The sequence below is a fragment of the Streptopelia decaocto genome, assembly GCF_964273445.1.
Source record: "Streptopelia decaocto genome assembly, chromosome: 2".
NCBI classification, from domain to species: domain Eukaryota; kingdom Metazoa; phylum Chordata; class Aves; order Columbiformes; family Columbidae; genus Streptopelia; species Streptopelia decaocto.
Window position 1 is genome coordinate 95,726,569 of NC_138655.1, and position 144,179 is coordinate 95,870,747.

Below are 144,179 nucleotides of genomic sequence, written 5' to 3' on the forward strand. Positions count from 1 at the left end.
GGCTGCGGATGCCGGAGAAGCGTAGGGCGGCGGGCGCGGTGCTGCCAGCGGAAGAAAACGGCGGTTGGAGTGGGAGTCGGGGCTGAAGAGCGGAGGTCTCCTTAGCCCTGTAAAATGTCGGTGTCACAGGCGGCCCCCGAAAGAACACGAACCCAGTTCCCCTGCCTAGATTGTTGCCTGACAGAATTTAAGACGTAATCCGCAAACCAAAGAGGAGGCCTGACTGGACATCAACGTGCATTCAGCAGGAGTCAGGAGCGCTCAGAAAATATGTCGGGGAAGAAAGTAGCCCGAACTAGCCAGTGACCGGCTCAAAGCCACATTGTACTGACTAGCTTTTTGGCTGGTGTGAGTAGCTGTACGTAAGCAGATCTTACTTTGGGAGGGACCAGGTAAAGGGGTAAGAAGAGAGAGGAAATGAGAGAAATGTCACACTGACGTGAACTGTTAATCTTGGGCAGGTGTAAAGCATAGTAATGTAGAACTGGTAATGAAACTAGGAAGTGTAATACAAATATTATAAAATAATAGAATCTGGAATAGGAAAATACTTGGGAAATACTACAATTCATGTATAGTGTACAAAAGGAAGGTCCAGGCAATATAGATTAATCACCCCCCCAATTTAGGCAACAGAGATGCAAATTCATATCTTTAAAACCTTTAAAGCTAATGCAGTCACAGATGGTGGTGGTCTTAAAAGGGGAAATGTAAATTATTTACCAACAAGCTTGAAGTTAACTCACAAAAAGGAGAAAAAAATATCATTAAGCCATGGGCTACACAAATGGCACCAAACAGATGTTTGAAGACAACAGACTACTTCGTATAAGATAAGTAGGTTTGGATTAGTTCAGAATCATGACAAGACATCCAAAAGCTGTGCTTCGGGTTGTGATGATAAAGTAGACAGTCATTTTCTAAAAAGGGACATGTTTACCCAACAGAGATGACTTACCTAATTACCTATGTTAAAGTCCTACAGATATCACATTAGAACTGCATCTTAAGGAGAAATAGAAGATAATGGCTTCATTGATCCTTTTAGTGAACATTTGTCACTTTAGTAGCAGGCAGACTCTTATAGAGTGAAACCACTGTTTCAGGAACTGATGTACTCAGTGCAGGTAAATTGCATTTTGTCACAGGTTTCTTCTGGCAGAACTTTGACAGCTATGAAAACTAACTTTTCTTGATTCATTTTTTTCGAAACCACCTCTGTTTTTCATAGTATCCTCTTGATTTATAAATTGATGGAGTAGTTTCAGTATGCTGCCAACATTTTAACAATTGGTTGTTGCACCTCCAGGACAAGACCAAGACAATGTGGATTAAAAAGACTTTTAGATAAAATCTGCAAAGCTAGAATTTGGGCGAAGAAGGGGGCAAATTCTGAAGAAGAAAATTTCACATATGAACTAAAGGGAAATTGTTGAATTCAGGAAGAGAGACCGAAACTGGTTTATCTTCTCATTTTGAGTAAGAATGCTCATTCTCAACACACTGCTTTGGGATACTTCACTGTATTGACACTTCTATATTGCTGCCTTTTTTCCACCCAGCCTGATGAAGTTAATGATACAGTTTCAGCTGAGAGCTGAAAGACCTATGTGAGAAAATTTTATTGATGTGAAATGCTAGCATTATCTAAGGTATTTACACAGCATAGTGAAGGTACTAAATGCAACTTAAAAACCTAAATTGAAGAGGAATAAATGATTCTAAGAGGTTATTGGAGTTAATGCAAAAGCTCCTTACTATAGCCTGCTCCTATTCCACCATGGAAAGGGTGCTCTTTTACTCCCATAGTCCCAGTATTAAGGACACTCTTTTATGGCTAGCTTCATCTGGAAACACCAGTTCCATAAAACATAGTTATCATGGAGGTACCTTGAGCTCACTTTTAGGTATCAAACAGGATGTTTCTTAGACATAGTAGCTCAATAGAATTAAATGGTGAAAAATGGTTTGAAGATACTATAAAAAGAAGCAGCTGGCTTGTTGGAAGATCAATTACAAGCTTGTATGCTGGAGTGCACTGGGCAGTGCAAGTTTAAACATGGTTACCAGCCTCTGTTGATTCATATAAACAGTTCTTTTCAGTTAGTTCAGAGCAGCTTGGATTAGCAAGCAATGTTGCTTGGCTTTCAGTATAGAGCATGTGGCAGTTTTTGAGAAGCTTTTGGGAATAGAAGTGTAGGCTTCACAGAGCATACAAAGTCCCCGAGGACTGCATTTATTTTGTTCCAAAGTGACTGGTTACTGCCGTGTCCTGCCATCTGATCTGCTGCAGGCAAAATTACAGAAAAGGTCACCTGTAGATTGCAGAGAAAGTGTCCTGCATCAAAGTACTCAGCAACTCTCATCAGGAATTTTATCCACAGAGCAAAATACCACAGCAACAACTTATGGGATCCAACTTTTTAAATAATTTAAGTACTGTTGCTTTGTGTTCTTGTATGAGTCATATAAATACATATACACGCTTCAGTTTCTCTGTAACAGTCATGTGACTACATATTTCCTAGAAATGTCAAAGTGGCCCGTCTATGAAATGCTGAGAAAAGTCCTGTGTAAATGCCAAGTAAATCCTTATAATAAACATTAGAAGTGTTATATGGCTTTTGAATCTAAGCGTTATAAAATTGCAGCTAAAGGCAGGAATCTGAATATGGACAGATAGTTTAACTAATTAACACAAGAGAAACATGAAAATTATTTGAGCAGTATGTAGTTAAACTATGGTGTGATCTTTAGCTTGGATGAGACTGAGGGGTGACCTTATTAATGTTTACAGATATATAAAGGGTGAGTGTCATGAGGATGGAGCTAGGCTCTTCTTGCTGACAACCAATGATAGGACAAGGGGTAATGGGTACAAACTGGAACACAAAAGGTTCCACTTAAATTAGAGAAGAAACTTCTTCTCAGTAAGGGTAACAGAACACTGGAACAGGCTGCCCAGGGAGGTTGTCCTGCCTGGATGCCTTCCTGTGTAACCTCATCTAGGTGTTCCTGCTCCAGCAGGGGGATTGGACTAGATGATCTTTCGAGGTCCCTTCCAAGCCCTAACATTCTGTGATTCTGTGAATAACATAATGCTGAGTATCTCCAAGTGTTCACTGCAAGATATTTTACATTTGTTGACTGATAAGAATACCTGATTTGCGAAGTGTTTTCTAAGGTGGTCTTGCTCAGTTCTGACATCCCGTGTTTCCCTTTTCATTCCCCATCTAAGTGTTTCAGGATTAGCAAACTTGCATCATCCACACTCGTCATGTGTTTCTTACCCTGAAGAAGCTTAAAGAGTTGTCCTTGTAAATACAAAATGTGAAATGTGTAATTGATATGAATCGATCTAAGTAGTTTCACTACATTTTAGGAATCTCTATACAGGCCACGTTTCAGGGTAAATATATACAAAAAATTAACAAAATTGTAAAGTAGTAAGCATCAGAGAGATCTAATGAATCAAGATAGCACATAAAGTCACATTTTACATCTGTGTGTGAATGACAACTCTGTACTCTGTCAGACTGAGCTCTGTGTTGGAATTTCTGTTGACCTTCTAGTTACCATGAAGTTAAATGTTACTCTGCAGGGTTTGAAAAATACTGCTTTGTGTGTGTTTAATAACATACACAACTCTATGTATGTCCAGTGAAAGTGTGCACGGCTGTTATATTTTCTATGAAGTATTTTGATCTAGTATTTGGATCTACAGGTACAGCCTGGAAACTCCGAGCGACTGATGCATAGGTCTGGCAGGCAGCAGCCCTGTAACCTCTGCTGCATCCCCCTGCTGACAGTGGGGACAGGGGCAGTAAAAGGGCTTTCATTCGAGGTCCCACATGCTGCTCACTCGTCCAGAACTCTTAGCTGGATGGTTTCCCTTGGGAAGCACCGCAAGGACAGAATCTGACTTGTGATGAATGCTCACTCAGTTACTGGCCTCCTGCTACTTTTGAGACAGTTTTGTCATGAATAGTGTGCATACGTGCCAGTTGACTATGTAAATGTGATGTAACTCACACTTTATAGAAAGAAACACTGTCAATTTATTAAGCTTTAAGGTTTGAGTCTGTAAATTTCTACTTGACAGGTCTATAGCTTTTGGTACAGTTGGTAATTTACCATTACACATTTCTAAACTCATTGTAAGTGGAAAGCATTTCCAGGGTGTATTACTACTTTGCAGTAGGATAAGTTTGCACTTAGCTCATCATCAAGTTGGTTTACAAAGTGAAACTGGTGGTTTTCCACATGCATTGTGTGTAGTTAATGGCAACCTGCGTTTAAAAAAAAAAAAACCCACAATCAAACCAAACAACCGAAAACGAGAAAAAGGAAAACTTTGTAGCCTTCTAATAATTTTAAGGTGACCTTGGTAATAATTTTGTCGACGTGACATGATATAATTTGACATTTTCCAGAAGACAAGGCTTTTCTTTTCAGAGTGAAATTCCTCCTCTCCCAGCCGTCCAGTAGCTGTGGGACTCACCCGGCACCTAGCCCTTCCACCGCTGCGCTCGGCAAAGGTAACATGAATTTGCCCTTTGTGAGCCGACGGCCTGCAGTTACACGCCCGGGCGCGCCGCCGGCAGCGGCCTCGGCGGCGGGGGCACCCCCCCCGGCTCTGCCCGCGGCCACCGTTTCCTCCGATCTCCGCCCGCAGCGGCGGGGCGGGTGTGCAGGGGCACCGGTCCCAGAGTCCCACTCGCCGGCAGCCTCCTGGGCCAGCAGGCAGATGCGGGAGGGGGAGAAGAACAGCGAGGGAAGGAGGACACGAGCGCGGACCGGGGGTTCACGGCAGCTCCCCTGGCCGCCTTGCCGCGAGTTACCGTCCCCGGTGTCCCACCCGCGCCGCATCCAGGAGAAAACCGCCGCCAGGATTAACACATCGCGGCCCCAGCCGTGGGCGGCGAGGGGCAAAGGTAGGGAACCGCGGGCAGGCTCCTAAACTTAGCGTGCGGCGGCTGCGCAGGCTGCCTCCGCTGCACTCCCCGTCCCCCGCGGCCGCCAAGCCCGCCCGGGCGCTGTCGACAGCGGGAGCCGCCGCGCCCCGTAATGCCGCGCTCCGTATTGCCGCGCTCCGTGTCCCCGGACGCCCGAGGCTGTCCCTGGGGTACTGACAGGCACCTGCAAAAGCGAGAGAGGGAGCTAAGTTCGCTTCCTTCCTTGGCCGAAAGCAGGCAGGCGGGCTTCATCACCCCGCCTCAGGTTACCAGGCGGTGATTGCTGGCTTGGGGCATGTGTGTTAAATCTTCTGCAAAAGAAGTGAACTTCTCTCAGCCTTGGAATTTTTGTGTGATTCTGTGTGACTGCGAGCTTGTGAACGCAGGCTTGCTTGATGGTTTGCTCCAGGGCCAACATAGTGTGGAAATGTTACTCAGTGGGGGTTTCATCTTACATACTTACAAGTAATATGAAGCCTAATTAAGGTTTGAATTTTTTTAGATAGTATTCATTTAACCATATACTCTCTGTAACTTTAACAGGCCTTTTAAGGTATATCCCACATACCTTTTCTCTAGGTATGCTTTGCTACGTGTGAGGTGCAAATGCAACCCGACAAAAGCTTCTAATCCTTGAAGTGACTACTGCTGTGAACAACCTCATTTTTCAGATTTGAGCTTTTAATATTTGTTCTGCAACACATAAACTAGATATAGAAACAAAGTTCTCAAGTATTCACAGTCCATATTTGAAACAATTGCATTTAATATATAGAAAAAGAAATCCCAGCTAAAGCTCTTTAAAGATTTATACATTTGCGTGTTATGTTCAAGCTGCTTTAAAATTCCAGGGCCTGCCATGTGAATTCTGTATGAATCATGTCTTATTTTTAAATGAATGGAATTTCGCACTGAAAATATTCAGGGCATATTAAAGCAGTATTCATGGCCTGGCTTAGACTAACAAAATTCAGAAAGTTCAGCATGGAAGCAAAGCATTTATCTTCATTTCACCTCTGTATTCTGGGTTTCTAGACATTTCTTCTCACAATATATATAGTTATTTACTGTTTGAACCTTCCAGGTCTTTACATTTAGTGAAGTAAGTGCCAGGCAGCCAAGTTCTGCTCCCAGTTACTTCAGACTTTTATACCATGGTAACTCTATTTGTTTCAGAGCTGTTATACTGGATTTACCTGTAGCTGGATACTGAATTTGTTCAATGGCTTTTGTCATATTTTGTGATTTTTGTTAGCTCAAGCCAGGCTTTTAATACAGGATTTGTATGTTAATTTAACAAATTAACTTATTCTCCTCTTCGATAGAACTTGCAGAATTGGACACATGGATGTAAAATGTTGAGGCAAGAAATGACAATGCTGTGTGGCTAAAAGCTATAAGCCTTCATTTCTGATGACCCTTTTAGTGGAAATTCTGGTATGACATAACTAAAAGCTTTAGGGAAATTGTTTTATGTGTACACTTGCAAAGCCAAGATGAGAAGGACTTATAAAGTTAAAAAAAAAAATCTTAAAGAATTCCAGTAATGACATTCTGAAATAGACAACTTAAACATAAGAAGCTTGTATTTTCCCCTCTGGTGGCTGGACCTGAGGCTTCACAGATTTCTGCCTCCAGTTTCACCTTAGCATGAGGTGGGCGCCACCATGGTCTAGGACCTCAAGGGAAGTTACAGGAGGCCTGTAGAGATCTGCAGGGTTTAGCACAGGACTGTTTGCTAAGTCAGATTCTTGTTTTGATGCTGTTCTATGTTAATGTATCTTTAGGGGGCATTTAGGTAAAGTTTGTTTGCAGTGTAAGAACCTAGAAGACATATTTTTAATAATTTAAATCCGTAAAGGAAAAATGCCCCATCTTTTTTACTATACAGAAATTTGTTATCGAAGTATGAATAACTAGAAATGGATTGGCAAAAACTTACTTAAATATTGTCACAATACTTTTAAGTGGAAACAAATTTGAGAATGTTTATTTGAAATATCACTTTTGATAGCGGTATCCTTGCTTTGGAGAAAACATATGGTTTAAGACCTAATTTTGAATGCGAGACTCAAAGAACTGTTTGTCGTATGAAGGGGAAAATTAAGGTAAATATTCCGAATTCTCTGCTGAGCTGCAGCCTAATCTAAACATTATACAAACATAGAAAGTCTTTAATAGTGGATTCTGTCACTACATTTCTTCATGTTTCTTTTTCATTTATCATTTTTCCAAATAAATTTTAATTGATTCCTCCCATTTCAAGTTTGTAGCATGATAGATTTGCACTGATGTGCATGCATTACACAATATCAAGAGGTATCCACATACAGTAATGATTACAAACAAGCATCAAAAGTAGAGTATATCTAGGCTGAGAGGACTGAATCACTCGCTGCTTCTTCCAGTGAATGTAGCTGGCTGCAGAAGCCCATAATTTTGAAATGTGCCATTGCATAATACATTCAAATGATGTGGAAAGGTCTGAAAGCTGTGAAACTAACCATTCCTCACTAGCGGCTGTGGCCATGGTGATGCAAATTTCTTCCTTATGAGAGGCTGAAATAAAGACTGCACCCTGGTAATTGCCAGATAAAGAAATCTGGCTTGCAGGAATTACAGTAGGTGAAAGTCCACTTGATATTTTAACATGAGGAAGATTTTGCTCACATAAAGCAGGAGTGAAATTCAAGGGCATTCAGTACCTGGATATGGTATAAAGCAGGGGCATCAAACTCATTTTCATGGGGGGCCACATCAGCCGCGTGGTTGCCTTCAAAGGGCCGCATGTAATTTTAGGACTGCAGAAATGTAGGAGTAGTTACATTTATACAGTCCTAAAATTACATTTGGCCCTTTAAAGACAACCACAGGGCTGGTGTGGCCCCCGGTGAAAATGAGCTGGACACCCCTGGTGTAAAGGAACTAGAATGCTGGCACAGGAGTGATCAGAGATACTACCATTCAAAACGGGAGGTGGCTGGATATTTTCTGGGAAGGCTGCAGTCAGCTCTGCATAATTTGAGGTTTCCTTAGTTTTCTTTCCTTAGTTTTCTTTCCTTAGTTTTCTTTCCTTAGTTTTCCTTCCTTCGTTTTCCTTAGTTTTACTTCTAGAATTTCAGCCATTCTTTGTGGAGGAAGACAGTGATTTAAACTGATTGATCTTGAACAGCTGAACAGCTTGAACCTTTTTTTAGTCTTCTATACAGAATAGAAGCTTGTAGTAAATGTCATTGCTCCTTTAAACAGGACTTTTCATAGTTTAGTCTTTTTCTCATGACCATAACAGAAATAGATTATGAAATCTTCCTTGTACAAAGTAGTGTATTTACATGTGTTGATGTATTTTAGAAAACACTTGCTCAAGATTTAAGTATTTTACCAAATTATTTTTTATTGCATAAGTGTTCATCTTTGAAAAATTGGAAAGGCTCTTAGACTGTGTAAGTAGAAGACAACTTTTTTTGTCTTGTCTCTGTGCATCTAATAGTCATCTCTTGTGTCATCAAAGACAAATTATGGATGTTTCTGTACCTGAGTTTTGTAGGTGTAATATGGAGAAAATAATTACAGGGATATTCTGAAGCTTGCTCAAAAAATGAAATACTGTGTGATGCCTAGTGAATGGAAGTTATATAAATTCTTACAATGTTTATTGGAATTGTGTGTAGTTTTTAAAGTAATTCCTATAAAGTTGGGCTAAGCCTTCCTGGCTAAAATACCCAAATGCCAGAGTATTCACTTATATGCAAATCAGTACGTTAGTTATTCTCTTTATTTTGCAGACAGTATCAAGACATTATTTTACTTGATCTAATTCTAAAAATTAGATTACTTCATAAAATACTTCAGTCATGGCAATCCAAGTACAGGTCAAAATTATTGCAGGGATGTCACAGGAGGTAGAATTTGAGTATTCAGTTGCCTGAGGATGAGTGATACCACTTCTGAAATGTGGACATTTTTCTCCAGGAATAACATCACATCACTACCCACATGCATCTGTGTTCGTTGAGCTTTTCTGGGAAATTCACAGGCTAACTAGTTAATATTCAACTCTTTATTACATATCTAACAGTGTAAATACTTCATGACAAAAGAGCTCATAAACTAATTGGAGACTTTTTTCTTTGTCTCACCTTTTCCTCTCTCCCATCTTCTTTACATGTTGTAAATAAATAAATTTCTGTTAGTGGAACACTAAACTTTACCAGTTAGTCTCTCTAAGTGAAACAGTGTCCAAGATGCCAAATTTGGGCTAGATGCTCAGTTCAAGTCAGTTGTTGGATTTTTTTAATTTTTCATTTTATGACTTAGTAAAATGAAGAATAATATAGTTTGAATATCATTTAATGGCAGAACTGGAAATAGGCTATAAGACTGCTGATTCCCATACATACTATCTGGACAGTGGAAAAGAAATGGAAATTTACAACATCTTTTCTACAAGTCACTAGAAAAGAGGAGAGTAAATGGCTCAAACTGTTTATTCTCACAGGACCTTTAGTTGCTACCAGGGATAGCTTATCTGGAAATGGTTCTGATACACATTCTGTCTCCTTCGGTGGTTTTGCTGTCTATGGAACAGCAGTCTTGGTACACTTTATACCTTGACATGTTAAGCTGAAACACCAGGTTGTGATCCGTGGCAGCCAGCTGTAGGACAGAAAACCAAACATACATTGTACAAATATGCATCCAGTATAAGCTATTTCACTGATGACTTTTCACTTCCAAGCATTCTCTTCTGTGTTTGCATTTTATCATACATGTTTTGCTGGAATGAAAAATGTGACAAAATTATTTACTTCAGTTTCTGAGCGTGCCTTGCACTGTTTGTGCTTTTCAGGATTTCAGCAAAAAACAACCAAATAACTGTTACTGTTCATGTCCTGTTGTCATGGCACAGAGGTGTTAGTGAGAATTAAAGTATCCACAGGTCTGATGTATCATGTATCCTCAAGTCCGTATGTTTAGATACCTTGTAAGCAGGTTTTAAGGAAGACCTTGAAATGCAAAATTAGCTTTAAACCTGGTAATTTTTCAATGTGTCGGTTAAGATGATGCTTTTTTTAGGCCTGTGTTGAACAACTGTCTCATTTAAATCTTATGAATGGTCTAGTATACAGAGAAGGTGTGTTACTCCCAATAATTTTAAAAGGATTTAAGAACTGGTAAAAGATCTTGGTTTTGTTCATATTCTACAAAAGTTTTTGGAGTGTTTCAGATATTATTCTTTCCAGCTTTTATAAAAATAATTTTGCAAGACACTTCAAACTCTTTTTCTGGTTACAGAACCTTCGTTGTTGCAGGTATTTGTTGTACTTCTTCAGCTTACAAGAAGATGATAGCATGTGAAGTTGCAAAATAAGCGTCCCAGCTACTCCAAGTAATTTTTTTTATAAATAAACTGAAACTCTCTCGTTTTGGCAAAAATCCTGTGATTCTGTGAAATTACCCACTGCTTTTTTTTGGAACAAACCACACATAGTTGTGTGGACAAAAGTGTCTTTGTGGAATAGAACACATTCTCATGCTTTTAAAGCATTTGTTCCTGATACTCAAGATTAATACATAAAAATCAGACAGAAGTAGAGAGCACATGAGATGATGCCTATGCCTTGAATTCAGTTGAGTTTTTTAAATATAAATTGTAATGTTCTTGTTATAATAGATGGTAGTCTGTAGCGGCCTGCTAAATTGAAAGTTACATAAGAATTTTCAGCATTTTCTTGCATCTTTATGCTATCTTTGCATACTTGTAACTTAATTAAACAGTTGTCTTTCCTGCCAACATTTTTATGTTTGGTTTTAGGCCAGAAGTTAACTTTCCTGGAAACTTTTGGGAAAATCCTTTGCCTTGTTTTTATTTAACAAAAAAAAAAAAAAAAAAAAAAAAAGAAGAAGTGATATACTTTTCCCACTTGAAATATCACTGGGGAAAGGTGCTGCATAAGGATATAGTTTGACAGCTTTAGCCTGGCCATTTTTCTTTGAGTCTTTAATTACTTTGGAAATAAAAGATTGAACAAACATTTTAAAAAATCTGATGCCTGTTTCTAGTTTATTCTTAGTTGCTTTATGGTATTTGGTTTTTGAAAGACTCGGACTCTTGTTGCTACTGTGTGGAGAGGCTTGTACTGCTATACTTTTAAACTGCTGTAAATGAGAGTGAATTAACACATATTACACTTGCTGCTACCTTTGGTGGGGGTAAGGCTTCCTTGGATGCTTAGTGAGGCCTTGAGGGAAACCGTTATACCCACTATGTAAAGCAGCTTTTATTATTGATGAGAATTAGGCTTTTTGGTGGTGGATTGTGGCATTGATTACAAGATCCTTGATCACACATGAGCTCTGTAACCTGAACACTCTGGTAAGTTGGAAGAAGTAGTTGCCTCTCACCTCTCAGAAATAGGTCCTGAAATCCCAATGCTATAAATAACTGTGAGAGAGGTTATCCGATTTGCTTACCCAATTAAAGATGGAATATTCACATACCTAAAGGTTTGTACTGTTATGTGGAGGATTGTAGACTTAAATAATGTAACACAGAGGTTTTAAAACTTTATTGAAAATTTTAGTATGTCATATTATTAGATCTGTTTGTTTTACAAAACTTCCTATTTTGGTCTTGAAATGTGAACATGTATTAAACATTAAAAATTTGCTTAATTTTGACTAAGATTTGGTATAAAATATGTCATGTCCCAAAGCCTGCTCCAGTCCTTCAGCTGTTTTAAAAGAGTCTCAAATGAGGTTACTCTGAGAAAAAGCCTTTTTGCCCACAGTAAATTGCAACCTGATGCATCCCACTATTGCAGCCAGCTGGGGGAGCACACAAGTTGAGTGATTCAGTTGCAGAGAGTTTATGTGCCATTTCTGACATGCTAATGTCAGCTCAGTTTGTAAATTTAAGCCCCTATATAATCCACTCCAGGCTTTGCTGAGACGGAATACAGATACTGAAAAGCAAAGCGGCATCTAGCATTGACTATAGAAGTTAAGACTTACCAAAAACCAAATGCCATGTCTCTCATCAGAGTAGGAATTTAGTTATGTCATGGCTCTTTCACCTTTAAAATGTGTAGGTATGTAATTTTCTTTTTTCTGGTGTGCTTAAGAGGTGACTTGCCAAGGAAGAATTTGGTCTGCAGTATCCGTCAAAATGATCAGTACTACACAGGTGCTATAATACATGTGTTTTTCTCAGAAATCTGAATGCTGTTAGATTAAATCTGTTTTGTGTGTCTAATTGCATATGCAATTGTCCTTTAGAAAATGCATTCACCTTGAGTTTTCACCAAGAGTTCTGCTTGTCTTCTCAGAGCAGTTTATACTTTTAAACACTGTTAAAAAAAAAATTTAAAAAAAAATATATATGTGACCTTACTTGGCACAGACGGTCACATATCTTGGCTTTCCATCTGGTTAAGTAATTTGGTTGAAAAATGAGCTAAGCAACAGAGCCATTTTTGTCATTTTTGGAAGTGCCTTACAAAAATACTTGCTTGAAATGCTTTCACTTCACACTTCTTCACAGCTACCCTCCTGCCCAGTCCTAAACACAGCCCTCTGTCTTCACTGCATTTTGTGCCTCAGAAAAAATGAATAGCAGTCTCTGAGCTTGCATGCATAGGAAAATTCAGAAAAAAAATAGTCCAAATTAACTGCATGGACATTCTGGAATATTAATTTCAGATAACTTAAAAAGTGTATGAATTAAATCACATTCAAATCTCTTATGGATACTTTTATTTGCAGGTGGCTTTTGTTTGTTTAGCTGACTTCCAAAGTAAATTAAACAGTGGTTTAACTGATACATTTAAAAAGTTTATTCAAATGAATCTTCCTGAAGGTTCTGGCTAATAAACCCTGCTAAGTTTTGGTAGGGTGATTGATGAGGTTATGATGTCTAGTTCTCCATTCTGCTCCTCTCTTTAGGCTGCTGGACAAATTGCAGCAGAACAGCATGTGTGCTTTCTGTGCAGCCGGGGTAGTTCACACAAGGCATGTAGCGCAAATTTATGCTCAGAGAAAGCAAATACCTTGGACTGTGAACCAGGAAGTCCTGAGCTCCGGACAGATTGGTTACTGTGCAGGAGGTGAGGCCAGCAGCAAAAAGGTGGAACATCTTCAGTGTTCCCTCACATCTTCAGTCGCAGGATTTGGCAGGAATTGCGTCAGCAGCATGAGCATCTCTGGGTAAATGAGCTTTCTGTCTATGAACTGTAAAGCGGGAGTGTGCTCTCTCCTGGAAATCTGCAAAAAAGTGAAGGCATTAAGTTAAACTCTTTAGATTTTTATTAAAGTTTCTGTTTTCCTGATACTGAGAGTGTGTCTCCCAAGAAAAGTTGCAGTGGAATAAAGCAGAATGTACACAACATCTGTTGCTCCACACTGGTTCTTGTTTTGGGTATTATTGAATATTCTTGTTGAATGCAAAGTAGTTTGTTATCCTGGAGTGTTCAACTCATTGCATGTGGAGGGAGTTATTGAGCATTTGAATTTACGCTCTAAATTCATACCCTCAATTGTAGCTTCTTTGTGTAGATAAGCTGTAAGAGTCTTCTTTTCATTCATGCATCCTTTTTCATTCATGTATCCTTGAATATCTTTCCACAGTCTTCCAGCAGTACAAAAGTCTGCTTCTCATCTTGTGAACATCCCTGATGCCAAAGATACGCATCCAGTGGGGCCATCCTGCAGCAACTCTGTGCAAGAGGAAATTCTGAATGCAGTTAGTGGTGGGATAAGGGCTGCTTCCTTCACTGGAATTGTGATTAAATTCCATACAGTCTGATTTGCATCAACATATGAAATCTTTCTCATTTATGTGGTTCTGCCTAGGAATGCCGACTACTTTTCAAATTTAGTGTGTAGTAATGCATATTAAACTCCTTTATAACCTCTAAGTAGTTAAGCATTTCTGTCTTCTCCTGTAATTTAGTTGCAATAATCTGGAATTTTCCTGGTGGTAACCTGCAAAAAGCCCCAAAATATGCCCCCTTAAATATTCCTGATTCTTCCCAAACTAAATACTCCCTTTTGACTAATGAAACAGATCACATTCTTTGGCATGAGCTTTACGTCTGACCTCAGAAAAAGTCTTGAAAATGAATTCAAACAGTTTAGAACAGTTGGCAACAGCTTTTTCTGGAAAGTGCTACTAGGTATTAGTTTCTGCTTTCTTTTGGGGATACCTGGTTTTGTGCCTTGGGTTCTTCTGTCAAGGCTAGTGTAAGTATTGTTTATAGACTTGTAAACATTTATATTTTGTCTTTTGCTCATAAATGAAATGTTTCATCTTTACAGTATATTGGAACTTTAGAAAAAAATGTTAATGCATTTTTTCTCCTACTTGCATTTTGCTTCTGCCTTGGTAGAGGTGAGAACTGGTCCATTTTGCCCTTCCGTGTTGCATTTTATTCTGGCAAATACTCTGTAATATCTAAGTTTGTATGCCTTTGTTTATGCCAACTGGCATTTCCATATATATTTGAAAAAGTCCAAGAAAACTCAAGTGTTTCAGGATACTTTAAAAAGGAAATGTGTGGGTTATTTTAAAAATGAGTTAAGTTGTTTATCTATAGCTGATGACGAGAGAGGTGAAGGGACAAATGTTGCATGTACAGTTATTGTACATTCAAATGGCAATAGATTTCCAAATGCTTCCAGTGTACAATAAGATGAGGATGGGAATTAAAAAAATAGATAAAGTAAAATGATTGGTTTTATTTAGTAAATAGTAATCAACTAGAAAAAAAACCCAAACAAACCACAAAACAGAAAAAGAGAAATAAAATGTTTGGGTTTATTTAGTAGATAGTAAAGAACTAGGAAGAGAATTCCTATTTCTTTACTACAAAGGTGGTATTGTCCCAGTAGGACCACTGGGTTATATTATCAATTAAACTGTCAGAAGAAAAAGAATAATGCAAAACGGTCTCTGTGGAGTGGAAGGATGCAGAAATCATAAACCCCACTAAAACCCAGGAAAGTGTCACATCTGCCTGGGTGTTCCTCCATCACAGTGGGCGCTGCTTACAGAGAGTGAGGGTGCGGGTCTCTCCCTGGTCGCCTCATGATGTGGAGCTCCTCTCCTCCCCCCCTCCCTCCCCAACTCCCTCCCTCCTTCCCTCCTTCCCTCCCTCCCTCCCTCCCTCCCTCCCTCCCTCCCTCCCTCCCTCCCTCCCTCCCTCCCTCCCTCCCTCCCTCCCTCCCTCCCTTCTTTCTTTCCTTCCTTCCTTCCTTCCTTCCTTCCTTCCTTCCTTCCTTCCTTCCTTCCTTCCTTCCTTCCTTCCTTCCTTCCTTCCTTCCTTCCTTCCTTCCTTCCTTCCTTCCTTCCTTCCTTCCTTCCTTCCTTCCTTCCTTCCTTCCTTCCTTCCTTCCTTCCTTCCTTCCTTCCTTCCTTCCTTCCTTCCTTCCTTCCTTCCTTCCTTCCTTCCTTCCTTCCTTCCTTCCTTCCTTCCTTCCTTCCTTCCTTCCTTCCTTCCTTCCCTCCCTCCCTCCCTCCCTCCCTCCCTCCCTTCTTCCTTCCCTTCCTTCCCTTCCTTCCCTTCCTTCCCTTCCCTCCCTCTCTCTCTCTGCTGGGGCCTTGGGGGAATCACCATCCTCCTCGATTTGTCAGTGTAGGATTAAGGCTCTGATCAGCTCTCAGACCTCACAGGTCATCTGCCTACACTGGTGCTATTCTGGCAAAAGTGAGAAACCAGAACCATTTCTTTTTGGGGGGGGGGTGCAATATAAAATTGGAACTATGCCCTGAGCGTGTGGCTGGATGTGATGCTGTCTGGTACAACTGCAGCTCCTGCGGAAAGAATTGGATTTCTGTTGCATTTCTGTACCTATTCATACATTTCCTCTGCTTCTGGGGCAGGAGAAATCCAGTAACCTGGTTTGATGGAAAACTCTTTTCTTTTTCGGAGGCTGTCAGAAGACTGACTAAGTTTTCTGTCAGATGAGCTTGCTGGAGTGTCTTGCTTTGTGGCTGCAGAGTTATTAGGTCTGGTGGAGAGGAAGATAAGGAAGGGAGGGCAAAGGGGAAGGAGGCAAACAGGAGGTCTTCTTTCAGAGGAAGCCTGCACTAGCACTAGATTGGAAGATGCTGGAGACATTATATGACATCACATCTAAATATTTAAAATAATAAATTACAGTATGAATACAATTTCAGTTCAGCAGTGCTTTTCTTTCTTTCCTCACAGTTCTAATTGGTTTCGAATCAACAAGTTTTCTTTGATGTGAAGGGAAAATATAGCAGGAATCAGAAATACTTTGTCGTTAACAAACCAAAATACTGTGTTTGACTCTTTTCATTCTTATGAATACTTCTGGGTTTTTTTAGGTCTGTTATGAAATGTTTCTCTTTTTTTGTGTGTCTCTACGGTCAATCTTAATAATGGGGTTTTGCAGTATCCACAGAGATTATCTGACTTTGTGGGCATAAACCCAAATGTAAAGTAGTATGAATAATAGTTCCACATTTTATTTGTTGAATAAAACATTAGATTTTGACATAGTAAAAGTGGACTTACTAAAATTTTAATTTATTTTATGTTGCGATTAAAAATATGTCTCCTAAAAATTGGAACATATTCTTGGTTGTTTTGACATTTGAATGCATTTATTTTATGTCGTAGGTGATTCAGATTCCCACCGGCCTGCTGAGTGTGTTAATTTGCAAAAGCTGTAAAAGGCAGACATTAAAAAAAGTCATAGACTGTGCAGCGTGGCCTTCAGCACTGATTACATGGTTATAACCCGTTAGTCACCTCGTTTGGTTTGTGTCCTGGTTCCTTGTCCTCAGAAGACACACACGTGTGCTACTTTGTCCTGCGTTGTTGCCTAGGAATTAAGGGAGCTTTCATGGTGCTTTTGCCTTCTGTCAGCTCAGGAGATCCCACCAGTGTATGAAGGTGTGCAGGAATGAATTAAAGCGCAGGTTATAGGGAGAAGCTGGGCTGGTACAATGTATAGAGAGAGCACACGTGGTGATACCCTTGGGATGGCAGGAGGGAACTTACGGCCCCTGAGAGCCCCCCTCATTCAGAATATTGGTGTTAGTGGGTTTACTGAGCTGCTGCCTCTCTGTCTCCATCTCCTGGGTGAGTGCCATGGGGCAGTGATCTATCTGCCGATTCATTATCCATTCTCTCCCCTTGGCCCTCTGACAGAAAGAGCTTGTGATATGAAGCTGTTAGTTCAAGTTCAGCTCAGACAACATGATAACATTAAGAACCAGGGAAAACGAAAAGTGTACTGAGGAAACAGTGAATTGTTTGTTCACTAATATTATTTTGGGTTTAGGACAGCTACTTGAGTGCACCCTCAGCAAGTTTGCTGATGACACCAGTCTGAGTGGTGTGGTTGGTACTCTAGAGGGAATGGTCCAGAGGGACCTTGGCAGGCTACAGAGGTGGGAACCTCATGAAGTTCAATAAGGCCAAGTGCAAGGTCCTGCACCTGGGTCAGAGCAATCCCAAACATGGGTACAGGCTAGACAATGAGACGACTGAGAGCAGCCCTGCAGAAAAGGTCTTGTGGCTACTGATGGATGAAAAACTGAGTATTACCCAGCGATGAGCACGCACAGCCCAGGCCAATCACTTCCTGGGCTGCATCAAAAGAAGTGTGGCCAGCAGGTCAAGGGAGGTGATTCTGCCCCTCTACTCCTGCTCTCGTGAGACCCCACCTGGAGCACTGTGTCCAGCTCTGGGGCCCCCAGCATAAGAAAGTAATGGATCTGCTTGAGCAGGTCCAGAGGGCCACTAAGGTGATCAGAAAACTGGGGCACCTCCTGTATGAGGACAGGTTGAGAGAGTTGGGGTTGTTCAGCCTGGACAAGGCTCTGGGGAGACCTTACAGCAGCCTTCCAGTACCTAAAGGGGGCCTACAGGAAAGATGGGGAGGGACTCTATCAGGAAGTGTACTGACAGAACAGAGGGTAATGGTTTTAGACTTCTAACCCAAACCATTCTATGATTCTATATAGTGGTATCAGTATATAAAGAGCCAATATCCTTTTCTTTTGTACCTCTCTCTAGTATGGTATTTCTGTAGTACTGAAGGTGAAACAAGCACTAGTTTTTCCCAGTGTATGGTTGCTATCAGAAGCTGAGGCGTCTTAGCCAGGGTACAGTGAAAAGAGAAATGCTAGAAGGAAAGAAAACTCCATGCCATGTTAGCCAGAGATATCAAAATACACAGTGAAGCACTGTGGAGCTGGACAATTTCAAGACCAGTTGCTTTTTTTCCATGCTTTTTAATTAAACTTTGAGTAAATAGTTAAATGTATTTAATGAGTGCTATAAAAAACACTTTTAGAAGTTCCCAAATCCTATTGCTTTTCCATTTATGTTTATTTTAAAAGCAAAAACTTGTTGGTTTTAATGCATAGAGCTTTGAGTTCTAGTGCATTTTTTTCTTTTTATTATGTCATTGTTGGTAAATATGTACTTTAAAGGCATTAACGTAAAGGTTGGAGTGTATTTTTTGTAGGAAGGACAGACAAGACTGTGATTAATAACTGAATAAAACCAGGTTTTGTAAATATTAGACATTTCTGTGCCAAGTATTGCTTATCATGTCATATATTGCCGTGAGGGCTCTAAATGCAAGGAATTAAAACTGGACTTGTCTGAAGTCCGTGAACAGCTGCAGGTAGCCCCTGGCCATGTGCCCTGAACAGCACTGCCAGACCAGGAGAGCAGCCCGTGCTTAGAGGTGGGCACTCTGTCTGCTTCTGGAGGTCCAAGATTCTGGCTGCCATTTTTTCTCATGGTTTACTATTATTATCTGCTCTGAAGTGCTGAATTTTTCATGTCACACCACTCTAATTCCATATCATCTCAGCAGTTTCCTGGATGTGGTCTCTGAAGGACTAGTGGCCACTATCTTTGAGGCCTCCACAGCCAGAAGTGAATATTGTGTACCAGGGCTACAAACTGTTTTTGCCAGGCAGGATGACAGCAGTAGCAGAGCTCCCTGCTTTCATCTGGGTTGCATGGAATTTGAAGTAGCTTCAGTTTCAACTGGGAGTTCAATTCACACCTGCTCTTATAAAAAGACTTTATGTGAAACAGTAATGAAATTTTTAATATCTGACTTTTATTTCACCTGAAATGGGTTGAAAGACTCTTGGGCAGGTATTTCAATCTCTTCCTCTTTTGGCATGTAAGGTGCCCAGACACTTGAAGAGATCAGTGTAAATCTTAAGAGATCCATAACCCTTTTTGATTGCAGAAGGAAAATGTGTTACTTTCTGAAATCTCTCTTGAGAAGTGGAAAAGAAATAAAAAGTTATCAATCAAAGATTGGTGAATGAAATAGAAAGTATGAAGTTGCATCTTGCAGACCTGGCCTAGTGGAAGGTGTCCCTGCCTATGGCAGGGGGTTGGAACTACATGATCTTTAAGGTCCCTTCCAAGCCAAACCATTCTATGATTCTATGAAATAATTTCTGCTCAATGTAGTTTTAAAAGATAAAGGCAGGAGTACCTGTAACCTTTGTAACTACAGAATTACATTTCTCTTTAAAACATTTGCAGAATATTCATGTTATGGTTTTCAGATGAAGAAAATGCACTTGCTTTCTTGAGTTGCCCTCTGCAGAGTCACTTCTCAATATCAATAGGGATTTGTAGTGCATGTATTTTTCCTTACCTTGACTTTTTTTTTTTTTTTTTTTAAGGATGAAAGAATATTGGACAAATTTGGTATATAATATTGTGTCTTTATCAGGGGATAGACTAGATGATAGTTTAGGGCTATGCCAGAGTGAAAATGAAAACTCATGTTTGTGACAGTTGACTTGGATAGCAGCAAATCGTGGGAAGTATTTGAAAATTTTCCTGTCAAATAATGACATGTTCAGTTCATTCCTGACCTTGGAAATTATTGCTTGTTTTAACAAAATATTCTTCTATCATCTATAGTCTCTGTGAAATCGGACCAGTAGGGTTCTTTAAAATTAATCTATATTATCATTAATATAATAAAACAACCCAGTCTCCTATGTCAGAGCATCATAATTAATTTGTTTTAGTGTTAGTCTGCTTTCTTTCACGCTGCTTTTTCACTTTCTGATAGAGGTTACAAGCAGAGGGAAATCATAACAGGACACTGAGAATGTAACTCTAATTTACATGGAAAAATATAATAATAGTAAAGTAGCAGTGAATTCCCTTTGGGAAAACAAGTTTTTCTTCCTTGGTACTGTTGTTCTTCATAAAGTCATATGCACTTTGACCTTGTGGTTAATGACCTCAATAGAATCATTTTGTAGATTTAAAATCACAAAAGGATTTAATGTGTTTTCCTTTTGATTTTTATCCCTTGATAATTGTATTGATATTGATGGGAAACATAGATTTCATTTATATTTAGATAACCAAACTTGTGCTAATGCTAGGAAGTTATAAACAGTTCTAAAGTACAAACGCTCTATAACTGAGGTCAGTGAATTGACATTTTCGTTCCATATTTAACATTATTCACTCTTTTTGTCCTTACAGTAACTTCAATATGAAAATATCCTTTCAAATCCCTGGAGTAAAAATCCTGTAAATAAACATATGGGACTTAAGACAGTGCCACATATTCTATATTCTTCCCAATGGAAGAGTGAGTAAGTAGTTACTAAATGGCTTTTCATATGTCTAACCTGCTTAATAGAGCTCAAACAAAGGCTGATGTTATACTTCCTGATCCCGTTATTTTAGCAGTGTTTCTGATTGTGCATGATAAATCATTAGACTACAGCAAATCTGAAGGGACTCTGGAATGACAGTCTTGCATATCTTGGGGGTCACTATCAGTCTTGTCGGGGGGGATGTCTTTGATATCAAACTTTGTTCTCAAAACTTTTGCACAGGCTTGCTGAAAATCAGGAAGCTATAGAAATCTAATATTATTTGTACAAGTATTTAATATATTTGCTTTTATTTCACTGCAGGGTTACATGTCTTGTTCTTTTTCAATTGCAACTGTGCAGTGGATATAAAGAGCTACTATGAATTATGAAAGGAGCAGGCTCTTTTTCTATATATAAATAAATGTATGAATAAATGAATATTATCTACAGTTGGCTGAAATGTTGTTTAAATCCACAAGTCCTTTAAAATTATACAGAAAGTAATATAGACATATTCTCCCGATAAATAGTTTTACCTATGGAATTGAAATTATTTTTTTAATGCAGATGTATCATCCAGTGCCTAAAATTTGCTTTCTTTCTGCTAGCTAGAGGTGTTTGGTAGAGCTAGTAGGTAGAGATTTGCAAGGAAGTTCCATAGTCATTTGAGATAATTTATCATGTCTGCAGTAGGTGAACACTAGAGGGCTCTTTAGACTAATGCAAAATAATACAATGTCATGTTTGTAATTGAGGACGAGTCTGAGGCATTTTGTTGAGTTAAATAATCAAAACCACTATTTTCATTAGAATAGTGGTTTTTCTTTTCAAGGAAAAAATAATTCAGTGTTTTTGAAAGAAGTATAGCCTGTTGTTATGTAGCAAGTATTTGAAATTTTGAGAAGTGGGGCCTTTATATGTAGTCATCTAACTGGTTTAAATTGTTATCCATTTTTCTGATTAGCAGTCAAGAGTTTTTTCATGTTCCCATTAGAAGTGATTAATTTTAAGACAACTACATGGCTTATATTTCTTTCTGCTTGCCTGCCCACCTTTAAATTTCTTTCCTTACACAGTAATTTATAATATCCCTTGTATTATGAAGCCCAAATCTGCATTGCATTGTACTATACGTGATCACTGTAAACAGAGGTGAATGTGAAATGTAGCTGTGCTTGGTTGGAAGTGTGTTTCAATCGCTTTATGCATGCTTTTTGAAAAAGGGTCAACCCATTATACATTTCATTGATGTCAAGAATGGTTCTTAGCTGGTGTGAGTTTCTAGTGCAGCCTGGAAAGGCTTTGTCATGTTATACTCACTGAAATTTGGACACACTGTGTTTATTCCGGTGTTAACTGATAACATTTACGGGGGTGTGGAGGAGGAGAGCTCCAAAACCTGCTCTGTGTTGATGGGAAAAAACATAAAGTGGACCACTCTGTAAGTTGTAGGGGAACAGAGATCTCATTGTCTTGGTTTGCACAGTCTTTGTAATCAAATAAATTTTGTTCATACATCCTCTTGATTTTTCCTTGTAAGGTGGTTCTTGTGCATAATTTGTTCTAGTATTTTTCAATGATACGGTGGTAGTGTAGAAGATAATTGATATTAGAGAAAGGGAGAGACATTACAAATTGAATTAGTTATTATGGTACCCAATTTACATCACTCTAGGCTGCATAATTTTATAATGTCAGAGGGAAGCCTGAAATTATACACCAAAATTAATACGACTGTGCTTTGAAATTTAAAGCTTTTATGTACACACGCATTTCAAGGAGAGTTTGTGGAGGACAATGCGTAGGTTGCTTGTTTAGAAAAATGAAGGACATTTTTTCCCTATGGCAAGTCAATCATTGAAGAAGCAAATGAGACCCGAAAGACAGGTTGATAGGTAGTTGGTTCCTGGGACCAATGTCCTAGAAACCAGTGGAGATTTTTCTTGTCTTAAATAACATTGGCAGCAGCAGAGTAATTTTACTTGAGAGACTTTCTTTGGCTGTCAAACACTCCCCATTTTCTTGGGTTTTCGTGGCACCGTGTACTGTTTCCAGTCACAGGTATATGCAACTTATTTTTAGCCCTTGGTGTGGTTGTTCTGTTCAAAACATTCAGCCTCCAAGTGGAATTTCTGGAAGAAGAATCATAGAATAGGTGGAATGGGTTGGGTTGGAAGGGACCTTTTAAGGTCATCTAGTCCAGCCCCCCTGCAATGAGCAGGGACATTTTCAACCAGATCAGGTTGCTCAGAGCCCTGTCCAGCCTGGCCTGGAATGTTTCCAGGGTTGGGGCATCTATCACCTCTCTGGGCACCCTGTTCCAGTATTTCACCACCCTTATTGTAAAACATTTCTTCCTCATGTCTGTCCAGCATCTCCCCTCCTTTAGTTTAAAACCATTACCCCTGTCCTGTCGCAGCAGGCCCTGCTAAAATGTCTGTCCCCATCTTTCTGATAGGCCCCTTGGAAATACTGAAAGGCCGCAAGGTCTCCCTGGAACCTTATCTTTTCTCCAGGCTGACAAGCCCCAGTGTCTCAGCCAGTCTTCAGAGAAGAGGTGTTCCAGCCTTTTGATCATTTTGGTGGCCTCCTCTGGAGCCTCTCCAACAGGTCCAGGTCTTTCTTGTACTGAGGGCACCATTCAGCTTGCTGTCATCTGCAAACTTGCTTTGTTTTGCCTTCCAAAACTTGCTCCGCTGTGCTCCTTGACAGTGATGCATGACAAGCGCTCCTGTGCCTGCCCTGTGCTTGTGTTGCATGCAAGAAGAGCTGCGAAGTGGCAGCTCCGGAGTGTGCAGCAAGCCTGGAGCCCTTCCAAGCCCTGGCTGTTTTGCACAGGCAAGAAGCCCTAAGGAAATGGAGGCCAGGGAAGAGCAGAGCTCGCTCTCACTATGAGCTTTCACAGAGCAAGAGAGCCAGAGAGCACCAGGATACCAGTGGTACCTTGGAGTTGCAAGAGCAGCAGGCAGGAACTGAGCAGAAAGGGCCCAGAGGAGCCCTGACAAGAAGGGGCTGTGCTCAATGCTACAGAGGACACGAAGCAAGCCCCTGGGGAGCCTAGAAAGCTTCCTCCCCCAAGATGTGGAGCACAAAGCCCACCTTCGTGGAGTAGGAGCAGCAGGCCCCTGGCCACAATGGCCCTAAGGAGCCACGGCAAGGGGCCCTGCTCTGTGCTGCAGAGGAAGGCAAAAACCTCCTGGGAACACTTCTAGGTCACCATGGGGGAAAAAAGCCTTCCCCCCCCCCAGCTGCAGGGCACGAGAGGCCATCTTCGTGGTGCATGAGCAGCAGGCAGCAACCGAGCCCAAAGGGAGCAGAGGAGCCCTGACAAGGGGTCATGCTCAGTGCTGCAGAGGAAGGCAAAAAACCCCCTGGGGACCAGTGCCAATTTCCCCAGGGGAAAATTCCTTCCTGACCCCAGTGCTGGCGATGGACTATTCCCTAAGCACGTGAGCCAGACCTGCCTCCTCGTCCCATGCATAGGCTGGTCACACCTCCCAGGAGATGCCCAAGCCCTATTCTCCCTCAACCTGAAGCCACCTCAGGCGCTTCTGAGAGGGGCCAAATGCCCGCAGCCTGATCAGCCTGGGGTGCAAGAATCCTCCCCACACCTGCCAGGACACCAGTGGCTGCTCCAACTGGGACCCTGGGTGGCCAGGCTCTGGGTACAGTTGCTGGGCCTCCCTGTAAACTCATCTGTGCATTCTGACTGTGTAAAGAAGGGCATTTGTACCCCAGCCATTCCTTCGGCTGTGGGCCTGCCAGAGGTGAAAGAAGAGGCTTTGGTGCCCTCTGTATAAGCTTTGCAGAGACGTAGAGAGCATGTAGGATTTCCTCCCTATTCCTCACCAGTGCACCAAGGGACATCTGGTACTAGCCTGCTTATGGGGAGGTTGTCCTGTCGGAAAGAAGTCCTGAATTGCTTTGTGTTCTTGACCATCTTTTTCCTTGCACTTCAGGAGCTCTTTTCCTTCTTTGGCCTTCATCCTGGATATCTTCCTTGAAAGCAATGGCAGCCCTCTCAGCCTTTGGCTTGCTCCTGCTAGTCATCCTCTTCTATATGCCCTCCATGGCCCTAATCAACTGCTTAGGCTCTGTGTGCCTTCATCCCAGACAGGACTGCTCTGTCTTGAACCTGAGGAATGAGAGAGGTCCCTGGCAGTACAGCTGAGTTCTCAGCAGGGCTTTGCACAGTGCTTGTCTTTCCAACGGAGCTATCCTGCATGACACACAGGAAGGCAACTGCCTGTGTCAGATCTATGGCTTGTAGTCACCCTGGGATCTGCTCATGCCTTCAGGAACATTGAGCTACTCTGATGTTTCCAAACTGCAGAGAAACTCAAAACGCTCAGCCTGGCGTTGTGTTACCTGCAGTTCTTCACACATGGTTGATTGATGCCGGGCTATCTCTTAATTCAGAGATTTGGCTGGTGTGGAGTATGGGGGCCATGGAAACGTGCCATGGGATACAGCTTTTTCTGTTTCATGGATGCCATGACCTCCAGAAGATGCTGTGGACAATGAGTGCATCTTTTGGAGAAGGCAGGAAGCCTACTTCTCTTGAACAATGTTTTTCTGCAGTCTAAATTCAAGAGAGCTGACCATGAACTTCATGGTTTCCTCCATTGGATGGCATCAAAGCAGGAATGGTGGAGCCTGAGAGGTGTGTTAATGAGGCTTTCACACATCGGTAGCCTGCTGGAGCCCAGCTCCACACAGTCACAAACCATAGATCCAGCTCTCCACTGGCCGGCTGAGCTATGGACGGACTGTGTGAATGGGCTTTGCACATGAGGCTGGTGGTGTCCCTCTGGTGCCTTTCAGAATGGTTGCCTGCCTCCTTGGGAAGCAAAGAACCACAGCTGGCAATACCTGAGCTTCTCTTTTGGACGTTTTCCTGGAGAGAGTGCCATATCAGCCCAGAGGCTGAAAAAGCTGCAGGAGATGACACACTGGTGGCTCAGTGTGGTGCAGTTGGTGGCAAAATTTCTTTCTCAAGTAAAGAAATGCAATGGTGTAGTGTGTGCAAGAGTAGAGATCTATTTGAGCTGTTTCAAGATTGGAGAGAGATATTTCCATTTGGCTTTTCTTTCAGATTCCTGAGACTTGGTAGTCTCAAAATATCTATTATCCAAAAGGAGACTATGAATTTACAAGGAAGAATTAAACTGATCAGGGAAAATTCTGACTGATGGTGAGTGAAGTTTTAACAGAACAGACCAGCCTGCAAAGAGAGCAGGGAAAGAGCATTTTTGGTCCACTTTATACTACTTTCTCCTCGAAGTCACATCAAGCTCACATTATTGTTCTTACACTCTAGAAGCTCCCGGGCAAAATGGAAGAAAAGGAATGTATGGAGAAAGCTATCTAGGGGCAGTGGGAGGGGAATTAGAGTGCTGTGCCTGCCAGGGAGGGAGATGGGGAAAGAGGATAAAGTGTTGAGAAGCAGTAGGCAGAGGGGTCTGCTGTACTAAGGTCAGACTGGGAGGAGGAGGCTGGGAGATTAAGTGGGGGAAGAGAAGAAAACCTGCTATGGGCCTGAATTGTTGTTACATGGCTCCTAAACCTTCTACCCTACTCAGAACATTGTAACTCCTTGCTGGTACCCACTCCCTTGGGATATTTGGGAGTCTCTCCAGACCTCTTTCAGGTCCTCACCCTTACTCCCTTACAGTCCAAATAATTTCACCACCTACCATAATGTCCATCCTAGCACCTCTGCCCTGCCTATACCCCTGCTCTGCTGCTCTTCCCAAACTGGATATTACTGGCCTAGGGATGAGGACAAAATAACTTAATTTCTTCTTATCCTGAGGGCAGTAACGTTTAGTTTTCCCTATCTAGCGGGGGAGCCTTGAAGTGATTCCATGGAGGAAAGCATGGATCTCTTTCCCTGAACACTGCTGATGTTTTACCTGACAATTACCAGAATCAAAGTAATATAAGTTTCTTTGAGAATGCATGCACAGTCTGCATTGAGTGTGTATGTGTAGTTCGGATTGCTCCACACAAAACAAATTAGAGCTGTGGACAGTAGACTTCTTTAAAATGTCTTCTGGTCACTATGTGGCCGTAGACACTCTTCAGCCTAAGACATGTCCGGCTGCTATATTTCTCCTTTTCATCACTGATGAAGCACGATACGTGTGGTGACTTAATTCAGAAAATGACAGGCTTGGATCTGTCTCAGCTGCTACTTCTAGCTATCATAGAACCAAAATAGCATAAGGCTGCAGCACAGTTCATAAAGCTTCCAAAACACACTTGGCTAGTGAAAATGCCAGCCAGGTATCAAATACTTTGGCAAGGGGAAGGTTCCTTTGATATAATCAGCAGTTTATCCTGGGAATGTAGACTAGGATTTAAGGAGAGCCTGTGCTGGCACTAAGCTGAATGCTCAGCGAGAACATAATATATTTACAAATTATTTCAGTCTTCTGTGTCATGGTTAGTTCTATTTGACTAGACTTTGTTTGAATACAAAATATTGTGATTTTTGGAAAGCTTGAGCTTGTTTGGTAAGTCTACTCATTTCTTGCTAGTGTGAATTGATATATATACTTCATACTTGAAATAGTGTATTTCAATATTTTTAGCTTTTGCAATTCCAAGTCTCAGAGAAAGATTCAGATAATTGTTGAGAATTGCAACACTTCAGGAGGCAGCTAAATCATGCCAAATAAAGTCAGGAAAGGTTAACATATTTCACATTATTAGAAGATAAAGGCTTATGTTTAAAAGAGTCAAGTAATTCTAAAATGCTAACTTGTCTGAGGATAAATTATAAACTGTTGCCATTAGTTATCATTAAGATTGATACAGGAGTTTTTGAAGGAGAGTATTTTGATTCTGAATTACACAAATTCTGAAACAAAAAGTGGTTGTAGACAAGGAACATTCAAAAACATTTCTGTTAAAACATTTTGAAAAAATAATTAAATGTGTCATTTTGTAAATAAAAAAAAGAATTATGCCCAACTTAATAATCAGCAACGAACTAAAAATTAAAAGCACATTCAGAGCTTTGTCAAAGAAATTCAATTGGGGATCTTAACGAATGTGGGGAGTCCTCTTTAATTTCTATTATTTGCTTTAATGCCTTTTTTTCATTTAGAACAAGTTATTTTAATATTGTTTTTCAAAGGCATGACTTTTTCTAGGGGAAGAGCTAGTGTGTTCCCAGATTGCAGACAGGGGATCAAAGAAAAGGAAGGGAAGAAAACCCTCTGTTAGGCCCTAACTTCTGCCAGTAGAAACTGGTGGTAATGGTCCAAAATCAGTTCCCGTTAACTTGTATACCAATAGGGGTGGAAATGCTGATGAGGTCTGTGGCTTTGTGGTTTTGATTAAGTTTGTGAAATCCACAGATACCTACTAAGCCATATGAACAGCAGTAATTAGTGCTAATCCCTTTTAATAGAAATGCAGTTTATTGATAATCTAGGAAGGTGGGTGTTGGCTGCTATAATCACAACTAAATACTCTTCTATGATAGATATATAGATATGTTTCTCTTTGTTCATTATCTGAAGTAGATGGCTCCCAGTTTTCAGCTGAAAGTGGGAAATTTTATGTGGGTAGTGGTAGAAGAATAACCTTTAGTCCAATGCAAAGCATACAGGCATGGTCTCTAAACCCAGTATGTCCATGACTGTGTCCCCATTTTTGTGCTCCTGCCTTTTATTTAATCTTCAAGGGACAGCCTGTCCAAAGATTCCCAAAGACAGGCTGGATCCTGTAGACTTGCCCCCAAGTAACAGCATTGGTTTTGCTGCAAGTCCATACAGAGCAAATTTTGCTTTAGGCTCCATCACACAGTTTAAAAATACAAATGCAAGAAGTATTTGACTGGTATTGAGATCTCTCTCAAAACACAGCATCCAAAACCGCATGAAATCTCTCACTGATATCACCCTGATCTCTCACAGCAAGAGGAAACTAGAGGGCTGAGAACCTCAGTCTGAGGCAGCAGCACTAGTGGTTTTAAGTGGCTCTTAAAGGCTTCCATAAAATGCATAAAACTCAGCAACACACTTACTGGCTGTTTTCTCTGTCTCGAGTTGATTGTATAAATAAGCTTCCAAAACTGCAAGTTGCACAATGAAAAATAATTATACCAGGACATTTTGGAAAGATTAATTTTCTGAGAACTCTGCCATGCTAATGTGTTTCTTGAAGAGGAACGCCAAGCAGCATCTCAATAGCTTTTGCAAGAGACTAGATTTTTAACTTCCGAAGAAAACATGGTGTGTGCAACCACTCTGTCTATTCCTTTATCCATCCATCTTCCCTCTGATGTTGTTGTCTCTCACTGCCTAACTTAGAGTGGTTCCTGCCAGACTGGAGGAAGCAGAACTCATGTCTAATTCCTTCTGTTCAGCTGCTGCTGGTCACCCATCAGTGCAGATGTAGCACTAGGCTGGCAGGAAGAGGGAGGAGGAGGGTGGTGACTCTAGGAAGGGGTAAAACATGGAGAGGAGGTGGTGGAGGACACTTGGAAGGAGAGAACTTTGTGTGTGATGGAGAAGTTCAGGTATTGTGTTAGTAATTACTGCCATGAGGGAGCCTGGGGGGTACACTGGAATAGTAGCTGTGTTGCACTGGGGGATTCCAGGACTGTGTTACACCATGGGTGCTAAATGTAGGACTTAAGTCTGTGGGAAACCAGGCTTCACTAGTCCTGCTGCTCCCAGGGTAACTTACAGGATGGTAGGCGTGCTTCTACGTATGGTTGTATTCCTAAGATAGTAATGAAACTTCCATGACTGAGTGCTTTGTTTTTTCCTAAAGATACATTTTCATTTCCACAGAAAACTGAATTATTGAGGGCCTGCTGTGGATAGAAAGCCTGTAATTTATTGGGGAGCTGTGCTGGCAGGCATATCTAATCTGCCTAATCCATTGGCATTAGCATTGAATACACAAAATGTTGAAAGCATACCTAAGCCCACTGGTGATATAAAAGTGCCTACAGCTAAAGAGATTTTTTTGTTTCTTGAGATATATAGCTCACATATGTTTGCTATGCAACAAACTAAATTCAACTGAATAATATTGCTGTAACTTGGTTAAAGCTTTCTATTGACAATATAAATCATGAAGGCAGAGCTGGATTCCTTTTTATGTGCCTCTACAATATTGATATAAAATTATAGCTTTTTGTGTTCATATTTCTTCACAATAGTTTAAAAGAAAGCACAGGCAGTAGTTTTACTAAAAGGGAACTTTAAAATCAAGACTAGTAGGTAGCTGCATCAAAAGGGAATTTCAAAATCAACTGTGAAGAGCCACCGTTTCAGAGGGGTTGGAGAGAATCATCTTTGATCCTTGTATGCAACTCCTCTGTTGGTTCCCACAACATCAATTCCAGATACTTTAACGTTCACAGATGTAGTTGTGTAACAAAATTATGCTTCACATTGTAATAAAGAGGAAGAGAAGAGCAAAAGAAAAGAAAGAAGGAGGGCTGAATGAGGCTTAACGAGCTAGCTACAATTGGTCTGGCACACAAAAAAAGGTCAACTATAGTTTGGTGTGCAGTGCTCTGAATCTCAAAGGCATTTATCCCACAAGTGCACCGTTGGGAACACCAGTAACTTCCTCCTCCAGCACTGTCCATCTGATTTCAGTTAACAAAGATCCTCATTAACCTGTTTGGTGGGGTCTGAAGAGGTAATGTATTAAATCCTATGATAGCTGGTCCTAATTGCACACCATTTGAGGCATTATACTCCTTCCACACAGCAATGTGTTTTTCTTCAGTCTCCTGGTGCCAGACACTATCCACTTATCACAACAGCTCTTAATTTGCACTCTAATGTTTTCTGCTTCTTTATGGTGGTGATTTTTACTATGTAGTCTCCTATTTTATTGACTATTCTTCTTTTAAGTTATGGTAAATATTAAATATAAAGAGTGTTTTAAAGTATTCAGTATTTTTTTTGTTCTTGAAGAGCCACTTAATAAATAGTCAGAGTGAGTTTTCAAGTGACCTTAGCATGTTAATTTAGCACTTTGCTCTGCAGCTTTATGAAGGAGAAGGGGTACAGGAGCAGAGGGCTCTTAATAATTTCCCTCCCGCCCCCCGCCTTGGAAAGCTTGTTGGAACTTCCCAGACAGTGGTAGTTTGCATTAGTGATTTTGCCTTTACAGAAGTTGAAAAGATTATTAGCAACTGCCAGATTTGTTTTGCACGTGGTATTAAGACAAATAATGCAATTGTATGATCACATTACATAGCAGATGTTCTTGACCGAAGGTTGCCTAACACTCCAAATGCTGATAAAGTGCTGTGTGAGCCTTTAGACTTTCATGCTAGACCCTGCTGTCAGCTGTTGCTAGTTTTACTGTAGTTTTGTCCAATGTGGAGCAGTTTTCCTGTGGGGAAGTCTACAAATGCAGCACAGCCCAGAAAAGGCTAAAGAGCTGCAGGAAGCACAAACCCAGTGTTCTTGTAGAGGGTGTCAGTAGAGTGGGAAGGGACTGAAAAAATAAAAATTAAAAAAAAAAAAATAGAGGAGCTTGTACAGTTGAGGCTGGCTGGGAAGAAGATAAATTGTTCTCATTTGGGAAGAGGAGTCGGAAATAGAGGAAGAACTCTGGAGCACATGACACTTCTCAAAAACCAAAAGCTTTCTGAGAGTCAAAAAACATGGCAAGGCAATGCTATAGAGGAGATCTGAGCTACTGGGGAGCAGAGTACCCTTCTGCTCACATTGGGTTTCAGTTCCTCTGCCAGGTAGCACTGAGAATCTGCCACTTGACTGAAGGCAGGCATGGTAAAGGCAGTGTTCATGATAATTAAATGGCTCAAATGGTCTTTGAAAAGGAGAAACTTGTCTAGCCAAAGACTGGGGTAGTTGATCCCTTGCTGATTGTGTTAGCAGGGTTTGGGGCTTTGTATCTGAGGAAAGATGGATCTTTGTGTGACTCTGCAAGGAGGCTGAGTTAAGGGATCGGTAACCCATTTCCCTGGCCCCTGCCAGCCCCAGTGACAGACAGACAGACAGAAACTTTCTAGAGGCAGGTCTCTGCTTCCTTCTGTGTCTGTATTTCAGGAAGTGGATCCACAAAGAGCTGTTCTTCCAGACTGGTCTGTGAAGCACTGCTTGATTTAATGGCATTTGAACACTGTGCTTTGCTTCTAGCTCCTAAACACAATCTAATCCCTCCTAGAATAGTTTCGTCATGCAGTTTTTCAGGACAATCAGTCACTGAAACTCTACTTACAGGTGCCAGGGAAAGTTCCTCTCAGTTATAAGTGTCGGTAAAATGGCTAATTTTATTAAGTTGGCTCATCTTGTGGATGAAGGCTACAAGACAAAATATGAACCCTGCCAGGAACACCTCCGCGGTGATGTGTTGGCAATATCTGTGTCATGATTAAGCAGTCAGAGTACCCTCCTGATTACTAAAACAGGTTCTTCACAGACCTGTCTGAAACAGGGAGGATTTTTGAGGGGAGAGAGCAAGTGGGGAAAGGGTTGGTAGCTGAACTAAGAAAAGGTGAAAAGGGGGAAAAAAAATCTCCAGATAACTACATTTCAGTTAGTGCCATCAGCCATCATCTTTGTCGTGAAATCAGGTAACTGAAAAATGTTTGAGATCAACTGCTGTTGAAGTGTTTCCTGTGGCTCTTGGGCTTAGAAAAGCATTTTGCCCAATTCATAAAATGTACTTGAAAAGGTTGTTTGTTTGTTTATGTGACAAAATGAGCTGTTCTGGAAACAGAAATGTGTGAAAGGAAATGTGTGGGTTTGGTTGTTAGTGTTTCTCAGGCATTATGTGTTGCCATCAACCATCGTGTGGTGGCGGCTGTGGCTGTTCAGCTCCTGCCCTTACCCACAGCACATGTCCAGTGCCCTCTCTGCCATAGCCCTCGAGCTGGAAGGATTGTTGCTTCTCCTCTCAACTTTTCAGGTCGTCCACAACTCATTGCTGCTCCCTTGTCTTTTGTGAACGATGTCAGCCTTGCTCATGTTGTTATGATCTTTTACGGGGCCTCTTCTGTAAAAAAAGCACCTTGTTTTATTATTCATAAGGGAAACATCTTCTCTTCTTTCAGCTTCCTCACTTCCTCTGTGACTTCTACCTGTGGCTAGCCAACAGTGATGACTAGTTAATATTGGTCAAGAATTGCAGTTATTTATTTTCTTGATGAGGAGGAAAGGAGGCTGAAGAAGAAATGTCAAATGTTCTGAATCATTTCATTGTATGCAAAGGTAGCTTGTATCATCTTCCAGTCACACTTTTCCTGCCTCACTTTTCTTGTCCTGTTGTTTCACAGCTCTTCCTTGTTCCCTCTGATTGCAACTCAGGCTATGAGTTCTTTCTGATAGTGCAGCTTCTTGCCTGTTTGGATGATGCCTTGCAGGGGGACCACAGTTTAGATTAGGATTCAGAAAATCCATAAGATAAATTTTAATGATACCGGGCTACTTAATTAATTTAGCTTTTAATATCACAATGTACAGCCTCTTGTCATTACTTGCATTTTAATAATGGATATGTTGGCTGTTATAAATTGTCAAATAGGTGTTACCTAAAGGAATTACCTTCTAGTAATCCTATGGACACATTAATGACAAGTATAAAAGCATGACGGTCATGTATATTACATTTCCAGTAAAACAGGAACTCAGGTGGATATACTAACAGGAAAAGTGTTGGTTCAACACATTTTACAAAGAAAGCCTTAAAGGCAAAAGCAACATCAAACACACTGCGGCATGTTATGTATTTCTACAGATACAAAAAATCATAATGTACTGCCATATTCACTGTGGAATATTTGGGCTTTTGCTGACTGAATGAAATAACTATTCTGAAGAAAAGGTGAAACAATTTAGAATTTTAGAGTAGATTTAGGCAGATTTCAGACAGGTAGCGCAGGGGTGACTAGTCGGGATGTTATAGGAACTGTCTGCCAAGTTCTTTGTGAGGCTGAATTCACAAGACATACACGACATACATTGAGAGTCAAAGGGCAGATGCTGGGAAGTTGGAAGGACGAACTCAGGGAGAGATTCAGAAATTAGAGGTATCGGTGGCCCCGTGTGATCTCATGCTGACATTTAGTATTCATTTTGTATTACCATCTAGTATTCAAGCAGTTAGAGTGTGTATGGCATTTATCTCTTCTATCTTAGATAAGGCAAGATTGATTGAAATATGCCAGATGCGGACACTTTTTATTTTTTGAAACATCATTTGTATCATCTTCCAAACAAATATAATCCAGTTCATCAAATCACTGACATTCAGTAAAAAAACTCCTTTTGTTGTGACTGGCTTTTCATTTCATTAATTCATTTGAGATTTCTCTGTTCAGCATTTATGTTTCTCTGCTTTGCACTTGAATACATCTAGCCTGGAAATGCAGGGCACTTTACAGTCTGTAGCAAAGTATATGAGACACCTGGGGCACAAATAAGTTTTTGGGTTTTTTTTGTGGTATTACAGATGATAAAATGAGTGCATGTTGAAATTAGGTGTCTTTTCCAAGGTCAGAGGATATTTCTGGCAAAGCCTAGAATAAAAATCTAAATCTTGTATCTGTGCTGCAGGTATTTTTTTGTTAAGGAGGTGGAAAGCCTGTTACAGAAGTCCTGAAATTGGTTTCCCTTGGCCAAATCCAGATAGTCAAATAAAAGCTTTTCCTCTTTGCTTCTTACTGTGCATAATGAAACAGAAAAGTAACTGCAAAACATAGACATTGTACATAATCATAAGTCTGCAGAATACCCTCTAGAGTGCACTGACATTTGGTACTTTTCTCTGAAATCATCAATCTAATCCTTAAAGGTTTGAGCTAAGTTTTCTGCTTAACCTCATTTCTTTGGGCAATAGAGCTCATGTAGATTACATTATTTGTCTGCTGGTACGCTTGACAACTTTTTCAGTCATCAATGTGAAAAGGCATGCAACGCTCCACTGTTGTGCATTTTCTGGTAGCATTCAGTCAGAAAACCAGCACTGTAAATGAGGCTTATTAATCAGCATGCATGTGGGTCAACACGAGTCATAAATTGCATTTCCCCTCGTCCAGGGTCACATTGTAAGCCATATCAGGGAGCTGGGGGTTATTGTTTTAGTAGTGTTAAGGCACACAAATCCTTAGAAACCAGGCTTCATGAGCTTTGCTGCTTACCTATTGCTTCACATGCAAGTTTGTAGCATATAATCTACCTAATCTTTATTCCTGAGGAAAAACAAAGTTTACAATACCTTCTGAATGAGGAAAGTAGCTTTCTCATTGACTTTTTTTTCAGTCACGTTTCTGAAAACACTTGTGTAACAAATCAAACCCCTCATTATTTTAAATTCGTCAGCATTTTGTGATCATCCCATAGAATTTTCAGTTGAAAAAATAAAACTGTTTGGCGATTGATGGTACAGAGACAGCAAAGATCTTGGTCATCAGTTTGAGGATGCTCTGACATGAGGGAATCTTAAACCTTGATACAATGCCAGTAACTGGAGACGAGTGATGGATTGGTCTCTTGGCCCAGGTAGTATCCAAACTTAAATCGTCATGGTATGTGGAGTGTTGCACAATGGTGTTATCACTAACTGACAAAAGATTTATTGTGCACTTGTTGCCAGTTCAGGGAAGCTGAAGTAACTTCTTTGTTTCCTGGACAGACAATCAAAGAGGTAAAGTTGATTCTTGGAATTTTCCCGTCACCATCACTTTCTCCATTCATGCCATATTCTGCTGTGTTTAGTGGAAATGAACTGCAGCAGAACATCTTTCTCATTTCCTGTAAAACATTAATTTCATTTATTCTTCTTGCTTGTTTTTCAGTTCCCTTCTCTCCCTCCTAATCACATTGACAACAGAAGAAATGACACAAGATCAACTGTTAGCTTTATGTAAAATATTGCATCAAAATAGTGAGTCACCAGAAAAAGATTTCCCACAATCAACACACAAATATCCACTCAGGTCACAAAAACAAAAATGTTATCAATAAGGACAAAGGAAGTTATTTTATTTTTTAAACACTCTTGATTCATACTTCCTGACATTTTGCTTAGGGGAAGAGAAATGACTATTCCTAAAAAAAAACCATCTAAACAGAACTGCCAGAAATTCTTCAAATCCTTAAACCAAGATGATCAGGAATATAACCATAGTGGAAATAAATTGTCTTATCCTGCTGTCCATATTTTGTTTTCGTATACAAAGTTTGGGTGCTACATATCACATCAATATCCAGTACATTTTTAACCCAAGGACAAGAAGTTGTTACTGTAAGCCCTGTTTCTGTGGCCTATTCTGATGATCACCACATTTCAAAAGGATTTTGGTTGGAACTTCACAGAATCACAGAATGTTGGGGATTGGAAGGGACCTCGAAAGATCATCCAGTCCAATCCCCCTGCTGGAGCCGGAACACCTAGATGAGGTTACACAGGAAGGTGTCCAGGCAGGTTTTGAATGTCTTCAGAGTAGGAGACTCCGCAACCTCCCTGGGCAGCCTGTTCCAGTGCTCTGTCACCATCACTGAGAAGAAGTTTCTTCTCAAATTTAATTGGAACCTTTTGTGTTCCAGTTTGTACCCATTACCCCTTGTGCTATCGTTGGTTGTCACCGAGAAGAGCCTGGCTCTATCCTCGTGACACTCACCCTTTATACATCTGTAAACATTAATGAGGTCACCCCTCAGTCTCCTCCAAGCTAAAGAGACCCAACTCCCTCAGCCTTTCCTCATAAGGGAGATGCTCCACTCCCTTAATCATCTTTGTTGCCCTGCGCTGGACTCTCTCCAGCAGTTCCCTGTCCTTCTTGAACTGAGGGGCCCAGAACTGGACACAATATTCCAGATGTGGTCTCACCAGGGCAGAGTAGAGGGGAAGGAGAACCTCTCTTGACCTACTAACGACCACGCTTCTAATACACCCCAGGATGCCATTGGCCTTCCTGGCCACAAGGGCACAGTGCTGGTTCATGATCATCCTGCTGTCCACCAGGACCCCCAGGTCCCTTTCCCCTACACTGCTCTCTAATAGGTCATTCCCCAACTTATACTGGAACCTGGGGTTGTTCCTACCCAGATGTAAGACTCTACACTTTCCCTTGTTATATTTCATTAAATTTTTCCCTGCCCAACTCTCCAGCCTGTCCAGATCTTGCTGGATGGCAGCACAGCCTTCTGGCATGCCAGCCACTCCTCCCAGCTTCGTGTCATCAGCAAACTTGCTGATAATACACTCTATTCCCTCATCCAAATAATTGATGAATATATTAAATAATATAGGCCCCAGTACTGACCCTTGAGGGACTCCACTAGATACAGGCCTCCAACTAGACTCTGCCCCATTGACCACAACTCTCTGGCTTCTTGCCTTCAGCCAGTTCGCAGTCCACCTCACTATCCGATCGTCCAGACTGCACTCCTTCAATTTAGCTGTGAGGATGCTGTGGGAGACTGGGAACTTCTTGGTTCTTATCAAGTTGTGCTGCATAATTTCTCTGAGGTTTGCTCAGAAAGGTGTTTCCTGCTGTCTCCACAGCTGAAGCCTGCGGCAGCTTGCTCCCTGAGACACCCCAAGACATATGTGGTCCCCAACAGGGGTGCTGGAGATGCCACATGTCTGGAATACGTCACTGAGTTTCTCTCAGCAAGGCTGCTGGGAAGTGCTGTTTGTCAGCTTTTTGCTTATGTTGCTCAAAACACCATGAAGATATACAAGGCTAAAAGGTAATTTTAAGAGCTGGTCTTGGGAAAAAAATAGCAAAATACGTTAAATTGAAATAGGTGTGGTTTTTTTTTTGTATGTTTTTCAAGTGATGTTAGAAATGTTCTCTCAGTGTGTATGATTTTTCCTCCCTTTCACTATTTTTTTTCAGCAAATGTACCTATGCATGAACTAAAAGCAGGTAGAGAGAAAGGAGAGTGTTATGCTCAGTCTCTTCATGCTGCTCATTTCAAACAGTTTCCCTGTGTTTGGGCCCTCTTTCTCCTTAAAGTTCATGTTCTCTCATACAGACTTCAAGATCCTGGAAATTTCTTACTGTCTGCATCCTGCAGGTGGGAGCTGACCTCACTAACTTCGCCATATGGGAAGTGAGAGAGGTGTCAGGTCTTTTTCTGTGCAAGTAGTCCAGTTGTTTCTACTCCTGTCTAAAGCCTCTTCTTCCACAATGCAGCATCTCCACTCTCTGTGAATTGGGAAATTGTATTTTGCCCAGATTTGCAAATTGCGATCATGTAGGCAGTTGTCCTAAGGATAGTTTAGTTATTTACTAGTATACAGAGTTCACTGAACACATTTTCTTCACCTGGAGTTTATATACTTGGTCACAGATAGAACTCGTAGAATCCATACAGATTCAGAGTTCACACTTCAAAGTTTTGTTTATATCATACAATGCAAAGTGATTCTCTGTGAGAATGGATTTATTGGTAAGTTTTGCCCCTGACTAGTTTGTTTTGTCATACATATGTATGTATAAAATAAAAATCTATTTAAATTTCTTCATGAGAAGTATAGGGGAGTTAAGCAGAGCCAGGGGATTTTCACAGAGGAAGTAATGCTTAAAAAAAAAATGAGTTTGCTTGTCGTTTCTTCAATGACCGCAGATAGTAATGAAGCAGAAAACACTATTTACTTGGATTTTAGCAGTGTTTGGAAAAGCACAGATTGTGGTATGCCTCTTGCCCTCCTGCCCCTGCTCAGACTTGTAAAACTCATGTTTCTTTTCCTACAGATTTTCTCTGTCCAAATGGATGCATGTTGTTTTATGAGAGACTTTTAAAAAATTATTCTGTAAAAAGCACATATTTTTAATAAGCTTACCTGGCACCTGAATGTAAGAGACGCAAAAAGAAACAACATGAAGTTAAAATCCCCCTAATTATTTCAGTGCAACTAAATAGATCCTTATGTCACATGCAGCAAGCAAGCCATCTGCTTGATTTTGAGTTCCCAATATGCTAATTTTGGGATTGTTGATTTTAACAACCATTTGCTAGGTGGTGCGTCTTAAAGATGTCCTTTCAAGGAGATTATTGTAATCGCGATCTCTGTTCTAAGCAGTAAAGGAGAAAAAAGTTTTATTACTGCCTGAACAAGGGACCCCCAATGTGGAGCAATCCTGAATTTTGTTACTACCGTTGTGATACAATAAGATGACTGCTAGGAAACAATTGCATGCTTTTTAACAAGTTCCTGCTTCTCATCTGGGAAGTGGTACTGTGTCCTTGTTGGATGCTACTGTTACAAAGGTGGCTAGACCCACACAACAAAGAGGAGACAGGCTTACTCCAAAAGCCCTATTGTGGTGCGCTGAGAGGCTGAAATACTTAGAAACTTGATTAGTTGAGATTATCTAACCACATGATTAAATTCCATAGAGAGAATAGTGGATCTGGACAAACCTTTTCACATGTGGTCTCACCATAAAGGGGTGAGAAGTAAACTAGGGTAGAGAAAGAAGAGTATAAAAGATGAGGGAAACAGCATGAGGGGCCCTCCCTGGAAGTCAAGTAAGGGGGGGGATGCTGGGAGACAGGGAGAAGTTATTGGTTTTCCTCTATGGGTGTGTTTCAGCTCCAGCATTTCCATGCATAAGCAGGCCATTGGAGTAACCCCTCTCAACTTGGAAACCCTTTCTCAAATAATCAAAAAGTAAGTCTGTGTCATACCTAAATGCTAGAGAAAAGGTATGCAACAAAGGTATGCCTTAGCTCCTCACCTTGGTCCTGCCTGTTGAATGTCTGTGGAAGCCCTGTCATTGACTTTAATAGCCACAGAAGTAGGTGCCTCAGCTCTTTCACATCTCTGACCTGCTCATCCCTGCCTCCAGAAGATATACTTAAAACAATAAGGTCTGGGCTGAAATGTATTATTTAAGCCCCCCCCCCCCGCCATTCTAGTAATCTTTTTTAGCTCATAGATAGAGCCTCACCAGGCTAAAACAAAGCTATCACCTAGGAGACTGGCTTGGGTTGGAAGGACTAAAGCTGCCTCTTAATATTTCCAAAAAAGGGCAGTTAAGATCTTGAGGCAAGACTGAAGAAGCTGTAGAAATGGAGAAGTGAAAACAGCATGCACATTTTTTTCTTATGACGAGGACAGGTTGGTGACCTCCTCTGTTCCAGAGGAATCTTCCTGTGTTGGCTGCCAGGATGGTTTTGCCCTCTTGGTTTTTAAACTGATGGTGATTCTGACATCTGGAATCATTGCAATTCTAGGTACATTACCAAAGCACTTGGTTAAAAGTCAACAGATTGTGTCACTTTGGGCACACGGTCAAAAGGAGGAAAAACCAACAGCATAATTGAAAGTCTGTACTGTGTTCTGAACCTAGCCGTGAGCATAGTTAATAGAAAATAAATTAATTTAACCAAGCCTTAAGTTTCTCCCATGCAATCTTTCTATACTCTTGTTAGAATAACTGCTTCCTTTAAGAGAGGGCAGGACAAGAGAATGACTTCAGTGTTTCCTCTTTCGTATTTATGTAGTATGGTCCCCTTGATGCTACTTAATGAATCACTCTTTTCGCAGCTAGAAATTCTCACTCGCTACCTGCACAGCTCCATATCAGTATATGTTACACATGAACGGAAGAGCACAGCAAGTTGTTTGTTGTTTTAGTGTTTTGGGTCTTTTTTTTGTGTGTTTGTTTTTTTTTTTTTTCTTTCCCCTAGCAGTTCATGAGGTAGCGCTGGTTTGAGGGAAGCCATGTGTGCTGTCCAGCTGGGGAACTGGACCTGCTTGTACAGGGTGGCCTCTAAGCCCAAGAGGTGTCCTGCATCCTCTCCTGCTATGTAACTAGAAGTTGTGCCATCACATCATTGAATGTGGTAGCTCTTCTTGTCATCTGTAGGGTTTGTATCCATGGTCCCTGTGTGTGTGGGGAGGGACACGACTGCTTTGGGAACTGATGACTGGCACATCTCATGTCACAGGAGAAGGTCAAGCAGAAGGGTAACAGTAACCTGCCTCTTAGAATCATAGGATCAGACAATAGTTTGGGTTGGAAGGGACCTTCAAAGGTCATCTAGTCCAACCCCTCTTCCATGAGCAGGGACATCTTCAACTAGATCAGGTTGCTCAGAGCCTGTCCAGCCTGGCCTGGAATGTCTTCAGGGATGGGGCATCTCCCACCTCTCTGGGCCACCTGTGCCATTGTTTCACCACCCTCATTGTAGAACATTTCTTCCTCATGTCTAGGCTGAATCTCCCATCCTTTAATTTAAAACCATTACCCCTTGTCCTATCACAACAGGACCTGCTAAAAAGTCTGTCCCCATCTTTCCGACAGGCCCCTTTTAAGTGCTGAAAGGCTACAATAAAGTCTTCCCGGAGTCTTCTCTTCCCCAGGCTAAACAACCCCAACTCTCTCAGCCTGTCCTCATAGCAGAGAGGTTCCACCCCTCTGATCATTTTTGTGGCCTCCTCTGGACCCTCTCCAACATGTCCAGGTCTTTCCTGTCCTGAGGACACCAGAGCTGGATGCAGGACTCCAAGTGGTGTCTCACCAGAGCAGAGCAGAGGGGCAGAATCACCTCTCTTGACCTGCTGGCCATGGTACTTTTGATGCAGCCCAAGATAAAATTTGCCTTCTGGAGCGCAAGTGCATGTTGTTGGCTCATGTCCAGTCTGTCATCCACCAGCAGCCCTGGAGTAATTGTTAACTGAAGCTTTTATAACTCCAAGGCTTCCCTGCATCTGAGTGCAAAGAAGTGGCTGAGGATGGGCCCCAGGCTGAGGGTGTTATGCTGGCTGCCCCTGGCCTGGATGTCTGCTGTTCTGTGGCAGTTCATCAGCATTTATTTATGACCAACTCATATCAGCTCAGTTTGTGGTTGTGGTGTGCTTGTTTGTTTGTGTGTTTTTTTGCAGGCTCATTCTTTGCACTCTTAGTCACCAGGCAGAAGTTAGCAGAAGTTAAAAATTTATGTAGAGCTGTTGCAGAGCTGTTCAGTTGCTGGTGGCAAAATGCCCGCTCCTGGCGGCATTACCAGCAGAGCTCTGCCAGCAGCAGGGTTTCCTATGGTGGCAAATAGCCTTTCCCTGAATGCTCCCAGCTCTCAAGAAGACAAGTTGCACCAGAATTCCAGTAACGTACTGTCAAAGCCATTAGCCTTGATCTTTAAGCCGAGATTTCTAAGCACCCCAAACTGAGACTGTATGTTTTTTTTCTCCGCTAGCACTGTTCTGTATGGATCAAATACCAAAGGCTAGTTTCCAGTATGTCAAGAAGTATTTCAAAGTATAAACACGGGAAAAAATATCTGTAGAGAAGAAATACTGAGCTTTATGGAAGCTGTATGTTCATGTTTTGTTTGGAGATCGTCTGCTGTGCCAATAAATTTTAATGAATATTGCGTTTTGCATTGTTCATGGGGCAGGATGAGTGTAAGTCACCTACTACTTCTCTTTGTGTCTGAGAAAAATCCATGTTTTGAGATCATAATGATTATAAATTTTCAGTAGACAGTGTGCTATCCCACTCACTTTTTTTACTATAAAATAAAAAGCTCTTTAGATTTGTACCTACTATTCTTTAAAAAAAAATTAACTTGATTTATTTTACTCCAATACAAAAAAACCTTATAATAAAGTTTTACTATGTTTTAGCTAACAGGAATAAAGAAGATTTCATGCCTGGTTGTCAGTGAGTGACTTGCATACCAAGTCAGAATTGTAGAACAATAGGGTTATTTAAACAGGAAAAGATGTGATCCACGTTTTCTTGTAGCTATTCTGAGTAAATCTTGTCTGCATGCAAAATATTACATAGCTCTGTATTTTTTGCACTGACATCTTGTTTCTAACATTGTGTGATAATATAAATACATATATTGAATCGATATTGTTTCTTTAAAACATGAGGTTTATGAACGTACTAACAAATATCTCTTGATGGTGTAGTCCCCCTTTAAAATAGTTCCCATTGAAGAAAACTATTCTTAGCCCATGACATCAGGAACATCATACTTGCAACTTCAGATAATATATGTATACTCACTGTGCAAAAACTCTTCCTGTTAGTATCTATTTTTCTTGTGAAACTGTCTCTCTTGCATATACAAATATATATATATATTAATAGGAAAATGGATAATTTGTGTGTGCAGTAAGTAAAGTGGGTGAAGACACATTTTTTCTTAGATAGACTGTGGTTTTAGAAAGCTTGTTACAAAACCTGTTTTTATTTTACACCTATGGATAGTGATTATTTTTCAAGTTTGTTTTGTTTATTTATTTATTTTTTTAATAAGCTGAAAACTGTGAATCAGGTTAGTGAAGATTCCTTTTTTTTTTTTGTCACAAGCTAATCCTGGTTCTTTGTGTAGAACTATAATGAAACCGTTTGTTATACACTAACTTGGTGTTTTCACTTGCTGTTAATGGTACTCTGTTTGTGGGATGTGAGAGATCTTTTCAGTGGTCATGCTATTACTTTTTTACCCACCTACATCATAAATTAATTTGTAATTTTAGTTAATGCCAGAGTGGCTTAGTCATTTTCTAAGTATTTCAAGTAGCTGTGAGGGTGACACAGCAACGTTATTAATTAACTATGCCAATGTTTATTATATTCTGGCTAGTGACTCAACTGAAAATTCACAATGGGCAGGTATCACCTCAGAGGCTCAGCCATTGACCCAGCCCTGGAGTTATAAAAGCTTCCATTAAAAGTGTCCAAAAAGTTATTTGGACCTTCTTAGTTTTGTGCTTTGTATCACTGTTATTGAAGAAGAAAGCTAATGAGGAGAGCCTGGACTAGCATTGCATTATATTCCAAACTTGTATTTTTATTTATTTGTTGGCTCAAAAAGAAAATCAATCTGTGTTAAGAGATTCAGGGATTTGAGCTGGGTAGCAATTTTAGCATGACTCATAACGCTTCACAAGATTAGCTGGCCCAGAAGTTGTGCTTCTGTGGAACCATGAAGTACCTGGGCTTGAGGTATAGCTGGAAGAGAAATAATTTTGACAGAAGAGCTCATAACAGTCCAGCTCATGCCTTTTGGTGATGGCAGTGGAAAGAATCATCAGTATTGATCATCTCAAATCCTTGTAGCCTGAGCTCTTGCACAATGCCATGTTACCTTCAGCTCTTCTTTGCTGTGGAAATTCTGGATGAGCACAGAAGTACGGGCAAATACAGAAGTGAAGATGGAAGCAGGGGAATATCCAGCTGTCCACAGAGCATCAGGATGTGATTGTCCTGTATGTAAATTTGGGGACCACAGTTTAGCATTTGATACTCTGGAAGTGGAGTGCTTAGAATGGGCACATCTTAGCATTTTCCAGAAAATTATATATCTTGAGAAATATTCATGATGTTTCTCACCAATTTTGTGATGTTTAAGGGAAATTAATTTTACTGTAAGCAGTTTTGCACATTTGTGCAGTCACATTATAACTTTCTTGCATAGAGATACATAATATGAAACTGGATAAAAATATCATGTGATGTTTGCAGCTGAAGTTTCCAGAATTTATCTGCATTTTAATGGACTAATCTGGTTTCCTTAATTCAAAAAAACAGCCTCCCTAGATACAAGCTCGCCTTATCATTTATCTGAAGGAAAGATGATTAGCCTTTATTTGCAGTTGTTTCTCTTGACTTGTGAAGTCTACTGCAGTGAAGCTTGGTTTTTTATTGTGCCAGGAAGGAGTAAGTACCAAACGAGATGCTACTTTTACTACTTTGCTACTGGCAGATGCCCTGCTCTACTTCTGGACCAACTGCCCTGCCATTTTCCTTATACCTGCATGAGTGACTTGTCTTCCTTCATCCTCCCTGTCTTACCCCTCTCCTCCTGGAGAGAATTCTGCCTTTGCAGTTCAAGTGCTGTGGCGCTGAGCACAGGAGCTGAGAGCAGGAAGGTTTTTCTTGCTGCACTTCATCTGTGGCCTGACAAGCACCTGGGTGATGGAGGCAAAGTAGCAAAGGCAGCAGCTGCAGGAAGAAAATACAGGAGCTGGAACACAGGGAGAAGAAAGGAGAGGTAGTGAAAAAGAGACAGTGGTAGAGGCTTAACCTTTTTCATACTGGAACAGAAGATGAAGGATAAAAATCTAATCAGTGAGGGAGACTCCTGCTATAACTACGGAGTTTGACACAGAATTACACAATTTCACTACTGCTCCGCAGCCCAAATAATAGCTCTGAGCCCCAGTTGTTTCTTGAGTATTGTCTGGGATTGATCACTGCTGAGCACGAAAGTCTGCTACTGCTGGGAAATGCTCTGCTAGCTCAAGTGGCAATATCTGTGATGTGGCTCTAGGTTGCCTAATCCTATTGTAATCCTATTGATGAATACTGTAGGGATCAACATGATGCTACATATTGGAATGGCTATATTTTTTCCGGTGATTATTCGCTCCCTCCCCAGATATACAATTATATAAAACACACAATGTCAAATAAATTGATAAAGTCTGTACTTATTTCAAGGGGAAAAGAGTATGTGGTGATAATTCAAGCAAATTGTAATGCTTAAGTGCAAAGAGGCTGAATTAAAGTTGCACAAGTTTTCTGCCTTTTCCTTAAATTAATCTGATGCAGTATAATTGCCTGAAAATAACTAAAAGCTCAGCTGTGAGCTTCTGTACATCCTGGAAGAAATGCCTATACATCAGTCTTCACAGAAAAACACTGATGGCAAAATGCCAGCAATAATTGCATGAAGTACAAAGTAAACTTATTTCATCATCAAGAGAAAATTATAGATTACCATCTATACTTGTTTCTCCCTCTGTTTTCCTGCACCCCCTGCACTCCAATGTATCTGTACATCTTATCTGTGGGTGTGGTACATTTCCTACCACAGGAAAATTTCTTGAGGGTTTGGTGTCATGTGGCACAATAATACCTTCTCCTCCTGCTGGGCTGGTGTGAATCACACCTGTAGGTTTGGAGTACAGAACTGCAGAATTCCCAGCCCCTCTAACACACAAGCCCAGCTTAAAGAGTCAAAATTTACTCTTGGCAGAATGAGCTGAGCACCATCATCACTAAGCACTCAGATTTGAAATTACATTGATACTTTACTTGTGAGTTTTGATTTTTTTTTCTCCCTTCCCCTCCAACATGAAGAAATCACTTTTATTTTAAATGCCCTTTTTTTTTACATGTGGAGATAAGCAGAAGCCAGCAGTTCTTCAGACATCATCTGCCGGTAGGGCAGCTGCTACACAAACTGATATCCTAAAACAGGTTAAATGGCAATTGGGAGGCTTTTTATGAGTGTCGCATCTAATGCCTTGTCTCTTTCAGTTTTGTCTTGTCAGGACTCTGATGGGAGTTATAATTAAAAGCTGCACAGATATCTAAATAAGAAAGTAGGGTTTGCATTGGCTGGAAGCTGACAAGGTTTAAGTAATCACCTGCAGTTGAATTGAGACTCGGATGGGAAGTAGGAAGTGCTGTGCTCAAGCTTCCTGTATAAATAAATGCAGCTTTCCCACAGCTACTGCATACAAGCTGTGACGTGCTTGTGCTTTTAAGATATAAAGGCAGCGTGCTCTTAATAGCAGGGAGGGGGTGATTTATCAGAGTGGCAAAAGGGGCTGGGAGGCAAGTCCTGCTGCAGTCCTAAAAAGCGTGCAGTTGTCAGACACCCGCAGAAGGGGAAGGGCGTGTGAGAGCAATCTGACTCGGCTCCTGGTTGCCAGCTTCAGGGGTTTGTGACATTGGGGTTCTCTGGAACGCTGGAGTCTGAGTGCAGCTACAGGGAAGTCACACAGCTGGCAGGGAATGCTACTCTCCTTTCAAGGTATGTTGGAATACAGCTTTCCGTCTGTTTTTATTTTTTTTCCTTAAAAGCAAATGATACTCTGAAAACAACAGAAAGCCAGCATTTACTTCTAATGGAAGAAAGTAGAAAAGGCTTAGTTAAAAAAGAAGGTAAGAACTAGAATGATTAAAGAGCTAAAATAAATGCTATTTGTGGTTTGGCTAAAACTGAACTGTGTGGTGCTTAGAGCTGAGGCAAAAGGAAATCCTGGAGCCCCGACTGTTAAGGGCACAGAAAATTAAATAGACACCAAGTGCTTCCCAAAAGGGTGAAATTACTTTTGCCAGTGTAACTTTTAAAGAAATGTCTTTGTGAAGTGTTTGAAAATGCTGCAATATTAGGACATACCTGTGTGGAAAACACTTGCTAAGATGGCATACTTTCAGTCATATATCTCTTTTAGTTTAAATGCATGAACTCTGTTCGTACTGCAAACACATCTGATTAAGCTGGAGGGAGCCTGAGTTTAAAATGCAGAGATTTCCTCCTGGTTTAAAGGTATTTCTTCTGCCATGATCTTCTACAGCTGGTATCAGGAAGGAAGAATGTTCTGATCTGTATTGTAAGTGTTAACGTACACTTCTAATCTGTTCAGGGTTTAGGGTTATGTGGTTTATGTAAGCACACACTAAATATACAATGCATTTGTTTTCTAGTTTGGAATTTTAATTCTTTTACACTATAAACAGAAAATTGCATTTAGTGGTATGTTTGCTCTGCTTTCTCAGTACAAAGCTGCTTTGGTAATGAAGATGTTTCAGTCTGGTTTATTATAAAGTTCTGTATTTTCTGTAATACAAAGGCACTCTTCTTTCTAACTGTTTATGGCAGTATCAAATATCTTCCTTCAGAGAGCACTGTAAGAACTAAAACATTTAGGATGACTGTAGTTAATGAAGCCTTGCAAGGTGACTTCCCATCCTCTTGGTAAATAGACACTGAATGCTTTTAAGAAGTAAATTTTAGCTGAGATACAGGCTGTGACTGAAATACCCCAATGCAACTTTCCAACTGACTGTGAGCAGGGGCAGCAACATGATATGTTTGGCTACCCTCAGCCTGAAGGGCAAGTGGTGTCAGTTAAGGGCAAGCGCTGGGTTTAGGATACCAGTATTTTTGGAAACAGAAGGTTCAAAATCCTGTCCTTAAATATTTTTTGAAACAAATATACTGGCCTGATTCTTGTCCTGTTTAGACCTTGTCTGTGCTTGAATGTGAGTGGGTGTGTGGGTTGTTGTCATAGCATGAAAGTGGCTGAAACTCTTTGCTCAGTGAACATGAGCTATGTTGGAAAAAATACAGCACATTGATAAGGGAATGGCTGGAATTATGCTGCTGAAAGTAATGATTTAGATTATGGATTGAGAAGCGTGTCTGTAGAGTCTCTAAAGCTGTGGTAAAGTGGGAGTTATTCCTTCAAAATAAACTAGAGCTATTCCAGAGCCAAGCCAGACTCCTTTTCTCCCATGCATCTTACTGTCTGATGGGGGTATTTAACGCAAAGTGCTGTCTGCTCATACAAGAATGCAGAAACCTTCCTATACTTAATGTAAGCATAGCATTTGGCAACCTGGTAGTTTCTGTTCCCCATCCTGAACTAAATCTTGCATGCTCCTCATTGATAGTCATGGTCTTCTTTCCCACAGATGGTGACATTTTGGTGATTTTGTGTGGTGGTATACCCTGGAGAAAAGTTAATTATATAAATAGCAAATAATATGGAGTTGTTTCTCTCTAGCTAGGTTCTTGGATTACAGTGTATTCTCTAAATGCTTCATAAACTTTGTAGAAATAAACAGCATGCAAGTGGTTATCTGGCCTTTCACTTCTGGTGGAAGAGGGAAGTATGTACTTGTCCTTATTATCATCTTGCATTTAAAATGCAACTGTGAGAAAGAGCAAGTCACTTTACAGCAAAACAAGCAACGCTAATACTTAACCTCGTTTGCAGTTCATTAGTGTGCCTCTGATAATATCTGTGGTATGAGTCTGAGCCTTGTGCCTGCAATCCACCCTGTCCAGACCCTTCAGTAACTTTTAGTGTGGACACCCAGTGGAGTGTATTGCTTTGATGTGTAGCTTAAAAAACCTGCTATAAATTTGCTGTCCCTCTTCTTGAGTGGGGAGTTTTCTTGAATGTGTCTGAAACTACACAGTGCCTATAGATTGTATGTATTAGATCCATAAATCTCTCCTGGGCTAGTAGAACTGTGACATCTGAGACCATAATTACAGCTCTGGGCCCATGGATGTGACAAGCACATGTGAACAAAATCCTGTGGCAGGCTGCCAGTGCCACTGTGAACTGAGGCCATTGGACCTCCTTGCACATACCAAAACAGATATTGCTCTCAGCTTCACGAGGCTGAATATGGTTCTGGATCTGTCCTCTTCCTCTCCGTGCTCACTGGGAGGTGGGTACAGTCACCACCTCTGGCTTCCCTGTGCCAAAGCCCAGCCCCATGTAATGCACTTCACAAATTCTTTTCATTACCCAACAGCTAGGAATAACCTTGCATTCATTCCATCTCAGAATTAATCTTCTTTTTGTTTGTGAAGGGGAACATTGGACAAAACAAAAAAGAACAGATCCAGAGGGAAAGATGACAATGATACTAAGTTCAGCCTCCAGCATTTTGTATTTCTGCTGAAGCACAGCTGAGCTCTAGTGCTAGACTCTGAGCCTTCTTGCTTGACAGAGAGAAGTACAGGTCTGAGGGCCATTGTACACTGCAAATTTACCCAGTCTTGGACAAATATTTACAGAGATGCTTGTGCCAAATAACTTTGTGCTGATCAGTAAGAAAATAGTGTTCAGTAATCTCTCTGTGTCCCTTCTAAATGGTTTCGGCTCAGTGGGAACTGAGTGGGCATTAGATTCATAAAGTAGATCATTGCTAGCAGAGACTGAAACACTCATAAAAAAGTAGATAGTATCTCAAATTGCAAAGGATCTCATCCTTCACTTCCTACTGAAGTGGGACTTTTCCAACTCCTTGTCTTCCAGGGAGGAGCAGAGGTGCTGAATGGAAATTTCTAGGCTTGAGAGCATGACTAGGTTAACTGCATTGTAAACACACTTTGAAATAAAAGATGTAGCTATATAAAACATATCTTGTTGATGCAGTTTCCTAGATCTCTTTGTATGTGTTGACACTTGGGGAACACGTATGTCTCTGTGTCCATTTCTGGTTCCTCTTATTCTATTTTAGTAAAGAAAAAATACTGTGGGTTGCCCAAGAGCTGGGTGTTTTTTACTGTATTTCTAGGGGAATCTGCTCAGCCTCCAGGGGAAAATCCGTAATCTGTAATGAGAAATGCCACCTGATGCTTTGAACGTCCTTGGTGCCTGCAAGTACGTTTTTGACTTCGGTAGAGTTTGAGGTACTTGGCTATGGGACCTACAAACATCCATGTGCTGTGTGTTTCCAAGTGAGTCAGTATCTCTGGAGTCCTAAAGCTGGCCAACCCCAGGCACGGTGCTTTGGGACACATGAATCTGGCTTCTGTGACAGAACGGTTAACCTCCCTCAAGTAAGGCAGTCTCAGACAAGGGACTGTTTGTAAAAATAATGTTTATATTAAATCTAATGAGAAATTCTTTACCTATCTGACAGACTTCAATGACTGTAAATAAGGGCAACTGCATGAGTCAGAGTGGGACTATTGTGTGGCTCCAGAACTGGGACTTGATAAGGTATATTTTTTGATCTTGGTTTGGAGCTGTTACCAGTGAAGATGGTGAAGTCAAGACGTGCTGTTCATGAAAACTATAGCCAGTGTATTATTGTGGAATATTGTCCAGCTTGCATGTGGGGGTTCCTACATGCTAGAACACATCCCCTGCATGGGGTTTCTTCCTGTGCATTGGAGCTTGTTGTAGACACAACCATCGTGGGGAGTTGTTCTACGTGCTTCTTCTCTGAAGGAGAGATGAGAGATGCCAGTTAGGAGGCAGAGTACAGAATTACTTTTTACTAGAAGGAAAAAAATACCATTTTACCTCCATGGTCATGTTTCTCTCTTTTAGTTGATGATGTCAGTAATTGTGTCTCTTGCAAGCTTTTCTGCCTTTTGCATTGCTGTAATAATGAGGAGAGGAGGGAAAATATAAGATGTGAGTCATTACTCAAAGACTGTATGCTGTCTGGTTGGAAGCTTTGATATTCATGTTTGGTTATACAGACTATTGTATCTTCAGACTGCAAGGGAGTAAATGTGCAGAACTGAAAACTTGTATGTGCTCTGTATATTTGCAAAGGAAAACCATTGCAACAGAAGAGCTGTATCTCTGTGTTCAGGGACTGATATGGGTCCTTCAGATTCCAGGATTAAGTAGAAGCTGTTACGTACAGGCTGACTGGGTATGTATGTCTGAGAAGTATTGATAGATAGGATAGATAGATAGGAAATTCTGCCTGTGCTTCATTTTGGAAGCTTTCTGATGGGTGAAGGTGGGGAGATGGTGAAGGAAAACAAACTGGTCTTCCCCCCCCCTTTAAAAAATAAGGTTACATGGATGTAGTCATTGAGGAGAACTAGCTGGTCCTATGGGCTATTTACCATTGCACTCGCTTGAAGCTTTTTCACAGCAGTGGGCACTCAGCTAACCACTGATCCTGGAACCCTTCCCAATAGGGATTACCCATTATATGGCTAAGATAACACCCAAGGGGCCAGCAATAACTTGCTTGCTGAAGTTTTGCACAATGGAGAGAATGCAGATTTGCACTCTCCTGACATTCTCACAGTTGTACTGATGGGTTCAGTGGTGGGGAATCTCCATCACAGTCTCCAGAGAGGATTTGTGGGAAAGGCAATCATGCCCATTGCCTGGTGTGGCATGAAAGCCACACATGCACGCACATGTGTGTATATATATATATATGTATGTATAAAATTTAGCTGATACTACTTTAACAGCATGTGTTTTTTGGATTGGTCAATGTTTTTATTGCAAATACCCAAGCAGTGTACATGACTTGACCGGTTCAAGCAGTGTACATGACTTGACCGGTTTCAACCCTCTTGTTGACTTTTACCTTCCCACATTTTGGGAGGATGGGCCAACAAATGAAGGAAGCATGCAGTTGTGGGGAGAGGAGTAGAGAAGGAGTTGAAAATTCTTGCCATATCTCCTTTTCCTAATTCCTTAACAATTAGGACAAAATGCCCATTTGAGGGGCATTAGTTTCCATGGTCATAATTAAAAGACCAGCTAGCAGAAAGATATCTTTAGAGAGGTTTCTGTAAGATTGTCACCATATAGTGTAATAAGTCTATGAGTTCCTTGAGTACTGTGTTCTACATACTAATTTCTGAGTGTTTGAGAGGTGGGGCAGCTTCTTTCAACTTAGTTGCTTCTCTTTGCACACATAAGCAGGTCCATTTGAGCCATTGAAGACGATCCCATTGGCAGGGCTTTGACTTCATAGCTAAGATTGTGTAGAGGCTAGACAGTTCTCAACAGATACTAAGGCTCTTGAGGCTGCAATCTTGTATGTTTACAGGTTGCTGTTCTCCTTTGAAATTAGTTTTGTAATGAAGGTTGAAATTTGGAATTGAAGTGAGGGAATGATGAATGCAAACTTCTAACTGCATTTGTTGTACACTTCTGGTTTATTTTATGTCTTGTGATAGCATCTGGATTTCTAAGTAGTTGCATTGAGCTCCTGAGAAACTATGTTCTCTGTGCTTGACACTGTACAGGCAAAAATCTTCCTGTGAGTACTTAGAGCCTGGAACGCAGAGATAGAAAGTGGATGTGCAGAGTCAGGTGGCAGCGGGCAGGGCAGCAATGAGACAACATTGTATCGCGTGATAGACAGTGTCATCAACTGAGCTGCTGCAAAGCTTTTTGTCTCAAGTTTAAGGGAATGTTGTATTTGTCTTCCATAGTTAATAAGATGCAGAGCAAAATAGATTATGCTCTGTTAAAATATTATTTATAAAAGTGGGAATATATAGATGACTTTAAAATACATAGTTGTAAAAGTTAGTCAAGAGCATAAGACTAATTTTAGTTGAAGATGTTATTGTTATTCCAGCGTAGTTTGCAAGTCCTGTTCAGCATAATGTATGTGAAACCTATCAGAGGTTAGAGATGCCCTGTATTCACACCCTGATTGATGGAGCAGGCACCACGGGGCTCCTCCGTGCTGGGGCAACAGGCAATGTGGAAGGAATCGCCTGCAGCAGAATTCCCCACAGGAGCTGACTCCCAGCATGCTGGGCTTATTGTTCTTCCCAGGCGCAGGCTGGAAAAGAGGGAGAGCAAAAACAGATTTTGAGAGGACAAGCAGAGAGAAGCTCAGTCAGAAGATTGTTGCTGGAGTTTGCTTCTCTTCTTCGCCTCTGTAGATGTGGCCAGAGCTGGGACTCGTTCAGTGCTCTGTCTTCTCTTCATCTCTGTTTGCAGCTGACCTTGGTAGGGCTTATTGAGGAACTGGCAGAGGAGTGGTTTAGGGACACACTCCAACTAGTTTAATAACCAGTCATGGGAAGCAGTAGTGGTTACTTCAGTAAATGCACGTGTTTGGTTTCAAAACAACCTGCTTGTGTCCAGGTCCAAACCTCTGCTATTGCTGCTTAGTGACTGTATTGTTTCTTCTCAAACCCCAGTATAGTCAGTAGCTATTCATGTTGTTTTCTTAATGGAAAAAGCCTATATGAGTGATAGTACTTCCCCAAGGTCTAATCTTCAGATTGGACTCACAGTCTTCGATTCACTGAATGCCATTGTATTAATATCTAAGACTTGAAAGTTACCACAGGGTAGTGTTTGTCCTCCAACTGTCTAAGTCCTTGAGAGGCATTTGCTTTAAGGGCAGTTTTCAATGTTTTGCCTGTTTTATCTTTGTTATCTTGAACAGCATGTTTCTTCTATAATAATGGGCAGCATATTTAACTGTAGGATTAGATAGGGACAGATTAAAACATTATGCTTATTAGTTTTATTCACCAAGCAGTTATACAAAAATTGTTATAAAAGGAAAATGAGCTTTTTATTAGATGTAAATCCAAAGTTGTGCAAGAGTGCTGTTCAATGCTTGGAGTGAACAAATATTGTAGGACCATAATCTTGAAAGTCTGCAGTTTTCTTGGCCTGACAAGGTGAATTGACAGAGATGTTAAAGGTATCATCTTATTGCAAGCACTGAAAGAAACATTTCTTTGATCATCCCTTCTAAAAATAAATACCTAAACAGGTGTTGTTGGTGGTGTGTGGTTTTTTTTTTTTTTTTTTTCCAAGACATGGTGTTCAGTAATTTTTTTCAGTATATGGTGTTTTTGCAGAATTCAGCGGAGGATCAGTTTCTTTGTTTTCAGTCAGCTAAGTTGTTCTTTGGCTTCTGGCAAACTCTGCACCCTTCCCTTGGCCCTAAAAGTTTCTTGCTGTCATTGTCAAGGCCTGGCTTTGTGTCACGTCTCCACTTGCCTTGACCTGCTTGCCTTGCACTCAGGACACTGCTTGCTCCAGACATAGCTTTGGCTGCTCTGAAAAAAGAGCCATCTCCAGGCAGAGGTGCCTGACAGCCCAGTTAGTTTCTTCTTAGAAGAAGAGTACATAATAGGAACAAAAAGTTGGTCCCTCTGTCAAAATAAAGTTCCATTGCTTTCACTTTAACAATGCATGTTTACAAGTATATTTTAAAAATCCTTGATGTTAGAACAGGCCAATGTCACAAATATCTTCTGAGAAGGCCCTATCTAAACTGTAAACATTCCAGCTCAAGGAGTTAACGTATCCCAAGGTTTTGTTATCCGTTTAACAAAAATAAACATTTTTTCTGTGTCAAAGGCAAATTGTTACATCTGACTTCCTATTCCTGTTTCAGCTGAGACAGCTTGCCAAGTTGTCAACCCATTTGACCTCCCAAAAGCTCAATTCCTTTTTACTTACCATGCTACAGTTACCAAAAGCCTTCATGTGGTCAGAAAGGAAGACCTATCATTTGCTTTTGTCATTAATGTCATGAAGAGTGTGTTTTTATTTAATAATGGTATATTAGCTGTTGTCAACAGGAAGTTAAAAGTGCACCAAGCTAGTTTGGGTGGAAATTCCGTGTAGCTTAACATTGACAGATATTGCAGAGTGTCATTAGGAATAGGGGTTGTTATTTAGATAAGCTTTAGAGTCTAACCCTACTCGGTTAACCAATACTTAGAATTCCACATTGTATAATTTTGGTGTTTCAATGTGTTTTGGAAATTTCTGGAAATGTTTGATGCCAAAATACACAAGTTCTGTTGTCCAGCTTCCATTTGCCTGTTTCATTGTGTTTTGTGCTGATCAAATTTCTTTAGCTCTGTGACTGCCAGGGTGAACGTAAAACTTGAGGGGAATCCTGCTACTGATGGCCTGCAGCACCAGATGTGTGACCATAGCCTGCTGCATGTGGCTGGCACCAGCACACTGCCCAGGAGTAGTAAGTTTGATATAAGTTGGGTACACCTGGGTTGTCTGAAACTTGATGCCCACAGGCCTGCCCAGGACTCATATCCAGTAGGTCTGGTGCAGGGAGCTGTAGTTTTCCAGCCTGCCAGTATAGACAGAGCTGTATCCTGAACTTTGATATATACTGGTTCAACCACAGTTCCAGCAGAACTGTGATGGGTGACGGTGGTGGCTTCTGTGATATGATGGTCTGACCTCATTCCACACAGAAGGGCTGGCTCCTGTCCTCATGGATTCGATAAATATTGCCATTGTGGCTCCTGTCAGTATTTAAAAGAGGCAAAGACCATGTTTTGATTGTGCATTTCAGTTTAGTAACAGGCTGCATTACTTATTTTTCAGTTTTTATATTTTTATCTTTAAATGATCAGAAAATGCCTTTCCTAGCAGCCTGTCAGCTGGAAGTAGCAGCATTTATTTCACCATTAGCTGTTAGATTCCCATTTCTTTGGCTCCCCGGGGTTTTAGGAATGGAAGGGGGAAAAGCCCATTTTCCGCCCCTTGCTTATGCTAAAGCAGTATTGCAAGGAAAAGTAAAGGATTCCCACAACTGCAAAGAGTCAGATCTGTTTTGGACAAAAAAAGTTATTTGTTATATTCAGTTAATATCCGTCATCTTCTTGCAAAAAAACTGCCTGAGGACATATTAATAAGGGTAGTTAGAAATTCCTGCGAAGAACTGTTCTAAAATTTCAGTTGTTCATACCTCACAGTATTACAGTAGAGATGCAGTGTTACCCAACAAGTGTGCCTTCAAAGACTTGTGGAGTATGGTGATTTACATGTGCTCTAGTGACATTTTGATTTATTAGAATGATTTGAAATTATTGGGTACATGTGAGAGTTGGGAAGCTGTTCAATGTGTGTTCTAGGCATCCTGAAGTGCTGGTACAAAAATGCCTAGGAGGAAGCTGGATTATATTCTTAATTAATGTAGTCTGTCCCTTATGATTTTTTTTTTTCAAGAGGCTTCCCACATCATACATTCCTTTCAAACTATTTGATGTATTTATTTTTTGGTTGCTAGCATGAAATGAAAATACTACATACAGCCAGTGCTGCTTGAACAGCAGCTCAAGGGCTCTTTTGCTCTTTTTTTTTTTTTTTTTTTTTTTTTTTTTCCCCCATTCCAATGAAAACAAGTGAGAGAAATTGCCTTTGGTGTGTTCTCATGTACCAGACAGCACGTTTACTTAGGCTGCTTGTCCTTTAAACAAGTTTTCTTAAAATAAAAATTTTATAGTGCAGAAAGCTGTCATGAAATATTATGCATCTGACTTTTCTTAAGCCCTGCTTAAGGAGAACAGATACTCAAATACTTTTATTCTCTCTAATGCTTGGGCTTGGTATCATAGTATGGTAATCCAGAAATGGGGTTTCCTTGTACATGCGTGTGATCAAGTCATTGACTTGCTATAATAAAGCACAGATGTAATGTAATTCCAAATGTATTAAAAATTATTTAAAATTAGACCTATTCATTAATCTAGTTCCTTTGTTTTTTTTGACACTCCAGTTTCAGAAAACCTAAGTACTTGTTTAACTTGTTAATAATGTCATTGCAATAAAGCAAAATGTCCAGGCTTTGATACACAGGAACACTTAAACATATGATTAAATGTCCTTCTTGAAGATGAAGGCTTTCCTGAACTGGAGCTTTAATCATATGTTTTACATCCTTACTAAATCACTGCTTGATAAGTAGTGCTGTGTGGACTAGATAGGTAGCTCTGTGTAGGCAGTGCATATCAAAAGAAGGAGAAATTAACGCATTGTGGTTTAGTGGTCAGTCCATTAGACCACAGAAGTACTAGTATGCTTGATTCAGATTAATACTTTGTGCAGAGCTGTTAGGGTGAAAAAAGCTGCCTTAGAAATGACTTTTGCATAACATTGTCTGGAGAGAGCTGGTACCGTTAAGGACTTGTAACCAAAACTGGTAATGATGGGGTTTTGCTGAAGTTGATAGAAATGTGATTTTTCTGACAGCTGTCTTCACATATCCTATTTTTATAGCTCAGTTTAGATCTTCTGTGATCTGGCCCCATTGTCTTAGTACCACTCTGTTATATTTTTAAATCTTTTTATAATTATTCTTTTCCTCCAAGGGCCTGTTTTTTAGCATTGGTTTTGAACACTTGCATTTTTCAGGTAGTCTTCTTTTTCTATTTTATGTTTAGGGGGGGAACCTTAGTTACAGGAAACAACAGAATCCTGAGCTGAACAATGCCAAAACAGGTTTTTTTTTTATGGCACTGAAGTCATTTCGTAATGGGTACAGTACTTAAAAAATCTCTAGGGCATGAGAGACAAGCTGACAGTGCTTGCAAATATTTCTTCAGGAAAGTTCAGTGAATAGCTGGTACACTAAATAGGAGCTTAGCAGAGGTGTTGTGAATTCATTTTGATGATAAAATGCTTTTGTAAAATGGGGAAGTGCTATGTTATGTGTTAGACCCACATGTGACCTTAAATCTAAGCCCAGCCTCTTTATGGTCCCATCATGTGAGTGTAAGTCCATGCCTGGGTGCTGGTTTGTGGCCACCTGGGGGGTGCGGGACTGGAGGGAACTGTCAGGGCTGACCCTGCCCCATGGGATGGGGCTCAGGCACACGCCAGCCAGAGGGGAAAAACACATAAAAGACCCTTTTTATTCAATTAATATTTCCTGGAGCAATGTGTCTCATGGTTGTACATTTTTTTTTTTTTTTTTTTACTTCCTTTAAACGCCAAATTCAGCTAAAAGCATACAGCTCTACTAACTTCAGCAGAATTGCCTGTAAACAGAAGGTGTGAAGTAGCTTCTCCAAGAACTCTGTTGTTGCTGTTGGATGCAGCATGTGAAGAATGAAAGGATGACTTATGGTGCTGAATATAATCCATTCATTCTCCTCCAGCTTCAGTGCATAAGACTTTCATGATTTTAGGTGATGTTTCTAAGTAGTGAAAGTCACATTCAGACACATTTTTTCAGCTAAGTACAGTGACTTGCTTGCAGGCACACAGATGATGTCCTTCTGATGTTGCAGCTTGGGAGACTGCCTGGTTTGTTTGCTCCATCACATATACAGAGTAACTTTTGTTCTTTGAGCCTGGTAATCTTGGTTTGAGGCACCTGGGCAGACTCAAGTGAGCCTTTGTGTGATGGTGACAAGGATGTTACCTTACAGTTCATGCTCACAGGGCAAGTTTCAGCCCTGGGTTGCATCAGTTTTTATCACCTCAGTGGAGCTGTGGTGGCTTGACCTTGGCTGGCTGCCAGTCACCCACCCAGCTGCACTTGTACTCCCACTTCAGGGAGTTAATAACTTTTACTTCAGGACACTAATATAAAGATTTGCAACAGGTATCTGTCTAGAAGCCAGCACAGCAGATATTTGCTGTTAGGAAGTCGTTTTCAAAGCCAGTGGCTGTGGTGTCAGGAGGCCCTGGGGGCAGACAAGTACTGTACTCCTTCCTCCAGTGCTTTTGTTGTGTTTTTCATATTTTACTCAAAATCTCCACTGCTTTCATGTTAGTGTTTCTGCTTGTACTTATCCCTCCCACCCCCCTGAGCCCTTTCCCTTTCTGCTGTGAGCATGCTCTTATGTTTTCTTGCTTATGGATAGCGTTGAGGTATTGCAGTTCTATGCAGAAGCACGAAACCTTGTCACCTCCCAGAGGCAAAGCAAAATTGTCCAGAGGCAGATGATGAACGAAATGGAGACATTGGCAGGTCTGAGTGCTCAGCAAACTGTGATCCTGGTGACCGTGCAGTTTGAGCCCTCCTAGGACCGACCCACCCCATATAGCTCACTCACATTCATTGAGACTTTCTGGCCATGCCTTATCTTATGGCATCAACACAGTTCATGTCAGAGCCAGGAAAGGATGAGTCTTCCCAACAGTTCTTCTTCCTTATAAGCAGAGCAGCATACAATTTAAGGAAATACATCCCCTTTCCTGGAAATTTTGTACAATGTAAAAAGACTGTGATCTCTGTGTGTGCATGTATGTGGCTGATAAAAGTATGTAAAAAACTTGGATCTTTACAGTTGCTGGCTGTTTATGCTAACTGGGGCCAGTTTGACCTTTCCTTGCCACCAGTTTACACTGGTGCAGACATTATTATGTTCCTCCAACTTAGAGTGTCCCTGAGATATGTTTACCTTTTTTCTACAATGTCCCATGGAGCTTGTGTTGCTGTTGGGTCAAGGTTTTTGTGATACGTTTCTTGCATCATTTGGGATTCTGTCCTAAAAGGGTGATTTGTGTTTGTGACCATGACAGCGAAGATCTTAGTGATTAGATATGTTTTATATTTATATGAGGGTCCATTTTTTTCAGGGACTTTCAATTTACTTTTACTTCAGGTCATTTTTATTAATATAACCAAATATGGAATGTTTTTTTCCTTTGTCCCTAACTCATTCTTCAGTGACTGGCTCTTCCCCTGCACAACACATCCATCCAAGGTGTTTTGTTTTCAACTTAAACTGTTGGCAACTAAATGGTAATTATAGTAGGAATTTTAATCCACTGTACAGAGAGCTAATGGATGTATAATTAACTAATGACGGTCTGTGGGACTGAGCTTAGCAAAGTGAAAGCCAGAAAAATTTGGAGCAACTGAGGTGGAACTTCATGGATTCTCTGCAGTACATGGAAAAGTCAGGTTATTAAAGTGGCGGAGATGGTTTGAGAGTTTGGGAGAGGACAGTGAATCTTAAAGTAGTGGGAAAGAATAGGAGAAGGAGCAGATGATAGAGCAGGAGGAAGACACATGTCTCTCTCTCCCCATTGTTTTCACCATCCCATCTGATTGGGAGTGAACCTCCTCTGCAAGCCTGATTTCTCTTCAGAGCCCGGTTGCCACCGGATGGGGCTACCCTTTCCCATAACCATTAACTCTCTCCTCTGCGTGCCTCCCTTGGCAGCAGTAGCAGAAGTTGCAATTCCAGTGGGCAGGAACAGAGACCAGCTGGTTAGGTTGCTCTGGGAAAAGGAGCAGGCCAAGTAGGCCATGCACCCACTCTCTCTTTGACAGGCAGATTTTCAGGTACCAACAGGATGGCTTTGCCTGTGCCAGGCTGACCTGGAGGACCACTTATGAACAAGCTGGCCCCTTGAGGAACATGGAGGGAGCGCTGCTGCTGATAGCCATGGTGCCTTCTTCAGGGACTGTGCCAGAAATCTGCACAGCTTCCCCCGCAGCTCTGATCCTGTTCGCTTTGTTTGCTGAACCCCACTGGAGTTAATGAGGCTGCAGTGAGGTGAACCGGCCTGGGCTGTCTGGGGGCTGGATCCTCTGGTCTGCCAGGTTTGCTTGGTGTTGCCTGCTGGAGATTTCCACAGGTTACTCTGCTGGTTTTAGGGAGAACTTCAGCCACATTCTGGCATCCTGGTGCAAGGGAAGGAGAAGAGCAGAGGGAACAGGGGGCAAAACTGAATTTAACCTACAAAATCTTCAAGGACAAGGGAATATCATAATAAATCCCCACAGCCATCACGCTGTGGTATCTGGTTGCTACTAGGGCAGAGCGGTGTCTCAGGAGCCTGCTATTCACTGTGGCAAACTCTCTTGCTGTCACACCAAGTGCCAGATTTAGGCCATCTAAAATTAGCCCCTAGCCTTAAACCTCAGTCATACATCTGAGTCTTTCTACTGCTGCCTTAATAAAAGCATCCAGGGTCACAATCCTTTTGGTTATAAAAATAACACTGACTTTGGAAACAGCAGTATCCGTTTTATGTTCATTCCCACATCCTGAAATATTCCTACCTGTTCTTCTGTACATCTCTCCTCTTACTGTTGCTACCTTTCACTGTGTAAATGAAGAAATGTCAGATCTTTGCAGTGTGGGGGTAAGCAGCTTACCTGTACAGATGCAGCTGCTGTTGAACAGCATACCTGAGCAGATGTGTTACAGTTCTTCTAAATACTGAGATAATGTCTAGTATGTAGTTTTAAATAACAGGTAGTTCTTGATCTGCTGTAGCATTTACAGTGACTCACTGTTTTTCCCCCACCTGTTGCAGTAATTACAGAAGAGCATTGCAGTCCCTGACTCAGAGGGGAGCTTTCTTCCAAGGCTTCTGGCTGTGCTGGGACTCCAGCTCTGCAGCTGTATGGAGCAAATTGTGGGGGCATCATGGTAGCATGTGCGGACTATGCCAAGAATAATGCGGGCACAGCATATGTTTTGAACTAGCGATAGCAAGCCATTAAAGACAGTTTGCTTTGGATTCGTGGCCAGGAATTTGGTTGCCAGAATCTTGGCTGTGACTCTTGTGTGTCTAAAACTGAGTGTTTACAGGAAAGACACCCCAAGGGACACATCTGATGGCTTCTCTGTCAGGCTTGGCTAGGAAACTGTGATGTGTAAAAATTCAAAAGGGGTAAGTGTGCTCCCACCCCGATCTGTTGTGGTTTCATGGCTTTTGAAGAGAAAGGGTCTTCTTGCAGACCCATGAGAACATGGGACATGAGGCTCACGTGGGTCGGCTATGGGTTAGGTTGTGTGGTGGGATCTGTGGGGTGAAGTTTCACGTGGGCTGACCCCTTGAGCCCTATGAGCACCATTGTTTCTTCCTCTGGGGAGGAATTCAGCAGGTACTACAAGCCAGCGTGTGGTGTAGGCGCTGACTGGTTGCAGCTGGCCTGGCCGCTCTGGGAGCTGCAGAAGGGCAGCTGTGACGTGCTGCCAAATGTGACCTGACAGCCCTGCCATGAAGATGCTCAGGACTGTGGGGGAGGCAAGCAGGAGGAGACCAGTGGGCTGGAGTCTCCTGTTTGCCTTGTGAGATGTCAGATCTGACAGGCACACAGAGAGGTCTTGATCCTCTGTTGTTTTCATGTTCATGCAGCCTCTGTTCGTGGTGCAGTTTTTTAGATTTAGTAGAGCTGCGGTCTGACTTGGCGCCAGAGCAAGCAGCTGCGTGCAGTCAGCCACCAGGTCTCTGCTTGTAAGAAATGTGTTTGAAGGTCTTCTTGCCATCAGCTAAATGTATTCAGAAGCAGATCTGTGGAAGTTCGGTCAAGTTTCTTGGAAACGGGAATAGATTTTCCTGGGCCTTAGATGCTGCACCAAACCTCACTGTCTATTTTGAAGTGAATAAAATCTGCAAATTTGCTTTCTGTTGTTTTAGCTTAAGCATGAGGTTTGTCTTTCCCTTTTATTGTGCAAGAATAAGGGTCTTGAATTTTTTTTATGGTTATGGTGCAGTGTTTTCAAATGCTTAGGTCAGAAAACATTATATGTGAGCATGATCTTTCCATTTGTTGCTTCTCAAAGGATAGAAATTTCTTCCCCAAGTGCTGCTGTGACAGAACATGTGGTGGAAACATGGCTGTTCTGCACATCTCCTTGTCAAAGTGCTAGTGCACTTAGTTCATTAATCACAAACGTCAGTTAGATGCCTAAGAGACCAATGAAATAGATAAAGAGCTGGATGCCCGTGAGTGGGATGGACAAAAGCTACAGACCTGAGCAGGCAGCTCTCTGACGTAGTCAAGGGAATGCAAAAGGGTTGACTGCATGTGGAATACTCTTACTTGCTTGGGTTTAAGCTCCAGCCCCATATGAAGTAGGGCCTGCAATCTGAGGCCCTTTCCTGGGTTTAGATGCCTTTGCTACCTCTCTTACAGTGGACTGCTAGCTCCCTATCTCAGTGACAACTCACGAAGAAGGTGGAGTTCGTGGTACCCAACACTTACGTTACAGGCTAATAGTTTGAAGTGCTTGCCTAGGAAGTGTAACTCTGTGCCTGCTGTCACCATGCACTGCCCAGGAGAGCTTCCTTGCCACCAGCCAGAGTGGAAAGTGGGAGTGGAGACACCCGTTGAAACAGGGCAGGTACAATGAAGACCAAAAGATTCATAGGGATGGGAGGGGTATGACTCTGAAACTCATTCAAGAAGGCACAGTGATATATGTACATATGAACACAGTTTACTTTTTTAATTAAGAATTCATTGTCCCCAGTCAGATCCCTGTTTCTAGGACTTTGGTGAGGGCTCTGACCACTATACTGTTGCATATAACATAAGTAACGTGTGAAGTTTTTTGTTTGTTAGTTTGTTTTTAATATGTTGATAAGTGTCCTGACTGAGGTGCTTTGTGCCAGCAAGGTGAATAGTCTCTGAGAACCCTGCTCATTTTAGGCCATTTGGGGAGGTGGGCTCTCATGCACCTTCTTCATGAATTTTGAATGGCCTGAAGTGTGAGACTGGCACCAAGATGCCAAAGTGGTATGTTTGGGTGTGTAGGTGCTTTTAATGGATCTGAGATGTAAATTCTCAGATCAATGAGAAGTAACTTCCTGGCTTGTGGGATGTTTCAGCTGTTGATTTCTCTTTTCAGGCTGACTGAACCATTAATGAGCAAATGGGCTCTGCTGGGAAGGCTTGTCCTTACACCATGACTGCTGACGAGTCAGAAGCTGGAGAGTTAGCTCTGGAGCCCCTGCTCACTTGCAAGCTATGTCTCTGTGACTATTCCATGGATCAGATGACCACTCTTCAGGAATGCAGCTGCATCTTTTGTACATCGGTAAGATCTAGCAGTGCATTTATGTTACAGGAGTGGGATCATGGGAGACAGACAGATCTGCAAGATGGGGTTGCTTTTCCTGTACAAGAAGCTTATGTTATCCCTGCCGATAGAGGATGCTTTCCTGAAAGAACATTTGGTGTTAGTCTATCTTGCCTTATTTAAGACTTCTCTGTCATTCTGCTTTTGATAATTCCTAACTCTAACAGACGTTCCCACAGCAAATAATAACAAATCCCAGTAGTAAAAGGAAAAAAAGATGCATTTTAACTGTCAGACAACATACACAGTCTATGTGCAATCTCAGTTTTTATTTTTTTTCTGAAGCAAAATCAGGAAACGTCATAGGATAGCGCTGAGGTTTTGTTTCCATGTTATCATTGTCTGAGTACTCTAGAGACCTTTTAAGTCTTTTATGTAATTTTTAAGGGCAGTCAGAAAACCTAAACAAAAATTAACCTTGACCTATTGAACCTTTTGCATCTGCAGTCTGTGCTGCAGAGATGTTGCCCAGGTCATACATTACCTATATCTGTCAAGTGAGGACTTTCTGTCTTGCAAGTTCAGATCAAATAAAGCTGGTGGAAATTATAAAGGCGGAGGTTGAGTGAGGTGATAAAAGCTCTACAGATATTAGTAGTCTTCTGGTCTCTTTGTCAACATGGGAAAATAGACCCAGTTTCTCTGGCGATTGTGACTTTGATGTACCTCACTAATGGATTTTTGGAAACAGGTCAGAAGCCACTGGAGGGATGTTGTTTTTTTTTTTTAAACTCCAGAATAAATGTACTTTTTTTTTTTTAAAAAAAAACCAACAAATTGTGGTTAAGCATCAAGCAAGTACATTTAAGTTTTGCCCTTAATTGTTTGAGCTCGTGGAAGAAATCTGATTTGTGAAGCCAGCTTGAGTGAGAGTGTATTCACTTACTCTGAATTCAGGGTAGCTTAAATGGGATAAGAATCTAGCTGCGTGTTTAAAGAAACTAGGGTAAGATTGATTAATATGTATTTTCAGTCCAAATTCATGAAGTTTGTTTTCCGTACCAACTTCCACAAAACATTTCTGTATTGGAGTTTGTAACAAAAGTTTTAAGAGAACATACATAACAGGTAGGTATGAAGGTATTGCTTTAAGTTACAAACATTTGGAGAAGTCAGTATCTTTACAGTGGTCCCACTTTTCTACAAGAATTCAGTGACTATGATTTATTATCATTAATGACACATTAACCTCAGTGTTAGCTGGGCAGAGTAACCCTTTCACCCTTGGGGAAGGGAGGACTGCTTAGGACTCTGCCAGGCAGAGCTGGGCTCTCCACCCCTCCAGGGCACTGGCCAAAGGGAGAGCTTGGTGATGGCTGGGGATGTTGCTGTCCCTGCCTATCCCCTGTTGGTGCTGCAGCTGCAACACCATAGATACACCCCTTACCTGGCTGGTAGTGGGAAGAGCATCTGCTCTGAGCTTTGCTCTCCAGTGCTGTGGAGAGCACAGTCAGTGTTGTTTGGCATCTTTTCAAACTTTGCTGACTTTGTCTAAACCAAGTGCCAGCCATGGGTAAGTGCCGAATGCAGCTGGGAGAAGCCTTCAGACATGCTCTATTTATTTCGGTGGGTGTAATATGTCTCGATTGTGCTAATTCTCCATGTCTACCCTTTGTCTTGCTCTTGTTGCCTGTGTCTGAACACCCTCCCGATGGAGGTGTCTGGGCTGATGCAACAGAGACATGTACATCTTCCAACCTATAATGAAAGGCACTCTGTAAACTTCTAACCTGCCTATATGTCTTGAATCCAGAGAAGTTTTTGGGGGGCCATATGAGTTGGGCAGCCTCTGACAAGCAGCATCAGAAGCACCTTGCCTCAGGGTGCCTTGTTGCTGGGGTTTGCATGGGGGTTTGCTTGGGGCACGGCCTGCAGCAGCTGCACTGCTGTGCAATGTCCTAAATTTCCTCCCACCAGTGCCAGGCCTTAAGTCAGATACTGGGGTAAGTATGTCAATTGTGAGCTATGGGATTTAGCCCGTATCAGTTTTTCAGCTAGCAGTGCTTTCAGCTTATACCTTATTCTTACTTTCTTTCACTAAAGTTAACTATATAGATCCAAGAGTAGTAGTAAATTTGAAATAGAGCAGGGGTAGACATGGACACAATAGGATCTGCTCTACTTTATTTTTTTGTTCTATTTACATGTGTGAGGTCTTTTTTTTCTTTTCTAATTGTAATGATGATTCTGCATCTATAATTTTTTATATCTCCTTTTTACTTGTAGCCTGTAAATTCAAGGAATTTATGAGTTAGAGTTGTGTACAGCTATTTTTTCAGCTTAGAAACTCTTATTAAACATTATACCTCATAAAAACTGTATTCTAGCCAAAGTAAGTAAACCTTTAAGAAGGTATATGTTTGTGTTTTGGTGGAATGTTGCTGGTAAGACAGGAGTTTTTCAAATAGCTATGAACATTTTTGCTCTCTCTGTTCAGAGGAAAAAAAAAAGCAGATGGCTTGCAGAACACACTTGCCATCTTACTTGGTAGCCCAGCCAGGTCTGAAGTGGCATCAGCTTTGTATTTCTCAACACTTGTTGCACTTGGTGTAAGACTCCACTGAAATGTGAGATAAAGCACACATTTACACATCCCAAGAATTTGGAAATGGCTATAGTGTACCTGATGGCTTGGTTTCATTGTCTTTGGACTAGATTAATTTTGAATGAAAGACTAGTCTCTGAAAAGGGTTGGGCAGGGATGTGATGTATATTTTATCAGCAAAAGTTTTAGAGGACTGCATTTTATATTATTCAGATCATTTCCTATACCTATAAAAACTTTGCAGAGTGTCATGCTGTGGTGCACACTCTTAAATATACATATTCAGCAATATATGTATTGCTTAAGCTGCATGGTTTTAAGCTAGATGCCCCATTCCCAAAAGGAGAGTGGGTCTCAGCTGTTCCTGTTACTGCTTATCTTGTTTTTTGTCTTGCCAGTCACCATTCTGGGATATTTGGTGGGATGTCCTTCCTACCTGCAGTCCCTTGTACTTACCTTATGTTGCAATTTGTTTTTCCTTGGATGCACCCATGTGCAACTATACAGATTTTTGCTTCTGTGGTGGTCACATGGCTCATGTATGTATGTAAAATAATTATACACTGTGTCTCGCTACACCATCACAATGATACAAAATACAGTATTTTAGTACACTTATTTCTGGGTCCAAAGCAAACTAATAAACATCCTGACTGATACGCTTACAAAATTATATTTTGAATAGTACACTTAGTTCTAGTCAGTTTTCCTACATGTTTGTATCCTTTGATCTTCTCCTTCCTCCCCCAGATAGCTCCAGGGATGCCTCACTCGGGCAGGACTCAGGAGCGCTTGGCTGGGGTAGTGCCAGCAAGGGACGGGCTGACACCCCTGCTTTGCCTTTGGATGGGGCACTGGGTGTTGCTCAGGCTTTGGTGCTCATTAGGCTGGCTGGAAAGTCTACATCTTGGAGATTCCTACCTTTTCCAAACCTGGCTGAAACTGGGAAAACAGCTGGGAGAGATGATGAGCAATGCAATTGCAGGCACCTCGCTTCCTCATGCTGGAAGTGCCCCCATAGCTGGCACAGCATAAATCCCCCTTTGGAAGCAGCAGTGAGGAGTTTGGCATGAGCAGTAACACTGGAAGTACCAAGGGCCCTATGGGAGCCTGGGTGTGAGTCTGTAGCCTGTAAGCAGATGTGGAGGTGAGGTTTGACCAGTTGTGGTGGGATTGCCTTGGTGGCGGTGATGACAGAAGGGAACCAGTGCAGTGCTGTTAATGGAAAACGTGGGTTTGGGGCATCAGTAAAAGAGCCAGTGTCAGCTTCTTCCCCACATGCCAACCCTGGTTTTGTCTTTCCTCTTCCCCCCCCGACTCCTAAGCATCTCAGCGTCCTGATGAGAGCCAGGTGAGCAATAAATGACATTACTGCTATTTGCGTCAAGCAGCAGCTTATATCCATCTTCTGTGATGTTTACTGGAACAGGGTTCAAGATGCCTGAGACAACACGTAGCAAACTCAGAAAACAGAAGATACTTTCATGTATTTGCGTCTGTGTTGTCAGCACATGTTTATGCAGAACTAGCATGATTCACCCGTCTTTTTTTTTCCAAGCAAATTCTTTGTTTGGTCTTGTACTTCTGAGGAGTGTGTGTGGTAACTGAGTTACAAAACGTGCAAAACAAATATGATCCACCTGTTTGTTGTTTTGGTGCACACAGTGCAGTGCAAATGAGATTAAACTTCATGCAACCTTAAAAGGAGACATCAGTGTGCAGTGTTAAATAGAAGTACAGGTAGCTTCTGTGCAGTCTTGGCTATTCTACAAGTAGAAGGTGACCCAAAGGTGTTTGAGAGAACAGGATTTTCTGTGCTAGCTGTGTGTGGCAGCAAGGCCAGTGCTAGACATGGGTGAAAAAGGCTCTTTTGCTGCTGGTGACAGCCTGGCACCCTGGTTAGGCAGGGCCCTGGGAGGCTGCAGCCTCTGAGAGAGGGGTTTACATGCTGCTGCCAACTACTTTTGCTAAAAGGAAAGGGAAACCCTTCTAGAAATAGGAGTTTCTCTGTTGCACTTAATCAGCAGGACACTCTAAGGCTCCTCTGCTTTCCTTAATCTTTTTAAGAGCAGCTGTGCATTGCCCTGCCTCCTCCAGGTAGCTAAATATTGACATTTTGTCCTTAGTGGTATAAAGCCTCAGATCGTTTGTGCAGGAGACCACTGGAGAACCAGACATAAACTGATGTGAAGGATCAGCATCATCAGCAAAAAGCATGGGCAGAAAAACTTGACAGCAGAGGAGACCAAGTAGATCAAAGGCAAGGAGGAGGCAGATGACAAAGAGTGTGGGATGCCCGCTAAATAGAGCAAATGTACACGAATACTCCAGTAAAAGGCTACTTAGTCAAACTTGCGAGTAAGGGAAAATTTGGATTTGCCTTCACCTAGCGAACACTGCGTTTTAGTATCCCTTCTGTTTCTTTGTGCTAACTTTCAAGAAGGGGTTTGGTCCCCTTTTCTTCCTCATCTTTCCCCCATCCTAGGAGACAACTGCAGGTACTCACTGCTGCACCAGAACGGTACCTCTTTCTCTTCCTAAATAGAAATTGTGCTGCAATGCCCCACTTACTTTATATAAAGCTCACCTCAGGTTGTTTTGTGCTTCCACCCACAGGTAGCAAGCTGTCAAGTTTTGACATTTTGGATTCTTTTTTTTCCCAGCTTGGCATTTGAAACATTTAAGAATAGCTTTGTTTTAAGGTTCTAAAAAATAAAATCCCCACACCTGCTAATACTGGCACTGAACACATAGCACTTTTATAGTAATTTAAATGGTTTGAGAACTTCTCGCTTTCATTTCTGTGCAGACTCTCACCAAAGGCAGAGTTAGTAGGGGTACCAAAAGAGCAAAAATGTACCCATTGCCTTTTGATGGATGCTACTACTCAAGAAGAGGGGCTAGATGCTTCTGAAGTCAACAGAGGTGGCAGCATCTGGGTGGTGGCCAAGGGAAGAGAGGTGAGGAAGAGGGAACTGTCATGTTCAATGACAGCATTGCATCAGTGAAGTTGGTGTTATGTCCATTTAACAAATGAAGAAACAGATCTAAGTTGTCAGCACCTTGGAGAACCACAGTGACTTATCCAGCGTGTGACATAAGCCTCAGGGTCATGTCTGTTTTGTAGCTGTTTGTAAGGCCAGGTTTCGCCTGACATTTATTTGCAAAAGAAAAATATTTGCAGCTCATTTGGTTTTGGGAAGGATGAGTTTCTCTGGTCCCGTTCTTGGATCCTTTTCTGTTTAGTGGTGCCACTTCATGGCATCAATTAACAGGAATCTATGCTGACTTTTATTAATAGGAAAGGCTGCCAAGATGTGGCAAGTTGTGTGTAAATTGGTTTTAGACTGTGTATCCAAGCAGAGTCTAGCACTATTGGTGGTAGATCTTTTGAGACAAAGCTGATGACGATATATTGCTCAGATATATTTGAAAGATCCCCTAAAAATGTCTTTTGGAGCTGTGGGTGGTTGTTATATTCTGGTCCACTGTCATGTTTGCTTGGTGTTTTCACTTGGTCATGATGAAATAAAATGCTTGTCAGTGATGTTATTCCTCACCTCTGCTGACCCACAAGATGACCATATGCCATTTGAGGTTAAAGAGGCATTTTTTTCACTTTCTTTCAAGCATCTTTCTCAATAAGGCTCTAATGTGGCCTAATCTTCTATCCATTTGAAAGCAATTTTATTTACCACTGCATCTGGTCCTTAGCAGTCAAAGTATAGATTGAGCAATGCAAATGCATGTTTCATTGGACTTTTGTTTTTCACTTTAAGCCATGCCTATCATAAATTTATCTCTAACGAATTCATAAATGGCTGTTTCCGTGGTCTACTTTTTAAAAAATGTCTCTAATTGGAAAAGCCTCACATCTTTTGTCCAAGTGAAGAGCCGATGCCTCCAAGCTAATTGCCAATAGACTTCATTTATCTAGTTCCAAGACCTGTTGAGAAATACACGAGAGATTCCAGGAGTTTGATTACTACACATTGAAATCAACTGGCCCATTTTAGAAACTGAACATGCAGAAGTACAGATGTCATGACAATTATGAACATATTACTGAAAGTTATGTAGAACTGTCGTAAACACTATGTGTATTGCTTTGTATTTTGGTTTGGGGGTTTGTGTATATTTAATTGAGTTCACAACTGATTAAACGCAGAGTGGATCAAGTGATTAAATGTAGAGTTCTGACATGAGCTGTCTCACCGCAGTCAATAATACTACATATTCCACATATTCAATGTAGAACTACGTCACTACAAGGCTACTTTGTCTTGTATATGCACTGAATAACAGAAAACACTTAAACTATAAGAAACAAATAAAAGCTATGTCTTTTTGAATAAAAAGTACATAAACACTGCCTAGAACTGAAAAAAAACTAAATGCCTATCTATGATCTCTTTTCAATCATAAGATGCTCTGGAACGCCAACTGAAAAGTTTTTTCTTTCCATTTACAGTCTTTTTTTTTTTTCTTTCATCTCCCCCAAAATCTTGAGTTTGTAAAAAAAGGCTAAAAAAATCCCAAACTAGTACCGTTTTGAGGACAAATCTGGAAGAGAGATTTAACATTTTAAATCAGTTTTGTGGATTTGAAGATGGAAACCTGAGGTTTTCTTAATTTTTCTGGAATTGAAATGATCTTCAAGTTATACATTAGTAGGAAAGACCTTCCTCGTTTGGCAGGATGCCTTCAATCATTTCTTGCATTTTCATATTTAATGTAGATCATGCCCTAGTAGTGGTTAAGAAATACTGTAGATCTGTTTTTTCCCCTTTCTGCAATTCAATTAAACACAAATACCCTTAATTATTCTGTATCAACTGCTGCACAGTGGTTAGCGGCATTATCTGGCCAGCCCTTTCTGTTTCTTTCTTCTTCTTCCTAGCCATCCTTCCACCTTTCTTAATAAAACAATTTGTTCAATTTTGTCATGTCGCACATGTGGTTTGTTTTTGTGCTTTTGTATCCAAACTGATGAGGCTGCATTTTGGGAGCTGCAGAGCTGCATGCAGATGGGAGATGAGCAAGGTAATGAAACATGTCAAGGTACTTTGAAAAAGCAATGTGTAGGAATCATTGAGATTCAATTTTTTGTCTCTGTTACAGAGGTTATCTGAAAATGGCTTTGAACAGAAACATAAGATTTCACAGTGAGAGGGATATAGTGCCTTTGTCACATCATTATCTAGCAACATAATACTCAAATTGTACTTTGAACTCGTTCTTATGTTAAAGTGCAGAACTGTTATGGTCCCTTTGCAGATTATATACATCGCCAAACAGACTTTTGTTCTTTTTGGTGACTACATTGAAAATCCCCTCCATACAATAGGCTTTGAGGGGGAAAAAAAAGTTGACAGCTGCATGTAGAGGAAGTGTTGAAATGAAGAATCCATGGATAACCTGAACAGAATTTTCTATTCCTGTGGCTCACAGCTGACCATATAAAACACTTTTGAAGATTAGAAGAAGTGTTTATTACAGAAGAATGAATTTTTTTATATTATTATTTTGTGCATTGCTGGATTTGGCTTTTCAGTGCTTTTTTAAAGATTCATCCTTCATGTTACAGCATACACTTTCAACAGAGCCTTAGTTCCAGGAGAGGAATGTGTACTTGGGGCATATATAAATATTTGCCTAAATTGTAAACTTTCTTACAAGTCCTGCAAGATTAAAAATAAATGCATTCATGTTGCATGTACTATGATAATTTGATCCAGGTACTTAAGAGACCTTCACTTACTAAATACTCATGAGTAGCATTTTGTGAAGTAGATAAATGGATACTGACCTTATTTTCTTAAATAGAGGAAGGTGATGGCCTGAAAGACAAAAATGATGTAAGAGGAAAAAAATTCTTGCCCCCAAATGCTTAGACAGCAAATTATTCTCAGGCAGAGAAAAAAAAATAATTGTGGTACTGTTTCCATTGAAGTTGAGAGTACTCCAGCAGGAGCAAAATGTGCTTGGCAAAGTCAGATCAGCACCAAAACTTTCCATTAGGTGTACTGGGTTTTATGGGTGGAATTACATTACCACATCTGAACTGATCCCTCACGCTTGATTGCGTCAGGATTTTGTTATGTATCCCAGAACACAGATATGTACATGGTATAGTTGCTCAGTGGGGAAAATCTGAATAAACTGAACATAACTGATTAGGGTATGCTTGCAGGTATGGAAGTTATAACCCAGTCCTTGGGTTGATGTCTACCATTAATTTAAGAGGTGAATGTAATGGAGCAAAGCCTCCAGTTTCATCTGTGGTCAGCACGATTGAAACCTGTTCAGCAAGACCTCAGTAAATTTTTAGTCTGTTGCCTAAACCATTCTGCTTTGATTATGTGACACATTTGTGGAGACTTTGCTGTGCTGGTAGGAAGGCCACTGCTGATTACTTGGTCTGGCCATGGAGAGTAAGAGGATTGTATGACTGTCTTTGTAAACCACAACTCCTGTGGTGTGGCCTCTCCAGCCACTGACCGCTCTCCCAGCTTTTAAGTCACCGCACTGTTGGGAATTGGTGGGGAGTGTAGCCTGAGGGTGTTGAGACCTGGTGATTTCTTGGATGTCAAGATTAAGATCCTTTCAAGGAACTCTAATACCACAGAAGGCTGAGTATCTTGATTGTACCTTCGCTTTGTAGAGCAATTAAGTAGCATATGTAGCATGTGCTGTGCAGTTTTCATAGCTGAAATACTGCTGATTTTTGTAGCAAAAACACACAGAAAGTCTTAGCATTTTATGTCTGTATAATCTATTTTCCATAGCGTGGGAGGACATAACTGCTGAGAAGATCAGTTGTGATTCATTATATAGACATTTGAATACTCTTTTCATCACATTTGCAGCTTGTATATCTTTTCAGATACTTTTATTTGCCACTTTTCAAGTAAATAGCTGAATTAGTAGCTGATCTGTGAATAATAGTAAACCCCCTCTAAAAACAGCCTTACTGTTAAAGTGAAGGCATATTTTAAAATTTTAGTGATTTTCCACTATCTATTCTTTGCTGCTAACTTGTGAAAAAGGGAACAAGAAGCTCATCTCTTCATTCATGTACAGGCTTAGGTGAAAAGCTTAATCCTTCAGTGGTCAGCATTAAATGCTTCCTTCAAGTTTCCCAGCACCTAAGTCCTGTCATCAGCTTCTTGAATTGCACCCACAGCACCATCCCATCATTTTTCCATAAAACATTTGAGGATAAGTGTCACTGCGCAGACCTATTTCTCTCCAAGTCAGCTTCTAAAAGCACAGCACCCTCTAAAAGTATTGCAGAAAGCTCCAGTTGCTCACTTATCCTCACCGACAACCAAGCAGTGAGCTAGAAGAGAAGGAGAATCTAGATGCATTAGGAATTCTCAGAAATCTCTGTTCCCCTGACTTGGTACCTCTAATGATTTAGATTCTGGCTATTGAAACTGATTGTAAAATCGATACTGTGGATCAAAGCTCCTTAAGAGCTTTATGCCCATCCTCGCATGGAAGAGTAATTGTCAGTGCTCTGAGCTTCTGTCCTGAAAGTCTAAATTAAGAACAAGCCTCTGGGCTGCTGCTAGGCCTGCAGTAGCCTCTCAGGCTTTGTCCTCCCTGTGTAACCAGCTGACCTGAGCTACCCCCAGAATACATATCCACTCTACCATCCTGTCAAAACAAATTACTAAATATCCGGCAGCACCACGGAGGAGACAGAAGGCAGGATCTTAGCGAAAGGTTTCTCTCCCATGCTTGCTGAAGAATTAAGGCAAACTTAAATGCTTTGGCAAGAGGGAAACATTCTCCCTTCCCCAAATGCTGCCCTGAGACTTGATCAGAAAGTAAACAGGTCTCCAGTGAGGAGAGGGAGTGAGATGTAAGGAGGTTGTACTGGAGCATCACTCGCATATCTAAGAAGTTCACCCAACACGCTGCACCATGTGCAGGCTTTGGAGAAGGGACTTGGAGGTCAGAATTTCCTGTTTGCACCATTCATGGTGGAGGCTGGGTACAGGCACAAACCAGGGAGGAAATTTGTGCAGGGAGTGAGCGCTTAGAATCGTAGAATCATAGAATATCCTGAGTTGGAAGGGACCCACAAGAATCATTGAGTCCAGCTCCTGACTTGATGCCCCATTTCCCCTGTGATATGGTCTGAAGCGTGTGGGCAATACCAGGTGCTTAATGAACGTGGGGCTGCAGGAGCAGGTCACCCAGTCTCCGTCTGCATCAGGAACGGCTCTGGGAGTCAACCTGGGCATTGGCTTTCCACTGCTAATGCCCAGAGCGTGGTGGCAGCTCTGGTGTCTCTGGGGTAGCTGTTCCCAGGCTCCGCCATGGTTATGTACCTGCTTCTGCCTGCTGCTCTGTGGAGGAGCTGCCTGTGCTAGTGGGGGAGATTCAATAGGTGGTTAAACTGGCCTTTTATAAATGCTGTGCCTAGATGCCCTTGGGACAGCTGGGCGAGGAGGTGGGACAGGGCACTGAGGCTGCTTGAATAATAAAAGAATAGCTCCTGATTAAATCTGGGCTGATGTTCCTTAGGGAGCTAATACTGCCTTCAGTTACTGACATGATTTCTTTTTGGTTATCACCTGCATCTCCCTCACTTCTCACATACTGTTTGCACTAGCAATTCATGACAGCCTGCTCCGCTGCTTTCTTAGAGGGGTGTGTGCTGGATCTGAATCCATTAGTGCTTAATGAGCTAGATATTTAAAGCTTACCATTTAGGTTATACTCCTGCATTCTTCTAAATGAATACACTCCAAATATATACAAATCAAAAGTAAGCTTGTTTAAAATGCCACTAAGTTAAGCTGATTCTACTTGCTTGAACTAATATCTCCATAGAGTTCATCAGAACTAACCAAAATGTGTGGACATGGATGTTTCAGGAGACAGAGATAATAATAAAGAAACCTCATTTCCATTTTTTTAGAGTCCTAATTATCTTGACATTTAAGAGGGTACCAGCTTTCCAATAAAAATACAAATGAGGAAATTTCTTTAATGAGAGCACAATATGCAAGGCCTTCTCAGAACTGTCCAAACTAATGCAGACTTGAATGTCAAATGCCTGTAAATACTGGAAAAATGGTTTGTGAAGAGTCATGGAGATTTACCAGAGCTGATGCTCTGAAAGGCTGTGGTTTCCCTGTAACCTACCTAGTAGCTTTTGAACTTGGTACCTGTTCTGACAGTTGGCAGAGAGGCAGAGGTAACAAAGACCTTGTGCTTTGGCATATTTCTTGAAAACTGACAGGGCAATAAGGGAAGAAGCCAGCAGTCCTGAGGAGGAGGAGAGTTATCATGTGGGCATAAAATAGAAATTTGTAGGGAACAAAGCTGCATTAGTCCTGCTGCTTGTAAAATATTTTGTTTTTCGTTTACAATGAACTGTGCAAGCTGAGAGCAAGATCTGCCAGAAATTCATGTTTTGTTATTTTCTTAATGGTGATTTACAATTTACTGTATGCTTTGCCATTGCTTTGAGGAGACTTGATTGTTTTGTTTGATTTAGAAGTAAGCTCAGTTACTTATTACCTGTGCAGTTTGGGGATACAATTCAGGCACTACTCTTTGGTCCTTTGCACCAGTTTTATGCCATGATTTTGTTAAAGACTCCATAGTATGTATTAAAAAGACAAGCTGAATATATTTGAAACTTGCAAAGCAAATAAAATGTGGGGAGGACAGAGGGCTTAATTCTTTTTTCTTGGAGGCGGAAGGCCTGCCTTTTTTGTGTAATGAAATAATTTGGAAACATTCATAAGAAGGCCTCCATACTGGAAATGGTCTTTGAACAGCTCAGTAGAGTAGACTCTGATGGTATATCATGGTAAACCATGGAAATTGCCTGATCTCTGTGGGGCATTGAGGGAGGAGCGAAAGAACTGATAGCTACACATATTCTAGAAAAGATCATAACTTCCTAACCAGGTTATACACCCCCTTCCCTTTTTATGGAGCTAAAACACTAGTCTCTTTCTTGTAAATGAGGTCTCCTACAATGGAGGCTGCTAGCTGAGAGTCTGAACTAAGAACACAGGAGGAAAGACCAAAGAGTGAACCCTGTTTAATTAGAGTGAAAGATACACCCCCTCTTAAATCTTCCAATCCCAGTTCAGCAGAGTGTAGGGGTTATTAGCACTGAAAGGTCTGACTCAGTGACTTGGGTAAACGCAATGCTTGGCAGATGAAGTCATGTATAATTAATTCTTCTTTATTGCATTCTTTCCAATGTAATGACTTGTAGCGTTCATGCTTGTAATAATTGATGTTTTCTGTATGCAGAAGCTTCAGGACAGCCAATTAAAGCAGTGGAGGTAGTAGCTGTGCAGCATCTCTAGCATCTGTGTATTACCAGTATGTGGGCTATAACTCTTTTTTTTTCTTTTCTTTTCTTTTCTTTACTTGTTTCTAGTGCCTAAAACAGTATGTGCAGCTGGCAATTCAAGAAGGTTGTGGTTCTCCTATCACGTGTCCAGACATGGCATGCTTGAACCATGGGAACCTACAAGAAGCAGAGGTATCAACACTTTTTTTTTTTTTTGAATATAATCCCCCCCAAACTTCTCTATCTACATAATAAATATGATCATACACTTTTTTCTCCCTTTGATTACCTTTAATGAGCTTTTGGCAAGAAGCCTGACTGACAAGAGGAACTTGAAACAAACAGATGTTTTTCAAGAGTTTTGCTCCTTTTCACCTCCCTCTGTGCCTTGAGGAAAGGCTTACTTGGCATCCAGACAACCTCTGAATTACCCATGCAGGTGACTTAACTAGAATATTCTGTATGTCAGAGCTGCTGAACCTCCATTAGTACTGTCAGTTAAATCAGATTTGATTTAACTGCAAACACTGAAATTCTTGTACCTCTCTTAACTCAAGAGCAAGAACTCAAACTGAGAGTACACAAGGCCAGGATTTCTTTGCGCATGTTTATGTTGGGCTGCAACAACCAATTTGCAGCCCAATATAAACATGCAAGACTCTATGTAGTTATATGGAAAGCAAGGTATATGCACAGCACTGGTGTAACTAGGTTTTAAGAGATATGAGAAGTGTCTTCATTCCCAAAGCAGAGATGGGAGAGCTTAGGTGCTAAATGAGGGTTAGGCAGAGCTGTTTGCACATCTGGCATGTGCACAATCTCCCAGCGTAACTGGAACGTTCAGTTTGAAAGTTGGAGGTGGAGAAACCAGAGGGAAAACATGCTTCTCAGACCTTCTTGCACTGCTTGGGACAACGGGGCTCAAGGGGGCTTTAGATGGCTCCTGCCAGTTTGCCAGGTGGCCTCCAAGCAATGCTCAAGTAGCCTCCTGCCTGACTTAGGGCTGGTGTAAAGTTTCTGAGTTGGGCTTAGCGCCAAACCCGTGACACAGGGAGGAGCTGTTGGCAGTGTGGCTGGAACCCTCATCGGTGCCAGCTGTTCTGTACATCTAGAAGGCTGTGGAAAACTGCTGGCAAACCGGATGTTGCCCTGCGGCTATTTTTGCTGGCTTGCTTTGTGAGGCAGGTAGGCCCCTGCTGGGCCTGGGAACATGAATAGGGAAATAAAAAAAAAAAAGGCAGGAAAAAAAGGTGGCTAAGGGATTTTGGCTAGTTTTGTGCATTCTCTCTGCATTTGTTTGCAGGGTAATATCAAGGAGAATGAGATCTCCATCCTTGAACTGAACTTATCTTCCAGGTTCCCTTGAGCCCTACGTATACAGGTGACATAACTGTGGCAGAAGTATATAATCCTATTCAAATACAATCAGTGGCAATGCAATTCCCAATACCAAAAATGCCTTTTTCTCCAGAAAAATTCAGGATCTCCTCTCCAGCATGCATTTGAAATACTGTGCTTAGCTGAATCAGGGCCTGGTTTTGGCTAAATCCAGATATTGTGGAAAGTAGCCAGCTGTTTCACTTGCTCCTTTCTTCTGCATAGATACAGAGAGGACATAGCAATGTCCGTCCCACCTGTTGCACCAGATTGGAAGCAAGAATGCATTTTTTTAAAGAAACTTAACAAATTGTAGGAAGAATTCTGCTCTGTTAAGATGGGGTTATAATGCTATAGGAATAATGGAGATATATTTCCTCTCAGTAAAGCAGGAGGATGCTCCAGGGCATGTATTAATGGACCATTAACTTAATCCTTGGGTGCTTTTTGGGCTAAAGGCAGAATGACTAAACAGTTCAAATGTGCATTAGTGTCCTGTGGATGAATGAATGTTCTGATGCTCCCTTTTGGCCATGCACTTGAAGTGCAGACCTTTTCAGCTTGAAAAGCAAACAGTCCCCCAACCTAGTTAAAATGGACTGCTTATGTATTTTACCAAACACCTAGTTCTTCAAGGAAGAAAACCCACCAAAACCCCAGGAACAATAGAAAGAACAGTTTGTTAATAATCCGAAAGATTATTATGTAAGCTACAGATTATGTATGAGCTCTCTCTATTCTTTTTTCTTCTTTATAAAGGCTGTTCCATGTGAAAATGTGGCCTTTAAAAGCTGTTATTTAAAAGCCAGAACCTTATTCACGTGGTAGAGGATGTGCTTAAGTATGGCTATTGTTTGACATGGAAATAGTATTTAGAATTACAGTTTATTCATTATAAGCTCTAAAACTCCTGGTGTAAAAGTATGAGCCTTCTTACCTCTGGAAGGGCTGGATGTTTGGTCTCTGACTTCTGTCAGGAAAAGGTTCCTCACCAGTACAGTGCCATGAGCAGGACATCTTGTCTGTATCAGGGGGGAAAAAACGATCTTTTTTTCCCCCTATGTTAGCATCAGGGTTTTGAAAAAGTGCGTTTTTCATGTCTTGTCCATTTCAGACTCTGCTGTGACTGACACTCACCAAATACCATTACAGTTTGGAGAAAAAATAGCAGTTGAAACTGTCTTTCTCTTGAACATGGTGTTAAATGGGTTCCTATACTTTGGGCTAAATTGTGTCTAATTATGTTAGCTAACACGGTTGTTTTGTTTGCTTTTTAAATGCCTTTTGCCCTAGCCTACACAAGGGAGATAAGGTGAACTTAGGCATAATGTGAAGTGAAAGAAAGCCTTTCCATTGACTTCAGTGCATTTTGGATTGAGCTCTTTTCATTAAGGAAACTGCACAGTTAATAACAAAGCTTAGAAGCAATTCATAACACATTATAGCTATGAAAGTTCCTCTGCTTCCCTTTCTCAAGGTCCTTATTCAAGGTGTGTAACATTTCTTCAGTGCTTTCCAGTAACCTGCTTTTCTTCATTGTGAATTAAGTCTGTTTTATCTTCTTGGTAAAATTTTTCAGTTTCTCTTTTTTAGTACTAAATTATGAGAGCCTTTTCATAGCTCTTGCCTTGAGTCTGAGACACTTCTCATATTGCTTTCAGGGGTGAAGAGGGGAAAAAACTGTGGTTAACATTTTAAACAGGGAATAGAATTTCTTCCTGTATGTCTCATGAAGAAATGAGCAAGTGTGACTAATAGGAGTGTATCTCTGAAATAGCTGAATGTTTTATCAGTGTCTGGGAAGTAAACTGCTTATTCATGGACTATAGGAGATGTTGGGAGTTCAGGCTTGACTTTTGGTGAGCTAGAAGACTCTGTCTCACTGGACCTCAGAAGAAAATGTTCCAGGTTTTCATTCTTAAAAAACTTAAAATGAAAAGTCATTTGAACTAGAAAATTGTAGTTTTCAGTACATTGAAAACATGTTTTATGAAACCCCTGTGTTTGGTTGTTTTTTATTTTTACATTAACAAAATCTAGTTGAAACTTCTACGTTCCCCAGCAGGTTTTTTTGTTTTGTTTTGTTTTGTTTTGACAAACAGTGCATTCAAACAGAAGAACTTGTTCCACTGGAGTGCTTGAAATCAAGTGCAATCCTAGGTCATATCTTGTCCTGTTGCATCAATATAGCAGCTGCTTGTAATATAGCTGGTTTTAACTAGAAATAAATGGGTGTTGGTGGTGGGAAGGCAATGGTTTTGGCTACAGACTCTGTTTCAAATAGCTGGCTACATGCACAAAAAAAGGAAATTTTAAAAGCAATCTCGTTAAACAAAATGTTTGTCCTTTCAAGCTCTAATAGTACAATAAACAAGGATGATTCAGATTCGTTCCTGGAAGGAGAAGGTAGAAGGAACATCATATGTTAATGCAGTTCTCTTTAACCATGCAGACTTCTTCTGCCTAGAATTTTCCCATCTCTCTTTGGAATTTGCTCCATTGATTTAATTGGACTAGTTAATATCCCTAATCTAAATAAGGGGTAATTTATTATAGTTTGAAATGGTTTTACTTGGTGCAAATCCTGTCACCAGTGTAAGCTGTGAATCAGAGTAAGTCTCAACTGCATACAGGGTTTTCTAATGCAGTACTCGTTTGGGTACTGTCTAGGGGATTGTGTTTTGCTATTTCTGATTCCTGTACTGTTTTCAAGATCATAATGTTGATGCCAGCGATCTATTTATACATAATCTGTGCAGCAGGCAGTAAAGGAGATACTGATTTGGGCTTTTCTGCTGCCTCTTAAGTTTGGCAGGGAGATTTAACCCATTGCACGCAGTGCAAATTCTTCTTATTGTCCCTCTGTCTGTGTAAATCTACAGTCTACACCAGTGCCAAACTGACAGAGGGTTGTCAGCGTTTTACATAGTGGTGCTGAAATGGGACAGTGACCCAGATCTTAGAATTCTTAATTGCGTTATATTCCATACATAGCTGAACAAAAATCCCATTGGGAGTCAGTTTAATATAAGAGTTTTATTTTTAATTTCAAAATTGGTTTACATTTTGCTAGAGGCAATTGAAATAGTAAAATGAGGAGGAAGGTGAAAGAATGTTGCAGGCCAACCTATCTTTTTCAGGGTCAAAATTAAAATTTTTGTTCTTATTTACTCATTTTTAATAAATCAAAGGGGAGCCAATGAGAGAGTCTTAATGTTGTTTTTATCTGTCACTAAATAAGAGAAGAGCTCCTTAATGGAGAAAATGAGTAATCTAATATTTCATGATGACTCTAGTGAGCATGGTAGCTGATGAAGAAAGGTGTGGGTGTAATTTCTAACAATAAAGAGATTGAATCCCCATGCCCCTTTCAAAAGCAAACCACAGCCCAAGTTAAAACTGTTTTGCACTCCTTGCAAAACTAGACAGTGCCTCGATGAGTGGGACTTTCGCAGAGGTGAGCAATGCAGCCCTCTGCAAGCAGCAGTTGCTGCTGCCAGTGCAGGATCATAGAATCATAGAACAGTTTGGGTTGGAAGGGACCTTCAAAGATCATCTAGTGCAACCCCTCTGCAATGAGCAGGGACATCTTCAACTAGACCAGGTTGCTCCGAGCCCCCTCCAGGATCTGCCCTTGCTGCATGTCTGCGAAAGTACAGAAAGGGAGAAGCACTTGTCCTGGTGAACTTCCCTCCCTTGGCATTATTGAGGTTTGATTCATATGGGTGTGAAAGGAAGTAAGATCTATTCAGTTTTCTTGATTGCCTCCTTGCACCTCCCTTGAAAGCTGAAGAATAGGTGGAGCCATGATTTTCACTTTCCACTGTGGTAGCCAGTGTTTAAAAACAGAGGAGTTGTTCTTCCTTGGTTCCTGGTTACTGCACTGGCCAGATTACAAGAAACAGTCCGCCCCTGTGTAAACTGAACCCAATTATTTCAAAACCTTTCATTTTCCTTCCTTTGCTTTTTGTTCTCATGTAGTAACAGCACCCCTAGTTATTGTACCATGTTGGGCAGTCTTTTTGGACACTTGGCAAGGGTCCAGCTGGAGCCTTTTGTGGCAGTGAGCCTTCAAAATTTTGCTATTTTCCCATGGATATTTTTACTTCAGGTGAAAGTTGCTGTTCTTAGTGAGAGCTCTTAAGTGTTCTTGTGCTCCATGACAAGAGTACGGTGACTCCAGATATGTATAGAAAACTAGGAAACTTATTTCAACTCCCAATATTTTGATAAGTCTCAAACAAACATCTTCGCAGGAGAGGAGAGTCCTTGCCTCTCATTTTCTTCATAGGCTTTTATTGTAATGTTAACCCAATATTAATTTTAAAAAGCCCACAAACTTGTCCTGTTGCATTTCTCGCTGCATTGAATAATATCATAGCCTAAACTAGGAAACATCTAATTTCTGATGTGCTCGTGGTCTTTCTCTTTTGGTCCTTTGCCATCTGCCAGGTTGCTGCTTTTCTTCCTCCCCAGATCTCCATACTCCATCCAGACCAGGGATGTGTGCGGTTGTACAGGAGAGAAAGTGTTTGGGGTGGACTTCTGAGTGGGGCTGGAGAAGTTTTCTGAAGATTAATATTTAGGTTCTGATGCTAAGTGGGAGGAGATAAATGTCTGATCCCTTTACCATGCATACAGCTGTCCTTCTCGATTAAGTGTAAATGAGATTAGGAAAGGATTTTCTGATTTTTGAGGGAGATGTGATACTCACGTTTCGTTTTCCTCAGCTGAGTTCGCACATACGACACCTGATGTGTCACGGAATTCAGGCAGCAGCAGATTGTACATTCCCTTCCTCAGGCTTAAAGGTACTTAAGTTTGTGAAGGTCTTCGGCTCAGCACCTCTCAGGTCGGCTTCCACGTGGGTGCTATGAGGAGCTGGTCTTTCAAAGCCTGAAGAAGAGGCTGCGTAGGAAGAAGAGTGGGGCTGAGTGAAACCAGTGGGGAAGGCTGGTGTGGTAAGATCAAGTTTTTCAACAGGAGAAAGGGAAGCTGTCAGCACTGACTCTGCTTCCTATTGAAATCTGCAATAAAACTCTTAACTCTGCTCACACCATAATAAAAAAGTCTGATTTTTATTACATGGGGAATTCTGGGCTCAATAGAACTGCCCTTGGAAAACTGTTTGTTAAAAGCAAGAACAAGGCCAGAAAGACCCCAGACAACAATTCACTCAAGTGGCTTTTACAGCATTGACGCCCTCTATTTTAATTTAGCTGTAGTGAAGTAAAATTTAAAGTAGTTGCCAATGCTCACTCAGCTAGAGAAAGGCAGATGACTCTTTTTGTGTTCCAAACTCTGTTTAGATTTGGAGCTGCCCTGGAGGGGATTGGACAGTACTGAAATGATGTGTCTTGTGGGTTTTACATAGCTTTGTTGGTTGGCTTCATTCTTTGCTGAAGCTGCTGAACCTCACTGTTTTTTTTACCCTGTTTAAGTTATTATTTGTTTTCCAAGAGTATTTTCAGCTGACTTCTGATGAACAGGTGAAAAGTTTTCCAGGAAGCTCTCTGTGTCTTACAATCATATTAATGTAATATTTTTTAGCCATGCAAATACTTTCATATTAAAAATAGCTTACACCCTGGATTCAGAAACTGGATGAGAACAGTACTTTGATGCAGGGCAGACTTACTAGATTAAGAATATGCTTTGTAAAGGTTTGTTGGTGTTTTTCATTTTGAGATTAAATCCTTTGATTTCTTCAACTGTAAGTCTTTTAAGCATCTTTGAACACTTCAATATCAACATCAGTTGGATTATTTTTTGCGTGACATTAGTTTAGGTCAAATAAATGATCCAAACATCTTATTCAAAATGTGATTTCAATTCCAAATGATTTGAGATCTTAATAATTTCATATTTTATAATATACAAATTGATATATTATTTTTTCCATCTACAAAAGCAAATGTATTCACAGCATGCTATTGAATATATATTGACTTTTTTTGTCTTTGCATTTCCTCTCACAATTATGTGTCACACAACCCAGAAGGACAGCAAGGGCCGGTGTCCACTTCACTGAGGGCAAAATGTTGTCTTTTACAGTAATCTGTAGGACTGTGGTGAGATACTGGATGTGAGAGTTGAGAGCCCTTCGCTTTGAAGCTGTCAGTTCTACACAGTCTCAAAGTCCTTCAGATGACCAAGTCTTGTATTATTATTAGTCTACGTTTATTTTCAGTAAAAGAGAAAGACATTTTCAGTGCTGGTACAATATAACAAATGGATCAAATAACAAGAATGCTCTCAGATTCTGAGTCCAACAAACATGTGGCTCCTGAAGTGTCTGAAGTTTCTTTTGAAACCCCCCCCTTACCCTGTATGCAGGTTTTCTTGTCAGTTTTAAATAGGGTACTTGTTTTTCTTACATAGACTGTTAATTGGAGATTAGAGTATTTAGCCTTTTAGGCTGCTTGTTTAATTATGGTAGTGTGCAAAATCTATCAGCAAAGCCTGTTTGTCTGCGCCAACTAAATTTGTTAGCTTCAGTCCATTTCCAAATGGACTGGTGTGTGTCTAAGGCAAATTCCAACATCAATGGCATTGACTGTCTTGGCCAAAAATCCACAAAGTGAATACAAAATGGAAACCAGACTAGCTTTTAGGTTCCTGAGAGCTAACTGACTGCTGCCATTGAGACTGAGAGACATGAATAAGAAACCATTCATTTGAGCTGTATTCTGAACACAATGTGCATGAACACAATGCTGCAGTCTCCAAGGCTGGCAAGCTGTCACCCTTCATTACACTAAACCAATGTGAAGTAACACTGAGAAGCCTGAAGTAAATACAGAACCCACAGAGAAGGCTTTCCTAGGTATGGTAGGAAAGATGTGAGCTGAACTACTGGGCTGCGTGGCTGAAATAGGAGAGGTCAAGAACTACTTTAGGTTTTAGAGAAGGAAGTCAAAGTACGGAGGAACATGATGGTGAAAGCAAGCAGGAAGTAAAGGTGCATGTGAGAGCCAGCTCAGGAGAGCAGGCATGTAGAACAGGGTACTTACTAATTTTTTTCAGGTCTGTGTTTCTAATGCTTTTTTCTGTGTGTTTGTTTCTCATTTCAGATTGCCTGTTTGGTGCCTGTTGACCAGTTTGAGCTATACAAGAGGCTGACATTTGAACGAGGTACAAACCTTTTGGTTTCTATTACCTTCCTTTTTAAAGCATCAGTGGGGGCAGCAGTATTACGTACTACAAAGACAAAGCCTGTTGGATGAGTTAAGGAAGAGACTGAGAAGATGTCTTTGTTTTGAAATAGTTTAAGAGTAGCCAGTAGGTCTGACTGTACTCCACAGACAAATTTGAAATTATTTCAGTGGAGCAGAGTCAACGGAGTGACATCTTACTGAAATACCATGCTTTTACTCATGCTTGTAGGCAACACTCTCAGATTGTGTGCCTGAGGCTCCATCGTTTTTCCCACAGCATGCTCATTCTGTGTCCTTCAGGTGGCAGTCATGCTGGTAGAACTAGACAAGGTGCTAGAGGCTGGTACAGGGCCCACACTGTCCTTTCATACATCCATAGACATCTTCAGAACTTCCAGGGGAGACAGACCCTGTGATGTGATGGGTATTTTTGCAAACATCCCTGCAAGAGAGCTTTTCTTATGTGGAAGCCTCATGTGCGTTCATCTAATACAACTGATCTGTTCCCTGAGGGATAATTGGACCCCTCATTGCTGGATAAAGCCTATTAGTAAGGAAGTTTGAAACTGAAGGTCTTGCTGGGGCCAAGCTTTCCTATGCAAGAAGTCAGCCTTCAGCTTCAGGAGATGGTTCCTTGCCAAGGCTGATGAAGAAACTTGCTAGTCAGAAAGATGAGATCCCACACTGGTTTTAAAGACTGAGACCAACTTGAAAGTCTCAGTTGGAAGTTGCAGCAATTTTCGAGGAACTGATTGTGGTAGCTAGCAGGGTAGTGTATCTGGGGCTGATTTGCCTTGACTCTGCCTGTTTTCAAACTTTCCTTGAAAGATTGTATTAGCGTTATTGCTATGCATGCATGTTTACATGCAGGTGGATTGGGAATGTGTGTGAAAATGCAGAGGCTCATAAAAGTTAGGCACAGTAATGCACTTGAAAAGATGGTGAGATAGAAGAATATTTGCGTTTTTACAGAATTTTCTCTGGCATGAGTCACGATGAATGACCACGAAGTATAGAATCTGCAGAATGAGTATACCGAAGTATGCCCCATAGTTCATGGGCAGATGCAGAGTGTAGCCAAGATTTTCAGGCACTCAGGCCAAAAAAGAAAGAAAATCCCAAACTGTGCTTTCATTTTTTATTTCTCTCTTCTGTTTTACCTTCTTCTCATTTACCCTTATTTCCTTAGGAAGTCCCTCTAGTTTATAAGTCGCTTGTCTACAGTCCTAAACAGTGGAAATCAGAGCTTGTTAAATCACCATATTAAAGGGTTAAGAAAGAGACATGTTCTTGCAATACATTATGCAAAACATTTTTTTTTTTTTTGACTGAAGACTGTGAAACTAATGATTTCCTGGTATCTCTTCCTCAATAACTAGCCAAAGCTAGTTCAACTCTTGTTCAACTCTTGAACTTTTGTGCAGCTCCATTACCTTTTCTTTTTTTACTGCCTCCAACACACAAAATCCTGAAACTTGTCTATTTTTAAATCCTCCTTCCCTTTTCTTTCTTGCCTACATCTGACAAATCCTGCTCCACCTCCACTGCCTTTCCTCATCATGTTTCTAAGATCTGTCCTTTCTCCTTTATGATAAGTAAAACTGACATCCAAGTAACAGGCTTAAACGTAACCTTTTTGCCTTCCCTATTGTCCCCAACTGTAAATCCAGCTTACTGATGCCTGGGAACAACAATTCCTGCTAATTAAAGCTAACCTGGACACCAGCACTAATTGCAACCTCAGCCAAGTCCTTTTGCCTATCTTGGATTTAATGTTGCTTCCAAGGCTGACCTTTTTGGACTCATCAGTTCAACTTGGCTTGTTAGCTTCTGCTAGCCTGAAGTTCTATTTGTAGAATCATAGAATAGTTTGGGTTGGAAGGGACCTTCAAAGGCCATCGAGTCTAACCGCCCTGCAATGAGCAGGGACATCTTCAGCTAGATCAGGTTGCTCAGAGCCCTGTCCAGCCTGGCCTGGAATGTTTCCAGGGAAGGGGCATCTACCACCTCTCTGGGCAACCTGGGCCAGTGTTTTACGACCCTCATTGTAAAAAATTTATTCATCATGTCTAGCCTGAATCTCTCCTCCTTTTGTTTAAAAGAATTATGCCTTGTCCTATTACAACAGGCCCTGCTAAAAAGTCTGTTGCCATCTTTCTTATAGGCCCCTTTAAATACTTTATTCTGATGAGACGGGGCTCTTTGCTTCAGCACCCACTTTGCTTTACTAGAAATGCTACAAATAAATTACCAGTTTATTGGGTAATTTGAAATGCTTGCTCTTGTTCTGCAGTCTTTGCTTACCAGCCTTCGAGTGACTGGTAAATCCAATGCTTCTCACACTTCCACATGTTTTCCATCGTGAGAAAAATTTTGAAGATCTAAAGAAGGACTTATACATCTAAAAGCTATTTTCTCCATCCCCCATCTGTACTAGCTATTTTAATAAAGTAGATTTACTCTCCATTTTCTTATTTTTTAAATAAATGGACAAATAATATTAGGTGAAAATGTGGTGAGAACTAGTTGGCATACAACTGTATATCTATTGAAACTTGCTTAGTTTAATAAGGAATGCACTGAAAATATGCTACTCTCTGGTGTTTTTTGTGTTCTTAGAATGCAAATGTTTTCAGGATTAAAACCAAGCTTTCTTACATATCTCTAACTTCTCTGCATCTAGTCAGGACCAAACCACAGAGCTTCTGTGCAGCGTATTTTAATAAAAGAAACAGGAATTGCTCTATGTGTGTTTAGGATGGGGTTGATGTAGTCATCAGAAGTAATGAGATAGAGGAATAGGATGTGGTTACGACATATGCGTTATATTTCTATTTCTGTGACAATTACCCAATAGGCCAAGTGGTGGATGACAAGAACCTCAATTTTATGCCTGACCGAAAAGTAGTCCATTTTAAAAAGAGGTGTTCCTAATATTCTGTGGAAGGCATAAGCTCATCCTTTCAGTGAGCACCTCTCCTGAGCCAGAAATTCTCCTTTCTTCAGGGTGCTGCATTCCCCAGATTTCTCTCACACATCTCACCTCCTTCCTCACGTGTTTTGTGAGAACTGGCCAGATCCCTGCCCAATACCAGCACTGTTGGGGAAGACTTTTCTCCTGAGACTGGAGTGAATGTGGCTGAATGGGCTGGGGGGAAACAGGGGAAAGGCTTGGGGGACAAATGGCCCTCACCAAAAGGTGGAGAAGCTTGTCAGAGCAATATGGTAGCCTCTTTCCTTTTTTTGGCTGCTCCTTTTTAGTTATTTTTTGGTTTCGCTTGTACTCCACGGTAAACCAAACAGTATGAGACAGCATGGATTGCAAAACACCACCTGTAGGTTCTTTGTAAAATGAAGGAAGTGGAAGAGGAGGGAGTTTAATCTCATGCATTACATCTTGCTGCAACAAATTTGTAAAAATTGGTAAGATCTACAGCCCAACTCCCCTCCTCTCAATGATGTCAAAACCAGACATTTTGTCTTTTATCCAAAAAGAGGACAGGAGGATGTAGGTTTCCAAAGCTGAGTATGTTAAGCAGCTACCTGTAGGAATTGCACTTTATCTCATTTCAACTACTGTTTATCAACAGAAATCATACAGAACCTACTGTGTGAAGACTTAAATGCAGTAGCCAGTACCAGGCCATGGTCTTTCCAAGTTCCAAGTTTCTTTTAAGAGACACTGAGGGAAGTCACAGAAATAAAAATTTCTCAAGCAGGACACTACTTTTAAAAAGTACATGAAAATGTGAAATGGCTTGTACTGCCCATCCATGTTGCTCTCTTCTACCCACAAATGAAGCTGCAAGCTATTTTGTTCTGGCTTTCTTTCAGTAGAAAGCTAAATTTTTTTTTTTTTTTTTTTGTTTGGGAGGGCAAAGTAAGCACATATAAGAGAACAAGAGGAAAGAAGGCAACTAGATTTCATGAAGTGGCTGGAGGCAGATCGTACAAGTGGGACCATCTAAACTAGAGATGACAGTCTTTGCCATGGATTTAGAAATTGTCCAAATCTCTCAGAGCACCCTGACACAGACTTAAAAATTGCCTGTAGTCAGAGCATTGTGAACGTGTGTGTCCTGCAGCCAGCAGAGAGGATGGACATCCTTATGTGGTTCCTCACTGTAAGTGACCTGGAGAAATGGGTGGGAGAGATGGCTTTAAAGAAAATGGAAGTTTTCGAAGTCAACAGGGAGGTTTGGTATACTGGAAAAGAACTGGACTTCTAGTGCACATTAGGTTATGAAGTTTGTGGGGTGTCCTCCCCAGATGTTTTGTGCACATGTATCTAAATGCCTGAGAGCTTGGGGCAAAGTTTTACTTCTTTGAACACGTTTCTAGTTGTACAGTTTTTAGTTTCTGGATATCTGGACACTGAACTGATATCACTGTTTTTCCTGCTGACTGGAGCATCTGCTAGATTTCCCTCCACCAGCCCCCTTCACTGTGGGCTGCCAGGAACCTCCTGCAGAGGAGCATTGCAGGGTGTGAATAGGAAGAAGTGCCTTGAACTGTTTCAGCAAAATTTGTCAGAGAACTTACGTCTGGAGCCCTTGTGCAGCCTTTTGTTTTGAGTGGGACAGTATTTTATCTACTGGAAGTACAGAAGAACTTTGTAATGGCTTTTGAAACCTCACAGTCAGGGATTTGCACCTGTTTCAGAGACATCCCCTCCATTTATTTATTTTCAGTGGTGGTACCAGAGAGCTCCAGGGGAAGGAGGAGATGCAGGTAGGTCCTGCAGGCACAACAGCCCTTTTCCAGGGAGGGGTGTTTGGTTGCACCTCATGGACTTCAGCAGTAGAAAGTGCACATGCAATGGGGCACCCCGAACAGTGAATGTTTCAGCTGGGTTTCTGTTGCAAGCCCAAAGTCCTCGAATAAAGGCTAGGGAGTGAGAGGAAGAATCAACATTTGTCATTCACTGCCATGTGGTGATGTCTGTAACTCAATATCCCCACCCTGAACCTTGCCTTGACTATTGTTGTAATCCGATTCCTTACAAATATTGATGTTACAGAAGTTCCTTTTCCCTAGATTTCCTGTAGCAGAGACTCAAGCATGGATTACAGAAATTATTCTTAAACAAATAATTTATTTGCAAAGTACAGCATAGAGCAGCTTGAGCTGGGTGCCTTCTGAAGAGGGACCCTCAGCGGAAAAAAACTTGCACAATTATACCCTCTCAATACAAGCCCCCACCCCCTACATGTCACTCTGGGCCAATTGCAAAATTAGAGTCTGGTGTCTCCCCGTTCTTCACTGGATCTCTTCATTTTAATCAAGCAGTCTGTCAGTCAAAGTCCTGACCTCCAGTTGCTATTTTGCACCTGCAGGTGGAGAAAAATAAGTTTTCGGCAATATCCAAAATGTTCTTCTGTTTCTCATCTTCTATTACACGTCGTTCTGTTCCTTTGCTTATCTCCAGGGATGCATTTTCCCTTATCTTCTGGCTTGAAGACTCTGAGGCCTTTTTTACTTAATGAAGCAGAAAGTTCAAAGGTTCACAGCTTGCAGAAGTTACGCTGAGTAAACTTTCTTTTTCTAAGCTAATTCTATAGAAGCTTCTAAACAACTTCTATATGAAGCAGCATGCCAGTAAGCTAAGGTAGTCTATTCCCTAACAAGTGATCATATAATAAAGTGAGTATTAATTGGAGTTTGTAGATAGAGGGGAGAAAGTAGGTCACAGAAAGTGACTTGATGTTAATTTAGTGAGGGTCCTTCTGCTATTTACAGTAAAGACACTGCATGGCCTGGACACGTGAAAGACATGGAACGGTCTCGTGTCACAAAATACATGTGCTTCTCAGCAAGCAGCAGTTACATTAGTCTTTTGTACCTCCCTAGAAAGGCAAAGAATGCGTGTCATGTCATGTATTGCCAGTCTTGCGATGCTGCTGTTGCATATGCCCAAGCAGAGCCCAACTGCAGACCTGCCTGAGGAAGAGGAGGAGGCTTGAATGCCCATGGGTGTGGGTGCAGAGGGCTTCAGCTTCCCCACCCACACGCAGAACTGGGTCTTGTTTACCTCGACACATGCAGATGGAATGAGAAGGAGGTTGCATAAATGGTTTTGTTTCTCTCTCTGTCACATTTCAGAAGTCCACTTGGACCCCCGGAGGACGTGGTGCCCTGCAGCCGACTGCCAAACGGTGTGCCATGTTCCACCCAGCGAGTCGGGAGCACCAGTGCCGGTGGAGTGCCCAGTTTGCCATGTGACGTTCTGCTCCTCTTGCAAGGAGGCCTGGCACCCCCAGCGCCCATGCCAGAACATCCTGACTTCTCCTGTACCAACTGAGCAGGGGTAAGAGGGGAAGCCACAGAGGCCATGCAGCCTTTTGTTTCTTTTGATCATGGGGTGCTAGCTGTGTGCTTCACATCAGTTCCATGAAATGACTTCCTTCTAGGTCCTTAGGTGCATCTCTGAGACTGTTCCTTTCCCTTGGTGTTTCCTAACTATAATTCCAGTCTAATTATTATTTTAAATGATACATTTTATTTTTTAACGCTTTATATGATTTGTATAAGGTGGTAGGTTTGGACACAAGGAAAAGGTTATTCACTGAGAGGGCAGTTGGTCACTGGAACAAGCTCCCCAGCAAAATGGTCACAGCACCAAACCTGTTCAAAGTTCAAGGACTGTCTGGACAATGCTCTTAGTCATGCAGTTTAGTTTCAGATAGTCCTGCAGGGAGTTTGACTAGATGAACCTTATGGGTCCCTTCCAACTTGAGATATTCTATCATTCTGTGATTCTATACTTATGAAGTTTGGGTTGCCCCCCCAGGGCAATCTGCCTGAAGGTTCTGTTTGCATGCTAAAACGATGACTCGTGTCCAGATAAAAAAATCAACCACACTAGTATTCCAGTATCAGAACTTGGCTTGTACTGTGATTAAGAAATCAGCCTTGCTTAATGTTTACAGAATCTCTGCCTGCCTGAATTTTAACTCTTACACAGAGTGGGTGTAAAATGTCCCATTTGGTGTGAGAAATCTGACTTAAGCTCATTTTACATAGGTGTAAACAACCTACAGATAAGCTTACGTAAGTCATTAATCTTCAAAAAGAAAACACTTTTGTGTTTAAATTATATGTCTGTGGCCATCCATCTTTGTTTTCAGAATCAGATTATGTTCAGTCATGTGCGTTCAAAGTTTGTTATCACTTTTTGCAATAAATGAAAGACTTAAAATTTAAGCATTCTGCTTGCTAGACACTGCATTGATAGGAGTTGCCAAAGAGATCTCATTGCAATTTTTCTTCTCCAGGTTTGATCTTTGGCTTTAGTGGCGTTTAAGGCTATTTTGCTCAGGCAGGAAGCAGTGCTGTAAATTGCATAATCCAACCATGTTAAATGAGTTGTGCAAACTGTCTTACAAAGTGCCAAATTTTAATGCTATAGGTGACGCATTTGCGGATATAGTGAGTGTTGGTTTTATGGAGCATAAAAGACCATGGGGCTGGAGTTTCACTTTCACATAATATAAATAATCTTACACTTAGTAGTGACTATACTTCAGTGTATTGTACTGAATATAAGCTTCACACATTGAGTGCATTAAGACAACAACATTAGATGCTCTGGAAAATAAGCACAGTACACATTAGGTAGTGGAGCTGAATATCAACAGTAATTACATTCACATTTCACTTTAATATTTCCCTTCTTTTCTAGATCACTTATTGGAAGGGAGACAGAGGCGCCAGTTAAGCAATGTCCAGTTTGCCGGATTTATATTGAGCGAAACGAGGGCTGTGCTCAGATGATGTGCAAGAACTGCAAGCACACATTTTGCTGGTACTGTCTACAGAACCTGGATGTAAGTGCTGCAGGAAAAAACAGCTAGAAAAAGGGTAATGAGGTTGGGGTTAGTCTGAGGCCCTGTACAAGCTCTCCACCAACTCATTGATAACCTAATGTATGTATTGGCTCAGTTCAGCTTCTAACTTCATTCTTTCTTCTCATTCATCCACTGCTTTTATTTATATCAACACTATTTTTCTATACAGGGTTATAGCCACTTCTGTGCATCCCATGCTAGTTCTTTGAGGGAAATGGGACAGACTGGTTACTTTCTGGAGGTTCATTCCAGCACTACCTTGCTCTGATTCCCTCTTCTAGTGCAGTAAAAATAGTTTGGTTGAGAGACAGGAAGTGTTTTCCACCTGCTCCAGCTGCAAGGGTTGCCGCCCGTCCAAAGAATGGTCTGGTACAGGATGAGAGGGGCTGTTTGAAGGATGGATGCATTAAGAGCGCATATGGACTAGGTCTCCTTTACTAATCCATCTCTAGTGCCGTGTTTGCTGAAGACTGGTTTATAGGCTCAAAGGTAAAAATGTTGGATTATGAACATAGATTATGAAGTGCAGGTTGCTGGTTATTTTTCAAGTGATACCAACTAGTCTCAACTCGTATGGATTTAAAGCTTTCTAGCAGGATTAAGAGTGGGGGAGGTAATGTGCTCATGTATTTGACAGCTTCTCTTTTTGGCACAGTCATCAGTACCAACTGTGGAAGTGTGAAAAAGACTTTACCAGCCCTGTAAATAAATTTTTGTATGCTGCATGGCTTTTCCTCTCTTTTGTACTCCCCAGCCAGCAAACACTGAGATTTCTTTGTTCTTCGTCCTTCCTTTTCTCAGCATGCTAAACAGGTTTTGCTTAGTATTATGTCCCATTTCTGTGTGTGTGTGTGAGCGTGGCTTTTCAACATGAGTCTTGGGGCTTGCCTCAGAGTGTGTACAGTACACAATGATTGCTTATGGCTATGCTGAGCTGGAAGGCTGTCAGATTCTCACAGGCTCTGCACACATGCCCTTTCCAAGTTTTTGTCAGTTCAAATGAGAAAATAAAAAAGGAACTGTAGTTGTGTGATTCAAATCTAACTTTTCTAAATGTGCAGGGTTACAGGAGCTGTAGATGAAGGCAATACCTGCAGAGCCAAAGAGCAGGGCTGAAACATGAAACGGGAGGCAGAGTCAAACTACAGCGCAGCTGGCTGTGGGAGGGTAATGCAGGGCATTAGCCACCTTCTGAAGATAAAACGGATAATTTAACAAGTATTGCTGGGAAAATAGAAAGGAAACAGGGGTTTCCCAATTTTAAAATTTTTATGTTTAGCCTAGGAAACAAAATACTGTAATATAAAGTGCAGGAACAGCAGAACAGAAGCTGGAAGTACTTTAGAAAGATGATCCCTCAGATTGCTAGCTCTCAGAAATATCTGTGTTTACAGGCCCCTTTATCATCACCAAATTACAGATTAGGTATTTGTGCAATAGGTGCAATGCATATGCTTATGCTTTTTAAAAGTGAGAGAGGAAAGAAGCTAAACAATAGCGCAGGTCCCAAACACATCACACTTCGAAACTGCAAGAAATTTATCTACATAATTATTTGGAAGACGAGTGAACTTGTCTTCCAGCAGCTGGTAGATCTATAGCAGTATCAAGAAAGTTTCATTTCTAGTCCAGTCTTGAACCTCTCCCCACAGTACTGGAACCTGCCCTTACAGCTTCTTTTGTTTTTCAGAAAGATATCTTCTTAAGACATTACGACAGAGGCCCTTGCAGAAACAAGCTGGGCCACTCGCGGGCTTCGGTGATGTGGAACAGAACGCAGGTGTGTTCCTAATCAGCTGAACAGAGCTCTCACGCATGCATGAAGCAAAGAGATTTTACCCTTCAGTGGAGGACTAAGACGATTATTTTCATGTTTTCATCTGTTTTTTGTGACCTATGCTGTGCTTATGCATGCACACATTTTATTTTCCACATGAGCAAAATACATATTTTTCACCACCATGTCTTTCAGGTTGTGGGGATCCTCGTTGGACTAGGTATCATAGCATTGGTGACCTCTCCCTTGCTGCTCGTGGCATCTCCATGTATCATCTGCTGCGTTTGCAAATCTTGCCGAAGCAAAAAGAAGAAACACAGCCCACCAACGACCTAAAACTCTATGTCTGTTTGAGCCTCCGCCTACACAGCATACATGTGTGAGAAAGCACAATGGTTGTATTTTGGTGCCGTATCTACTAAACAATACTCTCTTTTTTGCCAATTCTTGGGATAAGTGCCTATTCTTTGCAGGCTACTCTATCAAATCCCAGTGTGAAAAAAAAATAGATACTTGTGCAGTACGTATGGTATAGGTTTTTTGCTTTCTAAAATGAAAACAGGACACCATTCAGTAGTTCTTACCCCTACATATGAGCCACATTTTGAGACTGGTAGAACTTTACCATCTTCCATCAGCTTCATGTGACTTGATCCTGCAGTATTACTCTGCCTTTGCAGACCAAGTCATTACTGTCATGCTTTCTTATTGGTTCTTAGTGACATTCAGATTTCTCAGAAAGTTTTTGGTATTTTGTAAAAGAGGGAGAAGAAAAAGTTTGATTAAGTTCTTGGCCTGCTAGCTTGTGTCCCGTTCAAGGTAACAAACTGTTAAGAAGATATGTTTGACAGTTTCCTGCCAATTGGCTGCCATGGGGTTTCTTTCACTGTTGAAATAAATTTTATTTATACTGTTGATCTCAATTACAGAAGTAAAAAAACAAAACTATTTCTAACTAAAACAGGACTCTTTTTTGAAAGGCTGGACTACTTTGAGAAAGCTAGTATTATTTCAGATCAAACGTGACATATCTACCTTGAACTGTTAGGAGTATGCATTTTTCCTTCCCACTGGGCATGCCTTTTCTCAGTAACATGGGTGTAGCAAACTCATTCTGAAGCTAATATTTTAAGAAAGGCCATGATACGGTTCCTATTCTGTGCACAGCATTGGGATCTTGGTTGTGTGTTTATATAGTGGCCGTATTGGTGTGGATATACCGAGTACCTTTGCATAATTTATATTCTAGGCAATCAGTATATTTTTTTTTTAGCAGTTTACATGAAGTAGGAGCAAGAACCCTTTTACAAGGTTACTCAGACCAGGGTAAGCCAAACCCTCCTTTAAAACCTTGTGGACCTGCTGAAGTGAATACTTGAGAAATGCTGTGCAAATGTAAGCTACATCCATTGGTGGGTATTTCTTCTGTCCTGCTCAAGGTTAAGCTCAGTTACCGGTAATTTTTAGTTACTCTAAATCTGAAAGGCTGTCATTTAATGAACCCTTCATTTTAATTTGATGCCTCACCACCAAACTGATTCAGACCCTGGTACCAGTTACACCTGTAGACGTTCACTGCAACCTTACTGAAGAACTGGAGTTATTCCAGGCTGACTGAGGAGTAGCTGAGATCAGACTCCGCTCCCCAGAGTTTATTTCATTAATTCCTTAATGGCTGGTGCTCCTCACAACCCTGCCTGGTGGCGGCTTTTGTTCTGGACTCCCGTTTGTGCATTTTATATCTGTGGGAATTGATACGAGCTTGCACTATGTAATTCCTTGTAATTCCAACCCCTTTTGGTAAGGGTTGCAGGGTTTAAATGAGATGCTCAGCCTGAGCCTTGTGTCGGGCTCACCCTCCTCCCTGCACACAGCATGAAGCACCTGAAAAGAGCTTCAAGAAGCATCTTTGTGTTTGGTCGAGCCTCAGGAACTTTGCCTTATTGGCAGCTGCAAATGTGACCTTTTTTTTTTTGGTTTAACTTCACTCTCTGGTTACTGTAACAGAAGTGGTAAATGTTCTTATTTTAAGAAAGTGTAGTCTGTTGAGCAGACTAGCAGGGACAAAGGCCTTAGATTATATTGTCTGGTTTACTTTTTAATCGATTGCTTTTATAAAAACTGTCTGACTTTGCTACCAGTTGTGACTGGAGGGCAGGCAGTGCTCGCCAATGTGAAAAGCTATATTTATTCTCCATCCACAGCTTTGAAGGGAAGCAGAAGGGTAGTCAGTACATTCTAAATAGAGAGTACAATGCAGGCAACTGCCATTTATAATAAATAGAGAATGTTTTCCGTATGTGTTTTCTTTAAGAGCAGTAATGGTAGTGCTTGGGGGGATACTCGTGACAGATTAAAGTGTCCAGCCCTTGGCTTTGCACTATTTTTCTACCTACGTTTTTATGGCACTACTGTCATTTCCACTTTATTTATGAACTTGCAGTTGAAAGTCTTATTTAACGAAGCCTCAAGGACACAGATATAGAAGTTGTATAGTCTCTTTAACCATAACCAGCACAGCAATGTACCAATGTCCTCTGTATGTTGAAGTTTGTGGGCTTTTCATGTTTTATGGTCTTACCTACATCCAATGCACCTTCTGGTAGCCCAGTTTATTTCCTTTCCTCTTCCTTTTTCTTATCTTGTTTTTGCTAAAATGCCTAATGGAATGAAAGTGTCTCATGGTTTTTTTTTCATTAATACTGCTGTGTTAATGAAACTGCCAAGTCCTTCCCTCCGTTAAAGAAATGCAGCTGATTGCAGTTGTCTTGCCCAGAATACACTAATGGACACACAGTCACCATTTGTATTGTAGTACAAATTTGTGCTTTTTTGGTTCTTTAAATGTTGTCTAAAGTTAATGCAGATATCTCCATAGAGCAGGAATTTGTTTAAATTATTTGAAGGATAGTGTTTTATAAAAGCATTGCACACGTGCATAGCTGTAAAGTCCGTGAAAACCACCATAGTCAGTTTATTCTTGACTACTCAGTTTGAGTGCAAGGTAACTCCTTTCAGAGGCTTCTTCCTACAGCACAGGAGGAAGATAGGTGACACTTCCCATGTGCACCTCTTATTGCAGGTGCCAGTTTAGGTCCCTGGTGTGGGGCTAACAAAAGTGGTAGAAATTCAGTATGCATGTGTTAGCACAACTCAACAGGCAGAATGCCAGTCCAGGCATCTAAGGAGCCTGCGTGCAGGTTGGTAGCAGTGGCCCAGGCTTTAGCTGGGGATCTTTACACAAAATCACAGTAAGGAGAGGATGAGCTACAGGCACACCTTCCTTTGGCCCTGTAAATGCAACAAATTGACCAAGAAAGGAGCTCTGGAAATATGTTAGCACTTAAAGTAGAAGTCTTACAAAGATTATTTTCTTTAAAAGGCTGTGGCCAGTACACCCTGTATCCTGGCTTTTCATTGCATGGGGATACTTGGGCATGTGCATTAAGTAGACCCTGTCATGGCCAGCAGTTGAGGACATGCTAATTCTGCCGAGTAGAGCTGTACCTGTGCTGAAGTGCTGGGAGCAGTAGGGCCCTGTTGCCTTGTTCTTCAGAAGGCATCTATTTTGCACCAACAGGTCATGCTCACAGAGTTTCCAGAGAACTGTTTGAGCGGGAACCTTTTTAGACTAATGGGTTTTGGTGGTGTTTGGGATGCTCGTTTTGTTACGTTTTTTACTTGATAGAAAGAAATAGAAATAGATAAATTAAAGTCACTTTATAAGGGATTTATTGCAAGAATGACAAATATTACTAACAGAAATCAGGGAGAAAGAAAGAAAAACAGGGCTCCAACTACTTGTGACACTTCTAAGTCACTGTAGCTGTAAATCCACGCTCTTGGATTCCATCTGTGTGATGTGGTGCATGTTAGTACGGGGCTTCTCTGCTCTTGCCATCCCTCTCCCCTGTGGCAGGTGGCTGCTGTGCGGATGCCACCCAGGAGAGAGCTCAGGGCAGGGTACTGCACCAGAGCTGGGGTCTATCCTGGCTCCATCACCAATTTACCCTGGGGCCCTTAGCCACTGAGAGAGACCTTGGGGTTTTTAGGCTGGTTATGTTACATTGATAGTGTCCACAGGCTCCCCACTTGGAGAAAGTTGTTACTACTCTATTCCCTCTGAACCAGGGGCATTCAGCCCTTTTGAAGAGTAGACTCTAGATATTTATAGATTAGATCCTAAAATGAGAGACCCATGCTAGAAACTGGGATTTCTACTGCAACTGACCACATATCTCTGTGGCCACATATCTCACTGTAAGTTCATGGCAGTCACCAGAGCTGTGTCAAACACAGCTGAGGATCCCATGAGCATCTCATTCATGTCCTTGTGTTAAAATGGGGATGGTGATACCTGCTCCCAAAACTGCCTGTTAATAAAAAGAAAATTACTTCCCTGCAGTATTTATTCTAGAACTATATGAGATGATCAATGCTGCCATTTAGTAATTGATGATTTATTAATTGTGCATGAGGTTACTTACCCCAAAGAAGGGCATGAGGCGTAACAGTAATTTTTGTTTCTACAGTGCTTTAATGATGCTAAATGCTATGTACTGTTGTCTGTCCAGTAACATAGCATGAAGTCCAAGGATAAGTTTAAAATGTGCATAATTTTTACTTGAATGAAGAGAAACTGGATATAACCTTCATATTCACTTGAAGATATACAAGTAGACAGAAATCAACTGCATTTCCACAATGGGACAATGAAATCAAGTTTTGGCTGCTCTGTTCTCTGGCAGCACAGAGGGTGGTTGTGCTGTCATGCCTGCCACTTTAAAAATTTGAAATCTGTTTTGCACTGTAATCTCCTTCCCCCGGTCACTCTCATCTTTCTCAAACTCATTCCTTTTGTGATTGTATTTTTCATCCTCTATCTCAGGTCAAAGATTCTTAGAGAAAAATTAGTAAATTTCTTTGTATGAGGATAAAAATCTACCAACGGTTTTCTCCCAAGTTTTAATAAGAAATTTGATGCTGAGATAAATGACTGAAGATAGAGATTCCAGACTTGGCTTGTTTAGAAAAACTCATTCGGACCTAAGAAGTTGCCTTGAAAGACCTAAATGAAGACTGCTTCATTAGAGCTCTTAGATAAAGGAGCCCTACAGCTTTTTGAGCTTCACAGGAGCTGGAAATGTGCTTGGGAAAAAAAATCTACATTCTATATACATTTTTTTATTATATAAATCAAAAAAGCTTCTCTTGTATGGCTTCATATTTTACAGATTCCTACCTCCTGGAGGCTTTCTAGGGTATACTTATACAGTAAGATAATTTAAAAAATACATTAAAATAGTTGAACAGAGTGTGCTAGTTTTAAAACAGTTGTAAGACATCTCTCACACCTGAGAGCGTAGGATCAGACCCTGATTTATGTGGCTGGCAATAAAGATATGAAAATTTACCTCTCCTGGAATAGCAAGAGTTGATTCCTCTGCAATGTGCTGGAAGGTGAACTTACTGCTAAGGTTCTGGAAAACTGCAATCTAATTTTTATTTGTCCTCTAGTTAGTAAAGTAATGAAGTGAGAGCTGAATGGTTTTGCTGAACAGGGAACCCAGAGGTCAGTTTTGTGTCACTACAGTTAAGTTACTCAGAACCAATGTGTTTTTATAATTTATACAATTCATCTATAATTTATAATGATTAATTATAAAATATTAATTTTGAAGAATCATTGCATTTTATCATGTGATAGATTTCAGTTCCATTCATACTGGAAACCTTTTCCCTTCTGCTTCCTGTGGAACAGGTCGTGGTGTTCCTGGCAAGGTAAATTCCTATGATTTGATGTAGTCCACAATAAATGTTTACTGCAATTTTTGGTTACATCAGAGGTTTTGTTATGATCCCTCAAGTTAGTTCCTTGAATCAAGCAAATTTTCTAGCAATGTATTTTATTGACCATCACAAATTTGGGCTATACAAGATGATACTAGTTGACAAGCTTTTTAGAAGACACGACCTCATTCTTTCCCCTTCTGCCCAAGGGGCTTTCTCTTTTCTTGGCTGAAAATGAGGGACTACAGTCATTTGTTTGTGCCTTCTGGATGTCCAAACAGAAGCAGCAGCTTCTTACACTACATGTGTAGCATGGAGCTGGTGCTGTACTGCAGCCATGATGCCCCCAGGCCGTCTCACTGTGCACCAGCCAGAGTTCTATCAAGGGCCCTAACTCAAGCTGGCCCTCTCCCCAGCTACCCGCACCCTCCAAGAGTCCCCAAATTCCACAGTGGATCTCTATTCCTTTACTTTTCCAGTCTCTGCTGCTGGACTGTTTCAGTTTCAAAGAAACCTCAGTTCAGATCGGTTACTTGGAGCTTGGTGTGTCTAGGCACTCACTTTGCCTAATGAACAAGTCTTGTGAATGAAGAAAAGGAGAACTGCTAGCTACCACACTGACGGTGGTGTCAAGGGGCACCAAGGGTCACCTTCTGAGAACTCTCTAACTGCCCCAGAATTGCATATTTTTTAAAAAAAGTAGTGTATGTTTTAAAAACCAGTCTGATTGGAAGAGTCTGAGTCTGACAGCAGGGTGCATTTCTGAATGGCAGTTGGGAACGCTTGTCCTGCCCTCCCTGAGTTGGGTTCTCGCCTCTGCCCCTTGCAGACAGAGGCACTGGGTTTAGCCCGGGGAGACCTTATTGCAGCCTTTCAGTACTTAGAATGGACCTATAAGAAAGATGGGGACAGACTTTTTAGCAGGTCTTGTTGTGATATGACAAGGCGTAATGGTTTTAAACTAAAAGAGAGGAGATTCAGGCTAGACATGAGGAAGAAATGTTTTACAATGAGGGTGGTAGAACACTAGCCCAGGTTGCCCAGAGAGGTGGTAGATGCCCCATCCCTGGAAACATTCATGGCCAGGCTGGATGGGGCTCTGAGCAACCTGATCTAGTTGAAGATGTCCCTGCTCATGGCAGGGGGTTGGACCAGATGACCTTCGAACTTCCCTTCCTACCTAAACTATACTATGATTCTCTGATTGGCAGCATTCTCACCTCTTCTCAATGTAAGGTCTCCTGGCTAGACCAGTGCTACTGTCAGATGCATTTGTTTAAAATAGAGCCTTGGCTTGAGAGGAGTAGGAGAGGGGGCACCGCCTTGCTGTGCAGGGTAAATGATACAGCAAGGGGTTGCTTTGTCTCGGACAGAGGAATCACATTCCTCTCCACAGGGTCAGCTCTTCTTCGGGGCAGTTTGCCTCCTGCGCTGCGGCACACGGGTAAATTCTGCCCCAGCATCTAGGTGTTGTTTCCCTGGTACCTGTTTAGGCTTATATTTTGTTTATCTGGGTTTTGTTTTTATTTTCCTCCAGGTAATAACATTTTCTTCACCACTTTTCTCCTGGTGAAGGGCAAAAGGGTTTGATCTTTGTAAGATTTGTTAAAATATTTTTGTGTTTATAAGAGGAAAGCTGACACATATAAAGAAATAAATGCTTTTGTAAATTTTTTGTTGTATGATTCAGCATTTAAACGTTTTACAGATGCAATTTTTGCACTCTCTCCGCATATATCCATAAAATATATTTATTTTCCGTCTTCAAGGTTTACTTTGGTTTTTTTTTTTTCTTCTAATGTAAAATGCAGTATGTGCAACATTAAAAAAAATAGTGTAAAGACGTCTTATTTTGTTGTCGTTCTTAACTGCCTTTAAAAAGATTAACATAAAAAACTTATGGGAAGAATTCAAACACATCTGGGGTGTTTAATGGGAAACTTGAGGGTAAAAGAGCATAGAGGAGATGGGATCAGAATCTTGACTCTTAATTACTTTCTCAAAAGTAAATGACATTAAAATCCTTTTAAAGAGAGTGGGGCAGGCTCTGGGTTAGCTCCTGCGTGCTGCTGCAGGGAGTGCAGACACCACAGTCATGGTGTTTGCTGTCTGCAGCTGGGGTATGTGAATCTACAAATCTATAAAACTATAAATCTCCCTTGCAACATCTGGTAGAGACCACGACCTGGGGTGTAGCAACCCAGAGGAGCTGCAGCTACCCCAGGCTGTGGGTGGGAGTACACAGGAGGCTGCAAGAAGCCACCTGCTGCTTCAGAGACCTCTTTCTCTTCCTTTGCTCCCTTAGCCCTGCCTCTGTCCTTGTAGCAGGATCAGGCCTCCTGGTCTGTGTTTCTAAAGGACACAATGAAACACTTAACCCTGCCATGTAACTTCAGATATACATGCTCCTCCATCTTCTCACACCCCCACATCCTGCAGTGCTTATGAGGGACAATCACAGCCATGTTTTTGAGCATCACATACTAAGGTGATGTTTACTATTAAATATTTCCAGCTTAGCTACAATTACTCAGCATCTGAAGTCAGGATTTTCCACTTGGTGTCAAATCCTTGAAAACCCAGCATGCCATCTGTAGGGCTTTGCATTTTTATAGATTACCTGAAAGGTCTTGAGAGTTTGGCCTCTGAGGACATGTTTTCGGGATGAGGGTTGAGGAGAATGTCACCGGTGTCACCTACAGCTCAAAATTTTGGTCAGGCCTGTACATTTTTTCTTCCTTCACCAGTTTGCTTAAATTTCGCACTAATGTTATTCCACTGAAACACAGTTATTTTATTTATTTACTTTGTGTGTGTGTGTGGCCAAGGCCACACAGGTCTTGTTCTGTGGATGTGCAACAAAGCAGTAGCAACGCATCAGTCCACACAATAGCACAGGTGACGTATTGCAGCAGACCAAACGTTTCCAGCACGGCACCTTTTCTTCAGAGGATCTTGCTGATTACTGAGGCACCAGCTTGGCAGCGGGAATGTGTCAATTCTGTCAAACTCATGATGGACACCAGCTGCTGGCAGCCAATGTGCCTGGTGTCCTGCCAGCCTACCAGCTGCCAGTGGTGGGCAAACTGCCCGGCTCCCCACCTGGTAGACAAGTGAACTGCTGTCTCCTCACCTGGCAACTTTGAAAAAAAGCCCAACAAATATTTTCCAAGAAAAGAAATTGACAGTTCTGATATTTCTCTCCAGTTTTTAAAATTCCTGATCGGACGAACCTGAGCAATTTTCGGCAGAGCAGAAAGTGCAGAGGCCCCATGACTCCTGTATGGTCACATCTTCCATGCACACTTGTTCTTCAGCAGAAATAGGAACTAATTACCACATTCAATTCACTCTCTTCATGTGTGTGGAGAACTGGCACTTGCCACTATTCCTGCCAACCCAAACATCTTCTGTACAGTTTAAAGTAAAAGGCTTTGAATTTTACTTTATCGCAGCTTCAACGTGCAATTTTTCCCCCATTTCCTGTACTTGTCATGAAAACTAGTGTTCTTCAGTAGTCTTCTATTTCAGGGCTATTTGTAACCAAATCCCTGGATTTTTAAACTCCACATGTTCTTCGGGGTTACGAAAGACATTGTTTACTTCTTAACTTGTGTGTGTATAGCAGCCATCTGCTCACACATGCCCACACCCCCTTATGCATGGGGGCGAGTGTTCCTTTAACCACCACCCTCAGCCTGATCTAGTCTTCCAGTTTGACAAACATCACCCATGTCAACCTTGTGAAATACTTCCTCAGGTCTCTCAGCAAGCAAGTCAACATTTTTGCTCTGGGGTGGTGCCCACCCAATCAAAATTCTGTCATCCCCCTCCTGGGGATGTTTCCTCCTTCTGTAGGTGTTGATGACCTCTGAGAAGGATTGCCCTTGCAAGTACATTTTCCAGCGGCCTTTCAGTCTGCATGGTGGCTCCTTTCTCTTTCAAGCTCTTGAGCTCTTCAAATCTGAAAACTTTTCATTTTGGAAACCAGAAATTGCTGAAAATTATGACAACACATCTTTCTTCAGAGCTTTCTAGGAATATCCCAGAATTAAAATAACTCAAACAAACAAAAACCCAAACCCACCCACAAATTCATACTTTTCAGAGCAAACACTTCTCATTTGGTACCATGGGTTACTTCTCACATGAGACCTCTCAGGCTGAGCTTCTCAGCCCAGAGTCTGGTTTGTTAACACTTACACAGTGAGTGACATCTCTAGTCACTGTCACACCGAGCCTCACAGGTATCTGACAGGCAAACTCGAGGCTGCAAACCTGTACTGTCCTATTCAACACACACACACACACAAAAAAAAGAAACCAAAGCCAACCCCAAACCTTTCTTGTTGTTCCTTTCCTAACCTGAGGCTTAGCAATGCTAGCAAGTGGAATGGGTACACTTTAAAATTCAGCAGGGATGCTGGAACAGCTGCTCAGTGGCAGAGCTTGTGAGCAACAGTCCAGTGTCCACACCTGCCTGAAGATACACTTGTGTTTTATCCAAAGAGAGAGCTCTGCCTTCTCAAATGGAGGCTGCAGAAAGTTTGCCAGTAGGGTTAGAGTGAAGTCTCTGAGCAAGAGACCCCCAGTCTTTTTCCTTAGGAGCACCATGTAGCAAAGAAAGAAAAATCTTTCCTGATTCTGATCTCTTACTAGCACAGTCCATTAGCAGGCACAGTTGGTAATTTGGCAGTCTTGGCTTCTTGAGATACATGCCAGTGTCAAAATGTCAGGCTTTGTGAAAGCCTGGCGGTCTGGCCAATTAGTGAGTAATTGAGTTTTCCCGGGTCTTGGCTAACAAATTGAATTTAAGCCCAGGTGAGTACATATGCATGTGGTAGTCTGTGTTGCTGCCTGTTGTGATGGGTGGGAGACTCCTGCTACCTCCAGCAGCTGCTCCTGCAGTAGCAGCTCATCCTGGTACACCACAGCTACTGGGGAAGCTGTCTTGGGAGCTGTTGGGTTTCTTCATGTGAGTGTGTCTGAGCATCCCATTGCTTCACTGGGTCTGAGATGGGGGCCTGTGGGTCATGGCTTGAGAGAAGGGCTCTGGGGAGTGTCTTGTGAAGGTGCCCAGGAGCAGCAGCCTAGAGACTAGAGGAGGTTGTCTGAGACCTTGAGGCTAGTGCAGCTGAATGTCTCTTGTGAAAGCTTTGGATTTTCTTAACTGTATCTATTCCTATTTTTCCTTCTCATTAGTCTCCCTGGGAGCCCCAGGCAGAGGGGGCAGTGAGATATGGAGTAGGAAAGGTCAAGGGAAGACTTGTATTGATATTTGCTTCATTGGGTGACTGGAGCCTGACTAAACTCTCTCACTCTGCTTTCAGCACTGCCAGGAGAGGAGAATTACTCTGTTTTCTGGTATATTTTATTCAGTTTTGCTTGCCTAATACTTAGCATGTTTAGCTGTTGCCTGGGAGGGATGTTGCTCCTGATGGTCTTTTCAGCTGGAGAAGCCTTGCTGTGTGTCTGCTACCAAAGTGAGCTGAACTATGTAACATTACAGTGCCAGTGGCAGTACAGTGGGATAGTGCCATTTTAAAACCATAATCAGAATGGAAACTTCTAGTTTTGCTCAGGCTAAGAACACCAACAAGCAAAATTTGAAAGATGCTGGGGCCTCCAGCCTGTGTCACCCTTAAGTTTTGATACAAGCAGGGAAGCAGCACTCTGAGATGCCTCAGGGGCAATGGCTTAAAAGTGATAACGGGGTGCTCTGGGTTGCAGTGGGACCTGAGTCCCTCCCAGCTGGGTGAGGAAGGGCAGCAGAGGCTATAAGCTGTGGTGATCCAGAAACCAGTAGAATGCTTCTGGTAGTGGTGGTTGATGGGGTTTTACACTGACGTCTCCTGCCTCTGAGCTGTGTTGTCTTCATGTGAACCTGAGCCTCCCTGGTTTGTGGTCTGAGGCACTTGGCTGTGGGAAGACTCTAGTAGGCAGGGTGGAGGCATGGGGTGGCTATAGAAAAACTTTCTCCTCCCTTCTAGCAACTATATAATGGTTCATATGATAATGTGTCTTTTCTCTAATCTGGTGCTTCAATCTATATTGTTTGTAGCTTTTGGAGGAAAATATGTTCCTTAGTTAGCCAGAGATGTCCTGATTAAAGTTCACCTGGTAAATATGACTATCTTACTAATTCTATCTGTGAAAATGAGTGATTTTTTTTTTTTAAATTTTTTAGGCTGAAGTGGGTCACTAACTTCACTGATATCAGGTCTCTCATACAGACTTTGATTCCTGTGGGTTTTCTTTCTGCCTGTTCTCTCCAGACATGTGGCAGAGCTGTTCATTCTGTTAAAGACAGAAGTGCCTGTTTTGTAGCTAGGCTGCTTGGGCACAGGTGTGCAGCAGTGGTGCTGAACTGGCCTGACAAGGACAGGTGAGGTGCCAGGGGCTCTTGTACCAGATACTTCAAGTACAGGGTGTCTAACTGGTATCTGAACTCTGGTAACTTCAACATCTTTTCTAGGCTTTTCTCCATCTGTGTCACTTTTTCCTGTTTTTATCCTGTTCTCCCTGTGCTTCCATATCAGCTGAAAACCTAATCTCTGCTTTGGGGAGCAGGTTTTCTGTTGTGCACCTTTGGCAGGAGTGGCTGGGATGCTTTTGTTTGTGCCTGCCAGGAACAACCTGTTCAGTTTGCAGATCAGGAGCAGTTATGCTGGCCACAAAAAAGAAAGTTTATGTTGTGGTTTGAGCCTGTTAACCCTGTGGAGTCAGAGAGGTGAACCCCTCTGCCGGCTTCCCAGGCAGTCTCTGAGCTCTGTGTGTGTGTCTGTGCCCTCTAATGTGCTGGGAAGTGTGGTGAAGGTCAGTGGAGTGCTAAGGTCTGGCACAATGGGGACTGGCAAAGTGTCAGCTGAGGGAGAGATTCATATTAGCAGCACTTCAGGATTATTTGAATTTGGCATCTGGCACAGCCACTCCAGAAGACTGCTCTGCCTGGCTGCTGCTAGCAATGGTATGTATGCCTCCTTAGCAGGGCCCTGCTGCTGCATGGGAGCTCAGCTGGGACATGTTCATCACTTGTCCAGAGCTCAGACAGGGGAATACCACAGCAAGATGAAAGGTGAGTTTTGTTATGAATTTGATCCTTCCACTTCTCCACCTACAAGGTAAATTCTTTCAGCGAAGGCCTAATCACATCTAAATGACTCAGTAAAACTATCAGTGTGCTTAAAATGATATCACTTGAGAGAGAAACTGAGGACTGACTCCCTGCCCACTGGGGTGGAGGTTTGACAGGTCACCCAGCCCCTGACACACTGGATGCATGTGCCGATGCTCCTGCACTGCTGCTTTTGCAGGGTGCTGTGCCCAGCCTCCAAGGTGCCCCAGCATCTGCAAGGAGCACCTACTGGACAGCCAGCTCCTTGCTGCTGGCACCCACTTTCCTTCCATGCTGCCCTGTTGGTGCATCCACACTGTTCCTGGGCCATATGTCATTCTCCTGGGCATGTCAGGACAGGAGTGGTGGGGAGAGGTGACCCTGCTGAAAGCAGAGGGGGAGGAAGGGTCTGAGGCTCCAGAGGTGCTTGGGAAGATGCTTGAACACAAGGGGCACAAACACAGTTGCGGGAGCTTTTCCCAATGCCCTGGGCTCCAGCTGTGGACCTGAACAGGGCATGTGGAAGATGCTTCACAAGGAGCATGTTTATGTGGGGCTTGGAAGAGGAGGGATGTCTGGGGGCTAAGAGGGAGGCCTGGCTGCTGCTTTCCTCAGCATCTCTCCTGTCTTCCAGGTCTCTGTTCAGGGCTGCTTCCCAGCAGCTCCTGGTGGGGCAGGGTTGTTTCTCCAAGCCCATCCAAAATCCCCTAGAAACCCTAGAGAGGTGAATGTTGCAGAGAAAACTCAAACACAACTACAGACAGGGGAAGAAAAAAGACACAGTCAAAGAATGGGAAGGCAAATGCATGTGTAGGAAAAAAAAATCATGGGAGTGATGTGCAAGACTGTTATTTTTATGTTGATTTTGATGAGATGACTCAGTTCAGCTGCCAGAGCTGAAACATATGGGATCCATAAAAATTATTCAAAGAAGAGAGCATGTATGTAAACAACAGGGGGTATCTCAGCAAGAATCAAACATGTGTTGTAGTTAATTAAAAGCCAAATCCTAATTCTAAACTTCTTGTGGCATATAATCCCCTGAGCATTTTGGTCACACTTCCCAGTTGTGGCTCAGGTTTGGATGGCTTCAGGCATGGGTCTGTGGCTGTGCTTAGTGTTACATGTCTGTGTGTGTCCCACCACAGCCAGTCTGGCCTGTGCCGAGTTTATGCCTGTGTGGGACAGCAACTCTGCAGGAGCAGAGCCCTGCATGGTTGTGGGCAGGGAGGCTGCCAGGGTTGCACGCTCACCTCCCTCCAACAACCTCATCTATTGCTGATGCCACTCAACGAGGTGGAGGGTGGTACCCCCCATCCTTCCCAAGCACCTTCTGTCTTCCTCTGGTCCTGTGCTGGTGTATTTTGGATGCTGCTGCTGCCTGGCTGGACCCAGATTACAGTTACAAATCAAGGAAAGGCTAATAGTGGCTTTGCTCCATGAACAATAAATAACAAAGGATTGTTTTTCTGAACTCATGAGTAGCTCCAGCAGACCCTGGACACTGGGCAGAGTAGGGGTGCACAGCAGTACGTGTCCATGGGGGCTTCCCCAGCACAGGCTGTGGTGGTACCCTGTGGGGAGAGGTGTCAGTTCCTACTCCCAGCACAAACACCAGGGTACATTACTCTGTAGGGAGGTATGTCCATATCTTACCTCTTCCCCTGGACTTATTTGCATGGTAGCAGCAAAGTACTCTGTGACTCCCCTTCCATTCCTCTGGGAGGGCAAGTCCCTCTCAGCCCCTCGGGTTTTGTGTCAGTCAGTGTCTGTAACTGTCATTATGTCACATGAAAAGGATGAGCACCAGTGGTGACCAGGGCTACTTACGGCCTTGGCAAAGGAGGTTTTATTGTAAACCTAATTATTCACAAGTTATCATTATACAATCATATAGAACATCATTTTATATAATCATAATTATCTAGCTATTTATTCATGTGCGTGTAGTGATCTCAGAACATCTGAGGTGACCGTTTTTTTCCCAGAAATGATTATGCTCCAACATATGTGAGACTAAAATATATGGCAGCCATCCAAGACCTGAAAAGCCTAGGGATGATAAGGTTCTGGGGCTATGAAGGACATAACTTTGGTGGTTGAAGATCAGGTTTCCCTCCCCCAACTCATTATTTGAAATGACTGAATGGTTTTGGCCGAAGTTGTGCCCTCTATCTCTTGTTACTGGATTTTGAACATCCAAAGGTTCCTATAAAGCCTGTTGGGACTGCTGATGGGACTCCTGTATATCCTGTGGGCTGCCTCAAGCAGCATACATATTACAGCTTCCTCCCCAAGATTTGTTTTAAATAATGAATGCTAGTGTACTAAAAGGAAAGATACCATTTATTTTTAAACAGGGTTCAACTAGAAACCATTTGCTGTATTCTTTGCTGTATTCTTTGTGTTTCATTTATGTCTTGTGCTTTGGGAAAGCAATGTGGGAAAAAGATGTACAAGTCCAAGCTGGGAAAGAAAGGAAAAAGAAAAAACAAGTACTGTGTCAGATATAGGATTCTGCTACTTACTGTTGTGCATGGGCTTGCTGCCTGGATAACAGGGCACCCTGTGGCCTCTAGCTTACCAAATGCCTGTTCCCCACATCTGGAAGGAGTGGGGCAGGAAGGAATTTGGCTGTGCAAGCCACCAAATGGTGTCCAGTTTGCTGTTCCCTGGCCTTTAGCAAGGGTTGGGGTAGAAAGGGGATGAACTAGTGAGGTTTGGCCCAATGGGAATTCAGTTGCAGCAAGCTCCTCTTTGCTGTGACGGGAAGGTTAAATGCTGATTTGCAGCACAGCTGAAGGCAATCTCTGCTCCCCTCCCTGGCTGTACTGCAGTGGGCGACTCCCTGGAGATAGGGGTAAATTAATCTGGTAGAAGTAGGTTACATTCTCCAAATGATACAACATATGACGTGTCCAAACATGGTTTAAGTTGCTGGGGTGATGCAACTTCCCATTAACTTGGATCACAAGGGTTTTAATGTGGATTGCTGTACACTTCAGCTATGATGTGTGAGACTCTGTTAATCCCTTTTCACAGAAGTTAAACGATGTCCTTGAAATATTTCAGATGTTTCTCTTTATGGAAACTTTCACAACTAGTTGCAGGAACAGAGCCTTTGCAACTTTGGAAATAACCAGGCTCTCCCTTGTGTACTTAGGGCATCTCTGGGGACTTTGCTGGTTTCCCCTTTCAGCAGGCATGACACAAGGTAACAGCAAGGAGTAGGGTAAAGGGGGATTGTTCATGATCTTGCCCCTCTGCCAGACAGCTGCCTTCCTTGCAGGGCAGAGCAGCAAACTAACACAGAGGCTTTGGCCAAGCACCATTTTAGAACCAAATCTGTGTGGGCACAGTGCTTTGGAGAAGCAGCCACCATGGCCAGGGCTGGAGAGCGACCTTCCCAGGAGCTGCTAAGTGGAGCTGATGAAGGTAGCCTTTTAGAAAAATAATACCTCTTTATCTCTGGGTGGACACCAGAAAATTGAGTCACTGTTTTCCTGCTAAAAGCTTTCTTTTCTTCCTGGTATGGCCTCCAAAGGGTTTGGAAATGTCAATGACTCCCTTCTGCTGCCTGTGAGGGCTCCCTGGGTCTGTTGCTGGATGGTGCAGAAAAGTTTTGAGTGGCTGAAGGTTGATTACTGCCAGCATACACAGTGCTAATATCAGTAGGGTTGTGCTGCAGTGAGTTGGATTGAATGCTAGGAAGAGATAAAATGGGTGAGGTCACAGCCCTGGAGGGAAATGGGGCTCTCTCTGAACAGGATCATCTGAAAATACCAGAGTGAGGGGTACAGCAGCAGATCAACTGAGGCTGGGTGAGCCCTCAGGAGCCCTAGAGTGTGTTTTGAAGGAGTAGCTTTACCAGGGAGTGGAGAAAGCAACCTAAATGAGGAAGGAGAAACACATCCAGATAGTATTAAAGAAATCCCTATTCTTAGTTTAGTATATTCCCACCCTTCCCCCACATCAGTCCTTAGAAACCTGGTGAAGTGAAGGAAAGGACCTGGGCAATGTCAGCAAAGAAGTTATTGCAGTTGGCTGAGTCTGTGCAGCTTTAAGTTACAAAGTGCAGGTTTGGCAAAATTACCTCTGAATATTTCAGCCTGTTGGCAGCACTGACAGCTCTCATGCTCACCACCTGCTGTAGGATTTGGACTCTAGAAAATGGCAGAGAGATGCTGAAACTCCCCACTAACACCCCACCCCAGCCCTGCCCAGGTGTGTATGGGCTGCAGAAAGCTGCTGGTGTGGATGCTTGTTCCTGCACCAGACACCTGTGGCAGCACAGGCTGCAGAGTGGAGATGAGATGCAGGGTTTCCTCAGATGTGGGCTGCTCTGGTATAAGTGTCAGGAGTTGGGTGTTGGGGAGGGAAGACAGAAAAAGGGGGATGAGCACATAATGCTAAAGACATCCGATGTCAAAGGGGAATTGTAATTTGAGCTTTGTCTGTCCATCAGACCTTATTTCTCCTCAGGTGAGAGATATTTGTATCTCCTACTGCTGGTAAGGGATTTGCAGGGTGGATATTATGGATGTGCACTGGGGGAATAACTGATCTGTGTGTTTCTGTTTACTCTGTGGCTGAATGCAGGGGGAGTTTTAGGTCAGTGTTAGCAGGTGTGGGATCTCTCAGGAAGAGGCAGGCAGCTTACAGAAGTGTATACAGGTAGTATGTGCTTTATACTCTATGGCATGATCATAAGCACTGTGCTACTGTAGACCAAGGATTCACCTCAGTCCTGTCATGTCATCCTTACTTAAAAGACAAGCTTAAAAATGAAGCATGACAGATAATGCTGTACCCCAGTATGACTTCCTTCAGCTTCTCTCAGGCAGAGCTTGAAGGCCCGTAAAATATTCTTTCAAGGCAGCCCATGGTTGTCATTGCTCTGAGAGGCTTCTGAAGGGTGCATGGTGTGGCATGGGCTGCAAGGATGGGTGCCTGTGTGTGGGGATTAAAGCTGGGGAAAGCAAACCTGTGAGCAGCCTCATTGCTCCTAGCTCTTGTGCTAGGGTCTAGTTTAAGCCCGTTGTCATACATTCTAAACAGCTTACTCCTTATTGCCATTTCCACCCCTGGATAGGAGGTACCCAACATGTTGGTGAAGGTGGGATGTATAGGAAGGCTTGCTGCACTGCAGTGACCCTCCTGCCCATTGAGAAGAGCTGTCATGGGCTGTCCTGTGGGGAGATGCTGCATAATGTGAGGCCTGACAGGTGACAAAGGTGTCTGTACCCTAAACGAATACTGAAAACAGAGTGAAACAAAACAAACAGTTATGCTCTCTCCCCTTGCTTCCTGCCCCACCAGGGAGGTGAGGAGAGCATCTCTGTAGGTGTGTCAGGATGGAGGGATGAGCTGGGGGAGTAGGAGGGGAATGAAGAATGATTTCAAGGTCTTGGGAAGGATGGTGAAAGACTCAGGGGCTCAGGTGATCTTCTCTTCACTCCTTCCATCTTCAAGTGATGGCATGGGATGGAATAGGAAAATACAGTCTCTAAATGGTTGGCTCCAAGAGTGGTGCTACAGGCAGGGCTTTGGATTTTTTGATAATGGTTGGTTTTATAAGACACCAGTCCGGACAGTGTCACGTGGGAAAGGTTTATCTCGTAGGGGCAAAAGGATGCTGGGGCAGGAATTAGCTGGGCTCATTTGGAGAGCTTTAAACTAGGCTTGAAGGGGGATGGGGTTGTAGCTGGGCTTGTCCCAGTGGGGCAGCATTCTAAAACTGATGAGGACCGGGTGGCCTCCTGTGCCCCTAGGGAGAAACTGGTGTGCTCTGCTCGCTCCCTGAAATGCCTGTACACCAATGCGCGCAGCATGGGGAATAAGCAGGAGGAGTTAGAATCCTGTGTTCGGTCGGGAGATTATGATCTGGTGGCAATTACAGAAACATGGTGGGACAGTTCACATGACTGGAATGTGGTCATGGATGGCTATGCCCTTTTCAGAAAAGACAGGCCGGCCAGGCGTGGTGGTGGAGTTGCTCTCTATGTGAGAGAGCAACTACAATGTACTAAATTCTGCCCAGGAGCGGATGACGAGCGAGTTGAGTGTATGGGTCAGGATCAAGGGGCAGGCTGGCAGGGGTGACACTGTTGTGGGCGTCTGTTACAGGCCACCAGATCAGGCTGAGGAAGTTGATGAGGCCTTCTATGGGCAGCTGAGAGTGGCCTCACAGTCACAGGCCCTGGTTGTTGTGGGTGATTTTAACTTCCCTGATGTTTGCTGGAAGGACCATTCAGCCAGCCAGCCACAGTCCAGGAGGTTCCTCCAGTGCATTGATGATAACTTCCTCATGCAGATGGTGGAGGAGCCGACTAGGAGAGGTGCACTGCTGGATCTCATCCTCACTAACAAGGAGGGTCTGGTCGAAGCAGTAAAGGTTGAGGGCTGCCTGGGTTGCAGTGACCACGAGATGGTGGAGTTCAGCATCTTGTGTGGCAGGAACAGAATAGCAAGTAGAATTGCAACCCTGCACTTTAGCAGGGCTAACTTTGGCCTTTTCAAGCAATTGTTGGGGGAAATCCTATGGGCAAGACTGCTTGAAGGTAAAGGGGCCCAAGATAGCTGGGTGGCATTCAGGGATTGCTTCTTCCACGCTCAGGATCAGAGCATCCCCACACGTAGGAAGTCAAGGAAGGGAGCCAAGAGGCCTGCGTGGTTGAATAGGGATCTGTTGGGTATGCTCAAGCAGAAGAGGAGAGTTTACAGGTCATGGAAGCAGGGGCTGGCCACTTGGAAAGAATATAAGGCTGCTGTTAGAGGATGTAGGAAGGCAGCTAGGATAGCCAAGGCCTCCTTAGAATTACAGCTGGTGAGAGGGGTCAAGGACAGCAAAAAGAACTTTTTCAAATACATAGCAGATAAAACTAATACCAGAGGCAATGTAGGCCCATGATGAATGGGGTGGGTGCCCTGGTGGCAGAAGATACAGAGAAGGCAGAATTACTGAATGCCTTCTTTGTCTCTGTCTACTCTGCTGGAGGCTGTCCTGGGGAGCCCTGTACCCCTGAGACCCCAGATGAAGCCAGGCCAATGGAGGAGTTTGCTTTAGTTGATGAGGACTGGGTTAGGGAGCAATTAAATAGTCTGGACATTCATAAATCCATGGGTCCAGATGAGATGCATCCGCGGGTGCTGAGGGAGCTGGCTGAAGTCATTGCTGGACCGCTCTCCATCATCTTTGCCAAGTCTTGGGAAACGGGAGAGGTGCCCGAGGATTGGAGGAAAGCAAATGTCACTCCATTCTTCAAAAAGGGCAAGAAGGAGGACCCGGGTAATTATAGACCAGTCAGCCTCACCTCTGTCCCTGGGAAAGTAATGGAACAGCTTGTCCTTGGTGCCATCTCAAGGCATATCAAGGATAAGAGGGTTATTAGGGGCAGTCAGCATGGCTTTACCAAGGGTAAGTCATGCTTGACCAACCTCATAGCCTTTTATGAGAATGTAACAAGGTGGATGGATGATGGCAGAGCGGTGGATGTGGTCTACCTTGACTTCAGTAAAGCCTTTGACACAATCTCCCACAGCATCCTCACAGCTAAGTTGAGGAGGTGTGGTCTAGACAATAGAGTAGTGAGGTGGGTTGCAAATTGGCTTAAGGAGAGAAGCCAGAGAGTGGTAGTCAATGGTGCAGAGTCTAGTTGGAGGCCAGTATCTAGTGGAGTGCCTCAGGGGTCAGTACTGGGGCCAGTATTATTCAATATATTCATTAACGATTTAGATGAGGGAATAGAGTGTACTATCAGCAAGTTTGCTGATGACACCAAGCTGGGAGGAGTGGCTGACACACCAGAAGGCTGTGCTGCCATCCAGCGGGACCTGGACAGGCTGGAGAGTTGGGCGGGGAATAACCTAATGAAATTTAACAAGGGAAAGTGTAGAGTCCTGCATCTGGGCAGGAACAACCCCAGGTTCCAGTATAGGTTGGGAAATTCCATATTAGAGAGCAGTGTAGGGGAAAGGGACCTGGGGGTCCTGGTGGACAAGAGGATGACCATGAGCCAGCACTGTTCCCTTGTGGCCAGGAAGGCCAATGGCATCCTGGGGTGTATTAGAAGGGGGGTGGTTAGTAGATCGAGAGAGGTCCTCCTTCCCCTCTACTCTGCCCTGGTGAGACCACATCTGGAATATTGTGTCCAGTTCTGGGCCCCTCAGTTCAAGAAGGACAGGGAACTGCTGGAGAGGGTCCAGTGTAGGGCAACGAAGATGATTAAGGGAGTGGAGCACCTCCCTTATGAAGAAAGGCTGAGGGAGCTGGGTCTCTTTAGTTTGGAGGAGACTGAGGGGGGGACCTTATTAATGTTTATAAATATATAAAGGGTGAGTGCCACGAGGATGGAGCCAGGCTCTTCTTGGTGGCAAACAATGATAGGATAAGGGGTAGTGGGATCAAGCTGGAACACAAAAGGTTCCACTTAAATTTGAGGAAAAATTTCTTCTCAGTAAGGGTGACAGAACACTGGAATAGGTTGCCCAGGGGGGTTGTGGAGTCTCCTTCTCTGGAGACATTCAAAACCGCCTGGACATGTTCCTGTGCGACCTTAACTAGGCATTCTTGCTCCAGCAGGGGGATCGGACTAGATGATCTTTTGAGGTCCCTTCCAATCCCAAACATACTGTGATACTGTGTGAGGCAAGTCTGTTATGCAAATCAGTACAGGTACATAGAGGTAAGGTGGCAGTGGCTCTAATTGAAAACAAAGTAAGAGAGGCCTTTGAGCTGAAGAAGTAAGTGTGTGGGAATACCCCCAGAAGGCTGCCCAAAATTATCATTGGGACAAAACAGCCCCATTAAAGGGGAATAGATGGAGAAAGTGGGTCATGGCTGGGGCTGAGGGGATGCTGAAAGACTTTGGGAAGGGTCTGGGTTGGGGAGGCAATGCCAAGGAGAGACAGCTGGTAACTGAAGAAGGTTTGCAGAAAGCACAGCATGGAGTATATTGCCTTCTTACTCTGAGTGTGTATGACCCCTGCTGTTTCTACAAAGAGTTTGAGAAAACATCTACTAAAGAAATCAGAGGCTGACAGTGGAAAGATGCTCTGACTGGGTATTTCCTGCTGGAGGTCCAGATTTGGGATGGGCTGGAGGCACAAGTGGCTGAAGGCTCTTCCAGCAGATCCCTCTCCACTACTTGGGTGTACAACACTCACTGTTTGGAAAGCAAGAAATTATGTGGGGCAGGGAAGATAAACAGGACAGAAAGAGTAACTTGTAAGGGTAAACAGCCCTCCAGGTAGTTGGAGAGGCAATATCTGCTTGTGTTGTGAAACCTGTGAGCTTTTGGGCTCAATCTATTTGATTTTAGCGTGTATGAAGGATGCTATTGGGTTTGCAAGGCTGCTAGAGTATGGCAGGCAGGAGGCTGTACCCCAAGGGACAGGTTTCTCCAGTAAAAGAGATTAATACCCCAGGCAAAGTCAGCTCCCAGTCCCGCGGGGCTGACATCCCGAAGGCAGAGATAGAGAGGAGGACCCTCAGGTCGGGGGCGGCCCATCGGGCTCCCATGTGTGGTTTCTTGCTGCCATCTAGTGACATTCGGGAATACTGAAAAATGTCAAAAAAGGCCTGCTTGTGGTATCGGGCTGCAGACGGAGCCGCTGAATTTGCCAAGCTAAACAGCGTGGAAATAATCCTGGAATATCGCAGTCTCTTTTCTGTATCTCCTGCAAAACAGCCGTGGGAAGCTTTGACACTCTAAGGCAGATTTTGATGGGTCATGGAGTGTATTTGTAGGTGAATGTGGTTATTTCCAAATAGAGACAAAAGTGGAGCTGCCTTATTTTCCTCTCTGTAGTGTTGCTGCTCCAGGTCTGAGCAGGTTTGCTTTGCCTGTGTTTGCTGGCTTCCTCTTAACAGTGCCTTTGTAATGTCTGCACAGAAACAGTGAGAAGACCTGATAAAAACTTTGAGTAAACTTGAGTGATCTCACTAGAAATTGCAAGCCACCTCTATTTTTTGAACTTTCAGGCACTTAAGACTTACCTAATAATGATGGATCATGACCCGTAAGATTCTTTTTTTCTATGGAGAGGTGTAGGGAAGACCTAACGTGGTAGACAACAGGGCATTGATTGAGATGGGTTATTGTCATCAGAGCTTTCTTGGCCCTCACAGCTCTAGGAAATTAATAAGGTTGTAGTTAATCTAAACTTTTAAAACTGGACTCTTCCTGAGCTTCTGTATGAAAATATGAGGGCTTTCTACAGAAACCAAAGAGAAAAGCTCCTATGAATTTTGTTTAGTCTGAGATTTCACTTTAAAACTTGGGAGTCCATTTACTACTCCTGAAATAATGACATGATGAGAGTGTATTTCTACCTTGGAAACATTTTTTTTAAAGTTTACTGGGGCATCTCTGTATGTGCTGCTGCTGTGGCCTGTTTATCCCAGTGCTTTGGGTATGCAAGCCTTTCTCTTGTGTCTCCAAATACCCTTGGCAAGAACTAATACCTTTGCATACTGCTATCACCTAACAGGCTCCAACCCCCCACCTCCAAACAGTGGCTTGCAAGAGCAGTGATGGAAATGGAATATTGCAAAATTACTTTATTTCCTCTTTCTCCTGGCCTGAAGCTTCCTAGGGAGCCCTTCTACAAGGGCTTTAGCTGCTGAGAGCAGGACGCCTAGACAGACTGCAGGTATCCCATTACCATTACTTCAGTCTTTCTTGTTCCCTGGCACCTCAGGGAGCTGTGACGCCAACGGTGATAAATCATTTCTGCTGCTTGTGTCCTTGGGGGCAGCTGAGGTAATTACTTGGAATGACCCTTGCTTTCAGCCATCATGAAAACCTTACCATAATCCCAGAAGAGCTTAAATCCTTGGTAGGATGTAAACTGTTGTCACTGTGGGCAGTGCATATAGTCAAACAGGAACACAATGCTGAAACTACTGCCCTTCAACCTGTGTATTTTTAAAACAAGGTTAATGATCTCTTGTTAAAAAGAGAAAAAATGTGCAGTGGTCTTCAAAAGGTGGTGATTATCTGTCTGTAATGTTGTAAAGACTATTACCAGGTAATTGGAGATGACTGTCCCCTTTGGAGTATGGAGGTTTGTTCAAACACAAGAAGGTGATGTGTGTATGACCTAGGGGAGCTGACAGTGCACTGAGGTGGAGATGAGAGTGGTGAATTGGGGCTGCTTGTGAATTAAACAGCCTCATGAGCAGATAGTGGTTGTAATACTTCTCCCCTCTGAAGGTGAGTCTGTCTTTGTCATGATAGGTTTGCTACACTCTTTGATCACTGGGGAGGTACAAAATTGAACAAAGTCAAAAAGCTCCTGGAGGTGTGCAGATGACTCTCAGATGGTGAAAGGAACACAAAAAGCAGAGCTGCCTGTGTTGGTGAGCTCTCTCCAAAGAGCAGTTCTGTGTTAATTTTCACCTTTTGTTAGAATAAGGGCTGGGGAACAGACCATAGCAGGGGTTGTGCTGAACAAGTCCTTGCCTTCTACCCCTGTCTTTGCTCTGTGTCTGAGGGCATCATAGTGGCTAACTGGCTTCAATAATCCCAAAACCCCAAATCTGAAGATGACTCTAGTGAAATCACATTTGAGGCAGAGGAGAAAAAAATTATTACTTTATGTACAAACTCTAATTCATAGCCTTTCCTCATGGTAGGAACCATGTATGTGGCAAACATTCAGATCAACTTCACAGCCATCTGCATCAGGACCAAAACCAGGGCTTCAAAACTCCATGTAAAGCTAGTCAAAAATATCTGAGAAAATGCTTTGCTTTACTTGCATGGCAGGCAGAAAACTGTATGTATCCTTTGGGGTTAGAGTGTACATGTATAAACACACAGGTAAGCAATAATCCTCTGATATAGCTTGAACTAAATGGGCAGATTAAAAAAAAAAATAGCCCGGCTTTGTCTTGAGAGGATGCTAGAACATATAAGTTGGACAAGAAGCCTAAGCAGGATTGCTGAAGGAAGCATGTTTGTGTATCAAACCTAAAGCCCCCAGGCTGAGGTTGGATCCTAAGAACAGAAAAATTGCAAACTTAGAGTTTCTGCCAGTCATGTCTTATTGGTCATTTGGGCTGGAACTCCTAAAGCAGAGCTAAATTTAGAAGTGTGTGGTTTTTTTTATCTTGTTCAGCCACCAGGGTTTAACTGAGGGCAACCTTCTCCAGATGAGGAGGTGGTATGTGATGACCTCTGCTGGTAGATACATGCAGAAAAGAGACGTGATTGTATTGTTTTTTAACTTTGTGATCAATTTATTCCCTCTTGGAGCATTCATGGGATGAGAAGAGCAACTGGAAGCACTGGCAACCACCTCTGCACAGATTTGCTTTCTCTTTGACATGATGGCAAGGGACCGGCTTTCCCCTCATGACTGGATTGTAGTACCTTGCTGGTATTTTTGGAAATCGGTGCTTCTATCTGGACAGTAATATTTTTTCAAGGCTTTGTGACCTCTTCCCTGAGGCTTTATGGGTCTGAAGGCATGCTCACTTTCATATAAACCCAGATGATTTTGCCCTCGAAATCCCCCTTTCCTTCCAGTGCCCTTGAGGTAGAAAGCAATGGTGGTTTACCATCAGGTTTGTCACTGATCCAGTAGTTCTTGTGGCAGGTAAAGAGGGACAAATTCTTGGCATGGTAATCCTGACCAGTCCTAACCATCTCAGCAGTGTTATCTGGAGTTCTTGCTTTCTGTCCTACAGGAGCTGCGCTTCTGGACACTGTTGGACAACCACTGAGATAGCTAATTGAGAAAGGAGGTGGCCCTGCCCAGGGGAATTGTTTGACAAACCTACGTTTTTAACCATGAGTGGATTAAAAGTGTTTCTGAACTTAGCATTGTTCAAATAATCCATAAAATCAAAGATCAGATGTTTCTTGAACCTTCCCCAAATGGTGGATACTTGCAGAAGTGGCCAAGGCACTGCTCTACTTGGCCATTGTGCCAATAAGCACTGTCCTGGCTCTTCTGCAGCCATGGTGGCTGAGGGGCTCCGTGGTGGCGATTTGGCACGTCACATCACCTGGGTGTGTGGATGTGCTGGGTCTGGAGTGGCAATTCTTCTTCTGGCCCTGGTGCTATTCAGCTGTGCTGATTTTTCTCACCAAGCACAGAAAAGGCAGTGCTACCCCTAATCATCATGGATTTGATCCGCAACAGGGGTTTGGCTCAAATTCATCAGATACTAGGAGTATCCATTTATTTACAGTTCTATGTCCTACTCAGAATGGCTTCTTCAGAGTTTGATTTGATGTCTGTGGGATCTATGTGGGCAGGCAGCTCAGGGCTGGTTGATAAAATATCTGTAGAAAACATCTGTACTCCAAAGCTACCTGTTTGAGAGTTAACAGCCCTTTAAAACATCTTCTCATTGAAGTCTTTTCCCTATTTACATTATAGGTAAATATTATATGTATTTTTACTAAATATTAATAGTGAATTAAGTTTACTTAATTGCCAAGACGCTTGCTAAATGCTGCCTTCAGCTGTACCTTGATGCATGTGGGAAATTTTTGGTGTAAAAGTATTTTGAGCCCTCTTATATCTTTGCACAGTCCCAAGAAGTCCCAGGTGCTTTGTGCCTGTCACACTGAACATCATTACAGTGCTGTTATCTGGCTGGAATGAAACCTTCTCTGTGAAAGCAGACTTCCCTTGTTCTCTCTTTTGGGCATCCCTCCTGCTGTCTTCCCACCAGTACTTTTTGGTGTGCCCTAGGACTGAAGTGAGCAGATCCCATGACTTTTGTGTGGCTGCTTGTAGCAGCAGCAGACAGAGGTGTGTAGTGTGCCTCCCTGCCTGCTAGGGCAACATATAAACTCAGGCCATGTTGTAGCATTTCATCTTCCATTACCTTCATGTACATTTCACTTCCTCAAGAAATCAAGAAGAAAGACTTTTTTTTTTTTTAACACAGTAACATTTCTCTGCACAGACCAGATGAGGTACAGCCCATCTCAGAGTGCTGCAGACCCAGACTGTATTCCAAAAATACTGCTTGAAAGGGACTGTAAGTTAGCACAGGTGTCCCCCATCTCTCTTTGCTGGTCAGAACATATGGTGGCACAGCCAATGGCAGGCTACGTGCCCTGGTTATTTAGCTGCAGCTCAAGCTCATCACAGGCTTATTTCAACTTGATCATATACTCCTGGCATAGCGAGTTGCTGCTTGCTTGCAGCAGCAGTGTTAACAGATGCTTGGTATGCTGAAGGTGGCAAATATAGGTCACTACATCCTTGGCAAAGCTGCCCACATTTTGCACGAGTCTGTGAGTCTGTGGAATAGCAATTCAGCTGCAGTGGTGACTGGCAATGAACAAACATGAGCAACTTTTCATAGGAACAGCATAGCTCTGTTGTACTGGGGAGAGAATACGGATCTTTCACCTTAAGCAACTGCTCCTGTACATTGGTTGCAATATAGGAAAGGAGGTGTGGAAAGCACTTCACAGGGTCACCTCCTCCGTAGCTTCTCTGAAGCCTTTGCTGCTGCAGGTTTGTCTAAGTGCCTGTAGAAGGGATGGAGCTCACACTGCTTTGCCTTGGCTGTCTGCTCCTGTGCTATCTGCCCTCATTAGAAAGCTGGGAGTCATATCTGCCAGCCCCTCATTCTTCTGACCTAGCAGTCTTTGCTGCTGTGATGGTCAATGGACATCTAGTCTCTGTGTTCAGTGGAGCTGAATTTGTCTGTGGTCATCTACTTAGGATAAAACGAATCTCACCCTAACCTTTACTGATATTATCTTCTTCAGCTGAAAGTGCCTACAGTGTAGACACCTGTGTTTAATCAGACTAATCCTATTCCTGTTGTTTAACCTGTTTTTGTTTTTTTTCCCTCTCTATCATGGTGTTGCAGTACATTGGTTCCTTGTCTTCAGTATGAAAAACAGATTTTCTTGGGGAAAAAAAAATATTTTAATTCTTAAACCCCCTCCATTGCTTCTCTCAGTTCTCCTCTGAATATATTGGCATTGTTTAACCTGATTTTTCTCACAAGTAATCTGAGACCTCTGATTGTTTGTGTTGCTCTCTGCTAAATACTTTCCTATTAGTTCTTATCTTCCCTGAAGTGTGGTGCCCAAAACTGGATACAGTTCTCTAGCTGAGGCCATATTCATGCTGAGCAGAAGGAACAGATAGCTATGTACAGAAACAACAAATTTTCTTTCCATTTCCTCTGCTGCTTTCTAAAACTGATCTTTTCAATGTTTCCAGAAAACTCCAGTGCTCTGACATACATTCCTTCCTTAAAAGCCACTCTGAAGCTTCAATATATCTGGGTTTTGTGTGCGTTAAAACACTGTGCACATATCCTTTCTGTGTGTCCCTGGATGCACAGAGCTACAGACACTTCAGGAGTGATGTTGATGTGTGTAATGACTATATATGCCACTCCCCTCCCCGACAGATTGTTCCTTGGCTTTCTGGTACCTCATCCCATACAAAATCCACTCTGTGTACAGCCTGAAGCAGCTTGGGTCCAGGTCACTCTTAAAAATAGTTGTCTGTCTGTACTGTTCTGTGCTGCTTATTGTTGTTGTTGCATGAATAGTTTATTTTTCTAACTTTGAAAGTTAGACTTTTGATATGGGCTAGACCAAATTTCATAGGATACTCATAGGATTTTTGATTGATATAATCCATTGATCTGTAGAATATGTATTTCCTGATAATTTTAAACTAAATACTGATAGAGTTCAGATTTTTTTAAAGGAATCCAGGGTTTGGTTTTACTGTAACCTAAGTGTTTCTTCCCCTGGTAGGAGGGCAAGAAAGGCATCTTGGTGACACACCTTGGTGCCTGAACACTAGAACATCACTTCCATGCATGTCTATTAATCTTCCCTGTTAATCTAAGATCAGAGTATATGGTACTGAAAGTCTCAGCAGTGTCTGTTTTAAGATCTGACTATGTGGGGGAGGAATGGATGGAGATAAACCAGAGGTAGAAGGCAATTTGAGTGAAAGCAACCATGAAACAACAGAAGTGCTGTTCTGAGGAAAGAAAGGAATGAAAGGAGTAGAAAGCGGGTAATGAACGCCAAAAAGCAGACATCGACAAGCCTGGGAAACAGGTAAGTGTGTGTCTTCTGGGAAGATAATCCTGAAGATAAATGGACTGTCAGTTACTGAAACTGCTGGTAACAAAAGAAGAATGGTAAACTATCTGGATGTGAAAGAAAAAGGAAACCAAGCAGGAGAGCAGCATCCAAATGCACCAGGAACCAAGACCTGGAAATCAAAGTGACTTATGTGATAGGTAGAAACAGGGACTTATAACTGGCAGTGATTACAATATAGCAGCGTAAACATCCTGGGGTGCAGTCAGAAAAAAATCACATGCAAAACCAATTAGGAAAAATCTAAAATGTCAGTTTTCTATAAATAGACAGATGAAAATATACATTTTTAATGAAAAAAGTATAAATAGCAGATGAGGCATAATGGCTGGAAAATTCAACATTTTCTTTGCTTCAGTTGTGTGAAGAAAGTATCTGGTTAGAATCAATTAAAACTTAGAGAAGCTGAGTGTATTCAGTTCAGCAGAATAAGGTGAAGAAATTAACTTCAGAGTTCTCAGAGGTTTGGAGATAAACCGAGATGATTCCTATCTCTAAAGAGGTGGGGAAAGGAGAGCCTGAAAATGTTTAACTAGGTTGCCTAACACTGAGGTCTAGAAAGTTACCTGAACAAATTATTTAACACTCCTTCTTGTAAGTACCAAGAAAATTTAAAATGTTAAGAAGTCAGCCAACATGGGTTTGTCATGAGCAAATCATGTTGAACCAGTATAATTATCTTCTCTAATGGAACAGTCATCCAGATGGGTAAGGGGAAAGCAGTGAATGTGGCATATCTTGGTTTGGGCAAGATTCTGGGGACTGTCTTATAAGGAGGTAGTGAAACATGGTACAGGAGAAATAGACATGTTGTTGGGTCTGTAAGTATCTCTATTCAGAGAGAAGTGACCTCTGCCACACTGCTGGAGTTGTAGTGGACTCCTTCAGATGTTTCTTCTTGATCCATATATCTAGTTATGCCACTAGTTCATAGGTGTATGAACAAACTGTATGCCTAAAAATAATGATATGACCTCAGGTAACACAGGGCTTGCTCTGCTCTGGTCTCAGCCTGTTGGTAGTATGGTTACTGTCATTAAAAAAGGGGACTTCTCATTCTTGTAGGAAGTGGGAGAGAAGTATTCCTTTCAACTCTGCAATGCTAAGTCCTCAGTGGCGGAGTGTGCAGTTCTTGAAACCACATTTTAAGAAGGGCAGAGTCAAAAGATGGCAATAAGACAGGGCTCACAAGGCAAGATAAGGCTCAGAAAATACTGTCTGAGAGGTGAAAGTCCTTTCAGTCCAGGGATGTGAAGGAAGCACAGCACTGATGGATTGTGTGTGTGAAAAGTTTCACAAATGTAATGAAGGTCAGTTGGTGTCTGTGTGCCCTTGGAGCAAGAAGAAATCTGCTGTACTGGTGGCAGAGAAGACCCAGCAGAGAGAGTCCATGGTCCCTGTGTTTCTCACCACAAAGTATCCCCAGCTCTTCTCCTGGGGAAGGTTTTGCAGCCCTGGAGGCACTTGCCAGGCTAGTACCACGGCATCAGTGGCACGCAGAGTGATGTGGCATTGCTGCACAGCAATGAAGTCAGGAGAGCACACTCTGCACATCACGTATAAAAATTAGAAAACCCTTATGTATGAAATGATTCCTGCTGTGTTCATGGTCAGCTCTACGGCTCTTATCACTGGGCTTTTTGAAGGAGTGAGAGCACATTTCCTCTGTCTCTTGCAGGAAGGAGCTCATTATTCCTTATTAATTAGGTCTTCAGTTACTAATCTGTTATGTACCTTTCCAGTAACTGTTTACAGATAAGTGTTGTAGGATCTAATTGATGTAGGATAATTAGCTCCTCCCTAATTAGACTGAAGTGTGCTGCTTTTCACTCTGTGGATGATCGCTTATGAATGAAAGGCCACAAATGGAAAGCTCAAGATGTGCAATGTGTCACGAACTAATTTGCTTAAACTATTTTTGAAAGCTTATTCAATTAATACCCAAATAGTAGGCTTATGCATGAGTGTGTGCAACTGACTTCAGTTGTTGGCAGGTATGTGGTTGCTGCAGACTTGGGAGTTAACGTCATGCTCTGTTACTGTAGGCTGCGCAGGCATCGTGAGCAGCAGGCCCACAAGCATCAGCAAGGATGATACAGCATTTGGAAATAAAACAAAACCTTCTGGAATTTTAGTTTGCAGCTTCATCATCTTACACAATTGTCTCAAAAGGGAAAAAGGAAGAGTTCAAACCTATAGCCAAGTTTTGGCAAACTTTGGGGTGCTTTTTTTTTTTTTTTTTTTTTTTTTTTAATGCCTAGCCTCTGAAACTTGCGGAAGTGTCTTATTGCTAGAGAACAGGTATTCAGCATCCTTTGGAAACCAGATGCTTATATTCAAGAGGGCACCAAAATTACTAGCTATTTTCCAAAGAGCTTTTCTACAAAGACTCCAGATGATTCTTTCTGTAAGACAGCTATGGGTTATTGTTATAATTGATCTTGGTTACAACACTTCTTTTCAAAATGTGACCATTTTTCCCCATGACTGCCTATGGTCTCCTGGCTGCAAAAAGAATACTTGGGAGTCACTGAGCCACTTTCTGTGGGTGGATATTCACTATGTAATACAAGTGTCAAGATTTGGAGTATGTGCTGATGTATCTTAAAACTTGTAAGGGAAGATGTGGAACTTATAGAATTAAAAATGATGTGGATTCATAACACAGCCTGAACTGCTGTGGAGGCAGATACTTTTGTATGGATGATACTGATGTTAGGCATTTGACCAGAAGTTGACTGTTCAAGAGCTCACTGAAGTTAATAGAAAGCATCTCATTGACTTTCCATGTACTTTGAGATGACACAGCTAGAAATCCCAAGGGAGAGTAAGTAAATAGGCCTTTTCTCCTGGTTGTGAAGAAAGTATTGAAATTGCATTCCTTAAGGATTTGAAGCCCCAGAAAACAAGAACATGAATTCTGTTTGTTGTTAGTGTGTGTTTTTTATTTTATTTATTTTTTTTTTCCCCCTCCCTGAAGAGGTTGAACATCAGTTTAATGATTTGGGAAGTTATGTTCTGCTGCAGTGCTGCTGACCTAACATACTGAGTGAGACAGACATGGGGGTAGCAGAGAGGACATGGATGAGGTTAGGATTACCTGCAAATTTCTAATATTCCCTGAGACTGGAGAATTGCTTCAGTGGCAGTAGCTATGTTCGCTAGAAACCTAATACTGTTAATCAGCAAAGAAAGATTTCACTGTTTCATTATGTGCTGCAGCTGAAACTCAAGGAAATTACTTGGGTCTCATTATCAGATAAAGTTAAGATGCCAGTATGAAAGAAAACTCTTTTTCACACTCAGGTTGAGAGTAATTTATTTTTGCTAGCTTAGATTTTAAAAATAGAGAGCCAGCACAGGAGAATACAATAGAACTGCACAAAATCTGGATACCACAGATCTGCTTTGATACAATAACACTTTCCAGCCTCTTTTATCTTTATAACCATTCCTAGGTATGGTGGGAAGAGATTAGAGTGGCAAGCCAAAGCAGCGTGTCTGTCCACTGTGAGGCATTCACCCCACTCTGTTATTCTGTGGAGCCTGCAGCTGTAAAAGGGGCTGGTACCATCACCAGGACCTGATGCTACTCAGCATACCTGGGGGACGAAGCAATGCTCGGGGGACAGAGTGTCACTGTGCAAATCCCTTTAGGAAAGCAGGAGCAGACTCTGCATCTTCATCTGGTCCACACTTTTCCCTCGTGAGGAACGACCCTGCACACCTTTCCAGGTGCACGGTACTTCTCCTTGGCATTGGCACCATGCCTGGGGCTGGAGCCTGGGCTCTGTCCATCCTCTGTGCTCCCCGTGGAAAGGGACACCTGGGACAGCCTGCTCATTACCTCTGGGACCCAGCTGGTCCCTGAGCACGCCCTTACCCTGCTGTCTGGAGGGGGGCTGGGGACAGAAGTAGGCTCCCAGTGAAGGTGGTGCTGGGTTGTAAATAGCTTTTGAGCAGGATGGGTTGTGTGAATGTGTCTCAGTGCTGCAGAAACCATGTATCTGAGATTGTCTACGCTAAAAAAAACCCACAAACTTGCTGTCAGCCCTCTGGGCATTTTCTCCTGGGAAATCTTGCTGTAATGAAAGCCAAGCTGAAGGGCTCGGTTATGTTCTGGACAATGGCTGGTTTCCAGTGGGGTTTTGATGTCAAAGTTCAAACGTTTTTCTTGCAAAACACAACACTGACTAGGTTAGGCTAGTTACAAGATGTAAGCTTACAGAAACAGGATAGGTTATCAGGGATGACAGCATGAATGTCCCTTCTCTCTCATGCTGTTAGAGAGAGATGCAGCTCCCAGCTCAGCTACCTGAGCTCAGAGCAGGGCAGAAACAAAGGAGAAGCTCAGCTGGGTTCTTGTTTTCCTTCTAAATAACTTACTAAGTACTTGGCAAAACCTCTAGAAGACTCAGTGGTGAAATGTAAAACCTTCCTGTCCCCTTGAGTCCTCAGCCACATCTGAGCAAGGCTATGTGACTTTCTAAAGTGAGCTGAAATATGCTAATTGGAAAGTGCCATGAACTGCGCTCTGCTGCTCTTTGCCAATGTCCTTTTTTTCCCTTCCTGAGCTGGGAGTGTGCAGGCACTCACTTTACAGCCCAGAGGAAGGCTGGAGTGTCAGCGTTGATTAAAATGGAAGGAACATGAGGTCTTCGTTAGCTGAAGTCTTTGGGCATCAGTGTTGCCCCAAGCACAAAGTCACCCAGACTTTAAGACAGAGAAAACTCTTTCGATGTGTATTGTAGTAGGTGCAGGACTTTTTGCTTTCTCTTGGTCAGTGATAATTATGCAAATTGGTCCGCTTTTTCTACATCAGATAGATCTGATGTAATGACCAAAGCCAAAAGTTGAGGTCTTAAAGGTTATTCCACTTAGGAGAAAAGGCTGATAGAGAACTTGGTTGCCTCTGATGTCAGATAGTACCTCCCATCTACAAGGTTGTATTATTGTGAACTCAGGAGCAAACAACTAGGAGGCTGTATCTTTGCTCAAAATCACGATCTCCTATAGCTTGCTCGCTAGCTAAAAACACTGTTCTCCATCACTTCCATGGGCTGTATACTGTGGCATGTGAAAGTCCTTCCTCCTTCTGCACCTGAACCAGCTTTTCTCCAAATCTCTCTGTCATCCTGGTGCTTTGAAACAGAGCTGAGCTCTATCCCTTTTAACTGAGAGCTCTTTAATTTCTAAGACATCTTATTTGCCTTGTTTTAGGAGGATAGGCATCCTCAGCTTTCCTCTTCCAGTTATCTATAAGGAGTTAGATCTTGCACTTTCCACAAAATGTAAATGATAATATCAGATATAGTAATGATATATGTCAGATAACTCTTAATTTTTGGTAGCTTTGGTGAACTGCTCTAGCTATGGAAATTGTGCATGCATATTTGGATATATTACTTAAATTTTCAGCCTTCTTTTCCTAGTGGGAAGGATGTCTGAAATGTTAGCATACAGTTGACTGCTCCAGAGAACCTAACTCTTAGGTACCCTCTGGCTTTTCAGGTGCAACATCACTGGTCTCTCCTAAGCTGAGTGCTCCTGTCTTTCTAATAGGGAATAGAACAAGACTAACCCAAAACACTTCAGCTGCAGCGAATTTGGATATTTGAGACACTTCTCCAGCACTGTTGCAAGCAAAGGTCCTGCATCCCTGGCCATGCTCCACAGGTTCCTCACCCTCCTGAGCCTGGAGGCACCTCACAACATGCAGAGGAGCAAAAATGAGTCAGTGCTGTGAATCCCTCTGCATGCTCTAGGAAGTCTGTGCCTTCAACTCATTGCTGTGCCTTAAAGGCAACCTGGCACATGAATGAATAACAATCCACACAAACTGAGGAAACAAACCACAAAAGCAGATTTTGAGCAGGAAGGTTGCTCCTTTCTCTAACTCCAGTATATAACTACTGCCTCTCTAAGGCTTTGCTTTATTTACTTATTTTCTGCATGTGAGGTGCAAATGAAAGGCAAACAATATGGGTCAGGTGTGATGTCCTGGATAATTAACAGCTGGAAATAATTACCTGCTACCAGGAAGAAGGATGATGGATAGAAGTGAGGAACAGCTGTGTGGCATCTTCAGCTGGCTGCTGTGACGGGGGGAATGAGAAATGCCTAGAGAAATTGCTTGGAGGGGCTCTGGGGCCGAGGCGAAATGTGAGTGCTAGTAACAGGTCACACCACAGCAGCCTGCTGGGGAAACTCTTCAAGGGTTGCTTCTTATTGTGAGACCTCTGTGCTTCCTTCTGGAAAATCTAATATTAGCCTTGGCTGCCAGCAAGATAGATATTTTCCTAACAGGCTGTGGGAAGCTGCTGCTCAACTATTTCTACCCTGGGACCATGAGCAGGGGTGCCCCCCTGTCTTTTGGAGTGGTACAAATTAGGAGGAGAAAAGGGCAGCAGGTCTGTGGCCAGCCTGAGTCCTTGTGTAGGAGTAGAGATGCTCAAGCAGCTCCATGATGCTGCACCCGGTGGGGACGAAGTGTCTTGGAGAGCCCTCACTCTCGAGGAAAAGAGCCAAACTCACACATTGTGGGCTTTTATACTGCTGGGACAGTCCCTATAGCTGACAGCTTCTCCCTGTGGCTACTTTCTACAGCTGGGTTTGGGAGAGTGGGGGATGGCTGTCACCAAAATGCATGAGAATCTCCTCCATAGCCAGGAGGCCAGCAAAGAGCCCAGGAAACTGTTCCCCTTAAATAGTTAAATGGCTGCCTCTTGACAAGCACAATGTCACATTGAATTTGAAACAGGGAACTTTTTATATTTTCCCCCTGATTGTGCTGGCACCTGGCAGATGCCTATTTACCACAGGCATCAATACACATAGTAATCAAAGGAAATCAGAGGCACAGATTAGCAACAGCTGCAAGTCATTAGTGGCAGCCATGGGAAAGCACAGCTCTGCACCCAACTTCGAAATAACCAATATGAGTATTTCAGAGCACGAGGGTTACCGCAGGGCACTCTGCAAACACCAGAGAAAGCAAACAATTGCCTCGCTTGTCTCTCGAGATGGCTTCTTCCTTCTCCCGAAGGCAGTGCTGTGTTATCGATGAATCAATCATGCTTTATTGGCCCTATTTGGGAGGCAGAATTTCACCGACCAAGAGTTGCTAGAGCTGGAGAAGGGGGTCTCTACCTGCGCAAATTTTGTAGTGATTATTTCCCCTGGGCTGTTAGCTACTCTGGTTGCTGGTGTCTTTGACAGTGTCTTGACACAAATGAGGGCTTGGAATCTCTGAGACTTAATGCTCCTTTTACAGTAAGTTTTATTGGAGCTAGTGCAGAGCAAAAGCTGACCAAGAGACTTATTTGTGTATCTGATTTCTTTAATCAATTCATTTTGAACCAGAATAGAGTCCACATCTTATTTAAAAACTTGGTGCTGACTGAAATTTCCATTGCAGATTTAGGCAGCTTGAATTTCTATTTTGATCGGTCTCCGGAAAAGCTGATTTTACTTCAAAGCCTCTCTGACTCTTGCAGGAGCAGGAAGCTGCTGCCCTATTAATAGAGAGAGCAGAATTCAGCATCACTGAGGTGCGGCATCTCCCTAGCACTCCTTACATGCCTGACTGTACCTGTCATCCATTCATCCTCCCTTGGCAGGGCTGTCACTGTCATAGGTGCAGCCCCCACTGTGTGTGTGGTCTTTGTGGTCCACAGCAAGTGCTTTCCAGTGCTGCCTGCACGCCTTGCACCTACTGGACTGCAAGCCCATCCCTGCCTTGTGCTTGCCCAGCTCTTGGACACCGCCAGGAGGAGGTGGGCATGTGTGAGGGGGTTGGCAGTGAGAAGATGGACAAATGCTGATCTTCACTAATTCAAAGTACCCCTTGAGCTTCTCCTGCCTTTCTCAAGGAGAGGAATAAGAAGAAAAGGGTTGGGAGAAAGGAGGGTAGTTGCAGAGGCTGGAGAGATGGCAAGTTGTGGGGAGAGAAAAAGACCTTTCCAGAGAAGCTGTCTCCCATGGTCAGCCTGACCCTTGTAGCCCCTGGATCTTCTCCCAGTCCTGAAACCTGCAGTTACTCTCAGCTTCCCACCTGCATCTTCTGACACAGACCTTATTTCTTATCTGCACAGTCAGACTTGACTAATGAGTGAGGTTTGGTCAGACCCAGCTTCCTCCAAACTCCTTCCTCCTGTGTTCTCCGCTGTTATTGTAAAAGTTGAATTTGGTTTTCCCGGGGATAGTAGATAAAATTTACATGGAGGCAAAAGTAAAATTCAGTCTTCTATCCTAACGCCTTTTAAGCTGGCTCTGTAAAAAAAAAAAAAAATTTTAAAAAATTAAATAAATAAATAAATATATAGAATATGCAAACAGAACATTCAAGGTAACAAAGGAAAAGATTATTTTTAAAGTGAGCAATCTCAAAAGACAAAGCACATTGCAAGTGCTTGTGTCTCCTAGTGCTAAGATGAAAGCAAGAAGAAAAGAGGCTAGAGAAATGTTAGTTCTGCCACTCTTTCAGTCCCACAGCTGTTCCCATTTGTAAACTAATGATTTTAGGATCACAACAGTAGTGAGCAAGACTCATCTTTGTGGGGAGACCTTCAATGCTGTTAGCTGCATAAAGTAGGGTGGGTTTCTGTGTGCTAACCAGGGGGAGCAGGATGGTTTTGGGAAGAGTCCTAGGTAAGTGGTTGTTTTTAAAGGAGTTTTCAATTTGCTCTTGGGTTTGCAAAATGGAGTAGTAGAGTGCCTTCTTCATTCTTATTTCACCTAAAAATTGTGAAGAAAGATGTAGTTTTCTGAACTATTCTTTTTTTTTCTTCAGTAAGAGATCTTGTTTTCTGTGTGTCTTTGCTTTCTGTCTTCAACTTGAGTGTTTAAGTGCTTTACTTGCCAAGGTACAAAGCACACTGATTTTTGTTCTAATATTTTCAAATAAGCCTTTTCTCCTTAATGTAGTCTCACTGGCTGGCACTAAAAGTGTCTGTGCTGTGCTCACTTGTGGTGCTCAGGTGATCTAGGCTCTTCTGTCTTTGCAATTCCTTCTGCATCATGTTCCAGCTAGATGTCCTCATTCAGACACATGGAGAGATCAGTAGATGACAATTTGTACCTGCACTGTGAGTGGGGCTCTGTTGTCAAAACTGGCAAATAGTCATATAACTATTATGCCTTCAGGGACATTAACTTCCTGTATTCTTTATATTACTATTTTTTCCCCTCTTTTTTTTATTCCACTTATAACTGCCAAGCTCATGTTGAAAGGACCATATTCCAGCTCTGAACTACTAGAATCGATGCTGGTGTGAACAGGAAGTCTGAGGGAAGGCCAACAAAATGTTGAGTGTGCTTGAAGACCTGCTCATGAGGTGAGATCGAAAGAGGTCAGTATATTCAATGTATCAGAAACAGACTGAGGGATAACTTGACCACTGCATATAAGTACCTGTATCTGGAAGACAGAGACACCTTTTCCAGAAAAAATTTTCTGTGGAAGAACTGGCAGGGTTGTATGAGTTTAATCGCGATAGAGATGATGTTCAGGTATTTGAATAGTGCAAACAGAGGAGCAGCTCAGCAGAGAAAAACTTCACTTGCAGCTTTAAAAGGGGGAAAAAAAAAAAAAAGCATGTGGCTTTTTAAGGATAAGTTTGTGAGTAGATATAGTGACACTTTTTCGTACAAGGGTCCCTTCATTCATTGCCATCTTTGTGGATCTTCAGGGAAGAAGGATTTCTTTTGATGGTGTGTCAGTGAGTGCTGTGATTTCTGTTGAGGCACAGGCTGCAGAACAGATCTCAAGCTTCAATCTTTCTTGCCAGGAAGGGTTTTTCCCTGCTTGGGGAACTGGTAGGACTTGTTCTCTTGTTTGTTTAGCTCCTTTTTTTTTTTTTTCCCTTATAATTTTTCTGTGAAACGCCCTTGTAAGCAGAGCCATCCTTAGGGGCAGAGCTCTGGATGGGGGGTTCTGTACTCTGGAGATATGGCAGATCGCATACTGCTCAGAGTAAAAATGTGTGGGGTCAAGTGGTGAAGATCTTAAGGCTTTTTTCTTTTTAGTTTTTCCTTTCTTTGCAGTATAGGTCATGAATTACCTTTTCTAGTCACCCAAATATTGAATTGCCTTTTCCAGTTGTATCTCAGCTATTAGATTTCTAGCCATCACAAGGCTGTGGAGTTTGGTAATGCCACCAGCCTTTCCGGTGCTTTGTTTGGGTTGCATCAACAGTGGTGTAGGCTCTTGGATTAATTTTTCAAAAATTCAAAACTGGTGCTTTGTGGGTGATGTACAATATCCTAGCATAAGTAGAATAAAGTGGTCTATCAGACCACTATTCCTATCGGCACTCAAGCCAGTGTCACATATGGAATGTGAATCCTATGTTAAATCCCTTACTTTCCTTGTATCAGATTCCGTGTAAGATGTAGAGTTGAATACTAAATTTTGTAACAAGGTGCTACGAGTACTGCTGGTACTGCCTGTACTTGGCCTGTACTTGGAAAAACAGGCAACTCCTACAGGTTGTGTACGTATCATACATGCAGAGCTCGCAGAGAGATGGGGCTGTGAAAATGGTAAGATGACTCTTAGTCTCTCTTCTGTAATTAATGATTTTTATGCTGGAACAAAGTTACTCGGTGCTTTCAGATTTTTAAATTTTGAGTCTGCACAAATGAGTAGATGAAAAGAGTAGTGCATACATGCTCAATAAGCCCCCGAAGGAAATGAAGACCTGGATTTGTGCTGAGTGATTTTGATTGGTTTCTCCTTAAAAATATAAGGCTAAAGTTTATCATCATTGCAATTCTAATTCTTTTTTTTCATGTCAACAGTCAGGTAAAAGGGTACACAATGTTTTGATTGATTTATTCTCTGTTGTGCTTTCAGGGCTACCTGAAGGACTTGATTGTAGCCCAGGTAGCTGCAAAATGAAACCCATCATAAAGCATTGAGACTGGTTTGCTTGTGTAAGGTCTGTCGCATACGGGTCACTAACTTGCATCTCAAAAAGAGATTGACAGGGAGTGGTGGTCCTCGCCCAACCTGGCTGGCAAGGGCAGCCAGAGCTGTGCTTGGTCAGTCTCCTTGCTCCAGGGACTGCAGAGGAAACTTGGACATTATTCACAGCAACTAAACTTAGAAACCCAAGTTGGATGCCTGAAACTGCTCTAAGAGGATGCTATGAATACCCGTCTTTATGCAGGACTGGCATCTCTGTTCAGGAGGGCTTTGAATGGAGCATCTATGCTGACTTAACTGCCTTTCACATCTGTCGGAGGGTGTATGTGTGCACCCTTTCAGGTCAAGAAAAATGATTTTGTAGAAACCTTGCTGTTAAAATGACTAGTTTCTCAGGATTAAAAACCAGAACGATTCAATTTTCCACTCCTGACAAGGATCTTTAAGTTTCCACAAGTACAAATACTCAGGAATCACTATCTTGTTCCTTCCAGGGAGTTGTAGTGTCTTTCACAAATCACATTTTTTTTCTCTTTAAAATAAAGCCCTGGGGTGCTTTGCAAGATGCTCTCGGTTCTGATTCACCGTATGAGTGTGTTTGTATGTGCAGGGGGAATGAGGCTATGTTGCATGTAGCCCTAGAGGCCTCATTAAATTGTGATGTGTGGTGTCACATCCGCAGTTCTTGCTGTCCCTGGTTTAAAACTTGATGCAAATGATGAGTAACGATGGTACAGAAGCTGTCTTGACAAATAATATCTACAAAACAATGGCTGAAATGATCTGAAACATCCGCTTGTTTTATGTCCTTGGGTTTTTCAGTTGCTCAACTCCAAGACCATTGTACTTGAACTGTCAGAGGTGTGATGCACGCGTTGTCCCCAGTCCAAAATACAAAACGTCAGAACCTCGTAAACATTTTTGAGAATGCTCTTGATGACTAACGTGTTACTGGCTGGATATGTTTGGTCATGTCTTCACACTCATTTGTGTTTCCTCAGGAAATATATTAGTGCTGTTCTGATGAAGGTCAGCATCTGTTTGTACTCATTTAACTAAAAGAAATGTATTGAGAAGGTCAGCAGCTCTCTTAGACCTGAGAGAATAATTAGCAATGAATTATTCTACTGTGCAATTGTGTTTCTTTCCCTATTTGTTAATTATCTGCAGCCAACTTCTAAAATGTGTCAGCACTAAGAGAATTATTCAGAAATTACTACTTGACAAATAGTTTGAAAGGGTGCTGGCAGGTGGTATGAAGGTGGCATGTTCCCTGCCTGGAGGAAGGCCAACAGGGTCGTGCCGTGGTAGAGGATGGGTAGGACACACGGTATTGGGCCAACCTTGGTGCAGAGCTTCTTGGCCCCACGCAGTTACCATTCCTTTCCACTCCAAGGTACAGTCTTGGTACTGCCCAAAATCCCCAGGCTGGCAGCAGCAGACTAGTCCTGAGGTTTTGGAGAAATCAAATTGCTGTTTGTTAGTTCACAATAAATAATTTTAGATGATGTGTGTTAGCATCAAGAAAAAATGACCAGCAATATGAAACAAGTAGTCTCTGTGGCAGGAAGCAGTTGTCCTTATTTCACAGGGCTCACGGTGCTTTGAAATGGCTCAGTGTCGATGTGTAAGGCTAAACCTGTGAAGTCCATGGCTATGTTAATGTGCATTTTGAAACTCTGAGTGAAAACTATGCCTGAAGTTATCAGTCTGCTGGCTTGGTCAGTTCGCTCTGCTTTTTTTTTTTTTGGATGTTGGTGACTCAGTACAGTTGTGACTTTTTATTGATTTGGTCAAATATGTTCTGTATATACTTTTCCTTCAACCCCTTTGGTGCTGAGCCAAAGAATATGCATGAAGAGGATGCAAGAACAATGGAGACAATGTGCTTGTGGTGTTTCAGTGAATGGCTGACTCAGTTGAAATGTAGGATTTCCACCACAAAGTGTTAAATTATCTCATCCACTTTGAACATGTAGACAATTGGTGTGCAAGGGAACTTTAAGAACTATCTGTCTACATTGAGTTCAGGTCCGGGTCTGTCCCCTGTTAAAATATTAATATAAAACAGAAATGTTAACAACTGCTGATCTGTGTATTTGGCATACGACTCTTTAAAAACAGCTTGCTTCTCATTGTTTCAGTGACTTTACTCCTCTGAGATATTGCTACAATATCAAAACCAAGAGGTTTTTTGGGAAGAAATTGAACATTCCTGTATGTCAGAATTACTATTGTTATTATGAAATAGTATGTTTTCTGCTTAATGGAGCTTTCATGCAGTGTCTTTGTGGACTCTGCCTGGTTGTTTTTAAGCTCCCAATTTTGTGTGTGACTGGATAGAGTAGCTTGTTAACTTTTGCTTTTCTAGTGTGTGTCCTTTTTCTAGGAGTTTCTGACAGTGTTGACATGAGAGGAACTTTCTGTAGAAGTTAAGCCTGGCCCTACCTAGATTAGACTTTAAACTTCAGGGGCATAATTCAAGGAGGACAAGGGTGTAATGTTAATGAAATAAGCTCAAGTACTGGCAATCAAGTTAATTCTTCAGAATAAGTTTGATCAAGTATTACACTGGCTAGTAAATAACCCTCCACCTGCACTGATTTCTTTTAGATTTTGTTTGCATAGTTTATGCTTAAGTGGATTTAAGATATCTTCAGAATAATCTTGATGTGAAGAGGCTGCCAGAGGACAAGAACAGTCTTTCCTCATTGGTTTACTCTTTCCACAGCTTGGAGAATCACAGCTAATTGATACTGTTTCCATTTTAATTACACATAATTTTTCTGTTTTGCTACCCAGGGAACCAGGAGAAGAAAACAATAGTCTGTCTACATACAAATCTTCCAATCAACAATTTAAAACCTTTATGTTCCCAAATTTGTTCTTTTTATTTCAAAATGAAAATGTACGTGCTTGGGCAGGTCCTCACAAATTTTCATTGAGCGGTGATACTGCCACTGAAGTTCAGACCTGTAATTTAGTGCAAGAAGCTTGCTCCTCCTTCCCTCCCTCCCTCCCTTTCCCTGTGTGCTGGGGTTCAGAGTTGATGTTCAGGGCTGATGTCAGCATTTCCAGTTCCAATGGTTTTGGGAAGAAGTGTCCCACAAACAGGAGACACTGTGGTCCCTGTGTCTCCTGTGCTTTAACTGAGTCCTTTTACATGCTGTCCTGCTTCACTTTCAGCCCTGTGCAGGAAGAGCTGTATTTATGCTTTGGTAAAGGCTGTGGTGCAGGCATGTGGGATGTTGCATTGCTTGCACTGGTTGCATGAAAGATGCTGCAGGAAATAATGAATATGGACATAGGACAGAATGGGGAAAGTCAGTGGCTTCAGGAAAGTTTTCCTGTGGACTTCAGTGGAGCTCTTGGGTGGAGAAGACTTTTTTTTTTTTTTTTTTTTTTTTTTTTTTTTTTTTTTTTTTTTTGGGTGGGGGGAAGTTGCTGGGCCAGGGGTGTGCACAGGAGAGATGCCCTCTACACCTCCTGCCTCAGTTGGCAGTGAAGTTAGCAGAGACCTATGTAAAAAAGCAGCTCCTGGAAGGAGTAGGAAAGTGGGAAGGCTAAGGAGTATTTTAGTAGAGTCCATATTTCCATGCCTGATGACAAATCCTGCCTGCTCCAGTTTGGAAAAGTAAATATTGGCTGTGGGGATGGTGCTCCTGATGTGCTAAATCTCCTTTCCTAATGTTGGTGGGCTCAACCTGGACCTCAGGCTCATGTTTGGTTAATCTGGAGGTGTCAGAGGGTAGGAAAGCAGTGCTGTTTTGGTGCCTTGCCATGCCTTTTCTGATCAGCCAAGCATCAGCTATGGTCCCTGAGCAAAACCGGGCAGTTTGTGCTCCAACTAAGCCTCACTGACTGAACTGCAGCTTTATGATGAAGAACTACTGAAGGCTGTGATCCTATAATGTGACAAAAATACCGAAGTCTTGAAAGAAACCATTATACAATGTCAGCTGTGCTTTTCCTTTCACATGCGCAACTTTTTCAGCACAAGTATAGCAGTCAAGCCTGGTTGTTTGGAAGAAGGATGGGATCTCCTGGCACGTTAGTACTCAGAGGTAACAAGCCACCACTCAGAGTAAGCCCTGGGTGGTGTGAATCAGCTTGACACAGTGGAGCCTTGCTGTGTGGGACCTTCCCACCTCCCATGGCCAGGATGCTCTTTTGCCCTGCAGTCTGTAGTATCTCTCCTCTCTCTTCTTTCCTTCCCCTTCTGTTTTAAATTTTTGCAAATCCATCTCTTTGTACCAAAGCTGGTGACTAATGCAGCAACTCCTATTAGGTCAAAATAGCTGAAGTCATATGGCAATTACATATGCATGCTCAAATGCACACATAAGTTTTTTTTCCTTCCCTTCCTCCCCTGTGCCCCCCTTTTCTCGTCTCTGGAACAAAACATTCCCTCACTGCTTGGAGGGCTGGAGCAGCTGCCCAGCTGGCAGGAGCAGAGTTGTTAATGCTGTCAGTGAAAGGATGAGTCACATTGCAAAAGTTATTTAAGAGGGTCAACCTTCTTGTCTCCTTTCCCCTCCAGCCACTGATCCTTTTGAGTTTATCAGATGCTGGAGGTCTGCATTGGCTGCTGCCTGCAGAGAGCACAATGAAGGCTTTTCAGTGCAAGAAGGCTCCTGATGGGAGTCACAAAAACAACTGGTCCTGTGCTTGACTGATCTGTTGGTCTCCTGAAAAAAGCTTCTGCCTGTCTTGGAAGCATGTGATACTAGCTCCAAGGATGATTTTTTTTTTTTTAAATTAAAGTTGGGACTTAACAGTGTGTAAGGGGACATGAGAAGTAAAAAATGAGAAGTAAAAGGCATAAGGATAACAAAAAAATCATGACACACTTAACTTACTATTTTTTTTTTTTTTTTTTTTTTTAGAAGGAGATCACCAAAAAGCTGTCTTCTTCCTAGGAAAATCATGCTCCTCTAAGCTCTCTGGAGGATGCACAGCTCCTCCAAGAACCCTCTCTAGCTAAGACACCTTCAATGCCCTGAACTTTCTCCTCCTGAAGGTGACTAATGTTTGCTGCGTCCCCAGACTCCTGCAGGACCAGAGTGCCCCAGGAGCCAAATCTGTATGAGCATCACTTGCTCCCTCAAAGTTTGGCAATATCTTCCTCAGTCAGCACCAGGTTTGTCACAGGGCAAACTTGGCTTGTTCGTGTTCTCGACTGGGAAAAACTTTGACATCTGAGAAGGTAGTGTTTGAGAGAAAGTGGGACATCAAGGCTGGTATTGGTGTAGGCTTGGTAGTCTTGCTTATTAAATATCTTCTGGTGAAGACAGAATTAAGGTCTATCTATTCTGATAATTTCTTATGCTTTTAAATTATGTCTCTGAACATAGAATTGCTGAATGGCTGCCATGTCTGTTCTGGTGCTTGCTTACAACCATGCTGTGAGGGAGACTGATCCCTGTTGTTTCCCATCTGCAGAGTGTAGTCCATCATGCTTAGAGCTGTGCTGAAGAGGCGAGGTCTTCCCTGCGTGGCCTGAACTACCTTAGGTGAGGATCTCCTCTCCAGATTTCAGGTTATTAATGCTAAAACAAAGCTGTGGCTGGGGTCATACCGATGAGATGGGACTGGAGGTTGTCGTAGCTTCTTCTGTGGTTTGCAGTGTGTAAAGTGGGCATGTGCATGACATGCATGGATCATCTGGGCATCCTTCTTCTCTCCAAGTCTATAGTGCCTGTGAGAGGGTGCTTAAAACTTTCCATTGCTACTTAATGTCCATAGTACCTGTATTTCCTGATGTGTGTCAGCAAGTTTGCTCTAAGTTGTTTTGACTGCTTGGAGGGCTCAGTTTCCTTGATTAAAAGCGGGTTAGTCTAGAACTGATAGGATTATTTTTAAATTTAGTAGAGGGGGAAAAAAAGACAAAATTATTATGAGAAGATTCAGGCATCCTTGATGACAATAGTTCCGACTGGGCAGAAGAGGAAAACTCTGAATCAAATCTTTTGTTGCTTTTAACGCTTAAAATGTTTTGACACATTTCATCATTCCTTTAGAAATGTTTCTTATCACTTTTTAAGTGATCTACTCATGACAGACAGGAATGCAGTCCCTTCCAGACTGTGCCACAAGCAGAGAAGCATTGGCTCACAGTACTGCTGTGGCAGAGACTTCCACTGATACTCAGTTGCCTGCTCCTTTCTGAGCCCCTTATGCCCTTGCTGAACAGTTAAATATAGCTGGTTAATCCTACAACTAGCTTGTTAATGATTTTTTTTTTTTTTCTGGATGATCTGATGTTGATATAACAAAAAAGAAAAAAAAATCCTGATTTCTGAAAACCAAGAAAGTGTATGTGGATGTGTTTTCCTCCTTTTCTTCCCTCTCCCCACCATTTCTCTAGTGTACAAAGGTATTAATAACTCTTTAATTTTGGTAGATAACTTGAAATTCTGGCCTTGAAAAAGGCAAGTAACCTAGTTAAGTAAATTTGAATATGTCAGTGGGGAAGGACGGTCTCTTGATGGTGTTTTAATTAAATATCTGGTCAAGATACTATGTTCTTTCCCTTGCTACCCCCCAGAAAGGTACCCATAAGTTGACTATGAAATATAATAGCAAGTGACTAAGTGTACTGACAGAAGAATTACAAACCCAGAACACTCATCAGCGACAAAGCAGTCTTGTGTCATTTTGTGGGTGTCTAATTGGCCCGGTGTAAAATACCAAATTAAGCCTGAATATTCAGATTAGAAGACTAAAATAGCGCCTCCCAGAAGTTTATTCTGTTCTCTGATATTTTTGTCCTATTTTCAACCTTTATAGAGGTGACACATCCCTGCTCAGCGTTACTGGCTGCGTATTGTCAGTCTGGAGTACTGGTGCTCCATCTGTGAGCTCCAGCTAGCAGCAGGTACTGTAAATCATAGAGATTCATGACAAGGCTGTGAAGTTTTCTGAAGGACAAATCACGGTATCTATGTAGAAAATCACTGTATCTAGTAACCAGGAGTGGCTCTTGGGTTCTCAAAAGTTGCTGTGGTAATGTTGTTGGGTGATACTTTGACTGTTGTGAAGTAAATATATAGAAACCACGTGTGCATTCATGTATGTTTCGCAGCTTGTCGTCCCCATGCATTCACTTTCACGCTTCTGCATATGCTTATTGCCTCAGAAGAGCTGAGCTGAAATGGAGCATGAGGCTGTTCCTGTACTCTTCTGATGTTATTTTTCTTAAATTCGGGAATGGAGAAGGTTGAATCACCCAAAAGCACATGACCCCACACTGCTGCATGCTAACAGCAACTCAGTTGAGAGGGACCAAAGGATAATGGCTCCTGCATCTAAATAGCCATGTCCTGGAGGGCTTCCAGCCTGTGATGCCACAGGCAAGTTTGCTTGGTTGTGGTGTCCTTGGGAACTCAGTTTGGCTATTTTACAGGTGGATGTAACTTGGGTTCAGATGCGCACCTTTGGCATGAACATTTGGTTTTGCTCTTGCTAATACCATAGGTCTTGGGGGTCCTATGGGATGCCAGTGGCTGAGTGATCCCAGCTGGTGGAGGCTACCAACAGAAGCTTTTGGGAGTCCAAGTTCTAGAACAAGGCTTATGGTGACCATCTGGATGAAAAGGGTTAAACAAATGAACTAGCCCATCAGGATGAGCAGTCATCAGCCCAAAGTACGTACTTGTAACTGTAGGATATGGTGGAACAGGGTTTACAGCAGATCATTGACTGAGCTTGACTTTGCTGGATTCTATTAATGATGTGAGAGCTGCAGTGGTGATGGTCAGAGCTGACCTCATGTGTTGTGGTGAGGCTGCCAATGCTGGCCTGAGTGGGAAGGATGGGGATGACTTGGGATGGGTGAGCCTTGAGGCCTCTCTGTACAGCCTTTGCTCCTGCAACCCTGCTCCATCACCTTGAATTTGGATAGTGCACAGAGACATCCTTGGACTAACATGGATGTACTCAATATCCATCTGCAGTGAACTGTGCCTGGACAAACTGTCCTGCCATGTCCCTTGGTGCCTCCTTGGGACAGTTGTGTATGCCTAGCTTCATCTTCTCTGTTTCTTGCTGTTCATATGAATTTTTGAGGGAGATGAGAAATGTAACTGCAGTGGGATTTCTAGGAATAGCTTCATATCTTTTCCCTTAACTGGTGGCCTCATTCTTGCTTCTTTTGGTGCCAATGTTAATGTGTCTTTTGGCTGTTTAGGGGAGTTTTTTGTCTTGCTTAGAAGAATCTCCTCCATTTTCCCCTATGTGCCACTTGCTGTGCACTGGGGAAGGGTGAAAACCCACAGCTATTGAGTATTTCACTTCAGAGGCTTTTCAGTTGACAGGTTTCTGTCCCACCGAGAACCTGGGCTCAGCCCAGGGTACCACCACAGTGCAGGGGACAGCAAACGCATCATGTTTCTGTGCAGTTCCTGAAGCCTGTGTTACATGGGGCACTCTGTCATGAAGCACAATTTTGTTTCACAGCTTAGTACAGAAACTGTGCATGAAGCCATGAGAGAAGGGCACATGTGTGTCCACACACGCTGAATCTCCTTGATTGGACGGTGTTGCCATCCTGTGCAAGACTTTCATGCAAAATATATTTGTGTTCTTGGTGTGCCTGCTGTGGTGCTCTTGAAAACAGGAGGGAGATGTGACTACTTTAGGGCTGGCCCCACTCCAGATTTCCTGGAGGCCCATATGTGCCCCACAGAGCATCCTCACCATCACCGAACACTGTTGTTAGTGCTTCTGGCATCAAAATCCAGGTGGAGACTCCTGCCTCTTCCTCCACCCTCCACCATGAAAGGGTAGGAAAGAGGGGGAGGAAGAAACCCTAATACAACAATGCATGCATTGGAGGTCAAACAGTCTCATGGAGAGTGCTGGGGGGAAGCACATGAATTAGAGGAGAAACTTTCTGCTGAGCAGGAGGGGAAGCATACACCTTGGAGGCAAAACTTTCTCCTGCCAGCTCAAGCTGGGGCAAACCTGCTTGCCACCTCATTACCCCAGAGAAGTTGTTTTTGGTGTTGTTGCCTTCAGCACCATGCCTGACAACAGCCATTCTCTTCAGTTTGCTGGTCCTAAAATGTACTTTAGGAAAACTGTGTTTCCGAGCCCAGTTCAGAGGAGTGTTTCCACTTAGAACAGCATTTAATCACATATTGGAGTCAAAATGAGACTGAGTGGGAATTGAGTGATGCTTAAAGAGAGGGAATATACAGCCGAGACCTGGATCTCATTTGCAGGCTGCAACTGCTTTATTGCACCAAGCAAAACCTGCAGGTGAGGCAGGCCTGATCCTTCTCTAACATTAGGGGATGAATACAAGGAGTGAAAGTGGGGTTGACCACTCTGTCTAGGCAGGAGTTTGGATTTTGTTGATCCTGTGTGTCCTGCACTCCGAGGGCATATCAGTGTGGTGCAGGCGGGAGTGACCATACCTATCCAGCTTCACAGGCTTGTCCCTGGACCTCATCTTAGCTGAAGTGCTGGCTCTGGACCCCTGGACATGATTCTGGGTGGTCCCCAGACAGGGGCCAGAGCTGTGGCTTTTGTTGGGGGTTTGTAGAATTGGAAGTGAGACCCCCATAGGGCCTACATTTGGGCTGTTATGGGAAGGGGCAATACAAAGTAACCCCTTTTTCTTGTTGCTGTTCCCACAGAGGGTTTATGCTGTTGACTTTTTTTCCTAGTGCAATGGGGACTTCAGGCCTCTAGGGACTATGTGTGTGTGTGACAGGGACTGAAGGAAGGCTGCGGGAAGCATGGTCTCTCCTACAGGTCCCTGCTGGGAAGCAGTCTCCACAAGGTCTGCTTTGCTTTCTTATTAGCT

At 42.2% G+C, this 144,179-nt stretch overlaps 1 protein-coding gene across 4 annotated transcripts; it reads left to right on the forward strand.

Moving 5' to 3' along the window:
* Positions 1-4,062: 4,062 nt before the first annotated feature.
* RNF144B (ring finger protein 144B) lies at positions 4,063-102,061 on the forward strand. Of its 4 annotated transcripts, XM_082046893.1 has the most exons (9): positions 4,063-4,538; positions 4,676-4,934; positions 63,159-63,347; positions 76,355-76,459; positions 84,718-84,778; positions 90,904-91,108; positions 92,483-92,627; positions 94,339-94,428; positions 94,621-102,061. In XM_082046893.1, the coding sequence occupies exons 3-9, from the start codon at positions 63,183-63,185 to the stop codon at positions 94,759-94,761; spliced, it is 912 nt and encodes a 303-aa protein (XP_081903019.1). In that variant the 5' UTR covers positions 4,063-4,538; positions 4,676-4,934; positions 63,159-63,182; the 3' UTR covers positions 94,762-102,061. The 4 variants fall into 4 exon arrangements, with proteins under 4 accessions (XP_081903019.1, XP_081903017.1, XP_081903020.1 ...); XM_082046891.1 differs by having other exon boundaries at positions 4,063-4,934; XM_082046894.1 differs by lacking the exons at positions 4,063-4,538; positions 4,676-4,934 and adding an exon at positions 20,570-20,583.
* The last annotated feature ends 42,118 nt before the right edge of the window (positions 102,062-144,179 follow it).

What these genes read in the sequence shown, in the direction of transcription:
- RNF144B (XM_082046891.1), top strand. Translation starts at nt 63,183, where the DNA reads ATGGGCTCTGCTGGGAAGGCTTGTCCTTACACCATGACTGCTGACGAG. An exon ending in CCTGTACCAACTGAGCAGGG is followed by an intron (nt 91,109 to 92,482) that starts GTAAGAGGGGAA and finishes CTTCTTTTCTAG; the next exon opens with ATCACTTATTGGAAGGGAGA. An exon ending in ACTGTCTACAGAACCTGGAT is followed by an intron (nt 92,628 to 94,338) that starts GTAAGTGCTGCA and finishes TTTGTTTTTCAG; the next exon opens with AAAGATATCTTCTTAAGACA.